General features: G+C 40.9%; 2 protein-coding genes across 4 annotated transcripts; both read left to right on the top strand.

Annotated features, from left to right (window-relative positions):
• The first annotated feature begins 10,800 nt into the window (after positions 1-10,800).
• LOC122653879 (heavy metal-associated isoprenylated plant protein 3-like) lies at positions 10,801-12,599 on the top strand. 2 transcript variants are annotated; one of them, XM_043847837.1, is made up of 6 exons: positions 10,801-10,845; positions 10,950-11,094; positions 11,510-11,739; positions 11,848-11,935; positions 12,102-12,356; positions 12,435-12,599. In XM_043847837.1, the coding sequence occupies exons 1-6, from the start codon at positions 10,837-10,839 to the stop codon at positions 12,584-12,586; spliced, it is 879 nt and encodes a 292-aa protein (XP_043703772.1). In that variant the 5' UTR covers positions 10,801-10,836; the 3' UTR covers positions 12,587-12,599. The 2 variants fall into 2 exon arrangements, with proteins under 2 accessions (XP_043703772.1, XP_043703771.1); XM_043847836.1 differs by having other exon boundaries at positions 12,102-12,599.
• Positions 12,600-33,576: 20,977 nt separating this feature from the next.
• LOC122655830 (vacuolar protein-sorting-associated protein 33 homolog) lies at positions 33,577-112,598 on the top strand. Of its 2 annotated transcripts, none has more exons than XM_043850192.1 (22): positions 33,577-33,774; positions 33,870-33,909; positions 34,010-34,090; positions 51,576-51,770; positions 52,252-52,362; positions 52,463-52,528; positions 53,234-53,341; positions 53,453-53,497; positions 58,572-58,628; positions 58,827-58,921; positions 72,222-72,273; positions 72,410-72,466; positions 72,968-73,030; positions 73,120-73,226; positions 76,718-76,840; positions 76,964-77,045; positions 77,309-77,379; positions 79,419-79,499; positions 108,828-108,885; positions 108,985-109,046; positions 111,553-111,646; positions 112,398-112,598. In XM_043850192.1, the coding sequence occupies exons 1-22, from the start codon at positions 33,722-33,724 to the stop codon at positions 112,485-112,487; spliced, it is 1,791 nt and encodes a 596-aa protein (XP_043706127.1). In that variant the 5' UTR covers positions 33,577-33,721; the 3' UTR covers positions 112,488-112,598. The 2 variants fall into 2 exon arrangements, with proteins under 2 accessions (XP_043706127.1, XP_043706126.1); XM_043850191.1 differs by having other exon boundaries at positions 72,962-73,030.
• Positions 112,599-144,179: the final 31,581 nt, after the last annotated feature.

Raw genomic sequence — 144,179 nt, 5'->3', positions numbered from 1 at the left:
GTAAAAATCATAATAGCAATATATCAAGTAAAGCACATTATGCATTTCATGCATTGCAAGTATTTATTAACGATTTAAAGTACATGAAACCTTGACTGGAATCAATATTCTATTTTTTTATTTTATTTTCACAAAATGAAAAACAAACTAATATAGAAAAACACAGCAATCCTTGTTTATGGCATTTCATAAATTAAAGGTTCTTTTATCAAACTAGATTGTAGTGTTTTTCATGCAAAATCCTCTTTTTTTGTATCTTTAAATTATTTTTAAAATTCTAGAAAATAGGCAAAAATAGAAAAATATAGAAAATTCATTACAAGAGTTGAAATTCATAGGACTGTTGTTTGTGTTCAACATATAAATTTTTGTAGCCACATCTCTTATTTTTGACAAGAAATTAAAAAAAAAAAAAAAAAACTTTCATGTTTCAAAGTTTTCATTTTTTTTTGGGAATGTTCATGAATTTCAAAGCACAAATTCATGAAACAATTGAATCTGTTACTTTAGGCTAAATCCATGTAACTCATATATAAAAAATGATATAAAGTAACGATTTTAACAAAAAAATCAAGTTTTTGCAAAACCATACCTTTTGTGGTCTTCTTCTTCAAACCAAGCTGTATGAGTGAAGATTGATCAAAATCCATTCTTCTTTCCTCCCTTAGAATCGTATTCCATTGTTTGAGCAAAGACCTAAGTTAATACTTTGAAAGAAAGGGGAAGAAGAGGGGCTAAAATCAAGTTCTTTGGGTGCACAATAGTCTGCCAGGTATCCTTTTCCGTGCGCCGGTTCACAGACTGAGTGAACATGTGCCTTTTATCGAATGTATTGCATGGTATCGACATGTATCAACTGTATTATAGAGTATCGAGTTGTATCGGCCAATACGTCAGTAATACAAAACGATAAAATTTCCCCCCTTCTAAATTAATGTATCACTGGATTGATACACTTTATTTTTAAAAAATAGAAACATACTGGCCTATATTGTGTCGCAAGCTTGTGATACTGATATGTATCGGCCGATACGATACAGGCCGATACTTTAAACCACGTATGTTTCCACTCATCCACTCTAGGAGGCCAAACCAATTGGGTCAGAAACGTCTAGAGCAGTTTGTGTATGTGCTCTCCAACATGAGATTGAAGATGCACCACATACACTTGGGCATGGACAATGACAAAGACCCAATTGAATTGAGCAACCTCTTCCAAGAAGAGTCATATGAGGATCCTTTATACGAGTAGGTAAGGGATCAAGGTGATCAGCCCGATGGTAAGTCTGACCCTGAGATTGCTAAGAAAATGGGTGCCAATGTTAGTGTGTCCATGGCTTCTCAAGAGGGTAGTATTCCCACACAAACACCCTGACCTTTTGAGTCCCAACTTGGTAGGGATGATGAGTATGTCGTGTGGTCGCAATACAATGACCACACTCACACATCATTTCCGTCTAATGGTGGAGATGATGACAATGAACTTCTCAGGTCACTTTTTGGGGTTTTTGGGTCTTCTGTGGTTGGTCTGACCTTGGGGTGCAGTTCCTTCTTCCATCCTTGTCCCTTTTTCATCATCGTTAGGTGTGGTGACCAAAATTCAGTGTCTATACATATGATGCAGTCAATGGTATGCTACCAGTTGCATTTGATGTTGTCCAGACTGAATCAATTGATAATTGAGAATGATATTTGACTTAATAGAGACATGCATTGAGAATGGAGATGAACTAGTTTTCATATCCGATTGGCACACTGATATTGTACAAGGTCTACATCATGTCTTTCTTGGTTGTCCTCATGCACATTGCCTATACCACTTGAAGGATAACTTTAAAAAGAACCTAAAGGGTGGCTACAATCAGTCGTTTAAGGCAGCTATGGAAGCATAATTGGACAAGATTGCTTATTAGCTCATAATGCATGATTATGAGAAAAATATGGAGGTCATGCATAAGATGAATCAATCTGCTCATGAGTGGGTGATCCAAGCCCAACCAGAAAATTGGGTGATTGCTTTATTCAAAGTAAATTGATAAGATAAGCTAAATTCAAATTTGACTAAAACTTATAATGCATGGATAAAGGATGCCGTGAGTTGCCTATATGTCACTCTATTGACACAATTCGGTTGTAGACAATGAAACTCATGAATGATAGGAGGACTAAGTGCTAAACATGACAAGATGTTGTCGGCCTGAGGATTGTGAAGAGGTTGAAGGAATTGCTAAGCACTTCTCATAAATTTTTGGCCTTTCGATTTGGTGAAATGTTGTTTGAAGTTCATGAGAATGACCAATATTGGCATGTTGACCTTGAACATCGGGCGTGCTTATGCAAGGCATGGAGCACGAGTTTAATAGTATGTGTACATGGTTGTACTTGTATTAGAACCTTCGGGCATATATTTGTTGATGATCACTATATAACTTCTGCTTATAAAAGGTCATATATAGTCAAAGAATTAACCCAATGGACACAAGTGATCGACCCATGATACAAGAAATGGTTAGTCAAGATGATGACAATGGTGATCTGCATACAAACGAAGTTAGGAGGTGGATATTCACCCACCTCATACTAGGTGACCTCCCGGCATACCCCACTTGAAATGTATAGAATACCAAGAGGTCTCTAGACGTACCACCCATTGTAGTTGGTGCTTTGAGGTTGGTCATAACCGACAACTGTGTGTTGCACCAATATAAACTCCCCAGAGGTATGTTTCTAAGTACTTAATTATTTTTTTTCTTTTCTTATAACTTTATTGGAGTACTGATGAATTTATAATTTTCTATTTACAGATGACATGTTTATCGCCCAAGTTGTTGATGAAATTCTGAGTTCTTCAGCCAATGGAGTTTGGTTTTCTATTTTGTTTAATTAGTTCTCCTACATATGTGAACTTTGGTGATGTTTGATCGCTGAACTTTTTGATTTCCTAGAATTTTATTTGTATTAGAATACTTACATTGTTTTGCCCTCAGAATGTTGTTTCAACCTCATTTTGCTTAAGTCTTGCTTTGTTATACATAATCGTCAATCGTCATTGTCAATTCGGACTTAGTGGATTATTGGATACTCACTACTCTCTAATTTCAGGACAACAAAAGGGTAAGAATATCAAAATCAAACAAAAGTTTGTGGGTAATGTCTAGCGAATCAGTCAATGGCTCAATAGTATACCAAGATTCACAACTTGGGGTAATACTGCACTGACCTTGATGAGCCACTATATCAAGTTGAATCATATCCACATTCTAATTCTAATATCAACAATTAAGAACAAAATCAAAATCACAAAACAACAATAATAATTCAGCAGTCCATCGATCATCAAACAGAGCAATGGAAGTGAAAAACCTATACAATAAAGACCATATTCTTCAATTGAGCTAAAAAAAGACTAGAAAATATATACATATATAACATGGGAAGAAGGGAAAAAGTCCAAAATCTGTTCTTCATTACCCAACAATCCACAAGTTGGACATTGTAAAAATTGAATAAAAATCAATTGAAATAGAAATTCAATGAAAAACAAATGAAATTTGGTAAATTTGAGGGAAGAATGAAGGTGATTATTACAGTTTGCATTACTTAGAGCATAGCTTGCAAATGGGTTTCTACAGTCAGCTTGAAAATCACAAAACAAAGATGAGTGGCTAATTATTGGGAGAGGCAAAAAGGTGAAATAAATGAGGTGAAGACAGGTGTGTAGCAAGGACTGTAGAAATGTCTGTCTGGGTTGTATTTTGAGGAGGACTACATTATATTGTGTATACGGTATCTCCGTGTTGATGTTGATTAAGTATTTAAATTTCAAGTTGTTGTGTGTACATGAATTCTCATCAAGACACAAAACCAGCTTAGTTATTATAATAGAAAATAAAAAAGAGTAAATCTTCTTGGGTGAAACAAGCACTAACAGATTAACTAATTTGGGAATTAAGTAAATCCTTTTAAAATCTATATTTATGGATGTAAAACAAATTTTAAATATACTCATTCTAAAACAATTGTTTTTGAAAACATCTTTCGAAGTAATTTTAATGAGTTAGTAGATATAGTCTTTGGACACCTTTTGTAATCATATTTGAACTGCAACCTATATGATTAGAGAGTTGTTTTTATTTTGGAGGTATAGGCGCATGGTCAACTCGGATGCAGAATTGGGGCATCTAAAAACCTTAAGGAGAGCATCGTTTGATGTGACTCAACTCCACCATTTACTGTTCAGGTTACACAAGAGGATGTGTATTAGTGTACTTCAATTCTTTCTACGTGGTGTCATACTATCTGTCATACCAATCAGATCACAGACTACCCTTATTTTATATTTTTATTTTAACTTAGTCCACTCCGTTAGGTCTGTGCAATTAAATGGCTGTTAACTCTTTTATAATGATGAAATTACCCTTACCATAGGATGAACTTCCTATTATATCTTTAAGGTTAAATCTCCAATATCCCAAATACAAATCAGATTTTCTTCATCGTTTTCGCTTGACTGAAGGTGGAAGAAGCAAGAACAGAGAATTCCTCCACCTGCAATAGATGCCATTATTTACCGATTTTCATGCTCGGTCTAGAAATTGGGAGAAGCAGAGGAGGTGGTGATTGTGATTAATGAGAAGCTTAGGCTGAGCATAAGCATAAGATTCAGAAGATAGAAGATGCAATAGGGTGTGGAAGATGGGAGAAAACGAGTGGATTACAGAGGCTATGACGGACGATTGGCTTGTGGTGGAAGTGCTGATGCGGCTATGCCAGCCAGAAGAACATACGTCGCTGCCGACAAAGAGATTGGGGGCTGTGTTGCCTGAGTGGGTATTGAGACAACCACGGTCGAGGCAAATTCTGCGATGCAGTAGCGTTCAGGTGAAGAAGGATGGTGAGTCAAGGAGAGCCAGCCCGACGACGCCTCTCTCTTGGAGTGGTGGCACGTCTTTTAGCGGTAGCGGTGCTGTAGATGGTTACGAATAGTCCCTTACCTGTGAAACCCATTTCCCCCACTTCTTCTCCATTTTCCACCGGACCCCTCTGACCTATACCCTCTCTCTCTCTCTCTGCGAGTTATAAAGAGTAAGAAGGTCTTGCTATAATACCCTCGTCCCTTCCAGAGTTATAAAGCTTCAAAGTCCTTTCCTTCTTCTTTAGGAGGAAATTAAGCAAATATGCTACACTCATAGCAGAGTACCCTTTTTTGCTACCCACGGCAACTCTCCTCCCTTGGGATTAACAGTACCCTGATCCATTTCACACATTATAACCTCAAAACCACAACCCTTGCCACCCGCGTCGTCAAACTCCGGCGACAGTCGGTTTCCTCTGTAGCAGCACCACCTCAGCCGCATCCGGCAGTGCCAGGGCCGTCGAGGACACACTCGATGCCACCTGAGAAGGTGGAGATCTTCAAGTCTCTTAACGGGTGGGCTGAGGAAAATATAATTCCTCTATTCAATCAGACCCCTCACCGTCATTCTTTTGATTTTTTCCTCTCTATTTTCTTTTCTCCCAACCGACATCCACCTCCATCTACCTAAAGCAAACCACTTTCCTTCTTTCTTCTCTACCAAGGCAGTGCCTCTTTGAAATCGTGACAATGAGTTCTACGGACATTGCTAGGAATCTAGAGAGCTCGTGGTTGAAGCTGAGACCCTGAAGCTAAGAACCGATGGTTGCTGCAACTCCCATACGCCCTCCTGTGAAGCCGAGTGATCGTTTGAAGATTTTGGGGTGAAGCTTTTGCAAGTATCAGTGTCGAACAGACTACTGACCAAGCCCCTCTAACTCTCAAACGAAGTAACACTATTGGTCTGAAAAGGAAACTAACGATATACCCAAATCTATGACTTTCACCTCTCAATAACCAACTCTCTGAGATTGCAGAGGACAAGCGATCATCCGCTCCCAACATCCTGTCGATGGTTGTTGTTGTTCGTTTGTTTCTTTCGGATTTTTTTTTTGGGTTTAATTTCCATGGCTGTTGTTGCGGAGAATGCGATTGGTTCGGATGACTCTTACTGTTGGTGATGTTGCTCCAAACTCTGATTCCAAATCTGAGTTTCAGAACAATGTGCGCAAGCTCGTTGATTTGCTATGGCGATTGAGAAGCGGGGAAGAAATGAAATGAGAGTTTTTTGTGACTGGAATTTATTTTCTTTCCGGTCGCAGAGAGCGTCGCCGGCTGTGCTACTACTCACCGTGTCATACTTTTCTGTTTATGGGTTTCTGGGTGAAATCAGTGGCGGTCGGAGAGACAGTGGTGGTGATGAGGAAGTTCGATTTGGGAAGATGATTCTTAGTAATTTTTATTTAAATTACTAAGAGGGTAAAATTGTCATTTTATCTTGGAGGGGTAACCTTGCTTAATGTCAAGGGTAAGATTGATATTTTTGCAAAATTTAAGATGTATTTGTCATTGTGAATAGTAATAGGGGTGTCTATGAAATTTACCCATATATTTATCGCCTTATACTTTTTGCCCATCTTATTTTATTCCTATATTCTTTTTTATCTTTTCTTTTTTCTTTCTTTTTATTAGCAAAATAGAAACTTATTTACTTATTATTGGTGCTTGATTTTATCCCGTTGTCAGATATTAGTCAGAGTTTGCCCAATTTACCCAACTGTTTTCAGTTGTCAGCAATAGATCATGTGATAGAGAACCTTGCACAGGCACTCAGCTAATTAGTCAAATTTTGATTTAAAAGAATCACTAAAAGCGTGGCTTCCAAACCCTAAGCATCTAAAACTTTTGAGCAAAGTTCTTTATTCCTCCATTTCATTTGTAAGCAATCAATAGAGCAAAGGAGGTAGGAAGTGGTTTTTCATTAATTTAGGGGTTTCCATTTGCCTGGTAAGCCGGGGTTGGGACATTCTTTTAGTGATTCTTAGATTAGATTGGCATGGATCCAGCACTCAAGTTTGGGCTTGGAACAAAAGCCCATGAACCATTTTAGCCCAAAACAACGGATTATGAATTTAGGTAATTTAACAAACCCAAGTATTTTTTAGAAGCACTGGGTGGTGCACTGGACTTGAGAAGATAAAGATCCGATCACTTACCCGTATATGTACATGTGTCCTTTTGTTTCCATAAATGCTTTCCATGCTGCCATTACTTTAATTTGACAACATATATATATGTGGAGGTTGTCAAACATTTCAACCTCATTCTTGGGAATTTTAAGTGCCTATGTTTTTACGCTGTTGCATGATTGCATCATTGATGAGGCAAAGTCACAAATTAAAGAAAACGAAAGGAAAGGTTGAAAAAATCAAGGAAATAATTTTCTTCACCAGCCATGGTGATTTGATACTCTGGTGTTGAATTCTTGAAATAGTAAATATCATCATAAACTCTCATCCTTTTTAGGCCAAGTCAACCTGAGGCTCAAGATCATAGCCATCGTCAAGAAGTTGAAACGTTCTTTAATGGAACTTAAGGCAGTGTTTGGTATGCATTTCTAATCGGTTTTGATTTATCAAATGATAAAAATAGTTATTTTTATTGTTCGATAATGTGAAATCGACCTAGAATATATTCCAATAATATATACCAAACAGTGCCTTAAATGCCGAAGGTCCAAAATACTCTTTCCAATTCTCAATCCAATTAACGAAGGCAGACCCATAAAAAGAGTACCAGAGTAGTTCTTGAGATTTCAACCAAAAAAGAAAAAAAAAAAAGAGTAGTTCTTGAGATGGTTCTACAGTGACGACTCTAACATTTAATTTCATTTAGCCCAAAACAATGGACTCTAGTAGGCAACCAGTGTCTCTTTTCCAAAACTAACAACGCAGACATAGGTAGCTTTTCAAGGGTTGGTTTGGGCCCAGATAAAAGTCCTCCCACAAGGAAAAAAAAAAAAAAAAACAAGAAAGAAAACTGGGATATAACCTCACTTAAAGTTGAAACTAAACCTGCCCCGGATTTTTAAAGATGTCAATTTGGGTCAAGAACCAGAAATTGTCCTGAAATAGACCCGTTAAAACTTGGAATTGATCCGTCTCATTACTAAGGCAGTGTTTGGTATGTATTGTTGGAATGCATTCTAAGTCAATTTTGCATTCCCGGATGATAAAAATAGTTGTTTTTATCGCCCAAGAACGCAAAATCGACTTGGAATGCATACCAAACACAGCCTAAATGTGATGGTTCTAGGAACTGATTTTGGATCGATTATTATAATGGGACTACTACAATTATGGGATGGGTTTCCCAGTAGATCCATAACAGTAATGGGATGGTTCCAGGAGCTGATTTTAGATCGATTACTAACTGAGACGGTGACAGTTCTAAGCAAGGTTTCCCAACAGATTGATAAGTGAAAGCCTAATAAGGAATCGGTTGGAACTAAAATCACTAGGTCCATTTAAGATGTATATTTACTTATTCAAGGTTAGGTGATCTTCATCGTTGTCTGGTTGTGTAGTGTATGCATCAATGTGGGGACCAATAAGGACACACACAGGGGATCTATTGGAATGAGATTTTTAATTTCACTGGGGCTGAATGGTAAAATAACACGGTCCTATGTTTGCACATAAGAACCATGTGACCAGTTAGCATTCTTTTTCTCATTCTGTTTTACTAATAATTATTTGAGTTTTGGATTTATTTGACTGTTGGTATACTTATGAATTAATGTTTGATTATTGTATGCCTATTATTCAAGTATTTGCATGCTTAAGAATATATATATTCATATTTACCAAAAAAGAATATATATATTCAATTATTTATAATATGCTTGAGAAGTTATTTGTATACTTAGAAATTCTGGACTTATCGTACCAAAAAAAAAAATTTTGGACTTAAACAAATGTATGGTAGTTGAGAGTTGAGACTTTGATTGTCCAGAATACCATTAAAGAACCAAAATTGGACCGCGAGATTTTGAACCCATTTAGTAAATGATACGGTTTTTGAGAATGATTTATGGTATCCAAATCATATCGGATATGGTGGGATAGATGTCCATCGTATTAAATGGTTTTGTTTTCAAAGGTATCGATAATTGAATTTTGACAACTATAACCTTTATCTGTACCATATTTATACTCTTCATTAGATGAGAAGGATAGAACTTTGGATGCAGGATCTTAATATAATTCCCCCCCCCCCTCCGAAAATTTCATCCTAGATGTAAATAATCCTAACGAGGGGGTTATTTATATCACTCATCTTTCTGGTTTACCTATTTCAAACTTTCCTATTTTGTTATGTGCAGGATATGACTCAAGAGACCTAGGATCTTCTAGATAAGCATCTTGTATTTAGTTAGATGGCAAATTCGTTTGATCACTGCAGGTTCAATTATTATCAATCATCACAATCTGGAACCAAAACTTTTTGAGATCATTCAAGGGCTAGATTTCGCTGAGAACATATGGCTGAAGGTGAAAGAAGTTTGGTGCTCTAAAAAATTATTGCCTGGACTTCTTCGAATTCCAATTCAATCCCCATGGCCATGGAAAGTTCTAATTTAATTTTTACAGATATCGGATAGGACTAGAGAAACCTTGTATCAGCCTATTCAGAATGATTTTTTGTTAACTATGCTATGATTTTGGACACAAAAAGCATGCGTGTTAAATGCTCGCTTTGTTCATTAACTTTGTAAAAATTTACCATCAATTTAATATATTTTACTTTTCTCATCATTCAAAGAAAGGAACCAGATAGTGAGAAACCGGATCATATCTAGGGTCATTCACTTGAAATCCATTCTTCTTTTAGATCCTACAGTAGATTTCATGTAATATTTATCCGGATCGATCGCATCCAAAACCGATAGGTTCTAGATTCATCCCGAACCATCCAATCCTCCACCTAGAGGCGACCCATTTTTCTAGTGGCAGTGATGTTACTACTGGCTCGAAAAGGGCATAATAGTCATTTAGTGCCATAAGCCGTCATGGTTCAAAACGACTTCAAAACGAGCATGCTTTAAATGCGAGATGACGCGATCGCAGTGGTTTTCTCTAGCAAAAATGCCGCAGCCGTTAAGTCTAATACGGCGGCAGATACCGGTCCAGATTCTCTGTCACAAAATTTGGTATAAACATTTGTCCTTAGAAAGTCTGATTAGTCATTATCCAGATTAACGATGGGACCAGAAGACGGGGGAGACATGAGTCGTTAAACCAACGTTAACCCAAATTCCAACCCTTCTAATAAAATAAAAACAAAATCCAAATTCCAACAATTCCTGTAATAGAAAGCTTTTCCGACAGATCCATTTCATCTTCTCGACCTGGCCTCTCTGTGTGTTAGAGAGAGAGAGAGAGAGAGAGAGAGAGAGAGAGAGGAACGAAACCTTTGGTTTATCCATTAACAATGGCGGCTCCTCTGTTAAAATCTTTCTGCAATTTCTCGTGCAACGAAGCTTTTTTCCCTTTTGTTGCTTTCTTCAGGTCTTAGATCAGAATGGGAAGAAGACGAACATGACTTCACGTTTACGAGAGTATTATTATTATTTTTTTTTAAATAAAACAAATAAAATAACCAGAACAATTAGGAGACTGAAGCTTAACTTAACGTTTATTATGTCTCTCCTATTTTGTGGACCCTACTATGAGATTAGAGGGTTGAGACAAATTTTCTGACAAGATCCAGGGCGGGTAAAATACTAAAATGAGTGATTCATCATCACTCATACATGCATGCATGCATGCATGCATCATCATCATCATCATGCATAACATAAAGCCATCGCAATTCACAACTACCCGCTTCTCTGTCTATTTATTCCACTACCAGTGCTTTGAATTTACTTCTTCAATTCATTCATACCAGAACAGAACAGAAAGAGAGGAAGCAAGCCAATGGGTGAGGTGGGTTGCCCTCTTTCTCTGAAATCTGAAGAAGTTCCGATATATTCGAGGAATTTATTGTGTTTCTATTGCTTATCTATTTCCCTCTCTCCCTCTCTCTGCAGAAGGAAAATCAGAGCCAGAATGAAGGTGAGAAGAAGGACGAAGGAGGGAAGAAGGAAGACGGATCGGTAATGGTGGTTTTGAAGGTGGATATGCATTGCGAAGGATGTGCGAAGAAAGTGAAACGCGCTGTCAAAGGTTTTCAAGGTAATTCACTCTCTGTACCATTTGTAGCATATTCTACATTTTCCCCATTCCATTTTCCTCTCCTAGGATTCCAATCTCCATTATTCAACGAAGTTGAAATTCAAATTCAAAAAATTGGCCAAAGTTTTTTTTATTTATTATTATAAGTAATCTGAATCTGATAATAGTTCTTTTTAGTTCTTCGTATTTGATACGGAACTCGAAATCTGAAATATTCAATGTTTTCAATGATATATTGACTTCAAATTTCGACTTCTTCGTCATTAATTTGATTCGTTTTAAGTTCTCTGTTTTTTCAAGTAAATCTCCAAGTCCAGTGGCGCAAATTGATTAGGTACACGCACGGTAGCCAACATCTAACATTGTCTCCTGTCTATTGTGTTGTTGTTGTTGTTGGTGGTGGTGGTGGTTGAAGGTGTTGAAGATGTGAAAGCTGACTTTAGCAGTAACAAGCTTACGGTGATAGGGAAGGTGGATCCAGTGAAGATCCGAGAAAGGATAGAGCAGAAGACGAAGAAGAAGGTTGAACTCATCTCCCCCTTGCCCAAAGACGGCGGCAAAGATGGTGGTGGCGGCGGGGGTGATGGAGACAAAAAGACGGAAGAAAAATCGGCGAAGAAACCAGATGATAAGAAAATCAAACAGGTACCACAAATTAGGATATTAATTTTTAAAATTAAACATCAAGAGTCGATCGCATGTTAATTAATAAAAAAAATTAATCACGTTTCCTTGGTTAATTAATGTTAATAGGCTCCGGCAACGACGGTGATTCTGAAGATCAGATTACACTGCGACGGTTGCATCCAGAAAATTCGCCGAATCATTTTGAAAATTAAAGGTGAGTGAGCTTGTTTATGAATAATGACATTTTTTTTTGGCTTTTTTTGAACTAATTAATTACGATTAGATTAATTAAAAATAGTTAATCTCCTCTCGACGAGCTAGTTTCTGGATTTCTCGTTTCTTTCATTTCACGAAACTGATTTAAACATTTTTGTCCACAGGCGTTGAAAGCGTGAACATTGATGCAGCTAAGGATTTGGTGACAGTGAAGGGAACAATGGACGTCAAAGCTCTCATACCTTTCCTTAAGGACAAACTTAAGAGGAGTGTAGAGATTGTTCCGGAAAAGAAAGAAGAACAGAAGAAGGAAGAGAAGAAGGACAAAGAAGGTGGAGAGAAGAAGGACAAAGAAGGTGGAGAGAAGAAGGAAGAGAAGAAGGACAATGAAGGTGGAGAGAAGAAGGATGGCGATGGCGGTGGCGGTGGCGGAGACGGAGAGAAGAAAGAGAAGGCTGCTGAGGGTGGTGGAGACGACAAAGCTGCTGCCGCCGCAGGCGGAGGAGGAGAGGGTGAGAAGAAGGAAGAACAACCAAACAAGGCGGAGGTGAACAAGTACGAATACTATGCTCCTGGATACATGGTGGAGTACGTGTACCCTCCTCAGCTTTTCAGTGACGAGAACCCGAACGCCTGCTCCATAATGTGAAAAAAGGAAAAAGGAGGAGGGAGAGGAGGGAGAGGAGAGAGAATTTGTAAATAGGGAAACTAAAAAGTACAGTGTAAAAGGTGTGGGGCCAATCGGCCAAGAGTATATAGTAGAGAGAGAAAGAGGCAGTTCGATAGGTTTAGCTCAACGAACCGGCCAGGGTGGATTCGGTGTTGTTGGATGTTTAGTTAAAATTTAGAAGAATAGTAGTGTTTTGTGATGTCCCCATTTTGTCCAATTTCTTAGTTGTTTCAATTCAATTTTGTCCTATTCCAGTGATCATTTGACTTCCAATGTTAAATTGGTGACACGTGGTCTGACAATATATAGGATTTTTTTGTTTTTAGGTTAAAATGCTACGGGTCTTATTTGAGGGAAGTAGTTTGCTGGTTCTGGTAGGAAATAGTTTTCAGTTGCGAGTCTGGTCTACGTCAGCAGTTTTATATCTTTCTTCTGTTCTGTTCAAAACAAGAGGGTATAGGTGTATTTTCATTTCTAGATGATTAGAAAAGACAAGGTATTCTCTAATAAGGGAAAAAAACTATGTAGTATTTCCATAAGTATATCTCTCTCCTTCCCATATGTATGGACCTTTAAGATACGAATACTTAGAACCATGATTTCTATACCCTTATTCTTTCAATGAAAGGACAAATAACCATCTAACTCTTGTAAGTAGGTATTGTGAATTTATGTATAGTATTTTCTTCTTGGGTTTTTTGGTATGAGAATTTATGTATAGTTGGAAGCTATTGCACATTGCAAGTTTTTAGAATATGAGGCTCGGAAGTGTTTTTGATTACGCTTCTTTTTCTATTACGGCTTGGGATGATCTATGTTTCTATCTCTGTCCTCTTATCATGAAATGACCTTGATGCCCTCCAATATACAATACTATTCTTGCGCTCCCCTATACCGCTTGCTTAGAGAACCCTCTCCTTTTTATTGTATTAAACACATCTTAGGCTCTCTTTGGTATGATTTCGAGAATTATTTGATGGGGTGATTTCAATTTCAGAAGGTGTTTAGTACAATTTTTTTCATTTTATTTCTGTGAAATTGAATCAATTTCAATAGAAATCGTGAAATTGTTGAGGTGCTATTTCACCTATTTTTGGAAGAAATCGATTTGAACTATTTCACATTAAACACTTTAATGAACATGTGTATATAATGAGGTTATAAATGTTATTGGACATTTGTAATAAAAAGAACGTTGTCTGGCCATTTGGTCCTTACAACAACGCAAGGCCAATGAGGGAAATGTGCATGGGCATCCGTTGAGGGCGGATTTTTTATTTTGTAAGGGAGTGCATGGGCGATCATTTTAGGAGATTGTGTTTGGGCATAAGCGCCATGTGACCGGGCAACTTTCTTTTTTCCTAAGAATTAAACCAAAATAAGCAATTCTCTCTCCTAAAACCCTCCCATTTCCCACCCAGGAAATAATAATAATAGTTGACTAGACTTAAAGGCATTATTATTATTATTATAAATTGAACTAAGAATTTTGATTTTTTTTTTGAGTTTTGAAATATTTTGAATTGATGCAACTAAACAGTTCAATTTCTTAATAAAAACATATTTGTAGACTTATTTTAAAAAATCAAACTGAAATTAAAATAGAATCCATCCCAAGTGAACCTTAGTTACAACTTACAAATACAAATACACCTCTGAAAAGAGCGTCAGATTTGGTTCACAAGAGGATTTGAATTTGATAGATATATTCTGGAGCAACCAATCATGTTCAGCCATGTGCCACCTTCAATAATCTGCCAAGATCGAGCCGAACTAATTTGTAAAGCACAGATCGAAAATAAGCGACACAAGGAAAAAAACTACGGAACCCAATATTTATGCTCGGGTCGGTTATACCATCGCCGAGCCAACCACATCACATCTCCAGATCAACAAGCAAGCCAAGGGTCAACATCACTTCATTCACAGCACGCAACCTACGTGACTCAAGATCATGCCTTCCACATGACTCACTGTGACACATGTCCGCACTAGAGTAATGCCACCTATACAAATTAGAGACCGGAACAATGGTCTAGCACCAACTAAGCACCTATGACGAACTACAAACTCCATCCTATAAATTGCCAAGCATCGCGCAGGTATGAGGTATGAGGGGCAATTCACTTCACACTCTTCTCTATTTTGAGATTATTTGTTGTACAAGATCTAACTTAGGCATCGAAACTAATTCCGTTCGCTCAAAGTGGCACTCCTCAACCAAATTTGTTCTTTTGTACAGGACGATTCGATTATAGAGGAGCTCGAGCAGATCTCGGCATAACATAAAATATCAAAGAATTTTTTTTATTTTTTATTTTTTAGCTGGAAATTGGAATATCAATACAAGAACTGAAGAGCATGTCTGCATGTGGTACTATGGGGTGATGAATGGTGAGTGGTGAGTCTGGTGACTGAGTGGTAAGGTCGAGACAAAAGTAGGCGGGTGGGGGAGAGAATATTCCACCTAATGGAAGATGTCTCCAATTCGTCCACCCATCAGAACCGTTGATAGTTGTTGATACAGATTTGCTTAGTAGTAGTGGGAGCCCCAACAGAACCACTCACTCTCCAATCAACAACAGAGTGACAGCTCAAAGGGCGCGTGCGTTTGTTGCATATAATATAGAAATATAAAGATAATGGCATATGTTTTATATATGAGATTCCAATCCTATGGATCACGAGATTTCTTTTTAATTTTTTTAAAATAAAGATAATGACCACTTGATTGGCTGACTTCGGATGATTTGTGTTAGATTATTTTAGGTCCATATAAGCTGACTTCGGATGATTTGTGTTAGATTTGTGTTAGTTTTGGTCATTTTATAGGTAGGATCCATTATGAAATGACCATACCCCCCCCCCCCAACTATTTTTGGGTGTTTTTGCTGGGCTGGACCCTCCAGCTCCCACCACGGCTCGAGGAGAGCCAGATCCGTGATTATTGTATGTTCTGTGAGTGAATGGTAATTGCCTAATGTGGATCTTTGGAATGTTTTGAATCTGGCCTTCAAGATCTCTTCACCAATTATAACTAGAGACTGTATTTTATAAATACCATTTACGGCAAGAGATCGTTGTCGGGTTGTAGCGCATGCACCAACATGGGGATCAATGAGAGCACATGTAAGGGTATCAACATAGATACGGTTTTGATTTCATGAGGGTAGCACAATACTTTTGACGCATTTCTGTGTTTGAGTGCAGAAGCGACACGACTAGGTAGCGTATTTTTTCCCTACCATTTAATGCTATGTCGACAGTTAGGTGTAGGTGTTGCAGGTCATTTACGTAGGTAGTTGTGCCGTCTTTGGATAAGAATTTTTCGATGCTTTGTTTGGTTTTTATTATGGAAATCTAAATTGAATCCTAAATTTTGTTAATTTTTGTGAAAGTTAGTTAAGGGTGGTATCACTACAAATGACAATTTCTGTCATTTAATTAAAATAGATGTCGAGATAATAGATCTGGAAATGATGATCTAACCCCCTGCCCAAACACATTGCCCGAGTGAGGTTAAGTCATCATTTCCGCCTCCCAATAAGAGGAATTGAACAACCGTATCGGGCAGAGAACCTGACGGGAAAAAAAAATTCATTTTGATAATTTGAAAAGGAAACAGATTGGCACTTATTTATGTCTTGCCCTCTTGTAAAGAAGATGTAAGGGGATGAGAACTGAATTCCTCCAAGCTATATCACTTCCAAATCTCTTTGAAGATTTGATGAATTCGTCTCTGTTGTCAAGAATTGATCGATCTTTCTTTATATATTTGTGATCAATCTCTATTACATGTTAATCTTCCATGGATTGTAGGAATCAATGTGTAAGATCAAATTGTCGATCTAACCTCATAAAGATTATGGGAAATATTAGTAAGGTATGTGGATAGCAAGCCTGAATTTTGTTCAATTATCTTTTGACTATATTCTCTTCACCCATGCGTTGGATATACGAATAATTATCACCTCTAATTCGCGGGTACCTCCAATTCTTCCAATTCCTCTAATAGGGGGGAGTGGACCCCACCTTGGGCAGTGTTTTTGGGCAGGGGGAAGGGTGGTCATTTCCACCCCCACGTGAGGAATTGGATATACTTGTCATGTGTGCATTTTCATGGTTCATCTCAAGCATTGGATGCTATATTTAATTATTTTTATTGTATTTTTAACAGTTTTATTTTGTTTTAAAATTGTGAGAAATTTCTTGTGGCTAGTAAGCCTCAACAAAATTGTTGGGTGTTGCAATTATTTTACATTTTTACGGCGTGGAAGAGTGATATGGAAATTCTAATTATTAATAGACATTTAGAAAATTATCACAATTGTCTGTATCAAATATTAGCCCTAAATTCAGTCATTTACCTTCTCATCTAATGTCATACTCTCTTGTGATCACCTTGTGGACAATTGAATCTTATTGGTGGACCTGAATTTAATACCATTGAACCAAAAAAATTTATTTTGAAGGAAAGTAATTCCAAGATTTGTAGGAAAATGGTTTTCTAGGAAAAGTGGATATAGGAACCTTTCCTATACATCCATGCCACTTCAAAACTTTGCGATGTGAATGGATTTTATACAATGTGAATAGATTAGTTGCATCTCAAATTTAAGAGCTTAATTCAAATAACTACCCTCCCATGAATCAACATATATCCTCGTTTATTATATCTATGCATGTATAAAAATCCTTTGTCGTACTGTGTGAGACCATGTGTGTCACATGGGCTTTGTTGTGCCGCAGGTGCCCAGTACAACAAAGGATCCAGACTCATACATACATACACCTATAGTACTCCGACCACATATGTGCAATCTCCCATAGCCTTAGATTTTAAAACTCTATTGTACCACATAGCAAAAATCAATAGGACTGAAACACTTGCTATAAGGTAGTGTTTCATGGAACTGAGGTGGGGTTGGATTCAGATGGTTCAGCTAATCCGACTCCTCAAAACCTTAAAAGTCTAATTGCTCGACACATGTTTCACTCACTACCATTTAGAGTGCCTTGAAGAATATTTCAGGAAGGAGTCCCGATCTCAATTCTAACCCATCTGGGATCAGACCAATTCTGTTCGAAAACTAGGATTTAAGGTTTAGGGTTTTGGGTTTTTTGTTTTTTGGTCAATTCCACCGTTGTTAGATTAATTCTAATCGATTTCGATCTAGATCTCAATTCTTGATTTTTAAAGCCGGTGTGGATTGAACCAACACATCCACTTGCTATCAAAAAAAACAAGAAAGAAAGAAAGATAGAGTCTGTTGCGTCAAGAAATCGCTCAGTGGTCCTTCGAGTGCCATAACTTGCAAAAGACCCTGGGTGACAACGAAGAACTGGTGTGATCCCGGCCTAGGACTCTCTGATGCCTAAGTTAGATCTCTCTGAGCAAACAGATGAATAGAAGTATTCAATATGAGTTAAGATGTCCCCGATGGGGTTGTGTACCTTCCCTTTTATAGGAGTGTATGGTGGTGTGGAGAGTCCCAGTAGGTGTGGAGTGATCTTCGTAGTGGATAGAGTCCCTGGGTAGCAGGGTTTGTTCTTGATAGGTTGTCTTCCTGTGAGACGTGGTGTCACGATAGACCTGGTAGTTGTCAACCTGTAAGAAGTAGTGTCCTTGATAGACTTGGCATCCTTGGTGGATAGACCTCATCTACGTGGTAGATGAGGTTCCTAGTAAATGAGTCCGTTCAGACTACGTGACTAGATAGGCGGTGGCTTAGAGTCCTTGGCATGTTGCCTTGCTGACGGCGATCCACAGGAGCTTGTGCTTGAGGATGGCATGTATGTGCACAACGTGTTTCGAGCATGCCACGCCCGGGTCTGCGGTCCGCGCCCATGACGATCCGCGCCCGGGGTAGGATGATCCGCGCCCATGGTCTGACCGCGATCCGCGCATGTGGTGATCTTGTGTGGTTGGGCTTTGTCACGTGGCGCTCCCTGATTGGTCAGGGTGAAGTTATGTTTATCAGAGTCATTTATAATTCTGAAATGATGAAGATTAATGGAAGAGACATAACCATATCTTTCTACCAAAAAGAGACGCCAGATCCACCCACAAGGAAACTAAGTGGGACGAAAATAGAAGGAAAGAAAGAAAGAAAAGCCTTTAGTGCCTCACCCAATCTAACTCATGTTTCATGCATTACTCTGAAACAACTACAACTGAAGCAATATGGGAAAAATAAAACCCACTTTTCTATTGAGTAATTAGACAATAAACCCTAAGTTTCTCCATTTTCTGTCCTTATTCTCCAGGCTTATTTGGTTTTAATTAGGAATCTAGCAGGTAGGTATACATGCATGTGTGATTGATTGTATTATGAAACTTCTTTCCAGATTTTACCTATAATTAAACACCAACCATGCATGCATCATAATAATGCGTTTTAATTACCATTTAATAATGATGCATATGTCAACATGAAATCAGATTTATTATAAAAGTGACTTATTGCCATAACCCATAAAAATTTATAAAAATCATGAAAGTGACTTATTGTTTAAATCAATTTTTTAAGTAGTGATCTTTACCCAAAAAAAAAAAATTTAAATAGTGATGAATAAGGAAGTCACCCGATAAAGTTTCGGTTTTTTTCAGTTTAGTTTTGATTCGGTTCAGGATACAATGTGTATAAATCAAAATCAAATAATTTTCATAATCTTAAATTGAATCAAATTGATCAGTTTTAATTATTCAGTTCCTATTTGGTTTTGTGTTTCCTATATCATTCGGTTCGTATACGGTCTCGATAATTCAAAGGTTAACTTACTTGGTTAATACAAAACTTGGGAATGGCCTTGAAGAAGCAAAGCATGAAAAACGAAATGAGCATTATAAGAGTAGTTGAAGACGGAGGCGGAAGAGATGAAGTGAAAAGCTGAAATTTTATGTTGTTACTTTTTAGGGTTTAATATGATTTAAGTTCATTTTATACGAGTTACATTTTATTGGATTTGATTCAAATCAATGCTTTTATTCTGTAACCAAAGTCAAACCGAATCAAATGAAATTTTAATTCCAAAACCAAAATGGAACAAAAAAATTTCAAGTTTTTTAAGGTTCAATGTAGCTTAGATTTGATTAAGTCAATCCGAGTTACATTTCATTCGCTTTTGTTCAAATTGATAATTTTACTCCAAAATCGGAGTCGAATAAAAAATGAATGAATTTTTATTTCTCAAAATCAAAATTGAATTAAATTTTAAACATTTGGTTTCGATTCCAGTTATAGATTGACACCCTTAGTGATGAGCTTGATTATACGGTGTAGTGTAGATGGTTCATGACAAATTTTTTTTTTGTATTTTCCTTCCCTTTTCTATTTGGATTGGTTTGGCCGGTCCAAGTTTGACACCCCTGGCCCTAATCAGCTGAAAGTGGAATTTATAGGTAAGGACAGTGAAATGTTTGGCAGCTTCCATATATATGTAATAACCTGGGCCAAGTAGTTATCACTCAGGGTCGGTGTGTCGGGTTCGGATTTGCATCCAAACATGACCTCATGGACTCATGATCAGCGACCATTTTCCACATCAGGATTGAGTGTTCCTGGAGAAGAACAAGTGTTTGTCTAAAATCCCAAATGAAATCATCTTATATGCTATTATTTTCTATTTGGATTTTGTGGTGAGATGAGTCATTTTGTGCCTAGTTCATTCTTAGCAAGTAAATAGATTCATGCATATTTTCCCCAAATTTTTTTTTCATTTTAATAATAATAATTGTTGCTTAAATGTCGAGAATATTTATTATAAAAAAGAGAAATATTTATTTGTTTCATCACTTCAATAGTTAATACACGGCAAGTGTTAAGAGTAGACAAGTGTACTTGATTTTATTTGCAAAAACTGTCATGTGATATACACAGAATCAGATCTCCGATAACACGGCAACATGTAGGAAGCCAAGCCCAATACGGTTCGCATGATACGAACCAATCAACCCAGTTGGACCCTTAACCGTAACCTCATGCTAGAATCATGCATGAGGAACTTTACGCTTGGCCTACAAAAAGCATGATCGCTGACAATGCCAACACAGCCACTGACAAATTCGGTTAACGGCTCCCCCCTTGATTCCTAACAAACTTAAGGAACATGCAACTCTGAGGACAGAAAGGACATTTTGGAGACGACATGATATATAAGGAAACCATCCTTTGATTAGGGCAAGACTCTAAGGACTCAACCTAATTCTAGAAGTACAATTGGATTGGATCTCATCTCCTAGCTTTGATATTGGTTTTTCGTCTCCAGCTCCATTACTGCTGTTTTACTCTAAGATCTGACTTAGGCATCGAAAAGTCCCCCCCGGAGCCAACTCCGAACCGCTCATCCACAGTCTCTTCTGGTTCTGTTGTGTGCAGGTTTGAACCAGACTGGCAGGGGAAGATCTCGGCAGCAACAACATGTTTTCATGCCATTTTTAGGTCCACCTTCCTCCTCCTTGAGGAAAGAAATCCTCTCCAGAGCACGTCCGACAATGAGAGGAACTTGGGGTGTGTGCCCAGGTGCTCACAGCTGTTGGATGGACGTTGGAGGGGCTGGCGTGTTGGAGAGGATCCGAGTCACACTTCACGATTCAAATAAGTGGAATCGGCAACAGGATCGGCCTCAATCGATTCCGATATAACTAGAATCGATTAGAATTAGTTGAAAATTAGTTAGAACTGGCCAGACTAAGCCTAAACCCAAGAAACCCTTGTAGGATCGATCAATTAGAATCGACAAGCTTCAGGATTGGAAAGTGTTTCCTTTTCAAACCTCATCCTAATATCAAAGGCCTTGGCACTCATACATTTATCTTCAAAAAAGAAATAAAATCAAGGTGTTTAAACAATGTAGCTTAAAAATGCCAAAAAGAAGCTTAAGGTGGATAGATATTAAATAAAATAAGATAGTGATCAGATGCAAACGAAGCCAATTAAAAAAGAAAAGCAAATGGCCAAACCAAAAAAAAAAAAAAAAAAAACCCAACAACAGCTTGCCATGCACACACCTATCCAAATACTCCCTGAAGTCCTATTTATACATCACTAATCAGTTCTCACAATTAAAGTGAATCTTATCCAAAATGTCCACTATTTTGATTTATAAATTAATTATGCCTATTGAAGACAAAATAGTGTTTGAATTCCACTAAGGATTCCAATATGGAGCAGGTGAAATCATAGACACGTACTTTTGAGATTCACTTAGACTTTCCAAAGGATTAAGCTTAGTTTATTAGGTTAAACAATATTGTATTTAAACGGACTTTTCTAAGTAGCTAAACTAAGCATTGAAAATTTTCGAACTAACAAAAAGGGATATGAAGGTGCATGCATGCATGGGAGGTAAATAATTGAATTTTAGATGTGATATTTGACATGTGACCAATAATTAGATCATTTTTTAGAATCCTATGGTTAAATTTATTATATCCTCCTTTCACATGATATAATTAGGTATTGCCTTAGATGGTGGTTCGAATATATATTATTTTTATCAAAAGTAACAAAGTTTATTTGAATGACGCATGCATAAAATTTATGGACTACACACCTAGTTGTGCCTAAATATGTCTTATTAAATGATGATAATGCATCTTTAAATTGTGATGTTGGGGGTTCGGCCGATCTTAGATAGTTAGCCATTTAATTAGGGTTCGTATCAAAACAACGAGCGAGGGGTAATTGTTTTTGCTAGTAATTTGCATTGGGAATTTGATGTAAGAGGTGACAAGGGAAATGCTACTTAGATCATTAGAGGTTTTATCGTTTATATTATTTTTTGTTCATTAGCGAAATTTTTCCTTCATCTCTCTTCACCCATGGGTTCTGCTGCTCTGATGAGACATATGAAATAATGACCACCATTGATTTTATCATTAGCTCTTATTCTTGAAGGTCCAAAATATTCTTTCTGAGTCCTATCCAACCGCGAGTACTTGTGGATTAAGATATTTTATTTTTCACTAGGATTTGTTTGTTTTTTTTTTTTTTCAGGATCATCCATTCACCTCTCATTCTCTCTCTTAAATCAATGGGCACAATTATTGTTATTATTATGATTATAGGGAAGAAAAAATATTGTCTAGTCGCATGACCCTTGCACCTAAACATAGTCCCCTAAAATGACCATCCTCCTCCCCTACAAAATAAAAAATCTCCCTTGATCAATGTCCTTACATGTCCCCTCATTGACCCCATGCTGACTAGGGGTGATACGGCGAATCGGTGTTCTCTCTCTCTCTCTCTCTCTCTCTCTAAAGGATGCTTCTAAAAGGCTCCGGATCCTCTCTCCACCTCCCATTATCACTTAAATCAAGGGGCCCTATTATCTACCCATAATTATTTATTATTATTATGGGTATGAGAACCCAAGGATGCTTCTAGAAAGCTCCGTTGGGTTACTAAGAGGATTTGAATTTCAAACAACCTTTAAAAAAAAAATTAAAATTTTGTGGATGATCCATTATCTTTTTTTTTCTAATTAAGAAAAGAATATATAATGCCCCTAATTATTTTAAATTATTTTTATACCGTCGATGCCTAACTGAAAGATACCATAATCCGACGCATATATGATGTATTGGATAACAACTAGTTTAGGTATATGCGTCCCTGCATTACTCCAAATGCAAAGCTGTATTCCAAAGTTGATTTATTTATTATAAGGGCAAGAGATCTTCTCACACCATATCAGTTATCATAACACGTCAGATTAATCATTGACGTGTCTCCCAAACATAAACAATTAACCCCATTATTATATTTGATTGTCAAGCATGTTTTCATTGTTTGATTGGAATCTGTTTGCATAGCGAGGTTTCCGCCACTGCGGGGTCTAGGGAGGATCATAATGTATGCAGTTTTATTCCTGCTTTCAGAAAAAGACTGTTTCTGAACTCGAACCTTCACTGGTCACAATGGACTGAATGGAGCAACCTTACAATTGCACCAAGGCTGCCAATCGGAATCAGTTGGTTAAAGTCCGAAATTAAATCGATCAGTTAATAAATGGTCCAATGTCAAATCTAGACTAATTATTTTTCGGGTGTTCTACTTGATCAAAACCGATAGATTCTAACTGTATATAGACCGTTTATAGCTTGATTAACCCATTTATAACTTGATCAATTCATTTATGGTCTGTTTACAATTTGTTTATTGCCCAATTATTCCGTTTAAAGATTGATTATAATCCGATTAACTTAACCTAATCGATCGATAAAATATAAACATGTCTATGCCTAATATATATGAAGCCCAATTGACTAAATATAGTTACGATGTGAGACCTTAAATTAGTGAGGACTAATTAGGTTCGACTAAAACCGAATAATTGACATCCCGTTGATACCTAATCATTCTCATGTAAATCAATTGTGGGATGTGATGTGGGATTATTAGCTAGTAAATGTATATTATTTTTAGGGAGATCATTCTCTATGGGGGCACATGGCCCCTACGCATGCACGGGGCCAATGAGAGTAGGCACAACATCTTGGGGGTGGGATTTCTATCTTTCATAAGGGGTGGGATGATCATTTTGTTTCCCACTGTATCTGGGCGTGAATAATACACTTTCCCCACAGAAAACTTTTTTTCTTATTTTTATTAATTTTTTAGAGAACTTTTCTCTTTATTTTATTAATTCTCTCTCTCTCCCTCTTAGAATAAGATTTATTTTGCATACGTTAGCACTTAGTAATGGGATATGATTAAATAAGAATGTGATATGTCACCATCTTTTTGGTGAAAATATGACATGTCACTATGTAAGCATCAAATAGAGAAATACCGGAGAGGGAGTATAGACTTTATTAATAAATACTTAAGAGAGTATTATTGACTATTGAAAATTGCTCCGCTTCCATGGCTTCATGCATCGGTGATCTGATTCAGCATCTACTCATAGACTTGGCTTTAATTTAGAGTCTTATTTGGGTTGCATAATTGCATTACTCTTACAATTGACTTTTATTACTCCACAATCATGCAATATCTATTAACTATTAAAACGTATATGGTACATAAGAATTTTAGAATTTTTTTTTTAAGAAACAAAAAAGTCATACAAGCTCATGAAGAACAATGCATTAATTTGTATATTTTCCAAAAAAAAAGAGTCAAATTTAGTATACAATATATATATATAATATTAGAAAAAAAGAATGTTGTTTGGTCGTGTGACCCTTGCGGCTTGCACTCAGACACAACCCCCTTAAAATGTTTGCCCTACTCCCTACAAAATGAAAAATCTCTCCAATGGATGCCTATTCGCATCCCCTCATTGGCCCTTATGCTGGTGTAGAGGCTATGTGGTTAGGTAGCGATCTTCTTCCCATTGTATAAAATCTAATTTTTATTTCAATTATGATATACATTTCTAGTATTTTAGAGAGAAAAAAAACATGTTTAAGACATATATATAAATAGCTCCCAAAGGGTGCAACTTAGGCTTAATTAAGTTGACTAATGGAAATAAAGTCAACTTCGACTAACCAATGACAAGTTTTGTCAACCCTATGTAGTGAGTATTGAGCAGCGATTAAAAACATAAATGTAGTTGAGATGTTCATACATACTACAAAAAATGTTTCTGACTGCAATCCTACATCTTACACAAATTATATTAGATTATGATTTTGATTATCCATAATATTTTTTTTATAAAAAATATAAAAGTTAGTAAGTAAAAGGCACATAATATACGTTTACATAGAGTTTATCGTAACTTTAGTAGTTTTGACGCTATTAATCAAATGATGTGCCACATATATATATCAACAATCTATGTTTATTCAATATATTTATAGGGAAAAAAAACTTTGTCCAAGAGTGTGGCCTACGCCAATACTCCTATAGTCCCATGAATCTATCTCTCTCCATCCCATATGAAAACACATTTGCCCCTTTGTTTTAGGGGCCGGGGGCATAGGGAAGGAGTAAGGTACCGACCAAGGCGACCAGTAGACTTAAATTCAAGACCTCCTGGTGAGCATGGGCATGAAGCGCACCACACCTCACCAACTGCACTAGCCAGCTGTTGGTGAGCTACACTAATAGCTGACTTGACGCTAATGTAGTACAATCTAGCCCTTGGGAGGCTTCGAGTTCAAGATCTCTTGCTCCTCGTCTAATCTAGGATACCCTTCCTCTAACCCCACCAAAAAACGGAAGGGTAAAGAAAACAACATAACTAGAGATATCAAATAACAAAGAAAACAACTCCCATGACCACCGAGATTTATTCCTCTGATCCATCAATCTACTAGGTCACAACAGTTTGCTCAAATTCTAAACTTCTAAACCTTGACATCCCATCTTCAATGCACCTTGCAATTCTTGTGGCAATTCTTGTAGCAATCATTTCATGAGTAGATCTTGTAAAGCTTAAATTTATGGGTTGTCTTCCGTAGCACTATGGCAAGTGGAGTGGATTGTTTCACTATCACTTTTTTGCTCACACTTTTTATTCATGTTGTTCAATTTTGGAGAGTGGTTATCACAACAGAATATTGTACCAAACTCTATGTGGCTCCTCTCCCTCCCTCTCCCTCTCCTTCTTCTCCGCGTATAGGTCTCCCAACCACACCTTCCCTGATCCCAATGGCATAGGCCTCCCACTTCAGGAATACACACCCAATATCTCTGCTGGAATCGACCCTCTCCCCTCTTTAGTCAGCTCTGACTACCTCTGCTTCTCCTTCTCCGTCCATCCTAACCCCCCGACCCACCCCACCCCTGCCCTCTGCCCCCCTTGAACTGTTCTTTAATTAGTTTACCCTTATAGTGAATTGCCAGTTATTCGTACTTGAGTCCCAACATACAATCGTTCAATCTACTCGCAACAATGAGAATAGGTACTTCGCCTCTCTCTCTCTCTCTCTCTCTGAAAAAAGAACAAGAGAAACCACTTGGGAAATTTATTTTTTTACACCTTAACTACAGTTTTCAAACTTCCTAGTTGGGTATTTAAAAAGGAAAATAGGAGTAATATTACAAGAAGAAAAACCAGTCAAGAACAGTACCAATGAGATTGCAAACTCCATTAATAAGGCTTTAAATAACCAACTACAAAATCGGAAAAAGTAAAAATAAAGAGTGCATTGGTGATCCAAATTCAGGAAACTCAAAAACACAAATGAATAACAGACCTGAACCTCACTTCAACAAGGGCATGATCAGAACATAAAACCTTAGTTAAGGGACATCCAAGACCACCCGTTGGGTCACCATTCGTATATCTAATCCACTATGCCCAATTCACATGACCCTATGCCTCATCCCTACCCTCTCTGAACTTCTGCTTATTGTGACCATTTCACTTAAATATTTCACAAAAAAAAGAGGGTTTACACAATTTCTTCAAGCATTACTTGTAGTAAAACCAATATCTCATAATAAAATTTCCCGTTACCATTTATCATAGTTGCAAGAAGCATGCGTTGCATTTTGATTGCAGAAAGGGAGAGGGAGGGAGAGGAAGAGCCGGAGGGAATAATTACCAAAACACCATGATTTTCTGCACCTACTCCACCTCTGACTGAATCAAATTTAGAGGCTTGGGAGTCGCAGTGGAGGGGATAGAAAGCGAGAGGGCATGGGAAGGCCGCCAAAGAGGGAGAGGAGATCGGAAGATACAGGGATTTGATACAGTGATTTATTTAAAGTGAATGGACAAAATTACCCTTGTACTCCGGCTCAACAAAAACTAACTTGTAAGAGTAAATAAAAAATAGTGAAGTAAATTGCTTCAATCTCTATAGTGATGAATAGAAGGATTCTATCCCATTACTTTCGTTTCTTGAGTAGATCTTGTAAAGCTTAAATTTATATATGCCAAAAAGCAAGAGGTTAGAAAATAAAGACTTCAACATTAATCCAACTCAAATTAACAAAAAATTGGAATCGATAAAGTTGACATTACGTTTGACCCATTGGACCTAATCTAAATCCGTGGAATGTTCCTTAATTTTGCATTAGTGAATTTTTAGTCTAGTGTTCATGCATATGCTTTGCTTCTTTTTGCAAATTTGCATAAAAGGAGCCAATCGATTTGTGAATCAGTTTACTTAATAAATAATAATGGGTAGAACCACCATTTGCTTTACTTAATCTGAGAATTTTTTTTTTGAAAAAATAAATGTGAAAAAAGAATATTAATTTAGAAAGTAGAGGTTATTTGAACGATCATTTCTGAGATAAATATTGTAAGAGCCTGACCAGATGCTTCATGTATGCATGTGCATGCCATGAATATGTCCATACATGCCATGATCATGAATACTCATCCATGTACACGTGGGAGATTTGGGTTTGAAAAGGGTTTTGGTTTTGTGGTTGGAGAAATCTTGACTAAAGTGGAATATTTGTTAAACCAGAGCCACGACCAGGGAATGGTGGGTCCCATCCACGTCAGATACACATGGCTAATGCGGTGGCTTTTGAATTTTGCACAGCCCATCCCCTGCGCGTGCCTTTTGACGTCCGCATTTACCCTAATACCCTAAAACTCCTTCTTGGTATGACAAATTACAATCAAGGATTTCCACACAAAAAATAAAAAAAAAAAAATCAAGGATTTAGTTTATGGTATCACATGCATATCGCCGGTAGCGGCCGATATAGGATCAAAACATCATTTTGTTTTTTTTAAATCATATTGACCATTCCTTTTGGGACAGGTATTCAGTATCGATAATGGTCAATCCCAATACGAATAGGCTGATATGATATCACTCCACTTGTCCATTGTGGTGAAGGTAAACATAAAAATTTTACCCTTGGTGTAGAAGGGACATTAATATTGTGGGTGACAATTGAAATGAGCACAGGCCGTCAGATGTGTCAATCTGCACATGAAAGGAAAACACAATGACCGGAGGAGACTTTGGGTTAATCCTCCAATGGCTAAGTCAGTTTTCAAGGCATTCAGTCCAGTAAATGAAAGCAAAAGTAAGTTTAGGGAAAATAGAACCAAATCAAGATTCTTCAACCATAGTCGAATTACGTCTAGAATTAATTCTAGAATGGAGAGTTGAGTTCTCTCCTCTTCTAGTAATCTGTTTATCTAAGATTTTCATCTGATCTTTTTAGACGATCAGGAGGATGCAACTTGATCTGACATAATGTGATTGCTTGCCATTTATGATCCATGATTGATTGGCTTAAGTGAGCATACCTTAAATGTAAAGTGGGTTTGCCAGGAGATAACTAGCTCTTTCGATGAATATTGGAGTATCTTGAGCACGCATTCATTAAATGCAATCAAATTATAACGTGCTTTGATACGTTGAGATGAGACATTTCTAGGATGTGTACGAGGGAGATCCGTTAATCGTTTCCCAATGGCAAATGATTGATGCCTACACCGTCATATCTATGTTAGATAGAGGCTTTATACTTTATCGACCAACGAGGCATTGAACTTTGGTTCCGAAAACTTCCTTGGGCCGACTAAATCTTGTCATGTGTTGATCATTCGTAGCTTGAACTTTTAGTTGATATATCAACTACCACCCTCTCTTCCTCTTCTTACATGAAATGACCTCTCTTCCTCTTATGTATGAAACAATCTCTTTGTTCCTCATTAGTGTTGTGCTCCCTCATGTCAGCTTGCTCTATAAATCTTTTTAATCTATCATTCTCTTTTTTTTCTATAAAAAAAATAACTTTTTTTTTTCCGGTAATATAAAAAAAAAACAGTTACTTCCATCATACCTGATTGTGTTTCCTCTTTTCATGCCCATTAATTTTCAACCATTTTAAATCCCGTTGATCCATATGCTTTATCATGTATGGATTTTTTTCCTTAGTTTTAAATAGTTCTTATTGAATTCATGTTTTAGACTTCTTAAATTTAGTCTGGGTTATGTTTGATTGGTTTAAAAATATAGTCATAAAATAGATGACAATGTAAACAATATATCATCAAATTCGGGTGCCAATTGTACTACCATGTTTTTTTGGGTGGTGGTACAAACTGTACTACTATTTTTTTTTTTTGGGTAGAAACTGTACTACTACTTGATAGTAAAATATAAGTGACGAAGATGGTTGCTTGAGTTTCAATTTCAAGCTAATCTACCGAATTCTAGAAATGTTCTATTCCCTTAAAACTTTTCATGCTTTTAACAAAAAGAAAGAAATTATGTCCAACTCCATCACCTAATACAAACATAAGAAAACACTTTGGTTTGATTTGACTTGATTTAATTGTTTAGCCAACTTAAACATTTGGTATGGATAAGTAAGTCAAAGCCTCGAGTGCTATGAACCTCATAAGTCATATCTTAAAGGCAAAATTTTATGGTGAAGAGAATTCAGTAGTTGGGGTGTCATTATTCTCTCAAATTTTATTATAAAAAAATTTAAAACACCTTTTATATAATTCTAGGATTCTCATTTAATCACCATAGTCGGTGGATTAAGAGATTCTCTCTTGACCATACGTGAAAGAAAACCCGATTCTATCTTCAATGACAAGTTAAAGAAAACCGTTGATTTGGTAACAGGCCAATTTTGATCAATGTACGTATTTCAATCAACATAATTTCTGATAATGGAAATTTTGCTGAGAACTATTAATTAGTGTGCCAGTGCTTGTGTACGACCCCGTAACACACACGAATCGGGAGATACTGGGGCCCCATGTTCACCATGGAGTTTCCTCTCAAGTGGGTGGCCCCAAGTGGGGAGGTGGAGTCGAACTCAGGACCCTCAGCTTCCTTAGGCCTCGTCTCTTGCCAACTACATTGCCCATTGGGTTTTGCATGGGATAGGGTTACTAGGAAAGATAACAAAGCTAAAATCAAAGCTACACAATGGCACAGAGTGGAGATTTGAGAAAAGGAAAATAGCCAAAATCTATATATTTTCACATTTCCAATTTGACTGTTACAAAAGTTAACACGTAGAGAGTTCGAAAGTATTTCCTACACTTAATTTCGTTCTTTCTGGATTTTTAGAGTTGAGATTATTGTACGTACGCTCCTTGTTCGACACTTAGGAAAGACAATGATATTTATGTCAAACAAATAAGCATGTATATGGCAAGAAGCGTATGTGCATTAAGAGATGTAATTGAGCCTGACTAGGACAAATTTTTTAAAATCTGAGCCCAACCTTAGGTACCCTTAACTCAGCCCAGGCCCAACCCAATCCAATGTCAGGATGGAATATCTTAGTCCAGCCCAGCCCGGGCATAATGGACCTTGGTTGGGCCAGGCTGACCCTGTCATCCCCTAATATATATCAATAGGGGGCATGAGATATCTACTTGGTCGCATGAACTCTATGCCAGCGTTTGGGCCAATGGGAGAACATACCTCAGTATCCACCCAGGGGCAAGGACGTCATTTCATAGTGCCCTGTTAGAGGGCGTAAGGGGTGTGACTAAGCAGGGATCTTTTTCCCATATTAATATTTTAATATTTATATATAAAGGTTCAGGACGAGCTCGGCCTGGCCCAACCCAACCCAAACCCTGTCAGGCTCAAAATGGGCTCGATCTTGGCGGGCCAAACTTGCTATTTTACGTGCAGGTGAGCGGGACTCCATTTTTATCACTTAAATCTCATTCTCTCTTGAAGTGTCACGTAATCTACTTTGGTGTTTCCACTACACTAGAGTTGTTTCCTATCATATAATGTATTTTTATTTTTATTTTTAATTTATGCGTATATATAAATATAGATATTATAAAAAAAAAATCTAAGTAAAAAGGAGCCGAGGTAAATGAAAAGGTAGACCCTTGCCAAGAGATGGATCAACAAAAGGGGAAAGATCAAAACAAACAAAACCAATAATTTTCAAGGAAAATTTTTCTTCACCCATGGAATCTCTTCAGTCACCGAATGTGAGCTCATAATTACTTCCATTCCTTGTTGACGAAGATTCGAAATGCCCTTTTCATTATTTCAGGAATCCCATCCAAGTATTAGAACCCACGAGCGGAGAGATTCTTTTTCCACCGTGGATGAAGGAAAACTCGATCCTATTTGTCAATTATAAACCATACTTACAATCCAAACGAAATATACATAAAAAACCAAAGATTTCAAAACTACCTATTTCTACTTTGCAAGTCTCCTAACTATTTAATTAGATCTAACCATAAAGGAATTTTCTGAATATCATTCTCCACATGTTCTGTAACTCAAAAGTAAGATGGCTTTCTAAAATTCTTTGGTTCAACTCCTCCCAAACCAACCAATGGGCCCCAGTGGGCCAAAAAATGCCATGTCCTCCTTTGCCTTTCAGTGAGAGAGATTGCATCCCATTGTTCAAGGGATGCAACAAATACTTGGCAAGTTTGTTGGATATCTAGGGAGGTTACTAATGATGCAAATTTAAATTTTATTGCAGTGAAAGCCGTTTATATGAATTTTGAGGCAGAAGAAAACCTTAGTTGCCTTAGATTTAGTCCAATAATGGTCATTCTTGATTACATTGCTACTGTTTAAGATCTAATTTCTTAGAAGGAAATTAATAATTATGGAGTAGCTTATGGTGCAACTAGGCTGGGCCTCAATCCTCACCCTGGGCCAGGTCTAGCCCGAGGGCGGGCTGGGAAATTCCAACCAAGGCCTATCATTTTTGAAATACAATGTGCTGAAGTTGCAAAGTATTGAATGTATTTACATATATGCATATCTAATATATACTACGGAAAAAGAATGTTACCTGGGCGCGTGTGGTGCGTTGCCTCAGCACCTAGACTCAAGGATACGTGAAATGACTGTCGTGCCCCCATGGAAAGATGAAATTTTCCAGGGACATGACGATCATTTTGCATGTCCCTGTGTCTAGATGTTGGGGCAGCACACCACACGCGTAGCATTCTCTTTTCCTATATACAAATCAAAGGTCTGTAAAGGATGGATACTTCTATTACATGTATGGGTTGAACCGGACTGGTCGACCTTAACTGAAGGGTTCAATTTTAGCCTAGCTCTGCCCAATGGGCCTGATTTCCTAACCCTAACCCATCCAGTGACTGCCAAAGTACTGAAATTTTTGGGTGGGCCTTAGGATTTTGGGTCAAGCTTGAAACCCTACATTAGTTATTATTTTAATTGACATCAAGAAAGCATTTATTTGTGTTACCAAAAAAAAAAGCATTTATTTATTTATTTTTTGTTTGGTAACAAAAAAACATTTGTTCCAGATAAGAAATAGAACTTTCACCGTAGGGAGGAAGAATCTGCTCACCATTGGTGATATGATCATCTAATGGGACTCTTGTTTCATCATAAACTCCCACACCTTATTTTTTGGGTTAAAACTATCTTTCCCTTGGACATCTGGTGGCACTGATGTTCATGATGGGATGAAGGAAAATTTCTTCTACCATGGGTTAAGGGAAACTCAGTCCTAATAATCGAAAGTTTTTCTTCACATAAGGCAAAAAAAAAGAATATCTTTGACTATGGTGATTTGATACTCTGATTGGACTCGTGGAATGGTGAATGTCACCATTAACTCTCAGCACCCTATTGTCGAAAATCTAAATTATCCTTTAATTGAAAGGTTAGATCCCAAGGATTAATTGATTCTCGCTTCACAATGGGTGAAGGAAAACTCGTGTAAGTAGATTTAGGATTTTGTTTAACATGTAAGCATTTTGTTAGAAAAGGGCAAGTGGAGTATTCCAAAAAAAACCACCTCTACCAACTATTGGGGTTGAAATGGAAAATAAACAAGGGGAGACAAATGAGCATGCAACATATGTATATAGACATCATACACACTAGAGAGGGGGAAAGTGTGACACTGGATCATGTCCTTGTACAAATACCGTCCAAGGCTCTTTAGGATCACTCACATGGAATCCGTGTGTGGGATCCGCAAGAAGAGTGGATTCCATGTGAGTGGCCCTAGAAGGCCTGGGACATGAAATCCAGTGTGGGACCCACAAGAGGAGTGAATTTCATGCGAGTGGCCCTGGAGGGGGCATACAGAAAAAAGTCCAGCCCATTCACCGCTGAAGGAAGTCCCCCATATTGAAACCATGTCTTCTTAAATCTTAATCGTCGAGTGGCCGTCTCGATTTTCTGCTCGGGAGAGGGAAAGAAAAATTCTCAACTGCTATTCTGTTATTATTTGTTGATCAATGGCTCAAATTCCGAATTTAGATAATGCTCCTCTGAATTTCGCATCCCTCAGGTACATTTGATTTCGCATTTGAACTTGAATTACTGTTATGATCTGCACTAACATTCACCGCGAAAAATTTCCCTGTCGATTTTCTCACAAACCAGAGAGCAGTCCCAGAAAGAGCTCCTTAACATCCTCAAGAACGTGAGTTACATTTCACCCTGAAATTCATTGTTTTTTGAGTTCTCGAATGAATGAATTTTTCTACTTTGGGTTCTGAAATTCAAATTTTCTGCTTCTGTAGTTTCGTGGGAAGAAGTGTTTAGTTTTGGATCCGAAGCTTGGCGGATCACTTTCATTGGTTGTCTCTACATCGGTTCTAAAGGCATGTTTCTTTTCTGTCTCTTTGTGTTTCAGTTTTCTCTCTACTTTTTTTGCTAAACAGTTTTCTCTCTACTTAGAGAATGGTTAAAAGAATCTCTTTCTTCCTACCCCACCACTCCCAAAAAAAACGTACGTGTTACGAGCAATTAACGAGAAACCTAAAGTATTATCATAGCTCTATAAACCCACGAAAAAAAATGGATACACGGACTTCACACAAGAAGGATGAGGGGTAACCTTTTGTACAGGTCACTCAAACTAGTACTGGATGAGATTCAAGAGGCACACCATACATGTAGAAAGTGGATTTTGTTAGGGTAGACTATTACTGGGTTCTATCCGAGCCCGATTGGAAAACATTAGGCAAAATATTTCCCTGTGGAACAAGGAGGTCAATTGTTATGATATTAACACCACTGCCCAAAAAGATAATGCCACCTTGGAGTCAACATAATAACCTGAATAAATTGTTGCAGCAAAATTCAAGGGCAGTCAGTAGGTGAAGGGAAACCAAAAATAGCTGACTTTTCTGAGGCAGAGGGGATTGTCACCTGAAGTTGTGGCTTATCTCTTATCAGGCCATTACAGTTTGAAACTCGTGTTTTAAAAGTTGTAAGAAATGCTTGGAGCATCTTTCGTATATTAAGCTGAAACTTCTTTAAACAGAATTCAATTCCAATACTAATGTAGACCAGTCACAAATGATAACCAGTCCACAAGGGGATTGCGAACTTCAGGTCCAGCAAAAGTAAATATTTTGATTGGTTCTCAGATTTGCAGGAAATTTCAGAACAATAAAATAAAAAACAAGAAATTGAAGAAGGGAAGAAGAAGATAGGGTAGTCTCTCTTAGACTCGGGTCTCTCACCCATGGCCTCTCACCGTATTTTGATCTTTCACCAATGGCATCTCACCATACTGTCTCATAGAGCAAATCACAAAGCTATATATATTTTTTGTCAACCTCATTAATCAAATTTGTAACTGAGCTTTAGCTCTTACAATGTTTAAATAGAAAAACAAAAGTAACAACTCCTAATCTGGTTAGGAAACATAAATTTTATTTGAAGTATGATAACTTGGTTGCTTAATACAACCACAACTTAAAGGAATCCTAATTAAACTAGCAATCAATTAATTAAATAGATAGGCCCCAGATGGGCTGGACCAGGACCACAGTTGGGCTGGGAGCCTGTTGCTCCTTTTCTTCTTGCGTACATAAGTCTCTGCATCAACTCTCCTTGGCATGAAAGCATTCGTCCCTGACAAATGTAAATGTGTCATGTACTGCTCGTAAAGGTCTAGGTTGAGTTTCTTGAAGTCGTCTGCATGGATCCATGTGCAATCAGTCTTTGGTCATCCTTTCCATTTGACAAGGAAATTGTGATAGCTACAGCCGTTATGTACCATAACATAGATGTCATCAAGGACATCTTCAATCTCATCTGTCGGAGGTGCAAAGAACTGGGGTAACTGAAGAGAATGCTCCGTTTCGCCCTCATCTGAATGGTGACCCACATATAGAGTCAAATCTGCCCCGTTGAAGATGTTACATGATAGTCATCCCCAGTGGCAGCTTAAGAACATATACGTTGGGGCTGATCTTCTTCAGAGCTTTATAGGGTCCCATCTTTCACAGATGCAGCTTATGATTCGTGCTAGGTGTAAACCTCTTCGGAGTTATTTGAACCAGGACCTTATCTCCTACTTTGAATTCAACATACTGACGGCGACGATTAGTTGTAGCCTTGCAGATGTCATTATTAAGAGCAATGCGTCTATGTACAGTAGCGTGTACCTCAGTTATGTGCCAAATGAACTCATCCACCTCAACATTAACAAGTGCTTGAGAAGGGAGGGGAACTAGGGCAATCAGTTTCTTTGGTTGAACACCGAGGACAATTTCAAAAGGAGTGTGACCCGTGGTATGGTTAAGTAAGCTGTTGTAAGCGAACTCAGCTATGTTGAGTCGAGTATGGATGACTAAGACAACCCAACTCAATTAGATAACCCAAAATTCTGAAAATTAAAACCTCTCAGATTAGCACCAAACTATAGGAAACAATAGCCAATAAGAAGAATAAGAACCCTTCAAAAGATGGAATCAATCCGATTGTCACACCCCGGCCCGATTAGTAAGGGCAAGGCATGACCGAATGCCAATTGGCATTCAATCGATCTCCCAGGATCAATTAGTGCAATATTCCTAATCACTGTTCATAAAACACAGTAAATTATCGCAGCGGAAGAGAATAAACAGTAATAATAACAAATTAACAATAATAATAAAGAGATCAGGTGATAACTGAGTATTTATATTAAGTGAAACCTGTGACACAATGTATAGTTCTCAAACGGCACCACAAGTACAAAAGTACAACAGTATCTACATATTATATTTCACAAAAGAAGTTTATAAACACAAAAGGGATAGTGTACTCCATCAGGCCAGATCAAGTGAATGCGCATGCATCGCATCCACAATAAGCTTCATGAACTTCAAACTTCTGCACCGTACGGTCCTCCTCGGTGTGGAAGTCAGAAGCAGTAATAACAACATCATCTGGTTTCTCAGAATCAACAACACTATCTGAAAAAGAAGAGGTACCACAGGAGTGAGCTCCACTGAGCCCAACAAGGGAAACATGCAAACACAAGCATATAGTCCATGATGTATGACCTATATCTAAGAATGCTACTAACATCAATGTCTAGGTCTCATGAGGTATAAATGCTACTGTAGTAGGTATGATATTTTCAGTCACAGAATGAACTCATTGGTCTTCCCAAGAATACCACTCTACTACAGTGGGGACCCGCCAGTTCTGGAATATACACATCAGACCCCGACGAACCCCCAGTGATAACCCTACTGTTATTTCCATTCCGGTATGTACTCATCAAACCTGTGACAGTGAATGACATTCCGGTATTAACCCTTTAGACCTGCCACGGGTTATCCAATACCTTACCTCTGTTGGCAAGGGTCGTAGCATTTGGGTTAATGATAGCCTAACCATATGCATTTCTAAACATGATGTCATATGAGGCAGTAAATAAATAATAATTTAGAAGTCCAACATCATTTCTCAATACATCAAAATAGATCATAGTAAAAGTATGCAAATGTAAAATGAAATGACACCTATAACATGCATTCATCTAATGCAAAACAAAAGCTACAAAACTACATGATTATACTACTATGATGTTGCATGTCCATGGCAGCCAGCATAAAAAGTAATTAAAGAAGAAACACTTCCAAAGAAAATTCAGAATTCCCTTACCTATATTGGAGGATGATCTTAATCAATTGAAGCTCTAATACACACAAATATTTACACTTCTTGATGTTACCATTGCCTATATAGTCAATATACAACATTTGTTAGGTTTAACATAACCCTGGGCAAAGGCCCAAGGTATACAAGAACTAAAACCAAAGCTGTGGGTAGAACCGGATTCAGAATTGGCTGAATCCGGTTGACTGTAGGACTCAGGTGTCTGAATCCGGTTGGCCTACCAGTGGCTGTTCTGAGGTCCAAAACCCATGGATCATTCATGTATGGGGCTATCTTTCCAAAATTAGTTTAGGGCTTTGATAGAATACAGCAAAGGGGAGATTTTGACCCATTTGCATGTAAGATCTAATTAGGTTTTCTAATTAAAAATTAAATAAAATATAAATTTTGCAACTTTTGAGAATATGGTTGAAACAAAAGAAGAAGATAAGAAATTGGTACTACAACCTGGTTTTGGTGATCTACCAAGCTATACTTAAGTCCAAATTGGGATTTTATCAAAAGCTATCTAATATCTTAGGTCTAAGCTGAATTGGGTCTTAATCCCAAGAAAAATTCAGCAAGATAAATAGAGAAGAAGTTGAGAAGTTAGGGTTTAGGGTTAGATGATGCCCTAGAACAATAGATTGGTTAATTAGGTTTGAGTTTAGGGTCTTTAACAACCCGATTTAGGGTTTATTATAGTAGGCAAGGATTTAAGTATCGGTATCGGGTATCGTATCGGTTAGGCGATTTTAAGAGACGTATCGTATCGTATCGGAGATACGTATCGATCGGTGCAGAAACGCATAAAAATGATCAAAATACACATGAAAATACACTTTTGGACACAAAAAACAATATAAACAAGCAATTTGTGTCATATATCATGCATATATACTAAGAATTGTGAATAATCAATAACCAGACAAGTGCGGCACTTTGAAATTGTTATAAAAGACTAAAAGATGAAATTCCTTACATGTAGAGTCACTCTATTGCCATGAAGAATGTCGGGGTGGATCAAAGTCATGTCTGTAAGGGTCTTTAACAATAGGAGCGACTAGGATGATGTTGTGTACTGTCCGAACATAAGCACAATACTGAGCCCAGTCAAAATACTGATGGTAGTGACTCTCCCACTCATAGTAGAATCGTGTGTACTGCTCTGGAGTGGCTAATGTTACGACAGCACTAGGTTGTGCTTGTGCTTGATTCTCTTTGTATCCATAACTTCCATACCCTACGGAAGCCCCATGTCCATAGCCTGAAGAAGAACCTGATGCATAATGCCCATGGCCTGATGAAGCACTAGCATAATCAGAACTAATGCTAAGTGACTCCATGCCACTCATAAGCACATCACTATCATATGGATTGTGGGAGCGCTTGGCAGACTTGCCCTTATGCGGCTTCCGCGAGTAAGTCTTATGGCCAGTAGGCTCAGGACCATGATCCATATCTTGGGTAGTATGTGTGTATCTTGCCTCACATGTGAACTGAACCCCAACACGATGTTGTGAAGCCTCATGGCCACCACCACTACCTCCAGCACCACCACTACCTCCAGCACCATGGCCACCACTACCACCACCACTACCATCATCATCATCAGCAGCAACAGCAGCAGCAGCAACAGAACCACCACCACCATCACCATCACCATCACCATCACCATCACCATCACCATCACCATCATCATCACCATCGTCGTCTTCATCCTCATCATCAACATGTTGTTGAGTTCCTCCATACGGATGACCTGACCTCGTCCTCCTGACTAAACCTTCTTCAGAGCTACTTTCATTTTCTTGAACATTAGGACAAGGATCTTGTGATGGTGGCTGTGTTGCATCCTCATCCATCTGTTGAATGATGCTCTCTATCACTGGATCAGGTTTGGTTGTTTGGTGATCCTCATTTAATTGATCCATCACCAATACCTTATCGGTATCTTCTATCCATGCTCTAACTAGATCTTCATCGTCAAGTAGGTGGTTGATGTCGATTGGGTTGACATCTACATCATCTCCTTCTCTTTCCAGCTCTAAATATTTAAGCTTCAGCTTCATGTTGTAATGGACATACACTAGCTTCTCCAACTTTGAATAACTGAGACGATTCCGGGGTTTGGTGTGTATCAACCCGAATGTACTCCAGTTACGTTCGCAGCCACTAGAGGATGCCGTTAGGGATAATACTCGAATTGCAATTCGGGTTAAATGTGGAGCACTAGTACCCCCATAATTGAGCCACCAATCAGCTGCACAATAATAAATGAAATATTAAAAGATAAAACCTTAAAACAAATTTTAAATGATATTATAAATTAGGTAAACCTAACTTACCTGGGCGTTGTGTGCTCCTAGCATAGATAGCCATTCTATCAGCAAAACCACGAGTGGCCTCTCGAAAATAATTAGCCTAGAGAGGTATTAAAAAAATATATATATTAGTTCCACTTCCACCAATCACTCTATTCTTGGTTTCAATCATTTATACAACTAATTTAGTTCTAACCTCATCCATGGAAAGTGTGGCCTTCGCTACATCTGGCTCCATTCTGTTCACAACATTCCTTAGGGTACGCAATAGATCCGGTCTATACCCTATATCATTGGAGTATTGGATATCCGGATTCAAATAATATGCTGCACATGGTTTGTAATGGATGGTTAGAAACCTAGAAATTCTAATAATAAATAAATAAATAGTAACTTACTAACTACTAAGTGTTTAAAATGAAACCAAAATCATATACTTATAAGATTACCTGCCCAATGAACATCTTGAACTAACATATTTTCCCATCGATCGGATATAATCTTCAAATACTTCTTGTTTGATGTTGGGTTATTCTCATGTATTTTTCTCTTCACACATCCCATGGCCTCTACCATCTTACCCATGGTCTGCTCTTTATCCCCATCAACCTCTCGAAGCAGACAAAAGAGTAGCATCATAACATTATAAAGTCGGCCCATTGCAACCCAAAACTTTGAGGAGGTGACAAGATCTTGAACAAATCTCCCAATTTCAGACCTTGCATAATTGCTAGTCAACCACTCAGTAGAGGTAAACATCTGTAGCAGCCCATGCTTTCGGGAAATGAGGCTATCAATTGCAATGTAATTTGTTGCAAATCTTGTTGTTGCAGGCCTTACTAAATCCCCTTGTGTATAACTCCTCATCAATGCCAAAACCCAACTATGGTTGTAAATAAAATTGGTGATTTTCCTTGCATTACCAACCAACTTTTGGACCTTGGGCAATTCTCCTATGTCCTTAAACATCAAATCTATGCAATGAGCTGCACATGGTGTCCAAAATAAATGTTGCCTCTTTAACATAAGCAATCGACCAGCTTTCTTGAAATTTGCTGCATTGTCGATTACTACTTGGACAACATTTTCTTCTCCTATGTCCTCCACAACTTCATCCATTAACTTGTATAAGTAGTTGGCATCTTTGATTTCACTAGATGCATTGACCGACTTGTGGAAGATCGTCCTTCCATCACAGTAGATAAGAAAATTGATGATGGATAATCTTGTTGGTCCACTCCATCCATCACACATGATGGTCACTCCATATAGTGGCCACTTCTCCTTGAACCTCTCTGCATACTCATGCACCTCTTGGACAATATCATCCAAGTAAGGCCCAGCAATCTCATGAGGTGTGGGTGGCTTAACATTTTTCCCACACCGCTGAATCTCCTTTACCATGGCCTTGAAGTGGGGATCTTTGGCCTTATGTGGTGGAATCATAGAACTGTGGAACCATCTGGAGATTGCTCTGCCTATCCTTTTACTAAGTGTTTTGGGTTGAAAGCTTTCTTCAATTCTCTGTTGGCTAGCATCCCTTGCTCTATAGACATTAGGATCCATGTCTCTGATATCTGGGCTCTTCTTTCTCTTACCCTTACCACTCTTTGTAAACCAGTCAAACATCCCCTTCACACTGGTTGTTCTACTAAGGCCAACAGGTTGCTTGCCCTTACTTAGAGATGGACGACAAGAGGAGCCAACACCAATATCTACAGGGCCCTGGCTGGGTCGAGCTGATTGACTTCTAATCAATTGCTCAGCTCTCCATTGTTGCTCTTTTGCTTTATGTCTTGATTGTTTCATCGCCAATGCCAACTCTGGGTCCTCCTCTGCTCCCATATCCGATCCTTTATAATCTTCAAAATCTTCCATCAAATTTTTCACCAATGCATCAACATCATCATGTGCTTGCTTGGATTTTTTTTTGGAATCTCTAAGGTGTTTTTGCATTTCCCTGCTTAACTCTACAGGGCACTGTGTACACTTGGAAACATTTCCATATCCTCCTGCCATGTGCTCTTTTTGCCGAGTTACCCCACCTCCAAGATGTTGGGTGTCACAGAAGTTGCACTGTGTATGCAATCTATTATTGTTTATTTTGGTACAATAAGACCACCCAATGTCTTGTTGTCGCGGCATCGTCCTAAATACCAAACAAAAGTAAATAACTATATAAGATATATATTAAACAATATTCAAATCCACACATCAATAATTTATTATTTATACAAGTATAGACAGATATTATGATGCATGTCATGCATTGCATCATCTTCTTTTATTTACTACCTAACAAAGTTGCCCTAAACAATATTTAAACATTTTTATATTTTCTACAACTAGTTACACATTATTTAATTTTTTAAATAATGAAAAAAAATGACATAATGTACTACATATATGAATCTAAGTCTTTGATTCTATTTCAGCCAATTATACATTTTATCAAACTATAATGAAAGAGTATAGATGGAAAAATCAGATTTTTTACAATTTTTTAAGTATTTTATAAATTCAAAAAATACCCCCAAAAAAAAAAAAATACAGATTTTAGGGTAAATGTATAATCTTCTTGGGATGTCATACATCTATACATAATGTACTCCATATCTTATAAACATTACCATTTGTTTTAAAGTTAAGAAGAAAAAAAAAATAAATTTCATTTTAAAGAAGAAATTTTCGGTTTTGGGTAAAAATGGTCAAAGAAACATGGATTTGAAACCAAATCTTTGTAAATGCATACAAAGAATGCAATTTCTATGTTTGTTTAACATATTCTCTTTGATTCATACCAAAAAACATACCAATAATCAAAGATTAAAGCAAAAGATTCAAGTTTTTTTCAAAAAACTTACCTAACCCTTCAAGAACAGCTTTTGAATTCGAATGTGGGCTGTTAGATCCACCAAATGATGTGATTTCAGCTCCTCTAAGTTCGTTTTTTGGCAAAGAATTGAAGGCCCTCAAGAAATCTTACCCAAAAAACAAGTTTAAATGTGTTTTTGGAAGGGTTTCTCAAAGCTGGGAAGACCTTTTTTCCGCCAGGACTGCTAGAAATCGAGTTTTAGGTGAAAAGAATGAAATGGCCATGTGTTTTTTAAGTTGACGATACGTATCGAGACGACTCGATACGTCTCGATATGTATCGGTCGATACGTATCGATACATATCGAGACGACTCGATACATATCGGTTTTTAAATATAATAAAATAATCTTTTTTAAAAACTCTCGACTGTATCGATATGTATCGATCGTATCGTATCGTATCGTATCGGTACGTCTCGGTCGATACCTCTCGATACAGTCGAGACATTTGCATTTTTTAAAAAAAAGATACGTCTCGGCCTGTATCGTATCGACCATGACCGATACCGAGACGTATCGGCCGAGACGATACGATACGGACCGAGACTTAAATCCTTGATAGTAGGGCTGGTATGGATGAAGAGTTTACCCAGAATTTTAGGAGAGGAGAGGAAGTTTGGGAAAACAGATTTAAGGGTTAGGTGCCCTACCTGAATTGAGAGTGGAGATGATGGTGGCAGTTCCAATTCCAAGCTTCAAGTGAATCTCCAAGCCCCAAAGTCCAAACCCTAGCTTTTCTTCACTGCTTCCTTCTCTTTTCCCTTTCTTTCTCCTAAGCTGAATCGTTTTTAGCTTTTGATATGAATGAAATGAATTAAGACTAAGTCTTAAATTTATAGTAAGACTTCTACTAAGGCATGTTTGCCATGGCTAAATTAGAATTAGTTATAGGGATATGATTTTCAAATCTGATTCTAAAGTTAATTAATTAGTTAATTCAAGTTTTTAAGTTATAACTTAAGTCTTTATAGGCCGTGAAGGTGGGCTCGGGTATGTTGGCACCTAAGTAGTCAAGATCTACAAAGGGGTGTCGGCCCCACTAGGTAAAAATTACTATTCTGCCCCTAGTACAGTAATTAAGCAAGAATAGTATATATATATACATAGAATGGGATTCTTACCTATATACTGGCCTAGGTTATGGTGAGGTTCTGCATATGCTCGATCCAACATGTCTGGCATAAGAAACTGATATGCTGGGATCCGGCAGGATTCTCAGACTCAAGGATAGCTAGCTGTCCTGGCTCCTCAGAATCCTCCATAGATGTGTCAATGGATTGCTCTGAATCCGCCACTGATGCAGCCCACAACATACAGGCAAGCATAGACACAGACCCAGAACCTGTAATCACACAAGTTCGAAAATTTTCAAATTAGAGGTGGGTTTCACACCGATGGTTATATTTAAAGTAATTTGAAAACCAAGGGACTCTGAGACGGGAAATCAGGAATCAAAGAAAAGTCAATTACTTCATATCAGACCAACGGAATTGGCTGAAACTTGGATTGAACCTCTATTTCAGTAACCTAACCCAATAAAGAAATAACTGTGGATCAAGCTTTGCATTGTATTCTTTCAGCTCCAACTTTACTTTCTGGTTGTCATCAGGATACCTCTGGTTCATGCCACAATCATATGGTCCTGTATTATAATCTTCTTGGAAGGTAGGATTATTGATGGTCCTGTGTGCTGGAGGTGTAAGGTACTTTGTGGCAGCCTTCCCTGGAATTGACTGGTATTATGGGATGCAGCCGGTGCAGGATAATGCTAGTCCCTTTGATCTTCTGGAGTAGGTAATGTAATTCCAGATGGATGTCAATCCAACTAAAACCAGAACCAGAATCTGCTTGGGTATAATGCAATCGGTTAGGGCAGAATGGAGGATTAGATGAACTGAGGGTTAGGGTTAATGGAGTTAGGGTTTGATGGTACGGATAGGAGAAGAAGGGTTAGGGGGTTGGGATGAAAGCTTACTTGTGTTGGATGGATCCTTGGACTGAGAACAGATCTGAGTAACTAATCTTTGAACCTTCACACAATCGGTAGCAACAAACTTGACAAACTTGAATGCACTCGAAGGAGAGAAAACAGTGAACTAGTGAAGGCTATCTCAGCCTCACCTTCACAGCCTATCTCAGGACAGCGGAATGCATTAAAGCAATAATCTTCTTCATTAAATCGTGGGGGCTCAATGGAGCTCTTTACATTATATAGCCTTCAAGGCTGGACATAAAATAAATCCTAACTATGACTAGGACTCAAAATAGAAATAGGAATGCCAACTAGGACTAGGACTCAAAATAGGAATGCTAACTAGGACTTAGGACTTCTAATTAGGATTCAGATTTGCACTAGGAATCCTAATTAGATTACAACTCAATAAAAATAAAACATAGGACTTCTAATTAGGATTCAGATTTGCACTAGGAATCCAAATTAGATTACAACTCAATAAAAATAAAACAAATACTAAAAATCCCCACGATTGTTGCTAGTGTAGGGATTCATCCCTACACCTACCCGATGGTTACTTAGGCTGGTGTAGGGAAGAATCCCTACACTGCGGCTGGTTTTAGACAGCCGGTTTACATCAACTCCCCCTTCTCAAAAATATTCGTCTCCGACGAATGGATGAAAGACATGTAGCGCTCGTAGAGATCGGGATCAGGCGCTGAAGTCGTCGGCGTGAATCCGAGTCTGTCGCTATCGGGCGATCCTTCCATTTAACAAGGAAAGAGTAATAGCCGCGACCACCCGCATAGTAGTAAACTTGTTATCAAGCACATTCTCAATGACATCAGCGATAGGAGTGGTAATCGTGGAGGCGGAGAGCATGGGCAGATATCACCGTCGTCCGAATGGTGGCCGACATAAAGAGTGAGATCGGCCACATTGAAAACATTGTTAATCTTCATAGACGGAGGAAGCTCGAGCATATAGGCATTGGTCCCAATGCGTTGTTGCACTTGAAAGGACCCATTTTGCGAGGGTGGAGCTTGTGATTGGTTCCAGGAGGAAGTCGCTCGGGAGAAATACGGACCATCACCAAATCACCAGGTTGGAATTCCACGTATCGGCGATGACGATCAGGCTGCCTGGTAACCTTCATTGTTAATAGCAATGCGTCGTGCGAACGTCGGTATGGACCTCGGTGATGTGGCGGAGGAACTCATCGGCGTCCACACTAACACGAACATGAGGAGGAAGAGGAAGCAAGTCCACGGGCGCTTGGGTTGCGGACCCAAAACAATCTCAAATGGAGTGCGGCCGTGGTCCGATTGGCGAACTATTGTACGCGAACTCGGCAATATCAAGGACGAGAAGGCCAATCTTTCGCATGATCACGAACAAGACATCGGAGGAGATTGCCTAAGCGCTATTAACCACTTGATCGCCCATCCATCCGAGGATGAAAGGCGGTGGAGAACTTCACTTGGTATTGGTCTTCATCCACAAGGTCTTCCAAAAATAGCTAGTGAATTTGACATCACGATCGAAACAATAGACTCGGGTAGCCAATGAATACGTACGACCTCTTTGAAGAAGAGCTTGGCGATGTATGCGCATCAAATGTCTTCCGACAGGGAATGAAATGAGCCATTTTCGAAAACCCTCCACCACCACAAATATAGAGTCATGACGCTCCGTGTAGATGGGAGGCCGAGAGCGAAATCCATGCGATATGTAACCGGGTGCTGAGGCCTTGGAAGAAGGTGTGTAGAGGCCCGTGTTTTGCTTATCACCCTTGGCAAGGTGACAATCTCGACAACGCTGAATCACTGTTGGGCGTCACGCTGAAGATGTGGCCAATAATACAAATCAGCAATCTGCAGCATATGTCTTGCTAATGCCAAAATGCCCTCCCATGCCACCGCCATGTAGTTCCCTAATGAGGTCTTGCCGAAAGGATGTGTTAGGGATACATAGGCGTGTCCCGAAGAAGAGATATCCGTCACGTAGGGAGTATTTGGCATCGATTCCACCTTCTTTGTAATGTAGTATGAATGGGGAAAAATCAACATCAGTGTGTACTCATCTCCGATATGTTCGATGCTGTCTTTGTGAGTAGAAGAGGTGGATAGGGTGAGAACTTTCCGACTTAGCGCATCGGCGACCTGGTTCTCTTTGCACGCCTTGTACTTGAGCGAAATGAAACTCCTGGAGATAGGCGATCCATTTAGCATGGCGGTTGCTTATGGATCGCGAGAATGGAGATACTTAAGGGCCTCATGGTCGAGTATAGAATAAATTCTTTGCCGACAAGGTAGTGTCTCCAATGCTTTATAATCGGATCACTGCATAAAGCTCCAAATCATAGGTAGAATAACGCCGCTTAGCATCGTTGAGTTTCTCACTATAGAAGGCAATGGGATGGTTTGATTGCATGAGAACTCCTCCAATCCCAACATGGGATGCATCGTAGCCACCTCAAATATGACATCAAAGTTTGGGAGCCGTAGAACAGTGCCTCGGTCATCTTTGCTTGATCAGGAAAATGCTTTGGTAGCAGCCGGTGTCCACTGGAATTTGCCCTTACTTTCTCTCATGCACTCGGTATTGGGTGCCATGATGCGCTGAAGTTCGAATAAAACGCCGATAAAAAGATGCTAGGCCGTGGAAACTCCTAACCTCGGTCAGGTGTGTGGCAGCGCCAATCGACTATGCGTTGCACTTTCTCTGGATCAGCTTCAACCCCGGCTGAAGATATAATAAACCCAAGGAAGATAACCTTAGGTAACATAAAAGAACACTTTTTGAGGTTGATGAAGAGTTTCTCTATACGTAACACTCTCATCACTTGCTTTAGATGATCGAGATGCTCCTCGGTGGTGTGGCTGTAGATAAGAATGTCATCAAAGTAAACCACCGGAAACTTACCGATGAATGGGCGAAGTACTGTGTCATTACACGCATGAAGGTGCTTGGAGCATTTGTGAGACCGAAAGGCATCACCTTCCATTCATATAGACCATCCTTTGTCTTGAAAGCAATCTTCCACTCATCTCCAGGCGGACCCGAATCGATGATATCCGCTCTTTAAGTCAATCTTCGAAAAGATGGAAGCACTGTGAGCATGTCTAACACGTCGTCAAGTCTTGGAATAGGAAACCTGTATTTGACGGTGATCTTGTTGATTGCCACTGCTATCAATACACATCCTCCATGTACCATCTTTCTTTGGAGTAAGTAATGCTGGAACAGCACATGGGCTCATGCTCTCAACAATAAACCCCTTGCGAATCAGGTCATCCACTTGTCTCTTGAGCTCGGCATGTTCGATGGGGCTGAGACGATAAGTGGGCAGATTTGGTAGCACCGAACCTGGTACTAGATCAATGGCATGCTGAATATCCCTCATAGGAGGTAGCTCATCGGAAGATCGTGCAGTACTAGATCCGAGAAATCATCAAGCGAGATCTTTTATGGATTTGGGATGAATAGTGGTAGGGAGTCGGTGACCTTGCTCTTGTGACCAGGGCTAGTATCAACCCTGTCTCTTCACTTGTAGTAAGGAATTCTCGGTGAGGCAGGGACAGAATTCGTTGCTCCATGGGTTGTGCTTTAGTAGTACTAGTACTAGCATGTGGTGCCTTCTTGCTTGACCCTCCTTTCATTGGCTGTCTATTGTCAATAGTTTTCAAGACCTGTTGTCGCTTCAGCTGGGCAGCTCTAAGCCTTGGCCTCATCAATGGTACATTGAGGGGTTGAGACCATGGTTTCCCTTTGAAGTCAAAGAAACACTGATTTTTTGTACCTCCCGTCAATACATTGTTATCATACATCCATGGTCTCCCAAGTAAGACATCGATCGGAATCATAGGAATTATATCGCACGGACATTCTCCTCGTAACCAGAAATCTTGAGTGGCCGAGCATCGCTGATTAACCTCTAAAGTATCATTATTAAGTAAGGATACCTTGTATGGTTGTGGGTGAGGTTCAGCTTTAAGCTTCTCTTCAATGACAAAAGCTTTAGAAACCACGTTGACACAACTACCGCTGTCCACGATCACTTGTGCTGTTGCTGTCCGCTATCCATCGGTGTATAAAAGATGCAATGTCGACGCCAGTCCTCCCCTTTAGATTCGGCAACCAGAATGCGAGTTACTACATTTACCTCATAAATTTCGTCTTCCAAAGTATCATCATAGTCTTCTCCCTCAAGAGCAGCATTAACGGCCCAATTGTCATTAAACTGCGGGTCACAAACTTGGACATCTGGACTAGTTTCCATGGCTGCAATCACTGAATTGGACTTCCCTCTTTGGGGGCAGTACCTTGCATAATGACCATCTTGTTGGCAATGGAAACACTTGTTAGGTGTTTGACTACCCATGGGGGCCTTACCCTTTTCCTCTGTAGTTGGTGGAGCTCGGGTAGGGAAACCACTAGATCTGTTAGGAGTAAAGGTTCTCCTAATATCACGGACTGCGGTGTGAATCTTCGCGGGGCAGCCTTGATTAAATCTTCGACATCCATGGCCTTTTCAAAACAGTGATTCAAATTATATATTTCAACCACGCCTATCTTGTCTTTAATGTCAACCCTCAATCCCAACTTGAAGCGGGATATAAGCTGGTCATCATTCTCATCTACACCCGTGCGTGAGAGTAATTCATTGAATTTATCAATATACTCCTCAAGCTGTTAAGGTACCTTGTCGTATAGTGTTCGATTGATCATGCAAACGCCTCGATAAGAGGGAGGTAAGTACTTCTCTTTGAGAATCTCTTTCATAGCTGCCCAAGTAATTGGTTCCATGTGACGACGGATCAACTGTCTTCATGTGTACGCCACCAATCTCCGGCTCCTCGATTAACTTAGTCGTGGCCAGCTGCATCTTTCGGTCTTGAACAACCGAAACCACTTGAAGTAGTCATCTAGAGCACTCAACCAGTCATGGAATGCAATAGGGTCATGTTTCCCGTTATATTCCTTCAGATCCAGTTTTACCTTATGCTTATCATCACGGTAATACTGATTTCCATCGTGATCTTCATCTTCTTCATAGGTAGAATTGTTATTGATCCTGTGTGCTGTAGTGTGGGAACCCTCTGTGGTAACCTACGTGGATGTCGGTTGTTAGTGTATGAAGCAGCAGCTTCAGTTTGTGATATTTGCTGTGGAGGTGCAGTAGGACCTTGTTGTGACAGTACATCAACCTGTTGCTTGATGGTCTTCACATCTTCAGATAAAACCTTGACTATCTCAGCCAGTTGCTGTAGAGTGGTTGGATCACTTGATTTTGGAGAACCCATAGCTAGGCTTTGATACCAAATAATGTAATTCCAGATGGATGTCAATCCAACTAAAACCAGAACCAGAATCTGCTTGGGTATAATGCAATCGGTTAGGGCAGAATGGAGGATTAGATGAACTGAGGGTTAGGGTTAATGGAGTTAGGGTTTGATGGTACGGATAGGAGAAGAAGGGTTAGGGGTTGGGATGAAAGCTTACTTGTGTTGGATGGATCCTTGGACTGAGAACAGATCTGAGTAACTAATCTTTGAACCTTCACACAATCGGCAGCAACAAACTTGACAAACTTGAATGCACTCGAAGGAGAGAAAACAGTGTACTAGTGAAGGCTATCTCAGCCTCACCTTCACAGCCTATCTCAGGACAGCGGAATGCATTAAAGCAATAATCTTCTTCATTAAATCGTGGGGGGGCTCAATGGAGCTCTTTACATTATATAGCCTTCAAGGCCGGACATAAAATAAATCCTAACTATGACTAGGACTCAAAATAGAAATAGGAATGCCAACTAAGACTAGGACTCAAAATAGGAATGCTAACTAGGACTTAGGACTTCTAATTAGGATTCAGATTTGCACTAGGAATCCTAATTAGATTACAACTCAATAAAAATAAAACATAGGACTTCTAATTAGGATTCAGATTTGCACTAGGAATCCAAATTAGATTACAACTCAATAAAAATAAAACAAATACTAAAAATCCCCACGATTGTTGCTAGTGTAGGGATTCATCCCTACACCTACCCGATGGTTACTTAGGCTGGTGTAGGGAAGAATCCCTACACCTGCGGCTGGTTTTAGACAGCCAGTTTACATCAGTTGGTTGTTGTGGAGGTTCTGCATTAATTTGCTGAGACACTGTGTTCAATTGTTGCTTCAACGAGCTTACCTCTTTAGTTAGACTCTTGGCCATATCAATCAGTTGTTGAAGGGATCCTTGGTCACCTGTAGGGTTATTGTTTGGGGTAGCCATAGCTCTGATACGAATTTATGTAGACCAGTCACAAATGATAACCAGTCCACTAGGAGATTGCAAAACTTTAGGTCCAGCAACAGTAAATACTTTGATCGGTTCTCAGATTTGCTGGCAATTTCAGAACAATAAAATAAAAAACAAGAAAGCGAAGAAGGGAAGAAGAAGATAGGGTAGTCTCTCTCAGACTTGGGTCTCTCACCAATGGCATCTCATCATACTCTCTCACAAAGCAAAGCACAAATCTATGTTTTTTTTCTTCTCAATCTCATTAATCAAATTCGTAACTGAGCTTCAGCTCTTGCAATGTTTAAATAGAAAAACAAAAGTAACAACTCCTAATCTGGTTAGGAAACATAAGTCCTATTTGAACTATGATAACTTTGTTTCTGAGTACAACCACAACTTAAAGAAATCCTAATTAAATGAGGAATTAAAATAGCGATCAATTAATTATATAGCTAAGCCCCAGATGGGCTGGACCAGGCCCACAATTGGGCTGGGAGCCTGCTGCTCCTTTTCTTTTTGCGGACATAAGTCCTTGCATCAAATACTATGATTATACACCTATATTTGGGCATGATGGCTCTCCTCTGTAGCTGTAAGGTTATCTAATGAACCTCCAAAGTCATTTACCAATGAGACCATGTTCATCCAGTGCTAAGCCCTAAAACTCAGCCCATTTTCTTGGTCCAATTGACATTCTTTCAACAGGAACCTCAAGTTCAAGTGTATTTTTACCCTTTTGATTTGTTTGCATGTTGAGCAGGAACTTGGAGTAGAACTACGGCATCTATCTTCAGAACCAATTCTAGCAGAATGCACTAGAATAATCTACATTGTTCGCTCTCAGATAAGTTTTATGAAACTCATCTCTTCACACATTCAACATGATATTTCCAAAGGACTTCAAAGGGAGTATTCTGTTTATTTTGTTCCCCGTCGCACGGTTGCTTGTGAGAAGGTGAGCTACTTTTGGAACTTGATTATGTGACATTTTTACTTTAGATTTTACATTTTAGCTACACCCATATGATATTTGTACTGAATTAATGAATTGTTGGAAGTTTCTAAGGTGCCAGCATTAGGAAACTTATGCAGTATATCGGTGACGATATGGTATTTCATATCCTCAAACATATTTTTATTTCATTCTATGAGGGGTAGGAGCTATCAAGCAAAATATATAGGGGCTGTTTAGGTTTCGGTACTGGGTATATCCAAACATGTTTTCCAATTTTGATTTTATTGCTAAGCTTAATCTTCCAAAAATTGAGAAGTTGTCTGTTGATTGTTTACAATCAATTTCAAAATTGTGTAAAATGTAAGTTCTTATGCCTGAAGACACTTTTCAGCGAGCTAGTCAATTAGTTAAAGGAATGAAGTTTAATGGGTAACTCCTAAGAAATTCCTTTTAATGTTCTGATCTGGAACTGATTTTGCAGATATTAGAGGAAGAAAATGTTCATCACTTGTTGACTATTGCCGATTACCCTCTTTATGTACTTCCTTTGGACGAGGATGTATTGTCATTTGAACTTGACTTGGGTTATAAAGTATGCTGATGTTTGACCACTTGAGGTATTGTGTTTTTCCCCCTCCTTCTGTCTCCTTCAGAGCTTCTAAAATTTGGCCATGGTGCTTTGTATTTAATAGGAATTCCAGGTTGATGGTGATACAAGCGCCCTTTGGCATATTGCAAAAGCCATTCATAAACTCGAGGTTTGTACTGCTTGTTATTTGAGGTATTCCTTTATTTTCCCCTTGTTTTTAGATAGTTTTCTCTAGCTATATAAAGATGAAGGCTGAGTCTAAAGAGTCCAAACTAATATAATTAATAAATATAAGCACAAACACAGGTTGTTTGAAAAGATATTTTAAAAAATGTTTAAATTAAAAATATGGGAAAGAGAATGCTACCTGGTCGCGTGGCCCCTGCGCCAGCACAGCGGCCAATGAGAGCGTGTGCACACGCATCTTGTGGGATGGGATTTCTGGCTTTCCATGGGGGTGGCCCGGTCATTTCGCGTCCCTAGGGGCAGGGGCCATTCAGTTAGTGTTCTTTTCCCGTTAAAATTTTATATTTTGTTTCACTTTCTCAACTTAAGATTCTACTTGTTGAAATTATTTTTAATCTATGAAGGTGGAGCAGTTTAGAAGGTTTCTGGCCAAAGCTTGTTGGAAGTTCCCTCATAGGCTTAGTAGGACTAGCTATGATGGAGTGTATAATTTGTGTAATCTTTGAAGTATCAAGATACGGTTTCTGTCATTGTGGTGGTTGTTGACATATTTAGTTTTACATGCATCTTGATTTTCTGAAAAACATCAAATGATCCTTTATTTATGTGACAAGGATGGCTTGGTTGTCTTTTTTCTATGATTAGAGCTTCTTATTCCTTCATTTTTTTATTTGTTTATATGTTGCAGTTTTCATTTGGGTTAATACCAAATGTGAGGGCCAAAGGAAGAGCATCGGCAAGTGTTGCCGATCTTCTGAGCCGCATGCAAGGGGAAGAGCCAGTTAACTCGTCAGATGTAATTATTTATACATTTTGTTTTGAGTGTTAAATTGGTTTTGGTGTTCATGTGCTTTGATGGGTTAATATGCATTTCAGCCATTTACTAATATTTGGCCTGTTGCTTCAGATTGGTGCTTCGGAGATAAATACACTAATTCTGTTGGATAGAGAGGTAATTGTTTTTTCTTGACAGCTCATTACTGAGGCTGAAAGCTAAATACCTTGGCCAGACTCTTGTTAGCAAGTTCATGAATATGCATGCTACTTCATCTGCACTTTTATTCTGGTCAATAATTGTCTATTGCCAAACAATTTCATGTTCCTACCCTCGTCCATAGTGAGTGTCTTTTACTAGTTAGAACTAATAAATGAAAAGTTTTTTTACTCTTTCATATGCTAGGGGATTTCACTTGGAAAAGAAATTGTTCCATACTAATAATGGTCCATAACCATGGTGTTGTAATTTAGGTACAAGGGTATAATTGTCCAGTGGGGTTTAGCTTGAATTGCCCTATGGGTAGAATTGTAACTTGTACTTTCTATCATTGATTATAAATAAAGAGGACTTGTGTCTCATTGACATAAGGTCAATTCCCCAAATATTCCAACACATGGGTTCCAACTTCCAATGCTCTCCCCTGCTAGATTTTCTAGTGGACTAGAGAGTCAGCTTGCTCTAGTAAAATACTTGGTGTCAGAGGTTGAGATACCGACTACGGCTTCTACCTTTTTATAGTGTGCAAGCAGAGGTTGAGTTACTTGGAACTTGGAAAATGAGTTCACTTTGGTCTTGGTGTCAGAGGTTAAGACACTGAGGATGAGTTCACTTTGGTCTTGGAACTTGGAAATGAGTTCACTTTGGTCTTGTCGAAGCTCTCCTTGAGGATAAAGAACAACCCTTGCAAAAATTGAGGATGATTTGATGGCCAGACTCCCTCAGATAAATTTCGAGTTAAAAAAGACTTGCATATGAAATCCCAGATCAGAATATCAATTGCAGAAAACCAGAAGAATACTTACTTGATTAATGGAGGAGGAGGAGGAAGAAGAATAAGAATAAGGAAGCATACCCGGGCTTCTTGCCGCAAGGTGGTTGGAAGGATCAAACACCAATCAGCCTTGACCAAACACAAGAAGATTTCCATGCAAAGAAGAAAACAGAAGCTGACGCAGGTTGGAAGGCTAAGATCTGAATTAGATCAGGTTCTGGTTTAGGGGTAGCAAAGGGGTGTCGGTGTGTCGTAGGGATGAGAAAAGATGAAAGGTCAAATGAAGTTGCAGGTTTAATGGATGGTGATGTAGCTTCAACAGAAGAAGAAGAAGAAGATAGGTTGAAGTTAAAGACGATAAGGGGAAGAAAATATAAGAGAGAGAAAAGAAAAACGAGATTAAGGAGAGGGGAGGGATAGAAGGTGATCAAGCACACCTGGTGATTTCCAATGAAATCCAATATTCAATTCATTCTTCAAATCTTTCTTTCATTGTTGGATTACATGAGTTTATAAAGAAAATAAAAATGACTCTTGGACTCAAGCATTAATCACCTAGAAACTAACTCCAATAAAACATTAAATTACCTAGAAACTAATACCAAGTAAAATTAATTACTTACACAAACTTCTGGACTCCTACATAGAAAACTTAAAAGACCCAACTTGAAAACTGAAAAGTGTAATTAAAGCACCTAGAAAAAGAAATCAACTCATTAACTAAGCCTAGGAAAATGAAAAGACACTTTAAGAAAATTAAACAGGTCTGATGGCTCTTTGGAGTCGACTTAATGGGCCCCACCAGCAATAATATCACAAGGACTAACCCTGGCCAACTTAACCCATGTTTGGGCTTAATTGGAGCTGGTTCTTGGCGCTGCGGTTTGGGTCTAGTTCTGTTGTGGACCAAAATAGCATGAGGGGTCTTCTTCAGGCTAGATACTGCATCAATTCCCCCGATGTTAGAAAAAACTCTTCCACGAGTTTTGGTCAAGCAAGAAATCAGCTTGATATGATGGATATCCGTCTTCAGCCCATAGTAATGCTCTGGCAACTCTCTAAAGTCGTATATATAGTCATGCAAGCTCGGTTCACGGTCTTCGAAAGATTTGGGTGGAAAGATAAAACCAATATGTTCCTCCTCTGGTTCACTTTCAGCAAAGAAGGGAGTAACTTGAGGAGTCTTTGGAGTGACATCATCAACAATTACAGTTTCAGGGTTGGTTTCAATGATGGCTTCTACAGCAGAATCTACCAACACTACTTCAGTAGGAGCTTCTTTCACTGGATCTGCCTCAGGTGTTGACTCGGTTGGCTCTTCATGTTTTTGCACTAGTGTATTCACTTTTGGCTGTAGTCCTTTCAGAACTTGAGTCTTGGACAGATGCAAAGGCCTTAGGATACATTTGTTGTTAAGAAGATCAACTTCACCTCTGCGCTCTTCCAACCAATCATGACTCACTTGGATAATTCTCTTTGAACTAGGAAAAGTTTGACACCAAGCGCTGTCATAATATGTGGAAAGTCCAAATTCTACAAGGACTCGATCGTTAGGTGTGATGACTATGTCGCCTGTTTGACATAACATATCCACCATGGGTTGTGAAATAAAGTTGTCTTGTCGCTTTTCATCAACAAGTATTATAACTGTTCTCCCATTGGGCAGACCAACTCTGATTTTGAAAGTGTAGGGAGGAGAATCAAGAACATTCTCACATGCAACCATAGCTCTGTTAGGTTAGTCTTTGGTATCAATTTGACGCAGGTTGGAAGGCTAAGATCTGAATTAGATCAGGTTCTGGTTTAGGGGTAGCAAAGGGGTGTCGCAGGGATGAGAAAAGATGAAAGGTCAAATGAAGTTGCAGGTTTAATGGATTATAAAAAAGGAGATTAAGGAGAGGGGAGGGATAGAAGGTGCTCAAACACACCTGTAGGTGATCAAGCACACCTGCTGATTTCCAATGAAGTCCAATATTCAATTCATTCTTCAAATCTTTCTTTCATTGTTGGATTACATGAGTTTATAAAGAAAATAAAAATGACTCTTGGACTCAAGCATTAATCACCTAGAAACTAACTCCAATAAAACATTAAATTACCTAGAAACTAATACCAAGTAAAATTAATCACTTACACAAACTTTTGGACTCCTACATAGAAAACTTAAAAGGCCCAACTTGAAAACTGAAAAGTGTAATTAAAGCACCTAGAAAAAGAAATCAACTCATTAACTAAGCCTAGGAAAATGAAAAGACACTTTAAGAAAATTAAACTCAGGTCTGGTGGCTCTTTGGAGTCAACTTGATGGGCCCCACCAGCAATAATATCACAAGGACTAACCCTGGCCAGCTTAACCCATGTTTGGGCTTAATTGGAGCTGGTTCTTGGCCCTGCGGTTTGGGTCTAGTTCTGATGTGGACCAAAATAGCATGAGGGATTAGGCTTGATACTGCATCAGAAGCAGCTTGGGTTTTTTCAAAATAACTCATGGGTATGAATGACCCCCACGGTTCCTGTTTCAGAACTATTCTATCGATTTCAGGTTCAGCTCTTAAGAGCAATCCTACTCGAAGTAGGGGATCAGCAATCCTTGTGAAGGTACTGTTGATAGAATAGTTCTGAAACGAGAGCTGAAATCAACAATGTAAAACACCCTAAATCCAGCAATCCTAGTGAAGGTAGGACTGAAGAATCGCAGGAGCTAATCTGGCAGAAATTATATAAACAGAATAGTATCTTAATGAAGAACAAATAAATAACAATGGGACCTGCGCTTCCCACTGCGAGATGGTGACTGGATTCACACCAATCAAGCCTACTGAATCACCACAGAACCAAAGGCAACAAACCAAAAAAAAAAAGGAGCGTCCCAGTGCACGAGGCTCCCGGTACTGCAAGGTCTGGGAGAGGAAAATGCACGCAGCCTTAACCCCTGCTTCATGGAGAGGCTGTTTCCATGTTTCAAACCCGCATCCTAATAGTTGCAATAGCGCAGCTTAACCGTTGTACCAAGGCTCACCCACTTAAAAGCCAGATTCATTACTCAAAATTCGTGTACAATGCTGGTACCCCATACAAATTTATGCAGTGAATGCGCTCCATGGTAAGGAATGGGAGGGGAGTTTAGTCCTACATTGGTCTGGTATTGTGCGCCAGTTTGGCTTATGACCTTGGAAGGGTCTCTCCACCCTGATGCCATTAAGTGGTATCAGAGCGGGTTATCCGTGCACCGGCCATGTGGGGACCCATGGTCCGAAGCTGAGGGAAGTTGATGCAATGAATGCACTCCATGGCCAAATGGGAGGGGAGTTTAGTCCCACATCAGTCAGGTAGTGTGCGGCAGTTTGGCTTATGACCTTGGAAGGGGCTTTCCAGCCTGAAGCTTGGGCTTTTGGGTTGGAGTGTTGGACACCATTGCAAACTTATATATAAAACTCAAACACTAAAAAAGAAAGGCCTAACCCAATCCTAACTAATAAGGTAGCCTAAATTGACTAGGAAACTAAAATAATGAAGGAAACGGACTCAAAACAGGACTGCACTTATATAATCCTAATCCAGTCTAACTAAAACACTTATAACAATTAAAATAAATAAATAAAGATACTTCACTAACTAATCTCGTATGCCTAGCCTCTATCCATATATATATATTTTTTGGTGAAAAGCCTCTACCCATATTATATGCTTATTAAAGTGGATAATGAAAACACATTAGATCAAAGGCCCAATACATACATAACCCAACTCAAAGCTCATTTCTAATAATATAAGCCCATTCAGGTGATTACACTGCATCACCCCCCCCCCCACCAAAAAAAAAAAAAAGCGAATGACCAATCGACTAGTGTACTCTTATGCTTGCTAACCTTGAGAGTGAGGTGGGATCCCAAACATTCTTGGGCCTCAAGTGGACTCCACTATGACGTTCTTTCCTCAAATTTTCTAATAGCTAAAATCTAGAGTAGCACTAGATTGAGGTTACTTGAACATGCCACTATATGGATTTCTAGAGAAGGCATGATAAAGAGTAAGTATCTAATGCATCAAGGACAAGCTCCTTTTATAAGATGTACACACAAAAGGTAATGGAGAATTTTTGGGGTACTGCTTTTTTTGTTAGGTCTATTTACTTTCCATTCATTTTTTTTAATCTGTGTGAGTAATTGTTATTCTCAATTTCTCATTCTATTGTATAGTCATAAATGGTCATGGTTATGTGGTTGTGGATAGTTATAATCCTTGTTCTGGATGCAGGTGGACATGATTACACCTATGTGTTCTCAGTTAACTTATGAGGGTTTGGTTGATGAGGTATGCTTGTGCTAATACTGAATTTTCATTCTGTCTGCACGTTCGAAAACTCTGAAAGTGGAAGTATATGTCATGACTATAAGTTCACAATAAACATGTTGTTCCCCTCTTACCATAGATGTTATCCCTGGCCTTTCTACATAATGCCTATCTTTATTTAGATTTTGTCATGAGCTTTCTCTGATAGTCTTAGTGCAGTTTTTGCGTGTCAATAATGGTTCTGTGGAGCTTGATGCAACCATCATGGGTGTACAACAAGAGGGAAAGAAAGTGAAGGTTCCACTTAATTCAAGGTAAATTGATGTTCTTATAGCTTGATGATTTTTCCTAATTCAAGGTATAAATTATTTTGAGGACTTTTTCCTATTTGACATAATTGGGTGTCTAAGAAACTTTTCTATGTCCTTGCAGTTCCTTTTTGTTAATCCTTTTCCCGCAAGTGTCTAGCATTGTTACTGTTTTATGTTCGACCTTACTTTGAGCTTCACAAATTACAAATTTGAGTTGGGTGTTATGAAGTTGTTGTTTAAAAGCCACCATGGGCATTACATTTTTTCCCTTTCGACATTGACTAATATTGTATTCTTTCTGATTTTTGAACATTATTAATATATTGTGGAGTGTTTCCTGAGCCCATTTGTGGATCACTAGCTCTTTGGGCATCATTGTTTTGCATTCTTCAAAGTTCTGGATGGTGAGATCGCTGTGCCAACAATGCTGAAATTCTTGAAAGAAACATCCTTAAAAAGAAGATAAGTTGGGATGCTGAATTTGAGAGTTCGAGTTTCTCAACAAGAAATTTGGTTTGTGTGAACTGTTGAGGGTATAGATTAGGGTTTTATGGGAAATTAAACTTGGAGGTCTTGGCGACTGGAAACAGGGTTGTATATTAGTTGATTTTTATGGGATGATCTTATAATGATTTTTTCAAGGTGGATGATGGCCTTGATGGGTTTAGTGGGGTTGATAGGCTGAGTGATTTATTGGCTATGGTGGTAACTCAGAAAGTGGTGGGGAAAGACATGCATAGACTAGGCCTTGTCTCAAGTATAACGTCAAATAGAGCTGACTGGAGGGAAGGATCCGTGTAGCGACCACAGGTAGTGTGTATAAGACTGTGTAGTTGTAGTTGTTGTGCTCCTTTCCTTTTTTTTACCTTTGTTATTAATATTTTGTCTTTGCAAGGATCCATGTAGCCGACCCCATTTAGTTGGGATAAGGCTGAGTTGTTGTTGTTGGTGTTTACTCAGAAAGATTTTGGATGAGATGGTTAAAGTTGGTTTGAAAAGATCTAGGGTTTAATGGAAAATATAGGGGTTTGCAAGCTGATACGTTCTATTGGAATAATCACAATTGAGCTTTATGAATCATACCTTCAGACCCTTGAAAGTGTCATGATACTTATCGCCAAGAGATTTTGAGTGAGCAGTAAAAAGCATGCAAGAGAGCTTCTCTTTCATTGGTTGATGTGAAAATCAAATTCGAGAGACCTTCATAATCTTATGTAGACTTCCAACAGATTGGTTGGGTTCCTCTTCTTATTGGAATCTATAACAGGGGGGGGGGGGGGAAGAGAAATAAAATCGATGGCAATTATGCATGCTTAGACTTATGCTGGATATGTGAAAATAAACTACAGTAACATGACAATGACTAGAACTAAGAGCTACAATGCCTGAAGTACTGTTGAGGCTTCGAATATGGAGATTTTGAATACTTCCACTGTTTAAAACCACAATACATCCAAATCACCCTTCCCCCTTAGTTTTTGGTGAACTATGCAATGGTCGGCTATGTTGGACCCCTGGTTCCCTGCAAACCTCCCATGGATATTGACCCACTTGAATCATCATTGATGACAAGTAGAAGAGGAAACTGGCCACATGTTTGGCAATATTGTTGCAGCTCAAAAGGAGGGATTCAAAATAAACTAGAAAATAAAGAAAATACAGGATAACAAGGATCAAAGAAGACCACTTAACTCAAGGGTCGGAGATGATCACTTAACTCTGGGTCTCTTAAGGACTCACTCACCACTGGAGGACCTTAACACTCTCAATGGGGCTCACCATGACACATCCATAAGTTCTATGTTGTAATATGAGTTCAAGGGTAGAATTGTCAATAGGGGTATTTTGGTCTTGTACTCATTCTAGATTGTTCTATTATTTATTATAAATAAAGATGGCCTGTGTCTCATTGACACAAGTCATTCTCCCATTTTCCAGATTACATCATGGTATCCAGAGCGAGGGAAAATTGACCTAGGTTTTTTGGTCATGGTTGAGACTAAGAAAACAGCCGCCGTAATACCACTACCGTAGCAGCACCACCACAACTTCCACCTCCCATCTTCACCACCCCTTCTGCCTTCTCTCTCTATTTTCCCAAAATCACTGCCCACCCTTCCCCCACTTTTTCCTTCCGTTTTTTCCCACCCACCTTTTTTCTGTCTCTACAGCCTAAGCCGTAGGGGTCCCCTTCCTTGCCTTTCTCTTTTGGCTTCCCTTGGTGGTGAGTGTATCCCACCAAGGGCTCTTTGCCTTCACTTATGCCTTAAATCTCCTATTCTTTTTTGGGGATTTTTTTATGTGCTGCTTCGTTGAGTGAAGCTTTGTGATTTTTTCCCCCTTCTCTACGGCCATGTCTGACAACAAAAATTCTGCCATTTCTTTTGGATAAGGAGGGTCCTTTGTGCACCGTGAAAAGGATTTCCGTACCTTCCAGACTAACTCAGTTAAACTTGATGGCAATAATTACCTCATGTGGTCGAGGTCTGTTTCGCTCGCTGTTGGTTCCTGTGGTTTGAAAGTCCATTTGACGGGTACATCTGTTCGTCCTAATGCTGCAGGGAAGGCCCAGGATAAATGGGATCTCGATGAGTGTCTTGTGATGTCTTTTCTTCTCAGTTCGATTGATCAGTCTATTTCTCGGAGTTTTCTTCTGTTGGAGACTACTGCCGATGTCTGGAGTGTTGCCAGAGAAACCTATTCTAAGGTTGGTAATGCTGCCCAGTGCTATGAACTCCGTCGGAAGATCCATAAGATGGAACAGAAAGATCTCACTCTTAGCAAGTACTATAATGCCATGAGGGTATTTGACAGACCCTGGATTTCTATGGAGAGTTTACTGCTACTTGTCAAGCTGACACTATTGCCTATCGCCAGTGGGAAGAGAAGCTTCGGGTGTATGATTTCTTGGCAAGGCTGAATATGGAGTACGATCCTAACCGTGCTCATGTCTTGAATAAGGATCCATTTCCTACCCTTGCCCAGGCCTATGCAATTGTGGCCTCCGCTTGTGGAGTGTGCTGCCCTATATACTTCTCTTGCCAAAGGGACTCGGGCATCTCCTGCTGGCTCTCCTGGGGTCCAGATTAGTGCTTCTGCTGCACCTGCTGTCCCCATCTGGTTGCCCTCCCGTGAAGTGTGACTACTGTGGGAAGGAGCGCCACACCAAGGATCATTGTTGGAAACTCCATGGTCGCCCTCCCGAGCCTCGTGGGCGTGGTACGCCGAGAACTGGCGGTAGTGCTGCTCACCAATCGATCTCTGAGGATGCTTCCTCTAATACACTCCTCTCTACCGATGAGATGAGTCACTTGCGGAGTTTGATGTCAAGGCTGGAATCTACTACTCCAGCACCTTCGGCCCATGCCAGTATTGCCTCTACCACTACTGCACCTTCCTCTGACAGTCCTTCCACAGGTATTTCGTTTTGTGGTCATAGCTCCTCTGTCAAATCTTTTTCTTGGATCATTGACTCGGGGCCTACTGATCACATGACGAGCTCTCCTAAAATGTTTTCTTAGTATTTTCCATTAGCTGGTAACCATAAAGCCAAGGTAGCTAATGGTTCTTTTTCTCCTATATCTGGCAAGGGTGTTGTTCATTGTTCACCTTCTCTTTCCTTATCTTCTGTTCTTCATGTTCCACATTTTTCAACTAACCTGTTATCCATTAGTAGTATTACACGTGAGCTCAATTGTAAGGTAATTTTCTTTCCTTCTCACTGCGTATTTCAGGACTTGGAAACGGGCAGTACGATTGCATGTGGTAAGATGGAAGGTGGCCTGTACCTGTTAGAGCAGCCTCCTACTGCGTTAACTACTATGGCTTCTCCTAGGTATTGCTTCAAAAGCCCTTGCTGATTTGAACACTTGGCACCGTCGTTTGGGACACCCACCCTTAAGAACTCTTTCTAGTTTATTTCCTTGTTTTACTAAGTTATGTAATTTGAGTAATTTTCATTGTCATGCTTGCATTCTTGCAAAGCAAACTCGGAATACCTATCCTATGTCGGATAATCGTAGTATGGTTCCTTTTAGTTTAATTCATTCCGATGTGTGGGGCTCTGCCCATGTGATATATTCTTCTGGTTATAGATGGTTTGTGACTTTTAAAAATATTTAATGCACCAAAAGAGTGATGTGTTTTCTATATTTTAGGATTTTCACCATATGGTTTCCACTCAGTTTGATGCTAAAATCAGAATTCTTCGGTCTGATAATGGCACTGAGTACTCGGTTGGGACATTTCAGTCCTATTTTTCTGCCCATGGGATTGTTCAATCCTGTGTTGATACCTCAAAATGGAGTGGCAGAACGAAAAAGCAGTCACCTTCTTGAGGTTGCTAGGTCCATCATGTTTGCTATGAATGTTCCTGTTCGTTTTTGGGGCAATGCTGTTACTACTACTGCTTTTCTTATTAATAGGATGCCTTCCCGTGTTCTAAATAGTAAGAGTTCAGTCGAAACTCTTCTTGGTATTGTTACCTTTCCAGTCCCTCCTGGCTGTGTTGCTTTTGTTCGTAATCATCATGTCCATGGGAAATTAGATCCCTGGGGGCTTAAATGTATTTTTTTGGGCTACTCTGCTACCCAAAAAGAATATAAATGTTATCATCCTTCTTCTCACAAAGTTTTTGTTTCCATGGATGTTGTTTTTCAAGAGGATGTTCCCTTTTACCCTGTTCCTCTTCAGGGGGAGTCTGTTCCTCGGGAAGAGGTCCTTCAAATCCTATTGATTCTCCATGGGAAGAAGAAGATGTTCTTGAGGATGGGGTTACTAGCCAAGAACAGGTGCAAAGCCAAAGTAAGGTTTCTGTTCAGGGGGAGACTCCTGTGCCTAGTGAAACTATTATTCAGCCTGAGAAGGAGAAGGTAGTTCAGGGAGATAAGCCACTTCAGACGCTTGCCAGGAAGAGTAAGCTCGACCAGAACAGGCCTACTATCATCTTTCCTATAAGCTTGACTAAAACAGTTCCAAGTTCTACTACCTCTGAACCCTCTGGTAAGCTTCCATCTGTTCCTCCTTATGATCCTACTTTAGACCCTCCTATTGCTGTTAGGAAAGGTAAACGCAATTGCCCTCATCATCCGATTTCTAATGTGGTTTCTTATGACTCATTGTCTCCTAGTTTCCAGACTTTTCTTGCTTCTCTGTCCTCTGTTTCTCTTCCTAACTCTTGGCAAGAGGCAGTGGCACACTCGGACTGGAAAGAAGCTATGGAGGAAGAGATGAGAGCTCTTGGAAAAAATAACACGTGGGATTTGGTTCAGCTTCCACCGGGAAATAGAGCTGTAGGGTGTAAATAGGTATTTGCTGTCAAACACAAGGCTGATGGAAGTATTGAGAGATATAAAGCCAGGCTGGTTGCTAGAGGCTTTACTCAGACATATGGAATTGACTATCAAGAGACGTTTGCTCCAGTAGCTAAGATGAATACTGTGAGAGTTCTCCTATCTTATGCCATCAATCAGGGATGGAACTTTTTTTTTGGGTGAATAATATGTATTACCTTACCCCAGGAGGGGGCAGGACAAAGAAAGAATATACAAAGGAGAAAAGGGGGGGGGGGAGAAACAGCCAACCTACGAAGAGGTTGAAGGGAAAAGGGAGGGCAGATCAAGGCCCCAAAAACCAGCAATATGCCTATTCCTAGGGTTGTCCCTGACAGCGCGAAGATGAGCACGGCTGAGCTTGGAAGACATGTCAAAGGAGATGGCTTTCCAAATCAGGTCAAAAGAACGAGAGTTGGAAGTCCATCTCCTAAGATTGCGCTCCATCCAGATGTGGTGAATAGCAGCTCTAAAAACCAGCTTTCCAATGGCATCACAAATCAAGGAACCTGAGAAAGATTTAACCAACCAAAGCCATTCTCGCTCAAAATTTAGGGGTCTCCTGTTGTGATGCCAGATGGAGGACAGGGCTTTTTTCCAGATAGTAGAGGTGAAGGGGCAGTCAAAGAAGAGGTGAGGGATGTCTTCAAGGCCATTCCAGCAAAGGGAGCAGGCAGGGGAGACAGGGATATGATGGTGGATAAGGAATGCTTAGGTGGGGAGGCAAAGGCGAAGGGTTCTCTAGGTAGTGAGGCTATGGCGAGGGATATGGCCTTTGAACCAGACTAGGCTATGCCAAGGCACGATGGGGCCGGTGGGTCTAATAAAGTTCCAGGCTGATCTGGTGCTGAAGAGGCCATTGGGGGAGGGCGACCAAATGAATCTATCACCAAGAGGGGGGGAAGGGGGAAGGGAGGGGAGAGCAGGCCAAATCCGAGAAGCAATGGAGGGATTGAGAAAGGGGGGGGGGGGAGACCAACAACCAGAGGAAATGAGGTAAGAAAGGGGGGCATTTTTGGGAAGACCAGAAGAGTAAATTGACCTGGGGCCATGCACACTGAAAAGGACACCAAGGGGGTGCCAAGGGTCAAGCCAGAGGGAAATGAAGGATCCTCTGGCAATGGAAGATGAGATACCTCGAAGGGCCAGGGGGCGAAGAGCAAGGATCTTTCTCCAAATCCAGGAGGCATCAGAGGGGATGGGGACAGTCCAAATGGAGTTGGACTTGAGGAGATGAGAATAGACCCAGGTGACTGAGATGGAATCCTGATGGAAGGAGATTTTCCAGATAAGCTTGAGAATACCAGCAGTGTTGGAGTCTTTTATTCTCCGGATCCCAAGACCACCTTCGGATTTTGGGAGGCCTTCCAGCTGACAGGATGGAGGAATCTAGAAGTGTCTGACCCTTTCCAGAGGAAAGCACAGAAGAGACGTTCCATCGCCTGGATAGTGGCTTTGGGAAGGCTGAAGATCCCACTCCAATAGATATATGAAGCTTGCAGGACAGAGCGGATGCAAACAAGGTGACCCGCATAGGAGAGGAGTTTGCTTTTCCATAGCTGGAGACGCTTGCGGATGTTGTCCAGCATGGGAGCACAATGGTGATTAGAGAGCCTAGCCGGAATGAGAGGAAGCCCAAGGTATTTGACAGGGAGGGAGCCGATGGAGAAGCCAGTGAGGGTAAGAAGGGAGTCCCGGTCCAAATCGGAGATGCCAGAGAGAAAAATTTTGGATTTAAGGAAGTTAATACGAAGGCCCGAGAGGGACTCAAAGAGGTGGAGAGAGTCCATTATAGCAGAGATGGAGGAGTGAGAGGCCTTAGAGAAGATCATCAGATCATCTACAAAGGCAAGATGGGTAAGGTTGATGTGCTTGCATTTTGGCAAGGGGGAGATGAGGTGAAGATCGGTCTTGGATTGGATGCTGCGGGAGAGAACTTCCAGGGCGATGGAGAAGAGGAAAGGGGAGAGGGGGCATCTTTGGCGGATACCCACCTAGGAATGGAAGAAGCCAGCCAGAGAACCATTGACAAGAACTGAGAAGGAGGGGGTAGAGATGCAAGCATGGATCTAGGGAACAAAGGTAAGGGGAAAGCCCATTTGAGAGAGCACTCCGCAGATGAAATCCCACCGGAGGGAGTCAAAAGCTTTATGGAGGTCAATTTTCAAGAGGGCAACTGGAGAGTGAGATTTATGGTCAAATCCCCACACAATCTCAGAGCAAAGGTTAATGTTATCCGCAATGCTTCTCTCGGCAATGAAAGCGGATTGGTTGGGGCTGACCAAAGAAGGGATAATCGCCTTGATTCTGTTGGCAAGGATTTTGGCTATGAATTTGTAGATGAGGTTGCAGAGGGAGATGGGTCTGAAGTCCGAAAGAGAGGATGCTCCCTCTTTTTTGGGAATGAGGCAAATGAAGGTTTGGTTGACCTGAGCCAGCTGGCTAGGCTTATAGAAGAAGCTGCGGATGGCTTTGAGGAGGTCTCCTTTGATGGAGTCCCAGCAGCTAAGAAAGAAACCCATGCTAAAACCATCAGGGCCGGGAGCTTTGTTAGATTTATGGGAGTGGATGGCCTTGATTATCTCCTCATCAGAGGGGATGCTGATGAGGGAATCCGCAACAAGGGGAGGGAGGAATTTGTTGATGAGGGCAGGGGGAATGGGGGTGGAAGGAAGAGGGGGGGATTGAACAAGTTAGAGAAGAAGGAGATAGTTGCAGTTTTGATGTCAATTACCGAGGTAAGGGTGGATCCATCAGGGGAATGGAGGAGGGTGATGGAATTAGAGTTGAGCCTTGCTTTCGGAGACCTATGGAAATAAGCAGAGTTTGAGTCACCCAACTCCAACCACTTGATGCGGGATTTTTGACGTAGGAAACTTTCCTCCAAGGAGGCAAGGAGGGGATTGAGGGGGTCAGATTGAAGTCTAGCTTGGACGGAAGAGAGATTGGATTTGCAGCAGGAGAGCCTTGAATTAATATTGCCAAAGGAGGAGATATTCCAGCTTTTGAGGGCAGCTTTGGTATTGCGGAGCTTCCTGGTCAGAGCAATGAGGGGGAGGGAGGGAGAGGAGACCGGGGTGCGCCAGGCCTTGAGGACGGTGGGAAGGAAAAGATGGTGGGAGGTCCACACGTCGAAGAATTTGAAAGGCTTAGGACCGAAGGAGGAATATGGGTGGATAAGGATATGGTAGGGGCAGTGGTCAGAAAGGCCCTGGAGGAGGAAGTTGGCAAGGGAGTGGGGAAAGGAGGAGAGCCAAGCCTCATTAGAGAGAAAACGCTCTAGCTTGCAGGCGATGCGATCCAGTCCAACACGCCGGTTGTTCCAAGAAAGGGGGGAACCGGTCCAACGAAGGTACTCAATACCTAGCTCTTCTAGACAATCATTGAAAGCAAGGACAGAGGAAGGATCAATGGGTCTACCTCCCAATTTTTCTTCTTGGGTTCGCACCACATTGAAGTCTCCACCTAAACCCCTCAGGGATGGAACTTATTCCAGCTTGATGTAAAAAATGCATTTTTGCATGGTGAATTGGCTGCAGAAGTCTACATGGATATTCCACCAGGTTTTGATTCTCAGCAGACTTAGGGAAAGGTGTATAAGCTCAAGCGAGCTCTTTATGGGTTGAAGAATCTCCTAGGGTGTGGTTCAGTAGTTTCCATAAAGCTATGGTCTCCATTGGATTCAAGCAAAGTAATGCAGATCACACACTCTTTATTAAAAGGACTACCGAATATGTGACAATGTTGATAGTGTATGTTGATGATATTTTCATCACAGGGAGCAGCCAGGAGGAGATAGATGCTTTGAAGACTTTTCTGGGTACTGAGTTTGAGATTAAAGATCTGGGTAAGCTTGGGTACTTTTTGGGTATCGAGGTTGCCTACTCTAGCAAAGGAGTCTCCTTATCTCAAAGAAAGTACACCATGGATTTATTATCTGAAACAAGTATGTTGGGAAGTAAGCCTGTTGATACTCCTGTAGAGCCTAATTGTCACCTTAGGTCAAAAGAAGGAGAACCTGTTGACAAAGGGCAGTACTAGAGACTAGTTGGACATATGATCTACTTGTCCCACACTCGGCCTGATATTGCATTTGCATTAAGCTTGGTAAGCCAGTATGTACATGACCCCTACTCTACACATTTGGATGCTGTGTACAGAATTTTGAGATATTTAAAAGCTTCTCCTGGAAAAGGAATTTCGGTTTCACCTTATGGACACATGAAGGTTGAAACATATACAAATGCAGATTGGGCTGGGTCACCTGATGATAGGCGTTCTACTTCTGGCTACTGCACTTATGTTGGAGGAAATCTTGTTACCTGGAGGAGCAAGAAGCAAAATGTTGTTGCTCGTTCCAGTGCAGAGGCTGAGTTTCGGGCTATGGCTCAAGGTATTTGTGAGGCTCTTTAGCTCCAAGGATTGTTACAAGACCTTGGAAATTGAGGTTGACTTACCTATGCAATTGTACTCTGATAGTAAGTCCGCAATCATCATTGCTCACAAACCGGTTCATCATGATCGGACAAAGCACGTGGAGATAGACCGTCATTTCATTAAGGAGAAACTTGATAGTGGTCAGATGTGCATTACCTTTGTTCCCTCTGATGATCAGCTTGTGGATGTTCTTACCAAAGGCCTAAGTTCTAAGTTGTTTAGTTATATTGTTAGCAAGTTGGGCATGATAGATATCTATGCACTAGCTTGAGGGGGAGTGTTGTAATATGGGTACAAGGGTAGAATTGTCAATAGGGGTATTTTGGTCTTGTACTCATTCTAGATTGTTCTATTCTTTATTATAAATAAAGATGGCCTGTGTTTCACTGTCTCATTGACACAAGTCATTCTCCCATTTTCCAGATTTCATCATTCTAAAAATGCAAATTGTCGTCTCTACCTTCTACAAGCCAAAAGATACATATATATATATAGGGGAGGGGAAAGAGCCATTGAAATAGAGAGGTTGGAATGCAGCCGTTGGAGTAGATCCATTGAAATAAAGCCGTTGGAGAATAGCTGATGCAGATTGATTTCTAGGCTTAAAGTACAGTCGCAGGAATCACAAAGGGGATGGTCCATCACTCAAAAATATGGGCCATAGGGCCAACTAGCTTAGGCTGGGCCAGCCCAATCGGGCTGGGTGTTGTGGCTCACTCAAAGCCAATTGTGGGGGATAGATTTCAACAACCTTTATTTACATACTTTCCTTTTTTAAGTTCAGCCTATGTCTACTTTGTTTAGATTTTAGTTGCTTGAGGAACAAGTCTCAATTTTCCTTGTAAGAGATTTTTATATTGTTTCATTTTTTATTATTTTCGTTTTTTTTTTAAGTTCAACTATATAATGTAATGGACCTCTTGGATTTTCCCCACGATTTTAATGAAGGATAGCTTTGTGCTTTGCGCAATATAGAGCAGTGAGAGGTTGTGAGTTGAGATACCCTTGGCTGAGATAGCCATTATCCCTTCCCCTTCTTCTCCATTCGATATCCCATTTTCCTACCTATTCTGAGTTGTTTTCTTGGGCACATCTGAGACCCATCTGAGGTCTGTTGGAGTTGCTGTTTCATCTACTGAAGTTCCCCTTGAAGCCCCAAGCTACTGTTGTTATAGTTGTTGATCAGAGGACACATACCAGTTCCTGTGGTTCTGGTTTTCTCTAAGGAAACCTGCTGCTACTTCGATTCCTCAGATCTCAGCAACCATCCGTCACTTTTGGGTGATATTTGGAGGACCATAACAGCACCCCAGGACCTCCACTCGACCGGAGTTTGGAGGCTATCTGAACCCTGGTTTGGGAGATATAAAAAATCTCCTATTCCCAGCCCTAATTCAAGAATTGGCATAAGTTCAGATCCACTCGATACTGATTTGGTGTGCATCAGATGACTGGGTTTGTCTAACTCCTCTAGTTGCTAATTTCTGAATTTAGCTTCCATTTTCATGTCATTGCATTATCTCAGCATCTGACCTTTACTTTGGTCTGAGTTCATCCCTTTGAGACTCAAACTGGATGGGAAAATAGAGTCCATCCTACATGTTTAATTACTGATTCTAAATCAGGTAGTTTTTTTGGTTCTTTGATCCTGTTCCAGACTTGCGGTAGCACTGCTACTGCTTCTGTTTGTTACTTTTTGGGGCTGGGGTTATTTACTACATGCGTGGGGAGTTTCAGGTGTTGTTCTAACCTACTGTTACATGTTGCTGAGTTCATATTTATACACTGTTATTAAAGTTTAAAATCAGTACCTGATTTGGAGTTGTATTGTGATCCTATCTGGGGTTAGATTAGTCATGACCTAGCTTTACATTAATAGCCATTGAAATAAAGCCGTTTGTAAAGTGCCATTAGAAGAGAGGGAGAAAGTGGAGTGGACACTAAATGCTTGTGATGTCATGGGAGCATTAATGGCTAGTGATATCATGGTTGCATCATTCTCCCTTGCTTTGAAAGAACTCGTTTTTCAGTTTGAAACGGCTATCTTTCTTCTCTGCAAAACAACCTTTTTTTGCGCTTTGTTGAATACTATTTGTTTACTCTCGTCTACCGTAGCTGCGAAACGATCCTTGGAAACATTCTCCGTCTTCAAGTTCACTTCTTGATTTTTTGATCAGTTTCGGATTTTAATCACCACAAGAATCAGAACTTGCTCTGATACCAAATTGATGTAGCTCAAAAGGGGAGGATTCAAAATAAACTATAAAATAAAGAAAAAATACAGAATGATAAGGCTCAGAGAGGTTCATTTAACTCACGGGTCAGAGAGGACCACTTAGCTCTAGGTCTCTTGAGGACTCACTCACCCAAGTGTGGGACTCACCACTAGAGGACCTAAAACTCTCAATGGAGCTCACCATGGCACACCCACAAGTTCTAATAGTACACATTATCAACTCTACTTTCTACAAGCCAAAGGATACATATATAGGGAGAGGGGAAAGAACCATTAGAATAGGCTGTTGAAATAATGTCATTGGAAAATCGCCATTGAAATAGAGCCGTTGGAAAAGAGTCATTAGAAGAGATGGAGAAAGTGGAGCTGGCATTAAATGCTTGTGATGTCATGGGAGCATTAATGGCTAGTGGCATCATGGCTGCATCAAATATATTGAAGTGTGGGCCATGATGAGACAAGCATTTCTTGCTTTCCAGAGATGGGAATCTTCCTACTACTGCATTCTTCACCAAGTAGATGTGTCTGATGTAGAGCAACACGAGGAAAATCCCATTTCGAAAATGGTTTGGTTGCCAACCAACCCATTTTTGTATCTGAATGTCTTCCATTTGCTTCAACCAGGCATTCCAGGATTCTTTCAGATATGAGCAAGAGAACAATACTGACACCCCTTTGAGATAGCTATGCCTGCAGTGATTATTATTTTGATATCTTCTGTATGGAGCATTATCCGAGTAAGGCATAAGAATCTAGAGAAACTTTTAGGCCATCCTTTGGTTTAAAAGCTTGCTTGAACATTAAAGTAGTTTGGCTATTGATCAGGAAAAAAACAGGGGGAGGGGGACAGGAGGAAAGAAGAAAGGAGCACAAATCTGTAAATAACTTTACATGGAGCCTTGCTATGTTCTAACTGGATACTAAAGGTTTTTTTTTTTGGGTGTGCAAAAAATTGCTTAATGTGGTAAGCTTCATCTTTCTCTCTGTGAAGGACATTTGATGTTTTGCTCTTTCTTTTAATCTGTATTTTTTTCACTGGAGTAACCAAATACCAAGTTTGTCTTTTTCAGATGTAAAATCTTCATTCTGACATGTGTTTTGTTATAGAAATTGTGTTTCCCAGTTGCCTTTGCTTGCCTCTTATTTTTTTGGGGTGGGGGAGAGGGGACTTCATTGGAGGAGTTACTAGTGAGCATGTGTTGTCCATTTATTACCTTCATTTATCGCAAATATGTCTTCCTTGTTCAACTGCAGGAACATCTAATTTTTTGAATTGTCCATATTTTCATAAAATTTTCAGTGATAAACTATTCAAGGAGATACGGGATCTCAACTTTGAAGTTGTTGTTCAGGTTCAATTTTTACCAGCCTGCTCATTTTCTGGATTATCATACTTTTTATGTGCTATTTTTCCTTTCTAAATCAGATAAGGTTGCATTTTCTTCTTTGGAGCACTGTGTTTAGTTGCTATTGGCAGCATGATTGCAGGTTCTTCGTCAAAAAGCAACATCCATGAAGCAGGATTATACAGAAATGACAACCACGGTAAGTCAGTAAGAAAGCAGTTGATAGCTTGTCTTCCCCTCCCCCCACTTCCCCATACCTACCTCTAATGGAACCGATTAAAAAACTGGGATCACATTGATACCCATGAGGCTATGAGTTATCTCTCATGAAACTCAGGTTCTTTCGGGTTTGTAACAAACTTGTATGTATCTTAATCAGCGGTATTGAGCTCCCAAGTTTCTACCACAAATTTAATTTTCCCCAAATGCGAGCCATCATGTAGTCTGTCTGAACCAGATGACCTATGACTGATCAACAGTTCTTGGGCCTCAGAGGTTCTTGACTGGGGGCCAGATTGTTCAGCTGTTGAGGTCAACGGCCTTGCTACCTTTTCCAATGGCCCATGAACAATGAAACTTTTGTTTAAAATATTAATGTGCATAGGGTTGTGTTTTATAAAAAAAGTTGTTTGCTTCTAATTTGGCATAATTAAGTAGTTGAATGAAGAATGTATAATGGAATGCTGTATTCTGTAAACAGACTCAGACAGTATCTGAACTAAAGGACTTTGTCAAAAAGTTGAACTCCTTACCAGAAATTACTGTAAGTATGTTCTTTGAGATTCTCCATGGTTTTTCTTGGAAGTGGTTCACTTATGATCTTAGGTTCTATTATGGTGATGATTGTTTCAGAGGCATATCAATCTGGCTCAGCATTTGTCTACTTTTACATCAAAGCCTTCATTCCTGGGACAACTTGACATAGAGCACACAGTCGTGGAGGCTCAGAGTTATGACATGTAAGAGGAATTTATACTTCTGCCTTTGCTCCTGGTTCTTTCTGTTCAAGCTCATAAAGTCCTTGGTTATTGTTCCCAAAACCTGGGGTTGGACATCATCTTCACCTCTGTTGCTATCACACCTTGATTACAGCCCTGGAGACCTACAAGAGGGGTGGGGGGGTGGGTGGAGGGAAGAAATTTACACCATCTCATTTCCCTTAAAACTTCTTGACACTCCTTTGAGCCACTGGAAAGTGCAAAAGGATGTTGCTAAATCATAAAAAAAGAGAGAATAGGTATAATATCTAGTATAAATACTCTTGATGCAGTAGCTCTATCGTGGCTGGACCGATAGAGCAACAAGGTTGGGTTGAGGTTTATCTCTATAGGGGGGGGGGATAATTATGTAAACTGTATTTTCTTGTGGTAGATTATGTAGGATAAGAGTCCTATTTATTTTAAGTTCTTATTTCAGTTTTAGATAATGTTAGAAGGTAGAGTTCGTTTCTGTTTAGTCATAGTATTAGATTAGCATTCTATGTTCCTTTCCTTCATATATGCAAGCATGTACCCATCAATATACAGAATTGAATATGGAAAGAAGTTTAGTTGAGTTATCATACCTGACTTGGGAAGCAAGGAGTTGGCTGTGCGATGTCCTTCTTCTTCCACATCGATCCAGTCCTCTTGCCTATCAGGTGTGTTCCTTTCCGAACTGTCTTTCTCCTTCCTGTTTCTCTTACTTCTTTCTCTTCTTGTCTCTCTTGTTCCTATTCTTTTTTCTTCCTCTTGTTCCTGTTCACCTTTAACACTGGCACTACTGAACCCTAAGGGCTGAGAGAGAGTTCATCGATCTCCCTCACCCTTAGTCCTTTCGTCTCCAGATTTGGAGTATTGCTACTTAACATAAGGGTGATTCATCCTATGAAATCTAGTGACCAAGTCATGCGAGGGTTTTGAGAAACGAGTCTAAACTCAGGCCTGGTTCTTCTTCTACCACCAGATTCTGATTTCAGAGTTAATTAGTCGATTGTGAGTTGATTTCTAGGATTACTCGTCATAGTTGTCAAGGCATCGCCTTGGCGTCCAGGCGCTTTGGTCGACTTGGGCGCCTTGGACTCCTTGGTCGCCTACTTGGTGTCGCCTTGATTTTTTACCCTCTCCAACGCCTTCGGTCACCTAACCGCCATGACAACTATGTTACTCGTTCTGATTTCAACGATTAACTCTCCATTAACCCTTTGTTACTATACTCCTTTGTTTCAAGTGTCGTGAACTTCCAATTAATCACAAGATTGCCATTACTCTTTATTGTTAAGCTGTTTAGAACTTACATGGGCCCGTAGAGACTCATAATCGGGCTTTTGGAACCCTTGGTTGCATTAATTGGTATCAAATCCGAAAATCCTCATTCCTACCCTATGGCATGGTGGCCAATATTGAGGTTCTCCAGCAGTTTAACTCTTATAAGGAGGAAGTAAGAGTAGATATTGCCATCTTCACAGAGACACAGACTGTGTTGACACCCTCAATACGACTGTCAATTCCCTTCAGACTGTGATGGCATCCCTGCTAGCTTCCATTGACTGACTGGTATCCTTAGATAAAGGAAAGAGTTCCATTCAATCTAGATTCTTTCAATTTTGTCCCACAGGATCCATATTATCTTACAACACCACCGCTGCCGCAGCATATGGGGCTGGTCGATCTTTTGACGATGCTCCCTATGGAGCTGAAAGTGGAGCCAAACTAGATGTCCTTGATTTTTATGGTGACAACAGTCCAAAACAATACTTGGACGGGGTTGATAACTTGGGAGACATTCTTCCTATTTCCTATGATACGGGTTGACTAAGGCCAGGAAGATTGTATTTACTGATGTCAAACTAAAGGGTATGGCTCGAGTCTGGTGTTTTAAATGCCAGCAACAGAATCAAACTCGAGTTATCAGATGGTCAGATGCATAAACACTTGGCTGAACTGCGAGAGGCTATGAACCGACGATTTTTGCCTACTGAGGCAGGACAACATGACCGTTGAACAATATATGGTAAAAGTTTACTATTTAGCCATTCGGTCTGATTTTGAGTGGGAGGAAGAAGTCTTGGTGGCAAAGTTTGGGAATGGTTTGCACCCTCAGATTAGTGCTGCATTGGCTTTTAGTCGACTACCTACAATGGAGGACGCCACACAAGTTGCATATCAAATGGAAGAAGATAGTCTGAAGGCCTTCGTCTATCACCCGAATTTCTTGGTTCATGGCGTCGAGTACTTGCACTTTAGATCTCGTGACTCAACCTGTAGACAGTGATACCGCCACCTTCGGAGACGTGATGTTCTCTTATTCACTTGTGCTGGTGGCGGAGAGGTCGGCGCCTGTGTTCTGGCTCTGGGAGGTGTTCCCTTTCTCTTCTGCGGTTAGGTTGCCATCTAGGCCTCGGTCGGGGGTGACTTCCAAATTATGGTCTCATGAGGCCTTATAATCAGAGGAGCTTTCCATACACATTTTTTAAAGGTGACAGTTCAAGCAAGCAACCTCCTCCATTATTGAAGTCCTCTAGCAAGCCACAAGTTTAGTGGTTCTTCTATGACATCTTCACAAACAAACCTTATTCTCCACCTCGGCTTGGTTCTGATAGACCTTCTTCAAAGCCAAGGGCTGAGATACAGTGCTTCACGTGCAAGGGGTATGAGAAATTTTCTTTTCAGTGTCCTAATCGTCTGGTTGCTTTTGCTGATAAGGAAGAACTTATGGCTACTGCTTTAGAAGAGCAACAGAGGAATGAGATAGTGCTGCTGGAGGTAGAGCGTGATTGTGAACCTAATGAAGTCCATCACATAGTGATAGTGATGGAGAGCAACAAAAGTTTCTGATGAGGGGTGATTGGCGTTGCTATAGTATTTTTGATAGGGGATAGGTAGGATGAACCCTAGGTTCAGGTTACACACCCCTCTTAACGAGACCCCAAGTAAACCCAAAACAGAAATAAGTCAACAATGAGGTCAAAAGTCAGCCTTATCGGATGGGGTTCAAATTCTTGTTAGAGGTAGGTTGATGTCAGGTTAACATACTCCCAAAAGACTGCAATGATTCAACAGTCAGATTTAACCCAATTAGAGAAATAGTGAAATCTGGAAAATTAAATCAGAATATGCAAATCTACCAGAAACAGACAAAACATTGCTTTTATACTTAGTGGTTTGTACCATTTCACCGAAACAGTAAGTAGTAGGGCTGAAATTTCGACGAAATACTGAAATTGTGACCGTTTCTATTTTGCATATGATTTTGTTTCACTAACCTCAAAATTACCGAAATCTCAGCAAAATTTCGCTGAGATTTTGAACTATGATACCATGCATGCTACCCCCCTAAAAAGAGTTCTATTTGTTTCTATGTTTCATATAAAAATTAGTTTTGTTACAGATCCTTTTTTTTTGTAAAATTTTTTAATAGAAATTTTTTGGTAGAATATCTCATTATTTTATGGACATGGCAAGCAATGCAGATGCTTTGAATACATTGAAGAGTTGATCCATAAGCAGGAGCCAATTATTAATGTCCTTCGTCTCCTTGTTTTATTTTCAATTACAAATTCAGGGTTGCCTAAGAAAAACTTTGATTACTTGAGGTGAGATTCATATGCATGGGATTTTTCTTTCTTCTTTCAGTTTTGTTTCTTCCTAGTGATTTTGTAATGATCGTTTCCTACATTTTCTAAATATTCATTATTATATCTATTCTATTGGTTTAGGAGGGAGCTACTTCACAGCTATGGATTCGAACACATGGCTACACTGAATAATTTGGAGAAAGCTGGACTATTTAAAAAACAGGTATCATGTGATAAAAAACCAGGCTTATTTAGTTCTTAATTTCTGTGATAAATTCCATCCTAGTTACCTGGAAAAAATAAAAAGGAAAAAGTATGAAAAAAAATCATGGTTTAACTTGTAACTTTGTAAGTGATATCATTGAGGTATTGCTTGTTAGATTCATCTTGAAGTTTTTGCTTTAGTTGGAAAATCTAAAAGTGTGTATCTAGTGGATTCGTTTTGCTATGGTTGTGTTGCTAATGTATATTATGTTGGCCTTGCAGGACATGAAGACCAACTGGCCTACTATCAAACGTGCACTACAGCTTATTGTTGAGGATACTGACACTGCCAAGTATTAATTTTTATGATCATTTGTTCATTAAATATCTCAATTTCATTCTCTTCAGGAAGTTAGAGGTATCAGACAGGTAGATGGTGGAATGTCTACCAATGGCATAGTTATATCATGCCATTGGTACAGGGTTTGGCATACCTTTTGATGGTTTCTGCACGTTAAGTGCATCATCCTAACTGTATTCTGTTGTAAGGGAGATGTAAGTATGTAACACTTGGTTATAACAATCTTTACACCATAAGTAGCATATACTATTTACTCAATTTGTCTTATCAGCGAGATCAGTAGTTGAAAAATAAAATATGATATGATAATATTGTGAATATCACTCAGAAAAGGAGATGATGAGTTATCAAGACAAAATTCTAGATCAAGTGGTCCATTTAAATGGTGCAACACAGCGACAGAGCATGTGAACTATATATGGTTTATGGTATGCTGTTTGTAGACTGTCTATATGATGCAGTCTGATATCCAATAAACCTCTATTAGAGAAGATATGGATATCAACTACTCACAGGCCCAAGAATAACATACATGCGACGGCTATACAAGAATGAGTTTAATGATGATAGAAACAGATCAGGCTGAGCGACCAGAATAAAAGATTAACAGAGAGAAATCAGGGAGGGATTAATACCAGGAACAGAATATTAAACTGATAGGTCCAGAAAAAGATCAGATGTTTGATGTCATATTAGGAGAACGTAAAATAATTTGTCGGACTTTATTACAGAGAAGACCAGACAGAAGAATAGCCTTTGTTTCAGTACCTGTGGCAGTCCAACAGAAAAGTGGAAAAAGCAGAGTATCGTAGAGGGATAATGGTTGTAAAAGGAAGCAACTGATTTGCTACCAAAGGAGGAAAACTCAGATCAATGGCAGAGAAGAGAGGGGGCTCGATCTGCTAGGGAAGAAGAAGAAGAAGAGAGAGGCCAGACAACAGATTGTTGGGGAAAAGAGAAAGAGAGATCGCAAGGAGAGAGAACCACTCAGAAATTTCCAAATCTATTTCATCATCAAATCGGGGGGGGGGGGGGGGTAAGCAATTACAATGTATTTATATAGAGCATCCTAGTGCACAAGGCTCCTGCTACTGCAGTGTCTGAGAGGGGCAAATGTACGCAACCTTACCCTCTGCTTCGCAGGAGAGGCTGTTTCCAAGTTATGAACCTGCAACCAACAGGTTGCAATAGCGCAACGGTTGGGCTCACCCACTAATTACAATTTGCAATATATTTATAAAGATGTAAAATAAAAGAAAATCAAAGATGACTCTAACTCTCTCCAATCGTTGGAGACTGTTGGACTAGTCCCTAACTAGCCAAATAAATTATAATAAAATAAATAAAAGACCCAACAGAAAAGGGAACCTTCTCCCAGCTGCAGGCTGTGATTAGTTGTCCTAGTCTAGCTTAACAACTTATTATGCTAACCCAGTCGCAGGCTGTGATTAGGTGTCCTATACTCCTATCTATCCTAAAAACTTAATATAGGAACCCATTAAGGTTAGAGTTGAGTCATAATCCAGCCAATTTTTTTTTCACAAACGGGTGTGCGGACCTTCATCCTGACTAGTCCCACAGGCATGCGCATTATTGCATTGAAAATTTGAAATAAGTAGATGAAACTCATAGAAACTAGCCCATGGTTTCTGGTTTCTATAAGGAACAAAACTGAACCAACTCTTAAACCGTAGGGATTGGTTTGGGCCAGATGAAGCAAACCAAACCAGACCAAACCAACCCCTTATTACTATGGATGGTTTTTTTTTTTTCAATGGATTCTGATTGGCCTCCTTTTTGAGCACTTAGGACTGCATTTGTCCTTTCTGTTATTCAAGGATTTGTCCTTGGACATTTTTAAGCAGTTCTTTCTGCTTCTTAAATTTGTGAGCATGAGTAATTTTATAGTTTCATGCCTACAAATATTTTTTTTAATCCTTCTGAGTCTTCAAGTTTTTTTTTCCCCATTTTAGTTGATAAATTGATTTTCAACGACAATGAATACTTCTCAATTTGATGTCTATTTTACAGCCCAAATGATATTGCATATGTTTTCTCGGGATATGCGCCTCTTAGCATCCGCCTTGTTCAGCATGCAGTTCGTTCTGGATGGTAAGTTCATTGTTTATTTCACAAACTTTCCTAAACACCATTGTAATGACCTGGCTAGCCCACAAATCTTTGCTTGTTGCTTCCTGTTATTCCAACTACATTGTTTCTTGATGATGCAAGGGGAAGTTTTGTGATCATGATCCTCCCAAGGAGTTAGGGGAAGTTTTGTGATCATGATCCTCCCAAGGAGTTTTCCCCTCATTTGTCTGTTCATATCTTTCCATGTCCATTTACTAAGTTTCACTTGGAGTAAAGTTTGTCAATTTAATGATCATTTGGTTTTGTATTGATGCTCTGAATTTGACAATATTATTAATATTTCACTGACTAACTAATTTCTAAATGGTCCATTTAGGAAGTCTTTCCTAGACAGCCACAAAAATTTGTCATGTGGCAAATCAGATGGGGCCCATATTTCATGGACAAGTAGACCTCAAGGTCTCTTGCTCACATATCAAGTTTCATCCCAAATGGAGTTTGCAAAGTGGCAAGTAGAGCTTTGAGAAATCCATGTCTATGGGAGAGTGCACAGTAGTTTTTGGATTAATGAAGGTGTGGATGGACATACATGGGGAGGCATGCCAATACATGGGAAAGTGTTGTTTAAACTAGGATAAAATTTGAAGTGGCTAATTCATACCACGCCCCTCTGTTATTGTCGGAATAGCCACATCCACTGTCCACATGTACAATGAGAGTCAGCTGTTTAGGAACCCTTCCTAAACTGATCCCTGTAAAGTAGTATTTCCCTATTTCGATCTCCTTTATGAATGAATTCTGTATTGGCATTGTTGGATCCTATTTAGTTGGGAGATGGCTTAGTTGAGTTTGGCATTGTAGTTGCTTTGTCTAGTTTCATCAAAGAGATGCTCTAGACTCTCAATTTCTTGTTTAAATATTTGAGTGCTTTTCGTTTCAATTTAATACAGCTCAGAAGCACATGAACTTGGATCCACTTGGATGTGAACCTGGATGAGTCATGGAGGTGCTAAAAATCCCAACCCCCTGATGCAGATTAGTTACCTAAAGGGCTTATTTTATTGGGAATAAGCCTTAGGTTGGGTTATGTATGTGTTGAGCCTTTGATCCCATGTGTTTTCTTTGTAATGGACTACTTTAATGGGCCTAAAATATGGGTAGAAAGTATGAAAACGGGATTTACTTCATTAGTTTAGTTAGAGTCATGTTTTGGGTCAGTTTCTTTCATTATTTTAGTTTCCTAATTGTTAACAAAACAGAATTTAGTGAATGGCTTGAATGATCAATGTGATCACCCAGCATCTTTATTTGTAGCTTTCAAGGAGTGGCAGAATTACAAATAAATCCCTACATAGCCGACTCTACTAGCTATGGGGAAAAAATGACAAAATATACCCAAAATACCCTTATTGGGTTACATAACTCAACACTCCCCCTCAAGTTGGTGCATAGATATCGGACATGCCCAACTTGACTAAACTAGGATGAAACAACTTTCCACTTAGCCCTTTAGCGAAGACATCAACAAGCTGATCACCGGACTTCACAAAAGGTATACAATCTGCCCACTCTCTAACTTCGCCTTGATGAAGTGTCTGTCAATTTCCACATGCTTGTAAGGGTGTTAAACGGTTCGGTTTCGGGTATTCGGTTCGGTTTCGGGTATTCGGTTCGGTTCCATGACTTGAGGGTGTGACCCGAAACCGAACCGAAAACCGAGTCGGTTCTGGGACCACCAACCGAATCCGAACCTGCTTGGTTCGGTTCGATTACGGTTCTAATTCGGTTTTCAAATACGGTTCCAATTCGGGTCTAATTCGGTTTCGGGTTACGGTTCTAATTCGGTTGCACACTTGAAGAGTTGAAGTTGAAGAGTTGAAAAGGGAAATTCAAAAAGGGAAATAAAGAAAACCTGGAAAGTGGAATATGAAAAGTCATTAGGTTAGATGGTTACCAAAAATACAAAGAAAATTCATAGAGTTTTTTATTTTCCCCTATGAAGAGTGGCATATAAATTCCATTCCGTTGGATAGTTACCAAAATAACAATGAAAACATAGGAAAGTGGAATATTTAAAGTCATTTGGTTACATATGGTTACCAAAAAATTTAAAAGATATATGGCTTTGGATTAAGTGGTTTATTCGGTTCGGTTTCGGTTCAAACCGACGGGTCTTGGCATGAAACCGAAACCAAACCGAATTAGAATACCATATATCAGAACCAAAACCAAACCGAATTAATTCGGTTCGGCTCGGTTTCGGGTTCGGTTTTCGGTTTCGGTTTGGTTTTGACACCCTTGCATGCTTGGTACAGTCATGCTGCACTAGATTATGGGCAATGCTGATTGTTGCTTTGTTGTCACAGTACAACATCATTGGACGATGAACGGAAACACTAATATCTTGGAATAAACTCTGAAGCCACAATAACTCACAGACGCCTTGGGCCATAGCATGGAATTCTGCTTCAGCATTGGACCTTGCCACAACATTCTGTTTTTTACTACGCCACGTGACAAGATTACCTCCAACAAATGTACAATAACCTGAAGTAGACTTACGATCAAGATTACCACCCTAGTTAGCATTAGTGTAGGCCTCAATACGAAGATGATCATGCGGAGACAAGAGAATCCCTTTTCCTGGAGCTAACTTCAAGTACTGGAGAATACGAAGAACAACAACCATATGAGTGGAGTAGGGATCATGCATGAACTGACTGACCAAACTTACTGCAAATGTGATGTCTGGTTTAGTGTGGTAGAGATAAATCAATTTTCCCCTCCAACTATTGATATCATTCCTTGTCAATAGGATCACCATCCTTCTCTTTCAAACAAGTAGTAGCTTCTAAAGGAGTGTTACAAGGATGACACCCTAACAATCCAGTCTCTAAGAGTAGGTCTAGAACATACTTTCTTTGGGAGAGAAATATGCCTTTGGGAGAATAGGCAACTTCAATCCCAATGAAGTACCTTAGCTGTCTTAGATCTTTTATTTCAAATTCTCATCCCAAGAAAATCTTTAGGTGAGAACTTCATCTGCATCATTACCAGTCACAACTATGTCATCGACATAGATTATAAGAAGGGTGATCTTATCTCCACGACGCTTGATGAACATGGTGTGATCAACATTACTCTGTTTGTATCCTACAGAGATCATTGCTGTATGGAACCTGCCAAACCAAGCCTGAGGAGACTACTTCAGCTCATATAACACCCGCTTCAGTCTACAAACCTTCCCATGAGTCTTGTCACAAGAAAAACCTGGGGGAATCTCCATGTAAACTTGCTCTTCCAGCTCTCCATGAAGAAAGCCTTTTCTTACGTCCAATTGCTGCAAATCCCAGCCTAGATTGACTACATATGACAATAACACCTGAACAATATTCAACTTTGCAACTGGGGCAAAAGTCTCCTGATAATCGATCCCATAGGTTTGAGTAAATCCCTTGGCCACAAGTTTGTCCTTGTATCTATCTATTGACCCATCCATCTTATGCTCGACAACAAATACCCATCTATAGCCAACTGGTTTCTTGCCCGTAGGAAGAACCACTAGCTCCCACGTCTCATTTTTGGATAAGGCCTTCATCTCTTCCATCATGGCTGCTTGCCACTTTGGATCTGCAATCGCCTCCTGCCATTTTTAAGGAATAGAAACAGAGGAAAGAGAAGACATAAATGCTCGATAGGAAGAAGACAAAGAATCATAGGAAACAACATTGGAGATGGGATGTTGGGTACAAGACCTAATGCCTTTATGAACAAAAATAGGTAATTCAAGAGAAGGATCATTACCAGATGATGTAGTAGGCTCTAGATCAAGTTCTGACGATTGGAGAAGAGGTACAGTAGTGGTAGTCTCAACTTGCTACTTGTGCTTCCGGGTATAGACTTTATCAATAGGAATCTGACTCACAGGTCTACGCTCCCCTTGAACAGGAACCAAACTAGGGGCTGGAGTTAGAGGGTCTGGAGGAGAAGGCTCCCTCTGAATAGGAACCAGTCGTATAGCATACACATCTTCAAAACCTGGCTCATGCTCCCCCCTGAAGAGGTGACTGAGAATAGTACGTCAAGGATTCATGGAAGATAATATCCATAGTAACCAGAGTTCATCGAGTGGGAGGGTGATAACATTTGTAGCCTTTCTGGGTAGCGGAGTAGCCCAAAAAAATACACCGAATGCTACGAGGATCTAACTTGCCATTAGGATGATGGTTGCGGGCCTAACAAACGCAGCTAAATATTTTTGGGGGCACCACAAAAGAATAACCCTGGAGAATGTTAATAGGTGCACGACCATCAAGAACACGTATAGGCATACGGTTGATGAGGTAGGCAGCGGTAAGGATAGCATCACTCCAGTATTGAGAGAGGACCTGCCGTGCAAACATAATGGCTCGAGCCACGTCCAGAAGATGTCTATTCTTTCTTTCAGCCACTCCATTCTGGGCCGGGGTGTCTACTTAGCTGGTCTGATGAAGTATCCCATTTTCAGTCAAATAATTCTGGAACTGACCCTCCATGTATTCTCTGTCATTATCACTCCATAGAATTTTAAGGTGGCATTGAATTGGGTCTGAACCATACGATGGAATAGCTTAAAACAGTGAAAAACCTCACTTTTGTGCTGCATCATGTACACCCAAGTGGTCTAAGTAAAGCAGTCTATAAAGGAAACAAATTATCTATGGCCAGAAATGGAAGCACGACGGGCAGGGCCCCACACATTAGTATGAACTAAAGCAAAGGGAGAAACACATCTTTTTTTTTAAAAGGGGAATAACTGGAACGAGTTTGTTTGGCCAAAACACAGACCTCACATAAAAACTCATCCGTTTTACAATTATTGACTAACTGAGGAAATAAAAAAGCTAAAGTTCTAAGTGGAGGATGGCCAAACCGACAATGCCATAGATGAAGATCAGGAGAAGTGGCTGAATGTAACTGATGAGCTGAAAAAGAGGCTGGTGGAAGAGAAGTTTGACCCATATCAAGTAAGTGGAGACCACCATGTACCTTACCACCCCCAATCGTGTTCCCTTTCACCAAATCCTGTATGACACAATGAGATGGAAAAAACGTTATTTTGCAGTTTAAATCTTTGGTCAGACTACTAATTGAAAGAAGATTAGTAGTAAAAATAGGGAACATGCAAAACAAAATTTAATGTAAGGGTAGGAGAGCAGCGAATGGAACCCTTTCCATTAATTGGAGAAAGGGAACCATTAGCCACTCGAACAGTGTCTTTCCCGGAAGAGGGAGAATATTGGTGAAACACATTGGAGGAACCAGTCATGTGGTCAATAGCACCGCAGTCTATAATCCAAGGACTGGAGACAGTCGATGCACAATGACTACCGACTGGAATACCTGAAGCAAAGTGAGAACCATAAGGGGCAGCAGGGGTAGACACCGGAGTAGGTGCAGCGGAAGAGGCCTGTAGCATGCGACGGAAAGCCAGAAGTTCATCCAGAGTGAGACCAACGTCTGTAGAAGGGGCAACAACAGCAACAGCAGCAGCAGCAACAGTAGATTCAGTATGATTAGCCTTGGATTTGGACTTCCCACGACCATGTTTCGCCTCAAAGTCAGTCGGCTTCCAATTTAATTTCCAGCATTGAGCCTTAATTTGATATGGCTTGTTGCAGTGTTCACACTTTACCAGCTCTTTGGCGGCAGCATTACCACCATCAACAATGGTAATAGAAGTAGGGCTGGAACCAGCTTGTAAGGCAGATCGTTCAACTGTAGGAGTGTGCAAAATAGCAGCCTTACGAGTCTCCTTTGTATGAACCAAAGCAAAGGACTGCTCGAGGGTAGGAAAGGGAGAGCGGCTAAGCACTTGCACTCGAATAGGGTCATACTCAATGTTCAGACCTGCCAGAAAGTCATACACACAGATTTTGTCGACGTGTTTGCGATAGGCAGCAATATCAATAGCAGTAGAAGGCTGAAAATCTGAGTAATGATCCAATTGCTGCCATAAACTCTTGAGGGCAGCATGGTATTTAGAATCAGATGACTCCTTCTGAGTGGCGTCATGAACTTTCTTGCGAATCTCATACACCTGAGCATCATTCCCAACCTGCCCATAAGTCTCCTTGGCAGCACTCCATATTTGATGAGCTGTGTCTAGTAATATAGTTGCTGGAGAGGTCATGTTGCATAGAGTGGAGCAAATAGGACATCACCATAGCATCATTGGACACCCATCGGTCTTGAAGAGAACCAGGTTCAGCAGGCATGGGGTTACTCCCAACTATATGTTCAGTAAGGCCTCGACCAGCAATGGTCAAATAGGTAGACCTGGACCACATGAGGTAATTTGTGCCATCGAGCTTGATAGGAGCAGCAAAGGGGTGAAATTCAATCCTGGTCTGTCCATCAATACCAGAAGTTGCAGAAGAAGAATCTGAGCCTATCATGCTTGCAGCCAAATAAACAGATGAACCAGCAAGGAATCGATGCAGCCAGCCAAGAAGAACCAGAAACATTTGAATCGATATTGGGAGAAATCGATCCAAAGAGAAGGAAATCTGAAATATGCCAAAAAACTCAGAAACACTGGCTGAGATCTAGGTCGAGTGGTCCCCTTGTATGAAGAAAACTTCTCTGAAAAAATCTGCAACAGTGAACAGCCCTAACTGAAAAATCGATGGGTGTTAGGGTTTTAGAAAACCCTGAAAGTGGAGATCAGTTTAGGTTAGGGGGGTTCAAAAAGTGTGGTAGAGATGTGATAGGTGCTGGCCAGAACTGCAGATGAATCTCCAACCAGGGAAAATCAACCTTCAAAGTGGAGAGATGCTTGATCTTCAAAAAAGGAGAACTCCAAAAATCGCAGAGAAGGGCTGCAGCAACTATTGATCTGAAGCAACTATCAATCTGAAGTGGTGTTTAGAACATTGAGAGAAGAGGTAGGATTGAGGGCAGCATCCATATCATATGATCACCTCATTAGTGCTGCCCTAAGGTGGAGGATGAGAACCAAGAAAAAAGGAGAGAAAAAAATCGAGGGAAAGAGGGAGGGAGAGTGTTTTGAAAACTCAGATCAGAGAATTTGGCTCTGATACCATGTTGACAAAACAGAATTTAGTGAATGGCGTGAATGATCAATGTAATCACCAAGCATCTTTATTTATAGCTTTCAAGGAGTGGCAGAATTACAAATAAACCCCTACATTACCTTATTAGTTAAGGATTGGGTTAGGCCTTTCTTTTTTAGTGTTTGAGTATGTTTTTGAGTCTTCTATATAAGTTTGTAAGGGACTACGGCCTTGTATACGAATTTGATTAATGAGTTTGAGAAAAAAAACATAACTTTGTGCTTTGCTCTGTGAGAGAGTATGGTGAGAGGCTGTGGGTGAGAAACTCAAGTCTATGAGAGACTGCCATATCTTCTTCTTCCTTTCTTTGATATCTGTTTTTTTATTTATTTTATTGTTCTGAAATTTCCTGCAAATCTGAGAGCCAATCGAAATATTTACTGTTGTGGGTCCTGAAGTTTGGGATCCTCTTGTGGACTGGTTATCACTTGTGACTAGTCGACATTACCCCCTGGGGGGGGGGGGGGCTGGCACATGAAAAAGTATACATGGACCTGCATGCAAGGTTCGAAAACTCGGGTCTCGGTGCCAACTCGGACCCTTGAAAAACCGAGTCAAGTCGAGATCTCGCCGAGTTGGTGCACTTTTTTTTTTCTCAACTCAAAGCCTCATCTCGGTGGGTTTTAGGCCTAGTTTGGGTCTAAAACTTGGTATTCAGCCTATTTTAGGCCATTTAAACACAATGGCACTATTAGATTTTGTAAAAACAAAGTCCAAATAGGAGTTTCACTTAGTGGGAAAGCAGGACAGACACAGGACAAAACACTTATTTATGCCTAATATGATTTAAGTAAATGCTTTTGTATTTGTATTTCATTAAATGCTTTTGTATTTATATTTCATTTACTTAAGATATTATTCATAAATAAGCAAATACCCCCCTATTTGAATCCAATAAAAATAGTTAAAAAATCAAATTCCAAAAGGAAAAAAAGTCAACCCCCCAGTTCAAGAACAAAAACTGGATTTTCGGCGGTAGGTGCAATTTTCAACTTTCTAATGTTGGGGTTTTTCTCAAATCTAAAAATTCCATAAATCTTATTATGGTAAAACATTGCTAAAAATCAAAAGTGCGGTAAAATATTCATTTGTTTTGATGTCCAAAAAACTATTTTCATTCTGAGCGATTTTGACAGCATTCGCGCACACCGAACTAAGTTTGACCGGTACACAAAGCTTCCCAACAAGTCCAAAATTGCTAAAATCTGATTTATATTGAAAGAGTTATGTATCTGTCAAACTTAATTCGGTGTGCGCAAATGCTGTTAAAATTGCTCTGAATGAAAATTGTTTTTTGGACATCAAAACAAATGAATATTTTACTGCACTTTTGGCTTTCAGCAATGTTTTACTATAATAAGATTTATGAAATTTTTAGATTTGAGAAAAACCCTAGCATTAGAAAGTTGAAAATTGCATCTACCGTCGAAAATCCAGTTTTTGTTCTTGAACTGGGGGGTTGACTTATTTTCCTTCTGGAATTTGATTTTTTAACTATTTTTATTGGATTCAAATAGGGGGGTATTTGCTTATTTATGAATAATATCTTAAGTAAATGAAATACAAATTCATTTACTTAAATGATATTAGGCATAAATAAGTGTCTGTCTTGGTTCCTGGCATAGATAGGTGTCTGTATACCAAGATTTTCCAGCAAGATCTCAAGATCTGGCACTCATATAAAGGACCTAGATGGGCATTTTCCTATGTCAAACCTCCAAGATCTCCACCGAGATCCGTGATCTTGGAGAGATATTGTACTTTTATGACTCGACCCCCATCTCGTCTCGGGATTTCAAAAAACCAAGAAACTGAGATCTCACGAGTTCTCGAACTATGCCTGCATGTTTAAAATCTTTCACGTTACATCCAGTTGTTGAAATTTATCACTGTTACTGAATACTTGTCTAGTGTATATATTATAGCATATACTGAGCACAGAAACCATGTCTGTGTCCAGATTATCTATGCATATTCTGATTTAATAATATAGAATTACTGATGAGTTTCACATATTGGTCTGTTTGAGTTATTTTGGATTTAATTTTTGAATTGTTTCTCGCCTTACCTTCCAGAGCTTTAGTAGTTTAGTAGGGTTATTTCCTATATGACACTTTTGTCTTTGCACCTGAGTACTAAGACTTGACACCATTTTGAAGAATTTTGAGTTATCTTTCATAATCTGGATTTCCTCTATATGTGTTCCATCACAAAAAGGGAAAAAAATATATTGTAGGACAGAGCTCCAATATGAGGGGACCCATGTCTCGACAGGCATGTTTGGGCATGAGTTTAGACAAAATTCTTCAGCCAGATCAGGAAAGGCAAGGGAAAGAAGATTGCGAAGTTCAAGTACAGTTTTACTGCATTTATCAAAAGCAGCAATGCAACATTACAATTTCTGCTCAGTTTAGTGATCACGAGGAGAGCTGAGGGACTGGTTTCTCGATGCCACTGGACTACGCACTGGCACTAAAAATTAAACATATTTTTCCAAGACTGGTGGAATCAAAAGGCTTCAGGATCCTGGTAAAAATCCTGTAGAGACCCTTCCCACCCTCTTGGAAAAAGATGCCTGGTCTTTGAACTCATTACCTTAAATAGTATGGGACATAAGCATTAGTACCATAGAATATAATTTGGTGATTTCTCACCTATGGCCCTCTTTTTTATAATTCTTGGGCTTACAATCAACCAAATGATGAAAAAAATATTTCACTCATAGTCTGACAATCTTATCATTTAAGAAGAGTACATGGTCTGTTTTTTTTTGGGGGGGGGGGGGCAGGGGGAGGAAAATCCTGCAGACAAGGCTCAGAACACACCGCAGAGCATCCATCCTACAATTCCTGCAGGTTTCCCCTGACTATGCCAACCAAATAACAAACAACCGCCTCACTACCAACAGCACAAAACCCAACCCAGTGATACAAACTCCTGCCATCACACCTGAACCAGAAAGAAAGCAAAAAAATATTGATAAAAGGAAGAGAATAACTGTTTTTCTTATTTCTAAAATACATTTTTCTCTTAACGTATGAACTTACTTTTAGACTTTGAATGGCCAGATTTCTCATCTCTCCATTGTCTTATTTTGGAAATTTCCATGACTCAATTTCTAATGCAAGTAAACAACAACTCAAGCTTATCCCAACTAAATGGGGTTGGCTACATGGATCCTTGCCCTCCAGTCAGCTCTCTATTTGAGGTCATACTTGATACAAGGCCTAAGCTATGCATATCTTGCTTTACCACTTCTCCTTAGGTCATTTTAGGTCTGCCCCTAGCTCCTTTAGTTCCTTCAATCTGAATCAAATCACTCCTCCATACTGGGGCATCCAAAGACGTCCGTTGAACATGGTCATGCCGCCTTAAACGACTTTCTCATAGCTTATCATGTATCGGAGTTATTCCCAAATCAGCTCTAAAATGATCATTCATCAGTTCTAAAATGATCATTCCTTACTTTATCCTTCCTAGTTTTGCCACTCATCTATCTCAACATTCTCATCTCCTCTACATTGTGCTTATCTATATAATGCTTCTTAACTGCCCTACATTCCGCACCATACATCATAGCTTGTCGTATAATTGTCATATAAAATTTTCCTTTACGTTGTAAAGGAATACGCCAATCACAAAAGCTGATCCTTGATGTAACCCAGTTGTAATCAGGAATTCACTACCTTGACTCCCCCCACAGTTCGTACACTAGTCACCACACCATAATATATATGTTTAATTATGTCCACATATTTACTTTAAACAAATTCTTTTCTCTAGTACTTGCCAGATAAACTCTCTAGGGACTTTGTCATAAGCTTTTCTAGGTTAATAAAGACCATATGGTGATCTTTTTCGCAATCTCTAAATCTTTCCATGAGTCTCCGGAGTAAGTAAATAGCTTATGTTGTAGATCTTCCTAGCATAAAACCAAATTGGTTCTCCGTAATAGTAGTTTTTGTCTTAGGTGGAGTCTCAATAACCCTCTCCCATAACTTTGTAGTATGACTAATTAGTTTTATGCCTCTATAGTTATTTCAGATTTGAATATCAACTTCATTTTTGTAAATTAGAACCACGATGCTTCTCCTCCATTCATCTAGCATTTTCCTTGCCCTCTTAATCTTATTAACAACTAATTTAGCCAAGATACACCACAAATTTCTAAACTCTTCCACACTTCTATTGGGACCTCTTTTGGGCCTGGTGCGGTGGTGCTTTCTCTACTTTCATCCTCCTCAAAGCTTCTTTAACTTTAGGCACCCTAATTTTTCGCATATATCTACGACATGTGGTATCTTGATGGATAATATAGTCTTCCGGGACATTATTATTCGAAATGTCATCATTTAGTTGGCGGTAGGAATATTCTTTCCATCTCTCCTTAATATCCTCATCTCTTATTAGTACTTTACCATCTTCACTTTTAATACATCTAACATGGTTGAGATCTCTACTCTTCCTTTCCCTCACTTTAGCTATCTTATAGGTAGCTTTTTCACCTTCCTTTGTGCTCAGATTGTTATGAAGATCTTCATATTTCTTCTTTACATGCTTTTCCCACAATCTTCTTAGCTTCATTTTTGCCAAATTTATACCTTTGTAGATCCTCTATATCCTTAGTCCTTTGCCATGTCCTGAAACTAGCTTTTTAGTCTTAATGGTTGCTTGAACCACATATTCCCACCACCATGCCTCTCTAAAGGAATGACGTTTTCCTTTCGATTCGCCTAGGACATCTTTAACAACCTTCTTAATACAATTAGTCATCTCATTCCACATTATATTAATGTCTCCTTCAAAGTCCCATTTTCCTTGTTTGACCACTTCATCAGTAAATGATTTCAATGTATCTCCTTTTAAGCTCCACCAACTTATCCTAGGGCAAATAAGCTCACCCTTCTTACGATTCTGTGTAGTGGGGCACATATCCATGATCACAAATCTATGTTGTATGGTTAAGCTCTTCCCTATTATAACCTTACAGTCCTTATATAACAGTGTATCGGACCGTCTAGTTAGGAAGAAATTTATTTAGCTAATATGATGCTATCTTTTGAAGGTATCTAAATGCTCCTCTCTCTATTCAAAGTAAGTATTTACAATGGAAAAATTATAAGCCACAGAAAAATCTAAGACTGATATCCCCTCCTCATTCCTCACTCCAAAACTATATCCTCCATGTACACCTTCATAGCCTCTATGCTCTTTCCTAACATATCCATTAAAATCACTCTTATAATAATCTTTTCTCCTTGACTAAAACCTTGCACTAATCCATCCATGTGTTCCCTAAATTGTAAGTTGCTACTTTTATCCGATTCTACTTAAGGTGCGTACGAATTATATTGACAACCTCTTTCTCCAACAAGCTTAATGGATATAATCCTTTCTCCGAATCTTATAACATCCACTACATTATTCTTTAAATCTTTGTCCACTACTATGCCCATTCCACTTCTCTTACTTTTATTCTCCCGTATACCAAAGTTTAAAGGCATCCAACTCCGTAGCTTTTTTACCCTTCTATTTAGTCTCTTGAATACAGGCTATGTTTTTCCTTCCTCTCCTCATAACATCTTTAATTCTAGACTCGTACTTGTTAAAGATCCAATGTACCAAGATGCTTATCTAATCCTACGGTTTTGGACTAGCTTCTTTACCCGCACTTGTCCACGGTGCGAAAACCTTTGCCTATTTGTCACTTCATTCGGGCGCCGACGTGGTGTGTCACTTAGGGGGGATGCCCTAGCTAACCCTTGCTCACTTTCACTACACCTGGGTCATAGTGTAGCACATTGCTTATTCTAATGCAGGTAAAGTGGACAAAAAATAAATAAAAGAGTTGAATGCTAACCAAGGGAAGAAGTTCTTAAAAATCTTCATATTTAAATTCTATCCATCTCCAAATGAGCCCTAAACTCCATTTTACCCAAAACCACTCATTCAGTCCTTGCCATGTACTTTTGTGAAATAAGTCTAAACTGTTCATACAAAGTAAGACCCAAAATAGCCCTAAATTATAAAAACACCTGAACTACCTGTGCTTCTGCGACAGTTTATACCCACTGCCCACATAGCTCTTCTATTTGTGTCCTGCGATCACAGGTTGATGCAGAACCTGGGTCACAACACCTGATTCGGGTTCGCTGTGGGCCACCCAAGCAAGAAAGAACTCAAATAATAAATGTAATGGCAATGCTGTAATTATTAGGAGTCAAGGCTACAAAACAAACAAATGGAATAGCATGTATGAACAATTGAACAGGGATGGTGTATTCTTGGAAGAATAAGTAAATAAGACTTAAAATGGAATAACAAGATAGGGGGGCACTATTGGAAATAGGGGTTTAATGGTATGGTGTTAGCGCATCAAGTTCTAGAGATTGATTCATCTTGGGGAGGGGAACCTTCAATCCAAATCTAGAATCACATTCAACCAACTGGTCGCACAACTCCACAACCGGCCACTCAAACTTTTATCCCATCAAAAATTTGTTTTTACAAGCATATTTATAAAAATGAAATTGAAAGTTTCCTAATTGTAGTCTAAAACTGAAATAGAAGTAAAATCTAATTCTATCTCCTAATTATCTAACCCAATACAACAACAACAACAACTCAGCCTTATCCCAACTTAATGGGGTCAGCTACATGGATCCAAGTAGAGATACAATATTAAAATTAAGTAAAGGGAAGTGGCATACAACATCAACACAAACTCTTTTTTACCACTTTTTAACTGCCCAACATTCTGCTCTAGGCCTCGAAAATGGAATGTAATACAACATCATTACATCATAGTCCAACTAAATGGGGTTGACCACATGGATATTTGCTCTCCAATCAGCTCTATTTGAAGTCATACCAAGAACAAGGCCTAAGCTAAGCATGTCTTTCTTCGCCACTTCTCTTATGGTTATCGTAGGCCTGCCCTTGACTCTTTTGGTTCCCTCAATCTGAATCAGATCACTCCTCCAAACTGGGGCATCCGGAGGCCTCCGTTGAACATGACCATGCCACCCTCAAATGACTCTCGAAGTTTATAATGGATCAGAGGCTCGGAGCTACTCCCAGCCCACCTCTAATATGGTCGTTCCTTACTTTATCCTTCCTAGTTTTCCCACACATCCATCTCAACATCCTCATCTTTGCAACACCAAGTTTATTTATATGACACTTCTTCACAACCCAACATTCCGCACCGTACATCGTAGCTGGTCTAATGACAGTCCTATAAACTTTTCCTTTAAGCTTTAAAGAGATACACCGATCACAGAACTCCAAACGCCCCTCTCCACTTCATCCACCCTATTTTAGTCCTCTGGGCAATATCGTCTTCTATGTTGCCCTCCTTATGTATGATTGATCCCAGATATCTGAAGTGATCACTTTACCTAAGTAAAAGATTATAAGATAAATCCAAATAAGTAAATAAATAAACTACTAATACCCTACTAGACTCAAATCCTAATTCGGGCCTTGTTCTTGGTTGGAACTCTCAATCAGGTTCAGCCTAATCAAAAGAACTGCTCATGCATCAATTCCCCCAATGTTGAGAAAAACTTGCCCACGAGTTTTGTAAAAGGAAAAGAATAAAAGTACTTGAATGGGGGCTATCTGCTCCTTGTCTGCAACTCGAATAAAATTCAAAGTATGAAGCTTTGGATATGCATGAGTGTCTAGAAATTTATGGGGAAGAATGAACTCATGGTGGGAATGGCTTTCACTTCACTGGCTTCCATCTTCACTTGATCTACAATCTTCGGCTTTGATCGGGTGATGATCTAGCTCATCTCATGATCAGCTGCTACGATATCTTGACAATCATTGGCAAACAATATCTCTTTGATTGGAATCTGATCATGGGGTTTCACATTTGAAATCAGATCACCGATCAGTTCCCCAGCTTCAATTTTGACCAGATCATTTACTTTTATTTTTTTAACCCAAATATTACCTGGGACATGGGCCAGCCCCTAGAATATTTTTAAAATCAATCAATGAATAAAGAATACAAGGGGGGGATGTACCACCGTACCCCAACCCATAGGAGCACTTACTCTCAACTCAACTTTGGACCCCCCCAATACAAACTTAAAAATCTATTTCCTTAGGACTGGCAAACCAGCCCTATCCTCTCGAAGAATACGCTGCTGATCACCCGGCAGCCGGCTGCCATCGTGGTAACAGATAGAGGAACTAGTATCACAGGCCAGGTTGGCCATCCAATCGGCTGCCCTGTTACTCTCCTTATAAGTAAAGCCGACCAACGCTCGAGTAGAAAAAATTAAGGCCAAGACCTCCTGGAAACAATACCAACCCCTCCAGAGATTACACCTCTTTTGACTAACCATTCTAACAGTGGAAGTAGAGTCTGAATTCACCACAACATCAGAATGACCCAAATCATGGCACAACTTCAAGCCATCTCTCAGAGCTCTCATCTCAGCCAAAGAGTTAGTGCAATCACCATAGAAATAAGAGAAGGCAGCCAAAACAACACCTTCCTTATCCCTGATTACCCCTCCACCCCCACCAACACCAGGATTGCCTCTACAAGCACCATCCACATTAAGCTACACCGAGACAAAAAGCGGGTACCAATAAACAAGAATAGGACCGTTCAGCCGGGCAGGAGTAGCCGAAAGACCCAAAACCTACAGAATTAAACCATCTCTAGGGGAAGATGATCGCCCGATCTTGGATGGGTACGAAAGGCTTCTCACCCAGCGCTTAAAGCATTCAATAATAGCACAAGAAGCCCGCCTACTTTCTCCATGTCTTCTATTGTTCCTTTCCTTCCATAACTCCCAAACAATCAAGGATGGTAAAAGCCCTGTAACATAGGCACATAGAATGCCACAACCCGCCGATCCATGCCAAAGAGAAAACGACCTCTGACGTACTGTGAAGGTAGGAAATCAATATCAAAGACACGCGAAAAGAACCTCCAAAACTTCGCCGCAATGCCTTCAACAATCAAGCAATGGTCAATGGTTTCCCTTTTAGGCCTCCCGCAACAATTGCACTTAGGAGCCAGAGGAATGCCTACAATCATTAAAGACTCATCTGTGGGGATTTTCCCATTAAGTATCTGCCAAGTAAAAAATGTTATCTTCGTAGGCATAGATTGGTTCCAGATCCATCCAGCGTAAGCAACCTCAGGCGACCTGCACCGCACTTCATTCCAGGCCGATTTTGCTGTGAAACAACCATCACTATTGATCGTCCATACCAACACATCATCCTTATCTGTGAAAGTAAAATTTCCTTGAAGGATGCTTTGGCTCACCCCAACCAAATCAATCCGATTCAACAAGTCATGCTTCCAAACATAGTTGTCATGGTGTCGCAATGGTATCCTGGTGCTGGAGAAATGTGCATATTGACCAACGCCATGGTGTGCCTGTTTCCCTAAATCTCCTATTTTAGCCTTGGTTTCTGAGTTTTTTCTTTCTGGGCGGTACTACCAGATTCTGGAAAGCCATCATAGGATCCTTACACACACATCGACTGGTTCTGAGATTTGATCCATAAGTTCTTTTCTCTTGGGCGAACCATACCTGGAAGTTTCATATCCAGAAGTCTCTCTTTCTGTGAGATTCAAATTTTCGAAGTAACCTGCAACTAAGACATCCGCCAGATCTGATTTCAGATCTCACCATTCGGTTGCCAGCAGAATTTTGGGGCTATTTCTCGTTGGGATCGGCAGACCTTGGTGCTGCAATTTCTGGAAATTGTTCCAGAAATTGCAGGGAGAATCGTCTTTGTAAGGAGTTTCCTTTGCTGGAACTACTCCAATTCACCGCCTCTCTTTCTATCGTGTTATTGCAAGGTTGAAGAAGACATGTTAACTCTTTAAAATTGCAAGTAAGGACAACTTATTTTATTTACATAAACCCCCTATATTCTCTATTGCTATTCTGTTTAGCCCATTCTGTTTTCTCTTTAACTCCATTAAATTATAGTTCTGCCACTCCTTTACAACTTCAGATTAATTACAATTCTGCCATTGCTCTTGTAAATCTTGATTTATCTACTAGTTTGCCATTCAACTTTGGATTTAATTACAATCCTGCCATGGTCGACATGATCGCCATGGCAACGCCATGGGGGGGCGCCATGTCGATATATCGATCAGACACCCCTCCACCGACTTGGATCGCCGTGACACCATGACAACTATGCTTCCAAGTGCCATCCTCATTTACTGCATCCTTAAAACGCAAAGTGGTATCAACCTGAAGGGCATTGTCCACATAATCTAGCAAAGGACCAACCCCCACCCAGTTATCAAGCCAGAAAAGGACCAACACTAATTAACCACCGTGACTTTTCCAACATGAAATCTTTAAAAGCCAAAGCACTTCTCCAAGATTTTGATTCAAGGCCACTCGACCCTGCCAAAGCGTAAAGATTTTGGCCCTGAAAAAAGCACTCCAGAGCATGGTTCAAAATCTCGCGATATTTCGGCGAAATATCGCTTAATTTCGTATATCTCGAGCTTACCGAGATGCGAAATCAGGTCGAAATGAAAAAATACCATATTTAGTCGATATCTCGTGAGATATTGACGATATCTCGATATCTCACGAGATATCGATGAAATATGGTATTTTGGCTTAAAGTGTCATGTGAAGGGGGGCTTTAATACAATATTTCGCAGATTTTGGTCCATATTTCGACCGAGAGCTGCATTTGCTAAGGAATTTCAGTCTTTTGCCTATTCTTCCACTCTTCCAAGCTCTCATCCAACACTCTAGCCATTGTTCAAGCACATTGTTGTCGGATTTTCGCCGGTAAACTCATCGGAGGGTCGTCTAAGCTCATCATCCAAGCCTTTTTTCACTATTTAAGGTAAATTCTATTCCTCTAAAACTATTTTTTTGAAAAGACTATGTACAAATTTTGTTGGATGGTGATGATATTAATATATGTTAGACACTGGAGGCCGATCTATAGCCTCACGGTGTTGAAATTTTTTTTTCATATGTATTTTTTTTTTTTAATTTTTTGGTTTAAAAAATTCATTTTCCTACAATTAAAATAGGAAATAATTAGGGTAATATGACTTAGATGGTAATGAATTAAATATATGTTAGACACCAATGGCCGATCTACGCTTCACTATGTCGGATTTATTTTTCTGTTCTTAAATAATTATTTTTTCGGAAATTAAGAAAATATATAAAAAAAAAAAACAGAAATAAATAAGGAAAAATATGAGTTTTAAGTTTAAAAAATAATGAGTTATTTCTATATGTTTTGAAATGCATTACATGTATATTATGTTTACTAATTTTTGGTTTTGTTGTGTTAGGTCAGTACTTATATTAACATTATATATAAAACATTGGTTTTAATTATGTAAAAAATATAAGGGTTAGGGGAAAACTATTAAAAAACTATACAAGTGTATTAGTAATCTAAAAGTGTCAATTGAAGTGCATCTACATTAAGTATTTAAATTATTTGTGTTACTTACATTGCAGTAAACAAGTATCATTATGGCGGATCGTGATAGACAACGTGCGAAGGACAAGCAAAAGGTGGGGGAAAGTAGTCAACTAAGGGGGCGGAGGGAACAAAGAGAACAGAGGGAACAAGAGAGACCTGCCAGCCAGTTTAGGGGTGACATTGCATGGTTACATGGCACTCCCATTGATGGGGATAAGAGAAAATCTATATGTAACTATTGTCACATGCAATTTATGGGAGGTGGGTCCAAGAGACTTAAACAACATCCTGACTGGAGGATCTAAAGATGTAGGTTGTCATATGGTCCCTCATCAAGTAGCCAGGGAGATTGGTGATAGTTTGAGGGGAAGAAAGAAGAGGAAGGCCGACAAGCAAAGGATAAGAGAACAACTTGAGGATACGAGAGGAGTTCGATGGAAGGAGGAAGACGATAAATGATGATGCTGATGACTCCTCGATGATGATGATGATGATGATGACATCACACTGATGACATACAAACAAGCAGAGGAGGCTGAGGGATTTTAGGCGGACTGTTTCAAGGAGTAGAGTAAGTTTTCAAGATGATTAGCAGAGACAAAGAGTAGGGGGTAGTAGAGGAGCTGGCAGTTCTGGAGCTCCTAGAACTTTGAATCCTTTTAAAAGATCACAAAGTGTGAGGGCAGCCCCAACACCTCTACCAAGATGCAGTACCACCATCAACATCCGATCCTAAATTGCATAAGAAGAAAGGAAGCAATCGACCCGTAATCAAAGGAGCATGGAAGGGGATGAAGGGATTGGTTAAAGAATCAATAGCTAAGTGGATGCTATACCATCCCAGCAAACACTGCACAAGGCCCCCATTATGATACCATGATAGATACCATTGCAGAGGCTGGCCCAGGATTCAAGGGCCCCACCCCATATGAGGTAATGAATGTTTATCTACCTCAACAAAAGAGTGAGATTGATGAGTACATTAGTGAGATGAGGAATATGTGGGAGACATATGGGGTGACTATAATAGCAGATGGATGGACTGGGCCTACAAGAAAGTCTATCATCAATTTTATGGTTTATTGTGATGGGAGGACAGTGTTCCTCAAATCTGTGGATGCATCCAAAGAGATAAAGGATGCAAAATATATTTACAGATTATTAAAGGAAGTAGTGGAAAAAGATGTGGGTATTGAGAATGTTGTCCAGATTGTAACGGACAATGGAAGTAACTTCAAGCTGGTCGGTGAGAAGATGATGAACAATAGGAAGTACCGGCTCTTCTGGACTCCTTGTGCAGCCCATTGCATTGACTTAATGTTAAAAGATATGGGAAAGTTAAAGTTGGTGAAGACTGTGGTTGAAAGTGCAAGACAAGTCACCAACTTTGTATACAACCACTCCTATGCACTCAATCTATTGAGGGAAAAATGTGGGGGTGACTTGGTTAGGCCTGGCATCACAAGATTTGCCACCAACTACATTGCCCTCAAAAGCATTGAGACAAAGAAGGCCGGGCTGAGAAGCATGTTTGCTTCTGAGGAGTAGTTTGAATGGAAGGGTTCCAAGACTACAAATGGGAGGGAAGCACAAGCAACGATGTCATCTGAGGACTTCTGGACCAAACTAAGCAAAGTGGTGAAAGTTTTGGAGCCAGTAGTTAAAGTTCTACATGTTGCTGACTCCGCTCTGAAGGGCCCAACCATGCCAGTCCTATATGCTGCAATAGACTTGATGAAAGATAGTGTCTATAGTGTGGCTCCTCGCAGAGCAAACACTTCTTAGATATCATAAATGCTCATTGGGAGAATCAACTTATGCATCCACCGTATAAGGTCATGAGTAAATTTGTTTTATGTTTACTAATTCATAGTATTATTAATTACTAATTACCTATGCATTTGATAATACCTCTATTCTATATGTCATATTTCAGCATACTACTTGAACCCTAAGTATCAATATAACAATAGGCTGGGTTGGAAACTCAACTTATTGATCTTTGAAACAAGTAGTGAAGAAGTTGGAGCTAGATGGTGCGCCTACAAGCAATTTGCAACAATGAGGTGAGTTCATTTGGAAACTCAACTTATTGATGCTTTCAAATAAGTAATGAAGAAGTACTTACTAATTTTCCACATGGGTGTAGATCAAGGTATTTAGGGATGCATTGAAAGTTTTGGAACCGAGGTCGCGATACAAGGCGAGCACGTGGTGATGCGGTAATTCTTTTAAGTTTTAAATTACATATGTATTGAAATTTGAAAGTTGAAAGTTGAAACAACATTTGACACATGTCTTTTTGTTGTAAACTTGTAATGCAATTGAATGGTGGGTGTTGATGGGGAATCGGCTGAAAACTTAAGAAGAATAGCAATTAAAGTCCTCGCCCAAACATGTTCTCATCCGGTCGTGAGAGGAACCGAGTACCTTTGCATTCATCCACTCAAGAGGCGCAACAGATTGGGGTCTTAACGCTTATCCGACATGGTGTATGTGCACTACAACTTGAGGCTGAAACTCGCAACACATACGCATGGGACATGAGGGACGAGGGCACCATTGATCTAGCCGACATCTTTCAAGTTGACTCGGACGATGAGGACCCTATTGTGGATTGGGTGAGGATAGAGGTGAGCCAGTGTTGGATGAGGAGGAGGTAGGCCCGACCCCACGATAGCTTCCGAGATTGGTGCGATGTGGACGAGTATATGGCCGACGAGGATCGGATACATGCAAGGAAGCCTCACCCATACCATTCTAGCCCACTCGGTGGCAATGTTGGCGATGATGAAGACTGGTCTAAGTCCTCAAATGATGATGATGGGATGATGGTGATGATGGTGATCGGTGTATGCGGTGGTGGTGATGTTGGTGGTGGTGATGGTGAAGAATTTGACGGCATGCGAGAGCGTTATGTGGTAGGCCAGGAGGCCCAGGATACGGCACCTGTAGAGCCACTCCGATTCACTGGAGAGACACAGTTTGATCATGCCACACAAGATACGGACCACGGAGCACGTGCACCCGCACCCCCACCCTCAAGAGGCCCCCTACATACATACAACAGGAAGCATAGGGGTCGACAAACACAGTTGCAACCTGATCACATGGACATTGATAACCTATCTAGCTCACTTGGTGGTTTGAGTATGGGTGATAGGGAGGGAGGACCGATCGACATCATTGGCGTGCCCCATCTTTTGACGCACATACCACTCCATTGGCATCGGATTATGGTGTATCACAACCTTACGGTGGATATGGATATGGATCATCATCATATGGGCGCTTTAGTGGGGTAGGGAACTATGACTACGACCCAGCCCCAGGGACATACTTGGATCATCTTTTGTAGATAACATCTTTCATACCCTAGTGGACCTAGCTACCAACCTCACCACCATACATGCACCAATGCCATTGCCTCTTGCGCCGCCCCAACATCATATCACAGTGGATCATCTTCTTCACTGATGGATCGATTGGTAGCCCTAGTTTATATCCTAGGATAGGTTACCTACAGATGTTGATGATTCCATTTACGTGACACTTGTGGATGACTACACTCGTTTTTTCTCCGATTCTATACCGTGGTCCACATATGTCCTTCAAACAGAAAGCAATGGATGTCGACTCCAGCGAGGCATGAGTGGGATTGATCCAGGGAGGCACAGCAACTACTATTAGCAGTTTAGCACTTGTAATTTGTAACTTAAGTTGTGATTTCATTGATCTATGAACTTGTGAGTTGTGACTTGCGAGTTGCGAGTCTTGTGACTTACTAACTTTGACACTTAGTGTATTGCCTTTAAGGCTTTAAACGAGTTATTGAATATTATGGAGTTTATGAGAATCATGGTACTCATCAATGTGTATTGGCTTTAACTTGATATGTGATGAAGTTAAATACTATTATTAAATATTAATTGTCTAGTCTATGTGTATTTAACTATTTATACATTAGGGTCGGCGACCGTATGTCAATCAAGGGTGCAAGCCCAAAACACCAATTTGAATTCACATTTTTACAATTTTATGGTTTAAATGTGTTTATTAAGCTTAAATAAGGCTGTCCATGAAGTTTCAGGCCTAGATATGGCCAAATACCCCCCGAGATGGACCCCCGAAATATTGCAGAAAAAATGCAATATTTTGGTCATATTTCGCGATATTTCGGGTATCTCGGATATCTCGGTAGGCCCGAGATACCGAGATATCGCAAAATATTAAACCTTGCTCCAGAGTGAGTGATCAACAAGAATTCTCCATAAACCTTTGAGCCTTAGAGACAAGCCAAAATCCTCCAACAGTCTAATCCCCAACTCCCCGTCTTCAATCGGCCTACAAACCTTTTGCCAACTGACTCAGTGCCTTCGCCTTCCCCACTCCGAGCTCCCCCAAAGAAAATCTGCAAAGTTGCCATAGATCCTCCTAAAAACAGCCTTGGGCGGCTCCAAAGTTGTAAGAACTTAGATTGGAATAGAGGCAAGGACGTGTTTAAGCAGAGTCACACGCCCACCGGCAGATAAAAGCTTTCCTTTCCAACCCGCCACCTTATTTCTTATCCTTCCAACCAGCTCATCAAAGAAATAAACTTTAAGCCTTCCAGCATAAAGAGGAGCACCTAAATAAGTTATCGGCAGCTCCTTTCTTGCAAACCCTGTGACGGTCCCCACCATTCGAGCCCTAGCCATTGAGTAATTTTTGCCCAACACGAAACAACTCTTTTGCCTATTCACCAGGTATCCCGAGAAACCTTCATACCTACTTATAAAGCCCAAGATTTGTTTCAGCGAGCGCTTCAAGCCTCTTGTAAATACAATGGTGTCATCTGCAAACAGACAATGAGAGATTCCAGGACACCCTCTTGGAAGCAAGAAATAAGATGCCCACCCCTCTGCAAACAGATTTTTAAGCCCCCTGCTAAGCACCTCTTTCGCCAAAATGAAAAGGGCAAGCGATAAGGGATCACCTTGTCTCAAACCCCTGGTAGACTTGAAGTAACTCAAGGCTGAGCCTCCCAAAACTATAGAAAACCAGCAATTCTCTACAGTCTTCCTGATTAAATCAATCCAAGCATCAGCAAAGCCAAACCTTGAGAGCACCAAATAGAGGAACTTCCACTCCAGGCGATCATAAGCCTTCGCCATGTCCAACTTGAGGATTACATTGCCTCCAGGCCTTCCTGTTTAAATCCTGGGCGATCTCTCGGACAATAGAGATATTATCATGGATACACCTGCCCTGGACAAAAGTTCCTTGCTCTTCCGCAACCAAGGAAGGGAGAAAAACATCCAATCTAGAGACAAAATTATTGCCAAAAATTACAGAGGCTGATAGGCCAAAAATCAGACATTACCTCAGGACAGTCCTCTTTTGGAATGAGCACCAGATTGGTAGAGGTGAAACTTCTTAGAAGACTACCTCCCTCAAAAAAATCCTTAACCGTTGCCCAGACATCACTACCAACAACCTCCCAACGAGCAGTGAAGAAATGCCCGAAGAAACCATCAGGACCCAAAGCACTGTCACTTGACAAGGAAAATACTGTCCCTTTCACCTCCTCCAAAGAGGGAGAATCAACAGGGAGATATTGTCTTCCTGCGACATCACCTGGGGAATGCAGGACAGCAAGTCCTCATCAACCAAACACCCTTGAGTGGCGAAAATGTCCGAGAAATGACTCACCGCCACCGCTTACACTCCCTCACAGTCAGAAATCCAAGAGCCATCCGCCGCTTTAATTTTCGGGATACCACCTAACCTTCTTCTGACATTAACCATAGAGTGGAAAATTTTCGTATTTCTGTCCCCCTCCTTTAACCATGTTACCCTGGACTTTTGCCTGCAGAAAATTCTCATGCAGCAAAACCCCCTCCAACCTCTTCTTGGCTTCATCTAGGGCCCCCAAGGAGACAGGGCTAGCAAGAAGGTCATAAGCCATCTCTGCCCTGCTAACCTCGTCCTTTGCATCCCTAACATTCTGATGGATATTGCCAAAAACCTCCCTGTTCTACGTACGGAGAGCACCACACAGCCATTTAAGCTTCGAGAACAACACATAGAGTGATGACCTGACAACAGGCAATTACCATTGGCTCTTTATGAACTCATGAAAGCTCGGATGCATTAACCACATTTGCTGGAACTTGAAGGTAGAAAAGGCCCGAGCACTAGGGTCTGGAACAGAGAGCCATATGCCCATAAAGGAGCGTGATCTGAACAGGTTCAGCCTGAGATGGGTCACCTCACACCTGGGAAATAAAGTTAACCAGGCTGGATTCACCAAAAATCGATCCAACCTGGCCAGAACCCTCCCCGCACCACTTTGGTTATTTGACCAGGTGTAAAATTTTCCAACATAGCCCACGTCCAAGAGACCAACACGACTCACAAAATTACCAAAGTCGTCCAGAGACAAGGTGCAAACCGGCCTACGACCAATTTTCTCCAAAGGAGCTAAAATAGCATTAAAGTCACCACCAATCAACCAGGGAAGAGTGGTAGACCGAGAGAATTGATCAAGAGCCTCCCACATCTCCCTCCGCTCAATTGCCGTACAAAGGCCATGGACAAAGGTAATATGGAAGTCGTTGACTGCTTGTCATTCAAACGTTACAAACTGGCGATTCTCCTCCACCACAATTACTAGCATCGTACTCCTCCAAAAAACCCAAATTCTCTCTGTAGTATACACCGAATCCATCCCAATCTTTCTCATCACAACTTGCGCCTTAGATAGCTGCGCTTTTGGCTCAGCAATAGCTACAATATCAATTCTATATAGTTTAACCATCGCTTTCAACCGCCTGGACATAGGCTTATTCCCAACACCCCGAGCATTCCAAAATAAACAATTCATTTGGACACGGGTAGGGTAGAATCCACCGGTCCCATGGACCTCGTAATGCGCCTCTGTAACCCCCCCCCCCCCCCTTCACCTGCTGACTGCACTTCAGTTTTTTCCTCTTATACGCCTGGGCAGCACTGAAAACAGTGGACCGAGGAGACTTTCTTTTCACCCTTGGAAGCTCCGCCTTCTCCATCCTTCCACCTCTTTCTCCCACCTTCTCAAAAGTTCTGCACAGCCTCTCCCCAAGAGTGGCATTAAATGCTTTGAAACTTGCCAATAGCTCATCACGGCTCAAAGGGACATCAATCCTCCCAGACACTTGCTCTTCATTTACTTCAGTTTTATCGTCACTTCAGTTATCCACCTTTTCTACCACCTCTGGTCCATCTTCTGAAGCTTCTACCATGCTCAACATCTCATCACAGAAGTGGTTAGTATTATCACCACTCTTCCGATAACCTGTCCTGAAATCAAGACACCCTGTTTTGAAATCACGAAGTCTTGCTTTTAGACTTTCTTGGAGTGTACAGATTTCAACAATAATCAAACGATGTGAATCGTCAACCTCCATAATGTAGCCTCAGGTTAAGCTCTGATACCAATTGATGCGTAACCTGGGTCACAAAACCCGATTCGGGTTCACTATGGGCCCACCCAAGCAATAAAGAACTCCAATAATAAACGTAGTGGCAATGCTGTAATTGTTAGGAGTCAAGGCTACAAAAGAAAACAAGTAAATGGAGTAACATGTATGAATGGGAAGGGGGTATTCTTGGAAGAATAAGTAAATAAAATGGAATAACAAGTTAAATGGGGCACTATTGGAAATAGGGGTTTAAAGGGACATGTATCATGGGGGACAAGAAGAGTTATATGCATAGTTCGAGAACTCGGCAAAATCTTGCCAAAATTTCAAAAAATTCGCAGATTTCAAATTTTCCGAGTCAAAATACCATACGAATCAAAGAATCGACAATATTTTGGTTGAAATTTCGGTATTTCGCCGAAATTTTGACCCTATATCAAATCGTTTCGACAATACAGTTCAACAGGTGTTATAAATACTCTGTTCCGAATGTGCCTGGTCAAAATTTCTACCAAACTCGAGCTATTTCACCTGTTTCGCCCCTTTTCTTTGCAAGAAGGAAAATCCACATCTCGGCCTGATTTTTGCCACCTCACCTCTACACACTGCTGGAATATGGTACTGGCGGTTGCCACGTCACTCCAACGACATCGTTTGCTGCATATTGATGTTGGAACTTGGGTCTCTAGAAGTCTATGTTACATGTACTTAGTACTATTTCATAATTAATCAACATTTTTTCTGTCTTCTAGTACTAAAACAAGGTTAGAATAGGCAATATTACACAAAGTTAACAATAGGAATTGGTGTATACTGCCAACCAATGGTGCAAATCCAAACTGTCACTTTTTGTGAATTTTCTTGCAATATAATGGTTTACATATATTTATATAGGCTAAAATAAGGTTTCCCTGAAATACCAGAGCTTAATATAGCTGTTTAACCCCCAAAATGGCCAACCAAAACTCACCGGCAAAAAATACACTATTTCGACGAAACTTCAGATTTTGTCAGGCCAAAACGAGACTGAACCCCGAGTTTTCGAACTATGGTTCTATGGGAAGAGGTAATCTTGGAACTAAAAACAAAATAAGGGCATAAGAGAATGAAGGGCAAAGGGCAGTGCAATATGGGAATAGGGAATCAAATGGATTTAATTAGTAAAGGGAAAAAGGTCTTCATCTCCAACCCACGATTCTCAGGAGCTAGGCGGAGAACCAAAATTGATCTGGAGTGAAGAATTCACTCAATAGGCGTCGAATGGAGTCAATAATTTAGAATCAGAATTGATCTGGAGTGAAGAATTCACTCATTAGGCGTCGAATGGAGTCAATAATTTAGAGGTATATTTCTGAATGACTTGAAGATCCAAAGAAATGGGCTGCAACAAGGTCCAGCAGCAAGTAAAAACCAGACTTGAGTTCTGGTCCAGTCTCTCGATAGGTATGGAATTAGGGCATCAAGTTCTAGGGTTTAATTCACCTTGGGGAGGGGAACCTTCGATCTAAATCTTGGGCTGAGAGGATTAGGGAGGAAAGAGATTCGAAGGAATACTTGGGGCTGCCAGTACCGTTGGGCAGAACAGGGAATGGTAGAATAGGGACACAGAAAAGAGAGAAGAAGAAGAATGGAAGTAAGGAGGAGGGAGGGTCTCGCTGGGAAAGGAGAGAGAGAGAACACAATTGAAAGTTTCCTAATTGTAGTATAAAACTGAAGGGGAAAAGATCCACACACTGTCCATTTGCGGATTCTTTCCCATGCTCCCTCATAAAAAGTGAGGGCCCCACACATGTTTTTGTTTTATTTTTATTTTGAAAACGTGGGGTCCACATGGATTGCTACTTTTTCAGACCATTAAGTGGTGGTATGCGCAGATTCCTTCCCACACTGGCAGCATAGGAAACCCTCTCCCAAAGCTGAAATAGAAGAAATATCTAACTTTATCTCCAAATTATCTAACCCGGTCTAAATCTATAAATGGAATCATACTCTAAAACGAAAAATGGAATGGAACTCTAGCCTAAGTAAAAGATTACAAGATAAATCCAAATAAGTATATAAATAAACTACTAATATCCTACTAGACCCAAATCCCAATTTGGGCCTGGTTCTTGGTCGGAATGCTCAAACAGGTTTGGTACTGTCGATAGAACTGCTCCTGCATCACAGGTACAATGAGATTTTGTTCTTTTGTTTTCTTAATGCTATGACGATGATAAAAGGATAGTATTCCTATTATTGCTTGGAAAGCCCACAGGGGAGCTATCCCAATGATAAGGATGTTAAAACTATTAAGTAAACATCCAGATGCCTTGTTCATTATGCAACACTAACAACTTCAAACAACAAGTTCAACCAATTTAACTAAGCCCTGTCTGCATTATGTGGGCTTGCTTAAACGAATCTTAATCTGACATAGTCTTTCTAGAGCCAGAACTTTTGCTAATTTGCAGAACATGAGATATTTTCTCATTATCTTGATGTGCATCATTCTTGGGTTGGATTTTGCAAGTATTATGGAGTTGCAACAAAGTTTTCTATAACCTTTGGAAGGGGGTGTGTTTTTTGGAGTGGGGAATGAGGAGGGGTTAGACTTTGGGAGGCTGGATGTATTAGTGTATGGAAGCACTGTGATCTGTTTTCAAGTTTATACAAAACAGGAGACCCTATTAGGGAGTGGTATCCAAGTCTTCCGTGGAGAGTATTGTCATTGCTTCTTACGTGAAATTTGAACTATCTGGAGGTGAATAATTGCTTGGAGATCCTTCAAAGGCTTGCCGATTTTGTCTGTTCACACATAAAATTCAGATGTGAGGGTTAGGAGGGATGAGACTGGAGGCCCTTATTGTTCAAGTTCATAATGCGTTCCTTTTAAAGAAATTGAGTTACATAGGGAGAAAAGAGGAATATGGGTGAAAGGTGCATCATGAGGGGTGGAAATCTTTGCATGGATGCTTTCAAAATAAAACCTAGTCATTGGAAAAACTCAAGACAAGACACAGAAACTTGGAAAAGATTTTCTGACTGCACAATGCCTACTAAACTCATTTGTTAGAAGTCACTAGATTTCAATGGTCCTGAAATAGTATTAGTGACGTGAAAGATGCATTCATGTGTAGTGTGGTATACGCTTCACTAACACCCCCATTACCTTCTGCTGCTGCTTCTCTTTTCTTTTCCTTTTCTCTAATTAATCTCCCAGTGGTTTTTAATACAATATTTAGAAACAGATTTGGTACTTATAGAAGTCTGTTGGTAATCCAATTTATTTGCTTTTTTTTCGAGATGGATTTCGCATATGCTTTAATGTTACAAATTCGACCTCTCAGGCGCCCTATTGAAGAAATTTTGAAGCTTTTGCCTGGACCACATTTGGAGTCAAAGAGAGTGAGCACATATCTTCCATGTTAAATTTATGATGTGGTTGTCCAGTGTGTTACCTTTGAAAGAAAAATCTAATAGCACTTTCTATTTTCTCCTTTATAGGGTGGATATTCAAGCAGCTCATCAATCGATGCTATAACAGGCACGCCAGGGAATTTGGACAAGTATGCATCAATAAGTGATCCTTAAAGATAGAATTTTGAGGCAACTACTTTTTTGCATTGTTTAAATATATTTTTTGTGCTTATGGGTTTTCAAATTGCTGCACACATGAGGGTTAGAATGCTCAATTTCAATTTAACAAAATCTATGACAAGGAAACTATACAACATCAACAACAACTACTTAGCCTTATCCCAATTAAATGGGGTCGGCTACATGGATCCTTGCCATCCAATCAGCTCTATTCAAAGTCATACTTGATACAAGGCCTAAGCAATGCAAGTCTTTCCTCACCACTTCTCCTACGGTCATTTTAGGTTTGGCCCTGGCTATTTTAGTTCCTTCAATCTGAATCAAATCACTCCTTCGTCCTGGAGCATCCAAGGCCTCCGTTGAACATGGCTATGCAACATCAAATGACTTTCTCGTAGCTTATCATGTTTTGGAGCTGCTCCCAAATCAGCTCTAATATGATTGTTCCTTACTTTATCCTTGCTAGTTTTGACATTCATCCATCTCAACATTCTCATCTCCGCTACATTAAGTTTATCTATATGATGCTTCTTAACTATCCAACATTCCGCATCATACATCATGGTCGGTCGTATGACTGTTCTATAGAATTTCCATTTAAGTTTTAAAGGAATTCGTCAATCACACAACGCTCCAGACGTACCTCTCCACTTCATCCATCCTATTTTAATTCCCTGTGAAACATCATCCTCTATATCACCTCCTTTATTTATGGTTGAGCCCAGATATCTAAAATAATCACTTTGTGGAATCTCCCTCTCATCTATTTTCACCACCTTATTATCCGTCCTAGTGTAACTAAAGTTACACACCATATACTTCATTTTCGTTCTACTTATCTTAAAACCTTTTGATTCCAAGGTTGATCTCCATAAGTCCAATTTGGTGTTAATCCCTACTTTTGTTTCATCCACCAAACAATTTCATCAGCAAAAAGCATACACCAAGAAACCTCATCTTAAATGTTTTTGGTTAAATCATCCAAGACCAGGGCAAACAAATAAAGGCTTAAAGCTGATCCTTGATATAACCCAATTGTAATCAGGAATTCACTACCTTGACCCCCTCACAGTTCTTACACTAGTTACCCATCATCATATATGTCTTTAATTATGTTCACATATTTACTTTAAACACTTCCCTTCTCTAGTACTTGCTAGATTAACTCTAGGAAGATTTTTTTAGGTCAATAAAGACCATAAGGAAATCCTTTTTGCATTCTGTAAATCTTTCCATGAGCCTCTTGAGTAAGTAAATAGCTTATGTTGTGGATCTTCCTAGCATAAAACCAAATTGGTTCTCCGTAATAGAATTTTTTTGTCGTAGGTGGGTTTTAATAACTCTCTCCCATAATTCCGTAGTATGACTCATTAGTTTTATGCCTCTATAGTTATTTCAGCTCTGAATACATCTTTATATTTGTAAATCGGAACCACAATGCTTCTCCTCCATTCATCTGACATTTTCCTTGTGTTCATAATCTTATTAAACAACTTGGTTAGCCAAGGTAAACCACAAATTTCTAAGCTCTTCCACACTTTTATTGGGACCTCATCTAGTCATTGGGGCCTAGTGCCTTTCCTACTTTCATCCTCCTTAAAGCTTCTTTTACTTCAGGCACCTTAATTTTTCGTATATATCTACAACATATGTCTGTATGGATAATGCTGTCTTCCGGGACATTATTATTCGAAATGTCTTCATTTAGTAGGCTGTTGAAATATTATTTCCATCTCTCCCTAATGTCCTCTCCTCTTATTAGTACTTTACTATCTTCACTTTTAATACATCTAACATGTTTGAGATCTCTACTCTCTCTTTCATTCATTTTAGCTACCTTATAGATAGCTTTTTTCTCCTTCCTTTGTGCTCAAATTGTTATAGAGATCTTCATATTTCTTCGCCCTTGTTTTTCCCACAATCTTCTTAGCTTTATTTTTAGCAAATCTATACCTTTTTAGATCCTCTACATCCTTAGTCCTTTGCTATGTCTAAAAACTAGTTTTCTTAGAATTAATGGCTGCTTGAACCTCATTATCCCACCAGCAACTCTCCCTAGAGGAATGATGTTTTCCTTTCGATTCTCCTAGGACATCTTTAGCAACCTTCTTAATGCAAGTAGTCATCTCATTCCACACCGGATTTGTGTCAAACCATCTATCCCTGAATTTATACACAAAAGTATTTAATGAAATGTGCATGTGCTACGTAATTAGATAACGGGTTTCTAGATAATTGTAGTTAGCACGTTTATTAGATATTTGACCTGTATATTGATTTCTTTTATAGATATTGATTATTATTTTTCGTTCTTTCTTAATTGTTTCATCTGGAATAGGCTCCCTCTATTCATTAGTTTCTATGCATGAAGATATGATATTGGATACAGACTCTATCCGAGACAGCTCAAGTTACTTCAGCTGAGTTTCATGCGTTGAAACCCTTTTTTGCTCCTTTGGTCTCTGTTATGTGCAGGGTAGCAAATGGGCAGCGCTCACTTGTACTGGTTGTATTTATTGGAGGAGTAACATTTGCAGAGATATCTGCTCTTCGTTTTCTTAGCGCTCAGGTACAAATTACCACATGCCAGTTTTCAAGAAGCGTCATATTAAAAGTACCATTTGCTTGAACGTATGTATGCATGTGAGTGCGTGTGTGTTCATTGATTGGTTATATTGCTATCTCCAAGGGCCCAAAGCTTTGTAATAAACAATAACTTGAATCGAAGAAATTGTCTTCAGCCCAAAGTAGACTCGTGTTATTATCTACCTGTACGATTATCAATTTCACTTCCTTATTCTTTAATCATATTGTACGTATGGTAGACCATCTCAATCAACACCAGGAATGGATTTTTCCTACTGTGGAACAAAACCTAGAAATTGTGAAATTTGATCTCTGAACCCCTAAATGAAACAAAGTTCATGATATGTAATTCCTGGATCTGCAAAACTGCCCGAGGCATGACAGGGCTTGCTGGAGGAGGTGTATTGGACTTAAAAGCTGCATTAGGTGAATCTGAGACTGCCAACTTCCCTGGATTTAACCTGATTTCTTTCTGAAAGCATCCAAATGTGAATTGGTAGCCTGTCATTGCATTAAGCAAGTTTATGTTTTGCAGTCTTTGGTGTGCCCTTTTACCAAAGACCCAAATCTTGAGAGGTCCTCCTAGTTGAGAACCTTTTGGTAATTAGCCAGTTATACTTAAGTTACCAGAATAATGAACCCATGACTTTTTCCATATTTGGTCTTATCTCTCCCACGTAATTTATTCTTTCCTTGATGACATACTACAAGTACTCTGCTTTTGTGATTTGCAGGAAGGAATGGCATACGACTTCGTCGTTGCGACAACAAAAATAGTGAATGGTCGCTCGCTGGTTGAGACATTCATGGACAACCTCGGTTGAACGGTGTGGAGAAAAAAGTTCATTCAACTGAGCCTTGACCAGTGACCCTGAATAGCTGTTTTCTCAGAATATTAATACTTGGGATTGATCTGGCAGTTTTGTGTGAATGGGGGCAAATGACCATAATATCTGGCAAAGGAACTTTACCAAGATGCTTATCGACTGGATGGCTCCATGGGGGTGTCAGAACAATCATGTATGAATGGTTAACTGTGATGCATATTTCTCTAACAAGAGAGACTTTTGATGCATGCTTTTAATCTTCTTCCTCGTTCCAGTGTGTTATTATTCTTATGTTTTTGGTGGATTCTTGTGTTAATTATTTTGTGAAATTGGATTTTATCAATATATCACCATATTTCAATGGGAAAGATTTTACCCTTGTATCGAATTTTTTTTAACCCATCTATTTCACGTACAGATGCAGCATTGTATATCAGATCCTTGGGCCCACCCCTGTTTTGAGGGTGGCCCTTGGTACAACGATAAAAGTTCCATTGTGACCAAGTGGTCACGGGTTCGAGTCTAGAAACGGCCTCTCAGCCAAAGCAGGAAGGTTGTGTACATTATGACCCTCCCCAGACCCCGCAGTGGAGGGAGTCTCGTGCATTGGGTAAACCCTTTTTCCTGTGCTGTTACCACTTCAACATTTCAGAATACTCTTTGTTATCCCTGATGTGACCAGAGAAATGCTTTTCTGCCCATCAAATGGCTGTAGAAAATAGCACGAACTCATTGTCATCCAGCAACCCTGGAAAACAAAGTTGTAGCAATCGAAGCGGATGCTGAAATAGCGTAATATACCATCGTATTTGAATTCAGGTGACAGAAGGTTTCGTTGAATTCCTGCTGTCCATCTTTATTCAGTAATTACTAATCACACGCTGATATGTAATGACTAAGGTGTGGGGTGTTAGGTTTAAGATTCCCCGGCGAGTAAGACAGACGAAATAATCAATAACAAATTAGGGAATGTTAAGAGAGGTGGTCATCGATTGCCGTTGTCATCGTTAATGATGAGCTTAACGCCATTGTCGTTGAGGTCATTGACGAAAGCCCAGGCATTCCGCATTGGTCTGGCTCGTGAAACCATACTCGATTTCCTTGCGGACGTCGGCAAACGGTTTTGAAAAGTATTCGGTTCAATGGATTTGGTTCCTGTCCCGCAGTGGCGGGGAACTGGAGCGTCCAGCACCCCCAGAGATCGCTTCACCTGGCATTCAACAAATCCAACGGCAAAAATTTTATATATTATATTTTAATCCCGACCCGATGCACTCAAATTTTGAAACCAAATCCGAAAACCCTAGTTCCTCTTTCTTGCACGGCGACGAACGGTGATGAACGGCTATACAGAGCCATGGATTAAACACTCGCATTGCCTTCAATTAAAATTTCAGGGTGATTCGAGGAAGAAGAAAATGGAAAAGTTTGCAAACTATTCTTGAAATCTAGAAATATTCAACGTTTAGGTCACCTTCGATTACAACGAAATTCCTTGGATTCTCAAGGGGAACGAGTGATTCTGAAGCTACTTCATTGCCATCGTCCTGAACAACAGAGATCACTATGATTCTTATTTTTTCTATTAATATTTAACACTTTCTCTCACTTCACTCCCTAATCTGAATCCGACTACAACAGCTCTATCAGCCACCAATCGAATTGCTATTGCCACTGTTCACATCACTCTTAAAACCACAACAGAAGTAGAACAAAGCTACATCATTGCTGCTGCAACTTGAGCGACATCATTGTTGTTGCGAGTCCGGATCCTCTACTTCCGCCTGCCCCTACTCCCATGTGTGCCCTACACACAATGGGATGCACAAAGACCGCCTTAGCCCTGTCTAAGCACCCTGCCCGAGTTGGGGTAAGGCGATCTTTATGCGCCTCATTGTGTATAGGGTGCACATGAAAGTAGGGGCAGGCGGAAGTAGAGGATGTCGATTCTGCTGTTGCAACCTGCACATCACCACATTGCTGCAATTTCAGTCGCTCATATATTCGTTCAGCAATTGGGTGTCGAGGCAGAGGATTTGCAAGACAAGACAATGAGGAAGGAGGTATGACTGTTGCACGAAGATTTCCGAGTGAACAATACCAAATCCCATTGATTTCATGATGTTTGAGCAATGGGTGGATGAAACAAATACTTGACAGGAAATTCTGACACGACCACAAATCCAACTTTCCCACCCCGGTGCCCTAAACACACCTGGAATTTACACCGTTCATCGTTGTTTGTCGCTGTTCGCCGTTCAAAATGGCAAGATGGAGCTGTTATCCCCAGAGCCAAATCCGTTCAAGAGCTAAAAATGGAGAAAGCCAAAAAGCGGGGGGGGGATTACGGAGGCACGAGGGTTTTCGGATTTGGTTTCAAAATTTGAGTGGCTCGGGTCGGGTTTACTCAATCTAATCAGGTGAGAGAACCAAATAGGATTAAAATATAGTATATGAAATATTTGCAGTTGGATTTGTTGAATGCCAGGTGGAGCGATCTCAGAGGGGTGCTGGACGCTCCAGCTCCCGCCACTGCAGGACAGGAGCCAAATCCCGGTTCAATTCAATTTTCATTTTACAATAAACCGTTGATTTTGAATCGAATAAATTGTAACTCGTATTATGTGCCTTTGATGAGTTGTTTTTTTTGGGTCCATCAAAGGCCCTTCGGCCCAAGCAATTTATTGAAACCAAGTAGAAATGTTCCTTCTCTTCTAAGAGAAGAGAAGGGTTTACAACGAAACTAGGGGGATTAACCCACCAAACAGAGGAAAGAGATAACAAAGAAGCACCTCTAACTAAAACATGAGCTTCCTTGTTTAACAATCTAGGAATATACATGAACACAACAGAAGAAAAACAATGAGCTAAAATAATAATATTTGACGCTAACAACGAAGTGGCCCAATCTAATGTCAAAGGAACATTGTTCAAGAAAACAATCAGAGCTTTGCAATATGAAAACATCAGACACATTGTCCAGCTTAATACTTCGAGCTAGGAGAAGACCATCCCTAATAGCCTCTGCTTCCATAGCCATGGCTGAATCGTTGCAACCATGCTTACACTTAGCTGCCACAAAAGCACCATTGCAAACCATAACACCCAGCCCATCTAGAAAAGATGCAGAATTCCAAGCACCATCAGTATATATGCTTACACCGCCGAAAAATATTAGGAGGAATTACAAGATTTACAGCAATAGGGGGAATGAAAAGACAGCCTTCTCCCTGCAAAAACCCAACCTTCCTTCATGAATACTCTAATAGAAACCCTGAATGGTATCATGCAAAGAAAGGTTAGTATGCCTAAAGGCAAAATGATTCCTGGATTTCCAAATTTGCCAAACCAATGATACCCACTGAATTATTACATCAACTTTATCAAGAAAAGAAGAAGAGAATTTCAAAAACCCAACAAAAATTTCCTGAAAAGATTTCCCAAGAAGAGGTTGAGTACCAAGTCAAAAAGGAGATGCCAACCAAACAGTAGTAGTAAAATTACAATGAAATAACGCATGAACAATAGACTCATCAGCCAAGCAACACATAGGACACCTGCCATCAGGAACAATATTACGATTCGCAAGCAATAAACGAACTGCCAGAGTATCCGGACAACACTTCCAAAGAAAATGTTTCAATTTGGGCAGAATTGGTAAGTTCCACAACTTTTTCCATACATCATCACAGGAACTAGAGGTACTAGCTGAACCAGACGAATTACTAGTCAAAGCCAGGTAATAAGTAGACTTTACCGTAAAGATACCATCTTTAGAAGAATTCCAAAACCAATCATCCTCTACAGCTGAAATTCGAAGAGGGATTCTAATGATAGCTTGAGCTTCAGCTGGGGAGAAGGATTGATGGACCAACGGAGCATTCCACTGGCATATATGATGTAAAATCAGATCAGAAACATGCAAAATACCAGCCCTACGTGGGCTCAAGATGCGACCATTAATTAAGGAGGGAACCCAAGGATCCTTAAAAGTCTCAATAGATTGCCCATTCCCCACCCTTTTCCTCAATCCCCTAAGCAACAAATCATGCCCCTTCATGATACTTCTCCACCCCCAAGAACACACTTGACGAGGCTTAGCCTCTAAAAAACTGCCAAAAGGAAAATACTTTCCTTTTAACACTTGAACCCAAAGACCCATAGGATTATGCAGAACTCTCCATGCTTGCCCAGCCAACAAAGCCAGATTGAAACACCTAAAATCTCTAAAACCCAAACCACCAGATTTTTTACTACAACAAAGATGATCCCATTTCCACCAAAAGACCCCCTCTCTTCACTATCTTTCCACCAGGATCTATTTACCACTCGAGAAAATTCTGTACAAATAGGGACTAGAAGGCTGAACATCGACATAACATAGGAAGGGAGGCTCGTGGCAACAGCCTTAATGAGGACCTCTTTCCCAGCTGAAGACAACAAGGAACTTTTCGACCCTGCCAACTTTGACTGAAGCCGAGACATAACCTCAGAAACAAGGGACTTCTTTGATCTACCAATCGTAGTGGGAATGCCTAAATATTTCCCCAAACCATTAACCTCCGACAAGTTAAACAAACTACAAACGTCAATACGAGCAGCAGAACCAGTAACAAAGCTAAAAGTAATACAAGACTTGCGAAGAATAACATCCTGCCCTGAAGCAGTATAATAATTCCTAAGAATATCAAAAATCACTTGGCCGTCACTAGTCTTTGTCCGAGAGAAAAACAAGCAATTATCTGCAAAAAATAGATGAGAAATACTGGAACCAGCTCTACTAACCCTCACACCCGAAAAGAAATGTAAAGCCTTAGCCTCGGAAATAGCACATGACAAGGATTCTTGGCACAAGATGAACAAATAGGGACTTAATGGACAGCCTTGCCTCAAATCTTTAAAAGGTGTAAAATGACCAATCACTCCCCCATTAAACTTCACAAAATACTCAACTGTGGACACACATTGCATGATCCAATTTATCCAAACTCCATCAAAACCCAAGCAACAAAGAAGCTTTTCTAAAAATACCCACTCCACTCTATCATAGGCTTTACTTAAATCCAATTTTAGAACCATAAAGCTATCCCTTCTCTCAGAATGCTTCATATGCAACATAAATATTATCAGAAATTGCACGAGAAGGTATGAAAGCACTTTGAAAAGGGCTAACTAAAGAATTCAAAATTTGTTTAAGTCTATTTACCAAGCATTTAGCTATGACCTTATAAATGAAAGAGCAAAGACTAATAGGCCAGAAATGACTAGCTTCTTCCGGACATCTCTGTTTTGGAATGAGAACTATAGCAGTTTTAAACTCTTGGAGCATAAATCCAGTATTAAAAAAAATGTTGAACTGCTTTTATCACATCAGAATCGACTGTACTCCAATTAGCTTGAAAAAACCGACTAGGTAGCCCATCAAGTCCAGGAGCCTTGAAAACCCCAATTCAAAAAACAACATACCTAATCTCATAAGAAGAAAAAGGGGCACACAAAGCTCTATTCTGATCAACAGATACTCGGGAAGAGGTGTGCTGCAGAAATTCATCAATTAAGGAAGGTTGTGAGGAAGAGTAGGCTTTTTGAAAATACGAGACCACATAAGAATGCAAATTAGGAGCCTCATTCAGCCACACACCATTCCTATCCTTGAGTCTGACTATTCTATTGAAATGTCTCCTTCTAGCTATAGGAGTATGAAAAAATGATGTATTACTATCCCCAGCAGTCAGCCACTTTATCCTAAACCTTTAAGCCCAATAGGACTCTTCTTGTTTCAACAAAGACTCCAGTTTTTTGGACAGTAGAGCTTCTTCATCCCAAAGGGACCCTCGACAAGGGTCATTCTGAATCATTTCTAATGCATCCCTAACTCTACAAATTTCTAATCGGGCATTACCAAAATTCCTCCTCCTCCAACCCCTAAGATGGTCATGACATTTCCTCATTTTCTTATAGAGTTTAAAAGCATCAGAGCCTAAAGGGACACTCTTCCAAGCATTTGCAATCACATTCCCCAAATCAGGGTGGTCCTCCCACTTAGCCTCATATTTAAAGCAATAAGGATGTCGAAATACATTAGATTGAAAATTAACAGACACCGGGGTATGGTCCGAACCTAGCATTGCATGGCGACAAACACTCACATTATCAAAAGTACAAGAAAATTCACTATTACCCAAACACTTATCAATACTGGACATAATCAGATCATCACCACTACGTTTATTAGACCAAAAATATGGACTCGAAAATGGTAATTCAAACAAATTATAAGCAACAGAATCACAAAAATCAGAAAGCTAGGCAAAAGTTTTTGGAATACCTCCAAATTTCTCTTCAGGTTTGAGAACTTCATTGAAATCCCCCAAGCAAAGCCATGGCCCAGCCATAGTAGTTCCCAATTGCGCAAGTTCTCTCCAAACAACACTTCTCCTGTCACGGTTAGGCTCGCCCATACACAAATGTTAGCTGAAGCGGGCAAACTAAGAAACTTACAGTCATAGAAAAATCAAAAAAATTATTTGAAATTGAAAGAATATAAACAGAAACACAGGATGAGAAAAAGAGAGCAAAACCTCCAGAGCGTCCATAAGGCTCAACACACCACTTATAGGAAAATCCCAACTTCCTTCTCAGTTTCTCTATATAAGGACTATGCTGCTTTGTTTTCATTAAAAATAATAGACTGGGCCGGATAGAAGAACATAAGCAGCTAAGATACTAAATTGTCAAGGCCCAGCCACTGCCTTGACAATTCTAGAACAAAAGACTTATGGCTCCTGGGGTGGCTGATTGAGGGCAGCCGCCCAACCCCTATATTCCACAGCTGATGAAGAGGTAGAAGAAGGATCCGGATTACAAAGAAGGCATCACCTAGTCAGCTGCTTCTTGCGAGGCTTAGGAGGATGCCAGTCAATCAAACCAGGCAAAAAAATAGGTAAAGAAGAAACCACAGGTTCTGAATGGGATATACTAAGCCGCTTAAAGTCCCGAAGAAAAGGGCCACCAATCATAGCAGAAGACCTCTTGCCTCTGCCATCAAAAATATGTCTAATGCTTTCCATTTCTTCAACTATAGACGAAACATGCTGAAGAGATTGCAAAGCCATATCGTCTGTAATAAGAACAATTTTTGAGACATGCACAATTGCCGTATTTGCTACTGCAGGTTCCACACTATTTCAAACCATCACTGACTCTTTCAACTGTCCAGTCCTCAGATAACCCTTTTGAAGTCATCATAATATTTCTGCCCTCCAGGACAACATTTACCTGAGCAGGATTATTTTCCATAGCAGGCACAATCCCAGCCGAGGATAAAGAATCAGAAACAGTAGAAAGACACAAAACTAAATCAGCCTGAACCAAATTAGAAGTAGCATTAGCATTGCTGACTGAAGGCCCTACTAATTCAGGTGTTACAGAATCACGAATCAGACAATCCATTGAACCCCCAGCTACAGGGCCCAGAATCAAAGGAGATTTCCCCTTATCAACCCCCAGAAAGACATTACTGTGTTCTAAACCATTAGGCGAAGCCAAAAAATTCCCAGACGAAGACTGAACAACACCCCCTCGCCTCTGAGTGAGTATGTTCATCAAACAAAGACTCCCTCGGGTTTGGCTACAACCTAGGAATAGGTGACCCACCCTGAATACCCCATTGTTTACTTCGCTTAAAAGGCAAATCCATAAGACGGATATTAAAATTAGAACTTGGGTTTAGGAAGTGTTCAATCAGACCAACAAGGTGAGCACTCCAATCTTTAACAGCATTGAAAACCTCCTCCCCTTCCCTCATTAGGTTTTGGAAGTTAGCGTTCAGAGTAGACAAAACAGTATCAGCATGCAAAGGAGGATCTAAGACTGGAAATAAAAAACAAAAAATACGACCTCTATCAATAATAATGGCTTTCGCCATAAGCCTCATCTGAGAGAGCGTCGGTGGCCTGGCAACAGAGCCACCCAACCTCAACCAATTGCCAAACATGGCTTCAAAACATTAGGACCGAGAGTGTGGGGCCATAGACCGAAATAATGGGAGACCAGAGTACGCAGCACCTCTGCGCCTCTCCCTATAATTACGCACCTCATATCCTACCATACCACAAAAGAAGCAAAAAAATAGGCAGCTTCGCGTATACAAACTCAACCCATAGAGGAAAAGTCCCAAGGCGATTTAGTCGAACTCCTGTTCTAAATGGATGACTCAGAGGAATACCCACTCTTATAGCGAAAGATCTATTAAGGTCAGACAGAGAGGATGGAAGGCGAGCGAATCTCAAATACCTAAACTGACTAGCGATCTACTAAGCAACCTCTAAGGTATAGAGTTGCATAGGCAAGATTAACAAGTGGATCCAGAAATCCACAAAATGAAAACTGAGAAACTGAGGCGGGGAAATCGTTACACCAGAAATCTTTCTTGCCGCAAAGATCTTTCCCCACCAACATTAACAACCAATTTATAAGGCTAACATTCTCAGCATCAACCATAAGATTGAGACCACTAACATCAGAAATCGAAGAAATCTCAGACTCATCTTCCCCCAAGGTATCATCAACTAACAAATCAGATGCCTACAAACTATTCGCCATCGTACAAAACCTGCAACAAATAACACCAATAGACCAAACGATTAACTGATACTCCAAGTAGCACAAACTAAAACAGAACAACAAAGAACAGGACAGCGAAGCACAAGAACTAGAACAAAATCTAAAACAAACACCAGCAACATCGCAACTTACACGCACAGATCCTCAAACACACCAGGTACAAGAAAGAAACCAAACCTGAGTCAGAACACAGAAGCAAAAGACATGAACTTAACATAAATGCAAACCTGAAGTTGCACTCTAAACCAAGAAAACCTAAACTAACCAAAGAAACCGAGAGATCTAACAATCTTGCCTACAACAGGCAGATCAGAAAGAAGCAAAACCCTAACCTATCCCAAACATGATACAAACTTACCATAACAACTACCAGACATGACAACCTAAACAAACCACACTCGGATCCACCAACAGAACAAGAAAACCTAACCAGAACTCAGATTACAAAGCCAAAGCGCAAAAAATAGAAACGAAACCCTAATCTAAGCTAATCAAAGAAAATCTATAAGAACAAATTTGTAGTTCGTTTAACTCATACAACATAGAACAATAACGAAACCCTTCCCTAAGCCAAACATAGAACACGCACACAACAACAACTACCAAAACTGTAAACGAAAACACAAACAGATGACACGAGAAACTACATAGGGAACTGAATACTGAGCCATAAGCACTGATCAAATCTTCTCACGTCGACGGAACAAAAAAACAGACCGTACCCCTCACAGGAAGGTTACCCCCACACTGAGGAACCAAAACCACAAAGCTAATGGTCAAGAAACGTTAAAAAGGAGGAGCCTCAGATCTCAAGGAAGAAAAAGCAAACCCTCTTCTTGAGGGAAAATGCGTCCTCAAGAAAACACGAACGATAGATCCTTACTCGGTAACTCAAAGGAAAATGAAAAAAAATGATGATGATGAGTTGTGTGAGATTACCTATTATGGGTTTATGTTTTTTTTTGGTAATAAAGTATATTAATGTGAGGGAGTACCCCTATTCACATAACGCAGGAGAGAGACTCCAGTTGAGTCCGCACAAAAACGAAGAAATGAAAGAGGGAGTGATAGACCATAACACAAAGAAATGATGCTAACCACCAAAACCTGCAAGTGCATCAGCCACACCATTGCTCTGTCAATAAACATGATGAAATGAAATGAAATGGCGGAGAAGTGTGCTCCTAATCTGAAACAGTCAGCCATGAAAGTTACAATTCTTCAGGGTGTTGCGTGTGAAAACCTCCGTCACCCGGTTCGCCCATGGATGAGTCTATAAAAAACCGAGTGAGTGCAAGAGAGCCGGTGTGACTCCGGCCTAGGACTTTCCGACGCACAAGTCAGGTCTCCAATGCAACAGCGTAACAGCTAGTAAAAAAGTGAGATCCGGAATGGTACTCCATACCTGGGTATTTATAGACCGAGGATGAGGTGAGGCGGTTGGGAGAGTCCTAGTATGGTAGGAATCCTTCTTTTGGAAGGTTCTATTGCGCAGAGCGGTGTGGAGAGTCATTTTCGGGGTCGGACACTTGTTAAGGTAAGAGTCTATACTTGGCGTGATTCCGTATCGCGTTGGGATTGTGGCTCGATCCTTATCCCGTGATTCTCGGGACGTGCTGATGTGCCTCCGCGATTCTCGGCGGGCCGTTATGAGGACCTTGGTGGAGGGCTCAGCCTCGGAGGTCGGCCAGTGAGTGGGAGGTCGACCTCGGCAGTCACCTCGGCCTAGGCCGCCCTGTGTATGCTGGCCTAGAGTTTTAAGGCTGACTCGGGTGATGTGTCGCGGGCTCGGCCGAGTGCTCGGCCCAGCCATGCGACCTGATGGAGATCAGGTCGGCTCAGTGTCCGATTCAACTCGATTTTGTTCTTGGGGTGACCTCGGCTCGGCCACATGGCAGCTTCTGACTGGTGAGGTAATTTTATGCTGTATCACAAGCCCCCACACTCATCAGTGGTCGACTCGGCACAGATGAGTGTCATTTCGCCTGCTCGGCTGTATCTCCTCGTGGCTGAGCCGATCTCATTTCGTCGGCGATTTGACGTTGTACGGTCTGACAGATGAGGTGTCAGGGCCACGTCATCCCTCGCCATAAATGAGCTTTGGAATTCGAATCGTCTTTTGCTCTGGATCGTTAAATCGTGCCGAACTCTCCTCGACCGTTGGATCAGTTTAGCCCAAGAGTTATCAATAGGCGACTCCTACCTGTTCATTCTTCACTGCTTCAAGTTATTGACCGCTCGGCTAGCTCAGATTTCTCAGCTCTCCAGTGCTCGGCGCTTTCTAGGTCGTGCTCAGCTCGTCTTTTTCTTTGTTCGTGTTCAGCTCGTCTTCTGCTCTTCTTCAACAAGTAAGTCCTCTTCGCCAAGTGTTCACCGGGGCGGCAGAGGGCGGGAGTCCGAGCCGAGAGCTCCCAGCTCGTTCTCCCACAATAGACCCGTTGGGCTCAACCTCGGATGAGCCCGCCGTAGCGAAGCCGCGACAAGCCGACGTCGTTAAGCTTCCCCTGCCCATGGACTGTGGCCTTGAGGCCCAGCCGATTCCTGAAGACCGAGCTGAGGGCTCGGGATCGTCTTCGACAGATGACAAGGAGTCAGACGAGGGAGGTTCTTCCCGAGGTGGGGTCGGTTCAGTCAGCTCGTCTGCTGACACTCCTGAGCCTGAAGAGGGGAGTGTTGGCACCGTCCAGAGTACAATCACTGACGTCGACCCACACCACCTCAGGGCGACCTATGCCATCTCCGAGGACATCAAACTCCGAGCTCCTTATCCTGGGGAGATGGCCTGCTTCATCTGGCCAAGCGAGGTGGCCTTGTACGAGATCCCGTTCAAATACGCCTTCAGGCTTCCCGTGCTCGCCTTGGTGGATAAGATCTTGGACCACTTCAACCTCTCCCCAGGTTAGCTGGTGCCGAACTCATGGCTGGCCTTGTACGGCTTCCACGTCCTCTTCTGCGAGATGGGCCGAGCTGCGAGCGTGGCCCTCTTCTCTCGGCTCTACTTTCTGAAGAGGTCGTCGGATAAGGGGTGGTACTATTTCTCCCGCCGAACTGGGAAGAGTGCGGCCCTGAGCTACTACAAGTTTTTGGTCGGGACGCCAAGCTTTAATAAACACTGGAAGCCTCGATTTTTCTTCGCTTCCATCCCCAACTACCCTTTCCCAACCGAGTTGAAGGACATTGACCTAAACTACGTCAATAGGACTCTGCCTCTGAATGAGAACGAGCTGACATCGCTTGATCTGATGCGTCAACACCCGCCTTTCGATGTCCTCCAGCTTCAGGAAGAAGGGTTTCTCCAAAGGTGGAACCTGACTCGGGGTAGGGTATCCGAGCTGAGCCGATTTCTGTCGCCCGAGCTGACCCATTTACTTGATCTTTTTTCCTTTTGGTATGCTTCTAACGTTGTCTTTTTTTGTAGTGGTCGGCCACATTCCCCCAATGGATTCAGCTCGGTTCAGGGCTGAGACCATTGCGAACAGAAGGAAGAAGAACGCCGAGAAGAAGTCTCGAGGCGAGTCTTCCAAGGTGTCGAAGGGCAAAGCCGTGCTGCCGAGTCCAACTGACACAGTGGTTGGCCTTGAGACCGAGAAGGACAAGGCCCTGTTGAGCCCCTCCCGAAGAGGGAAGGGTCAAAAGGGAGAGTCGAGCCCGCCGAGGGACATCAAACGCCAGAAGCTCTCGGTCAATCTGATGGGTGGTGGTCCTCCGCCTGTGGCCTCACCAACCGACATCTCCCAGTACGTCCTGGGGAGGGCCTCGGCCAATAATGTTCTGCTGAGGCCGAACTGGCGCCTCTTCCCAGGGGATTCGGCTCTGACCTTGGCCGCTCATGCCAAGGAGTGGCTTGACGCAAGTCAGCTCCCTAAGGACAAGGAAATGCTCGAGAAGTTGTCCAATCCCGAGCTCCTCTCTTCCCTGTTCTAGGACTTCAATATGGTAAGTTTCCTGCTCAGCTCCTACTAGGGTCCGACCTGTTGTGCTCGGCCTTGCTAATGTTCGGTTGTCTTTTTCAGGGGTTTTCCAAGGCCGTGGAGACCCTCCTCCTATTCGAACGACTTCTGACCGCGAACTCCTCTCTTGAGGCTCAGGTCGAGTTGGCTAACAAGGACGCTCGCGAGGCCGTCCTGAGGCGTCGGGAGACCGCAACAAAGCTTGAGGAAGTCGAAGCCGAGGCCGAGGTCAAGAGCTTGGAGGAGGCAGCAGCCAAACGGGGGGAAGAGGTTGAGGCCTTGAAGGCTCAGCTCGACCGAGCCAAGAAGAAGGCCAACGACGACCTGGCACGGGCTCAAACCGTTACCGAGTACCTCATGTCGGAGGAATACACCGAGGTGTGCCATGAAATAAGGAAGCTGCCGTACGACAAGGGTTATGAGGCTGGTGGGGCTGACCTCCTGAAGGAGATAATGACCGTCTACCCCTCCCTCAATCTTTCTCAATTTGATGACGACGCAACCACACTAGCTGAGGGGTTGGGAGACGAGGAGGGTGCCGAGGTCATGCAAACTCTGTTAGCCGAGGACCCCATGCAGGCCGACCCCCTCGCCCTTGGCTCTGAGCCCCAAGACCTCCTCGTCGAGTACACTACCGTGGAGGTCGCCGAGGTCACTTCCAAGGACGCTGCCGAGGAGAGTGACATTTAAAGTTTATATATATATTTTTTTTGTTTCTTTTGATGTGCATGTCTCCCTGTTCGGGGTTTTGATCAACCTTCTCTTTTTCTTCTTTCTTTTTTTTTTTTTTTTTTGGTACTAGGCCGAGCTTCCCACTTTTGTAACCATGCCGAGTGGTTGGCTTCCAATGAATGAAAATCTCTTTTTCTCCAAATTGTCTAAGTGTTTTAGCTCGGCAGTTGTTTTCTTTCCTTTCCTTGTGAATTTGTTTTGAATGTTGAGATTGAACTGCCGACCCGGCCTTGTAGCCGAGCTCAAGTACTTAGTCGTTTATTAGCTACGCGGCGCTACTGGGTCAGCTAGGTCGGCCTGGTTGCTTGGACGTGACACGAAAGCTTGGGTCGGATACCATTTGAATGGCTATGCTGCCGAGCCGACGCTATGGCCGAGCCCAATGCCTTGGATCTTTTGCTTGATCTTTGGTATCGTTCAGCTCGGCCGTAGCGCGATTTTGTGGTTGTTGGTTTAGACGTCAGCCAATCTATGAGGACTAGTCTTACGACTTGATTGTCGACCTATGAGGGTCGGTCTTTGAGGTCGGCCAGGTCTATGAGGACCGGTCCTACGATTTGATTGCCGACCTATGAGGGTCGGTCTTTGAGGTCAGCCAGGTCAATGAGGACTGGTCTTATGACTTGATTACCGACCTATGAGGGTCGGTCAGGTCTATGAGGACTGGTCTTATGACCAAGGTTCGAGATCTCGCCGAGTTTCTCGGATTTTTGAAATCTCGAGACGAGATTGCCTGCGAGTCTCAAAAGTGCAATATCTCGGCGAGATCTCGAATCTCGGTTGGATCTCGGTTTCAACCCATTATTTTAACCCACCTACCACTTAAATACCTTACCTAATTGGACAAAACTCGACATATCTCGGCGAGATCTCGGACCTCGGGTCCAGATCTTGGGTTGACCCAAAGTTGAGGCTTCGAGTTGAAAAAAAAAAAATGCACCAACTCGACAAGATCTCGGCGAGATCTCGACTCGTCTCGGTTTTTCCAAGAGTCGAGTTGGCACCGAGACCCGAGTTTTAGTACCTTGCTTATGACTTGATTGCCGACTTATGAGGGTTGGTTTTCGAGGTCGGCCTAGTCTATAAGGACCGATCTTACGACTTGATTTTGGAGCTTGGAAATACGCCAAGTGGTGGAGAAAGGCTTTGTTTTATTGAATCAAACGTCGAGACTAAAACCAAATACAAATATGCTCGTCATAAACCATGCCGAACAGAATCCTTCAGGAAATTACTGAAAAAATTTCTTCAAATTTTTCGAGTTCCATGGTCTCAGTACCTTCTTGCCCCCCAGACTCTGCAAGCGATACGTCCCTGGGAGAATTTACTTGGAGACTATGTACGGGTCTTCCCAATTTGATGCAACCTTTCCTCGTTGCTTCGACTGGGATGCGCTGAGCTTTCTGAGGACGAGGTCCCCCTGGCGGAAATGCGGCTCTTTCACCCTTGAGTCGTAGTATTTCGCTGTCCTCTGCTGGTATGCCGTGTTTTGAAGTAGGGCGTTTTCTCAAACTTCGTCAAGAAAGTCAAGGTTGGCTCTCAGCCCATCTTCATAGGTCTTCTCATTGAAGTTGAGCATTCGGTATGACGATGCCATGACCTCGACCGGGGTGAGGGCCTCGGTCCCGTATGCTAGTCGAAAAGGGCTCTCCCCGATGGGTGTTCTTACAGTCGTCCTATATGCCCATAGGACACTTGGGAGCTCTTCCACCCATCTTCCTTTGGCCTCATCTAACCTTCTCTTTATGCCGGCGAGTAGTGTTCGGTTGGACACTTCTACTTGTCCATTTGCTTGTGGATGAGCTATTGAGACTGGTCGAAAGTCGATATAGAAGTGCTCGCAAAACTCTCGGAAGGCCGGGTTGTTGAATTGCACGCCATTATCCGTGATGAGCATTTTTGGCAGTCCGAACCGGTAGATGACCTTATCCTAGAAGAACTTCTCCATGCTCTTCTCGGTGATGGTTGCGAGGGGCTCAGCCTCGACCCACTTAGTGAAGTAATCGATCGCCACCACCACGTACTTTCTGTTTCTCGATGCCGGGGTGAAATCTCTGAAAATATCCATCCCCCACATAGCAAAAGGGATTGGGCTCAGCATTGAGGTCATCTTTGTCGTAGGTCGGCTCGGGATTGGTGCAAATAGCTAGCACTTCTCGCATTTCTTCACATATCTCATGGCCTCTTCTTGCATTCTCGACCAATAGAATACTTGCCTAAGTATCTTGTATACCAGAGCTCGGCCGCCCATGTGGCTCCCGCATATTCCTTAGTGCACCTCGGCCAGGGCGTACTCAGCGCCCTTCAACCCGAGGCATCAGAGAAGGGGCGCTAAGATGGCTTTCTTATAGAGCGCCCCGTCGATCATGGTGTACTTGGCAGCTCAGACTTTGACTTTCCTCGCTTCTTCCCGATTCTCCGGGAGCTGGTCATTCTCCAGATAGTTTACAATGGGATCCATCCAGGTCGGCCCATCCTCCTCAATGTGTTCGATGCTTTCTTCTTACAAGGATGGCTTCTCCAGAATCTCGATGTACACTGATAGGCTCAGATTTGGGAGGTCGGCCTCGGCCAACCTACACAGGGTGTCGGCCACGACGTTCTCTTTCCTCGGTACTCAGGTCATCTCAAAGTGCTCGAGCTCGGAAATCAACTCCCGTGCTCGGCTCAAGTAGGCTATCATTCTTTCGTCTTTCGCCTCATAGTCTCCGTTAACCTGGTTGACCACAAGTTACGAATCTCCTCGTACCCTCAACTGCTTGATGCCTATAGCTTTGCTGACTCGGAGTCCGACTAGGAGGGCCTCATACTCGGCCTCGCTATTTGAGGCTGGGAACTTGAACCTTAGGGCATATTGGACGCGAAAGCCCTCGGGGCTCACCAGGATCAGCCCAGCCCCGCTTCCTCCGGGGTTGCTCGAGCAGTCAACGTTCATGGTCCAGGTCGGTTCGGCCTTAGCTTCTGCATTGGCTTCCTCAGCTGTCTTCTCTTCCTCTACCTCGAGGTCGGCCATTGTGCACTCGGCGACGAAGTCGGCAAGGGCTTGTCCTTTTATCGTCGTCCTCGGGCGATCGCTTATATCATACTTACTCAGCTCGACTGCCCAGGTGATCAGTCGAACTGACACGTCGGGCTTGTGCAATATCTTCTTCAGAGGCTGGTCGGTCAGCACCATGATCGGATGAGCTTGGAAGTATGGCCTTAGCTTTCTCGTGGCCGTAACAAGAGCGAATGCTACCTTCTCGAACCCGGAGTATCTCATCTCGGTGTCTACAAGAACATGGCTGATGTAGTATATGGGCTTCTGAGCTCGGCCTTCTTCTCTAACCAACACCGCGCTGATTGCCACCGGGGTAGCTGCTAAGTAAACTTGAAGCTCCTCTTTTGGCTCGGGTCGGCTGAGAAGAGGTGGGTTCTCTAAGTATTTCTTCAGCTCTTCAAAAGCTTGTTGGCACTCGTCCGACCAAAAGAAGTCCTTCGGGTTCTGGATGTTCTTAAGGGCCTTAAAGAACGGCAGGCACTTATCGCCCGACCTCGACATGAATCGTGCCAACACCGCCACTCACCCGTTTAGCCTTTGTACTTCTCGAATCATCCTTGGAGGGCTCATCTCTTGGATGACCTTGATTTTTGCCGAATTGGCTTCGATGCCTCTGACGGAGACCATGAAGCCAAGGAACTTTCCCGAGGTCACACCGAATGCACACTTGGCGGGGTTCAGTTTCATTTGGTTCTTCCTTAGCACGCCGAAGGCCTCTTCTAGGTCGGCCAGGTGGTGCTCAGCCTTTAAGCTCTTCACTAACATGTCGTCCACGTAGACTTTCATGTTTCTTCCGATCTGCTCGCGGAATATATAGTTCACCAGCCGTTGATATGTTGCTCCGGCATTCTTCAATCCGAACAGCATGACCTTGTAGCAAAAATTTTGTTGGTCAGATCGGAATGCCGTGTACCACTCATCCTCCTTATGCATCATGATTTGGTTGTAGCCGGAGTATGCGTCCATAAAGCTCAGCATTTCGAGCCCTGCCGTGGCGTCGATCAAGAGATCGATTCGAGGTAGCGGGTACTCGTCTTTCAGACAAGCCTTGTTGAGGTCGGTGTAGTCGACACACATTCTCCACTTCCCGTTCGGCTTAGGGACCATGACAACGTTAGCCAACCAGGTCAGGAATTTTTCTTCTCGGATGAATCTTGATCGACGGAGCTTCTCCACCTCTTTGATCGCGGCTTGCCGATCGAGGGCGTAGTTCCTTCTCTTCTATTGGATCAGCTTTCAGCTCGGATCCACGCGGAGTCAGTGCTCGGCTATGTGCCTCGGTATGCCTGGCATTTCGACAAACGACCAGGCGAAGACATCGGCGTTTGCCTTTAAGAAGTTTCTGAGCCGATTCCTTTGTTCCTCGCTCAACGATGACCCGAGTTATACTGTCTTCGTTGGATCTTCATCGCTGAGGGAGAACGGGATGAGGTCTTCTACAGGTCTTCTGTGCGTTTCTGTGAGCTCATCCCGCTAGCCTTCTGGGAGGTGTTCGATGCACATCGCCATTCCTCGGATGTTGCCTTTGTTTTGTTTGACGAATGTGGCGTAACACTCCCGAGCTTTCTTTCGATCACCTCAGATTTCTCCAATGCCGTTCTCTATAGGGAACTTCATCTTCAAGTGTGTCGACAAGATGATGGCTTGGAGAGCAGTCAATGATGGGCGGCCGAGTATGGCGTTGAAGGCCACCACCGACCGCACTACCATGAATTTGACTTGGATCATCGCTTGACATGGAGCTTGTCCGAACGCGACCAGTAGGTCGATTGAGCCCTTGATGGTGGCGGCGGCTCCCGAGAACCCATGAAGTGAGGTGCCCTCCGACTTGAGCGCTTCATCGCCGAAGCCAAATTGTTGGTACACGACTAGTGATATAAGGTCCACGGATGCGCCCGTGTCGACCAATACGCGATGAACGGGTCTCTTTGCAATTTCCACCTGCACCACCAAAGCTTCATCGTGAGGTAAACTTATACCTTCCAGGTCGACCTCGGTGAAAGAAATCGTCGCCTCAGACTTGGCCTTTTGCCTGGTATCTCGGCGACTCCGACAAACCGTGCATTTGCCTTGTTCTTCCGAGTGGACTCTTTTTCGGGCCCTCCAAAGAGAGTGTATATGGGAGTTCCCTTGTCACTACTCGGCCCGGATCCGTTATCTTTCTTCTCAGCTTGGGTTTTATCTTCGTCACGCTCCGCCCGCCTATTTTCGGGCCTCGCCTCAACACTTCTTTGATCGCGATCTTCAGGTCGTCGACCCCCACGTTCTTCTCGGCCTCCCTTTACATATCGCTTCAGGTGCCCCACTTTTATCAGCTCTTCAATTTCTCTTTTCAGGTGATAATAATCCTCGGTGTCATGACCGGTATCCTTGTGGAATTGACAATACTTGTTGGGGTTCCGAGATGACCCGGCTTGCATCGGCCAGGGTCAACAGATGTACCCGCCGTCCTGTATTTGCATCAAAATCTCCTTTCGTGAGGTATTCAGTGGGGTGTAATCGGGGCTCCGACCTCAGTCTGATCTCTCGGCTCGACGATTAGTCATGGGCCACTTTTCATCCTTACAATCATCGATCGTCAGTCTATTCTTCTCGGCTAGGCCTTCGTTCCCCTTCCGGGCCTGGAGCACCTCCGCTACATTTACAAACTCATTGCACCTCACCAAGAGCTCGGCTAGGTTTTTGGTCGGCTTCCGGGCCAAGTCCTTGATGAGGTCTATGTCGGCGAGCCCGTTGCTCATCGCAGTATGGGCCGTGGCCTCATCCAAATCCTTGATGTCTAAGGATTCTTTATTGAAACGTGAGACGAACGCTCGGATCGACTCATCAAACCGTTGCTTCACGCTGAGGAGGTTGACCGTCGTTTTCTTGTGTTTCATGCTACTATGGAAGCGCGTGACGAAGGCTCGATAGAGCTGGGCAAAGCCTGTTATGGAGTTCGGTAGCAACCAAGAAAACCATAAGGTCGTCGCGCCCTTGAGAGGTGCGGGGAAAGCCCGACAAGAGAAAATCTTGGTTCCCCCGTACATGGTCATCATCGCATTGAAGTAGTTGATATGATCCTTCGAGTCTGTCGTCCCGTCATACCAGTCAAAAGGAGGTGGCTTGAACCCAAGCGGTAGTGGCGCGGTCATGATCTCGAGAGGATAAGGGTGTCGTCCGATCAGGGAATAGGCGTCTGGGGTCGCCTCTTTATTTAATCCCTCCACCTGCTCAGCCAAGTCTCGTAACCACTTTTCCAGCTCGATTTCAGGTGCTTGACCGTTCGGCTCGTTCGCCTGGTACAAATTATCCTGTTCATCCAGCCGAGGTCGACCATTTTGTCCTTCAGCTCGGGCTTGGTTTGCTCAGTCATCCCGTTGTGGTCGACCGTTCTGGTCAGCTTAGTCAACATCATCCCTCCTCATTCTTCTTTCCACCTGGAAATTGGACCTACAGGGGCTCCTCTGTTGCTCTTCTCGGGGAGGCGGGCTTCGATGCCGGGGGCTATGGCGAGATCCTTCTCCTTGCCTCGCAACACGTCTTCCATTTGGGTCGTTCCCTTGTTCTCGGTTTCCCCTTGGCTGCCCATTTTCTCCGAGCCGACTAAAAAATACCGACCTTATCGCTACCAATGCCGCTGGCTCGATCTCTCGCCCGATCCCCGGGCTCCGTCGATGCCCCTGCTCATTCATCTAGCACTCCTGTTGAGACGCGGGGGAGGAGTTTTCTGACTGGGTGGATGAGACGTCGCTCGGTTCGGCTCGGCTTGACGCCGACCACCATTCTGTTGCAGGTTTCCCTCGATGAGCACTGGTGCTAAGGGGGGTGCGACTGGTGGCTAACCTAGTAATCCGCCTTGGGCCATCTGTCCCATGAGAGTTCGCAGCATCTCATTGGTATGCAGCAGTTGAAGCTGGACGTCCATGACCTGTCGGTTGTTTGCCGAGGCTTCTGGATCTAAATTTTCCAACACGGGTGGCGGCAACGGTAAATTCAGCCCTAGATGGTTCGGATCGGCCCTCGGTCGTCCTTCTGCCGTCGTGTCCAACACACTTCAGCCATTCCCACCATCCACCGGGGGAATCAGGTTGGCCATAGCGCCCGCGCTGGCCTGTACTCCTTCCCCTCATGGGGGTCTTCCAGTCGCGCCTTGCCACGACGTTTCAGGGGGTGGCGAACATCTCGCTTACCTATCAGGTTGCAGCTCCTCCCCGCGAGAGGCGGAGCCGTGCTGTCCTGATCTTGTTTGCACCATTGTTCCTGCTCTTGAAGTTGGTAGAAACGACGATGGCTTGCTGACGTCGTTCCCACAGACGCCAAATCTGTTACATGTGAAAACCTCCGTCACCCGATTCGCCAAGGATGAGCCTACAAAAAACCGAGTGAGTGCAAGAGAGCCGGTGTGGCTCCGGCCTAGGATGCTCCGATGCACAAGACAGGTCTCCAATGCAACAGCGTAACAACTAGTAAAAAAGTGAGATCCGGAATGGTACTCTATACCTAGGTATTTATAGAGCAAGGATGAGGTGAGGCGGTTGGGAGAGTCTTAGTATGGTAGGAGTCCTTCTTTTGGAAGGTTCTATTGTGCAGAGCGGTATGGAGAGTCATTTTCGGGGTTGGACTCTTGTTAAGGTAAGAGTCCATACTTGGCGTGATTTCGTATCGCGTTGGGATTGTGGCTCGATCCTTATCCCGTGATTCTTGGGACGTGCTGACGTAGCTCCGCGATTCTCAGCGGGCCGTTATGAGGATCTTGGTAGAGGGCTCGGCCTCGGAGGTTAGCCAGTGAGGTCGACATGGGAGGTCGACCTCGGCAGTCACCTCGGCCTAGGCCATCCTGTGTATGCTCGGTCGGAGTTTTAAGGCTGACTTGGGTGATGTGTCGTCAGCTCGGTCGAGTGCTCGGCCCGGCCATGTGACCTGACGGAGATTGGGTCAGCCCGGTTTTCGATTCAGCTCAATTCGGTTCTTGGGGTGACCTCGGCTCGGCCACGTGGCAGCTTCTGACTGGTGAGTTGATTTTATGCTATATCACAGGGAATATTAGTAGAAGTTTTTTGGAGGATAAGGTGAATCATGAGACAGTTGCTCTCCAAAACAACCGTTATCGAGGAAATTTATCCTCTCAAGTGAGGAACACTGCCTAGTGTACCGCACTTGAGAATCCAACCATCCACCCAACACTTGAAAGGATAAAAAGACGCCACTGCTCATGTTTTTACGATGAGATTTTTAAGTATGCAGTGCACCACTTGAGAGGATGAAAATCCCCTTACTGAACTTCAAGAGCTTTAGCCACGTAGGCATATGTGTTCCCAACAAACTCTGTGAAACTAGCAATGAAATTTGCATCAGCATCTCTAAAAACTTCTCCAAAGTTCGTAGGACTTGGAGAGCCAAGAGTTGAAGTATCAACATTGATTTTAACAAAATCTTGAGGGGGAGGTCCCTCCAAATAAAAATCTGTTGAAGTATCAACATTGATTTTAACAAAATCTTGAGGGGGAGGTCCCTCCAAATAAAAATCTGGTTAAGAAGAGAAGTGTTATATGCAATAGGAGAGAAGTATTCTGCAGCTTAAGTGTGAAGATTATAATGCTACCGCTTGAGCATTTTTTTAAACATTTCTAAAAGATGCTGTTAGGGTTTTCCCATTTAAATCCAAATGATGATTGTTTACCAAGATCTTCCTTCACACTCTAGAACACAATTTTAATGAATTAAAATGGAGATGGAATAATGTTCATACCTTTCCTTTCGTTTGCAGTATATTCAAGCTTTAAGCAGATCTCCCAAGATCAATCGTCATTTCCCTTCTCCCTAAGCCTTTTGTCGTTTTCTCCCACTTATTTCCCTCAATAACTTTCGTGAGTAAAGTTATGAATAATACTGGATGGACAACGACAGGGGACCTAGGGCAACTATATATAATAGCAGTTCCTAACCCTAGTCTATCCCTTAGTAAGTTCGGGAACGGATACGTATGGCAATTAAACGGACTAGACGACAATAATACTTTTAAAAAATCTGCCTTAATAAAATGCATACAGCAATAATACGATACGTGTTTAATACGTGTTTAATATGACCTAGACGACAATAATACTTTTAAAAAAAATGGGCATATATTCATTATGTAACATACATTCACCACCTAATAAACAAAATAATAACAAGATTTTATCAACTAAAATAAACACAATAATATAATATCCTCTATTACTTCTCTAAGATTATCATTTAATACCAAAATATCAATAAAATAGCCTCTAAACCATAAAATATCAATAAAATAGTCTATTACATCTCATCAAACATAAAAAATAAAAATAAAAAAAGTAAGACATAATATATTCTAGAACCATGAAAATTCCATAAAATAGTCTCTAACAAGAACAAATCTCATAAAAATAGTCTCTAATAAGAACAAATCCCATAAAATAGTCTCTAACAAGAACAAATCCTTCATGTCATAAAGAAGAAAACCATCAATCGTTGATATCCAATGGTTCTTGTGTCTCTGAAGTTGAACCATGTGTGAAAGGAGCATGTGAGATATTGCGTAGCTAACTTAGAGTGCCACCATATGTTGGAGTTTGAATACTATCAGTGTCTAGTGCATATCCACCAATCCCAAGTTCTCTATTAAGCCATTCTGCATCATCTTCCATTCTTGCATCCTCCTCATCTTCATCTTCAGCTCCATTCTCATCTTCATGTATTGAAATCTCAACCAATTTATCTAAATTTATTGATTCCTTACTAAAAACTTCTCAATTTCTCTTGATTTGACTTTCATAAGGGAATTCATCCTTACATATACCAAATCTTTCAACATGTGAGGAGAGAGTTTATTTTTTTTCTTGGTTTGCACTGCTTCAAAAGCACTCCAATTTCTTTCACATGATGATGAACTACAAGGTTGACTTGTAATTCGAATGACAATTCTTTGAAGCATTGGAACATAATTTTCATGCAAATTCCACCATACACCTACATAAAAAAAAGGACAAAAGAAATAATGAAGAATGAAATATCAATGACCTCCAACGCCAACTGGTTGAGGTTCAGTGTAGACCAGCAACTGAGGCAAATCAAAGGTGGGAAGCTAAAATTTCATCGAAACTCAATGAAGAACTTGAAAGGGAGAATGAAATGTGGAAACAAAAGTCACGGATCTCTTGGCTACAAGAAGGAGATAGGAATACCCAGTTTTTCCACATGACTACGATGCAAAGGAGAGGGCGAAACCGTATCCTCAGATTGAAGAAGGACAATGGCCAATGGTCGAAAATGGAGGAGGAGATCTACACTATGATGAAGGATTACTATACAGGAATTTTTGGCTCCCAGGGCATTGCTCGTGATGCCTTGCACCGTGTCCTTAAAGCCATCCAACCCCAGGTAACTGATGAGATGAATAATAATCTCTATGAAATCCCATCTCTTGAAGAGACTCAGGCAGCACTAAATGCAATGGCCCCCCCTCAAGGCGCCTGGACCTGATGGTCTACCCCCGGCCTTTTTTCAGAAATTTTGGGATATCACCCATGCAGATGTCTACTCTTTTGTATGCAATTTTTTCACTAGTGGCAATCTACCCCCTGCATGTAATGAAACTTACCTACGTTTGGTTCCAAAATACTCTAACCCAGAATTTGCAGAACAGTATAGGCTTATCAGCTTGTGTGCAGTTACTGTAAAAATCATCACCAAAATCATGGCTAATAGACTGAAGAATGTCCTGGATATCCTCATCTCTCCGATGCAAGCTGCTTTCGTTCCAGAGAGATCCATCTCCGACAACATCTTCATCGCCCATGAGCTCTTCAACTACATCAACCGCAAAAAGAAAGGGAAACAGAAATTCCTGGCACTGAAACTTGACATGCGCAAGGCGTATGATAGGATTGAATGGGAGGTCTTGGATCAGATTCTCCGGCGTTTTGGATTCTCATCTCATTGGATATCCATGGTGATGTCCTCTCTCCAGTCAGTAACCTACAGACTTATCATTAATGGTGGTGTGCAAGGAAGTATAACTCCTACGCGGGGAATTAGACAAGGGGACCCCCTATCCCCTGGCCTTTTCATTCTCTGTTCTCAGGCTCTAAGTAGCACCATTAATCAGTTTGAGGAGGCCAAGCTGATACGTGGCATTGGAGTCCGCAACAGATCAACCCCAATAACCCACCTCCTTTTCGCAGATGATTGTCTACTGTTCTCGAAAAAGAAGCTCGAGGAGACATGTCAGCTTAAGGAATGCCTGGATCTCTATTGCAGGGCGAGTGGGTAGGCCATAAATTTGAAGAAGTCGTCGCTCTCTTTCAATCCCAATGTCCCTCTCAGATTTCGGAGGTGGTTCGCTAAGGTTCTAAAAGTCCCATACACTACTGCCCCCTCCAAGTACCTAGGCTTACCGACAACCTTCGGTGTTTCTAAGACTGAGTTATTTCATGATCTCACAATTAGAGCGGGACAGAAATTTAATGGCTGGAAACAACGCCTCTTATCCCAAGCTGGGAAGGAGGTAATGCTCAAATCAGTGGCATTTTCTCTGTCAAATTATGCAGGCTCCCATTTTAAACTCCCTGTATCTCACCATAACCACTTAAGGAAAGAAGCAGCAAAATTCTACTGGGGTGATGGTTCGGACAAGCAAAAAATTCATTGGGTCTCATGGCCTAGGCTGTGCCAATATAAAGAGAAGGGGGACCTTGGCTTTCGCGACCCAAGGCTTCACAATAAAGCTTTACTTGCAAAGGTGGCCTTCAAATTATGGAGCGAACCTGAAACACCATGGGCACATTTCATGAAGTCTATTTATTTCCATTAAAAAAAAAATTTCCTTAAAGCAAACATGGGTGCAAATCCCTCCTGGGCTTGGCGCAGCATTATGGAAGGGCGTGAAGTACTCAAGCAAGGCTTGATCTGGCATATAGGGAAGGGTGATAAGGTTAATTTTTTGTGTGATCAATGGGTGCCATCACTGCCCGATTTCAAGCTACAATTTCCCCCCTTGGAGGTCTGCCTACTGATTCTAGTTTCGGACTTCATCAACCAACAGAACAAGTGTTGGAACAGGAGCCTTCTTGATCAATATGTCCACCCTTCGGACTGTGAGGCAATTCTTCAAATCCATTTAAGCCTCTTCCCCCCTGATGACACTCAAGTTTGGGGTGCAACAAGGAACGATCGATTCACAGTGAAAAGCGCCTACCACCTGCTTTGTAACGACTGGCTGAAAGAGGAAAGGGAGAGACCCTCAACATCTTCAAACCGTGGCTGGATGGGGGTTCCAAGTTCGGTTTGGAAATCCATCTGGAATTGCTGCACTCTCCCAAAAATTAAGAATTTCCTATGGAGATGTTGTGCTAATGGACTCGCCACGGGATCTGCTCTTACGCTCCGGCAAATACCGGTGGATCCAATATGCCAACGATGTGGAAATCAAGTTGAAACTATCGAGCACCTCCTGCTCAATTGTGACTTCTCCAAGGCGGTGTGGTTTGGCTCAGGACTCTCTCTCACTACTCACTGACTGAAGGAGCCAAGATCAGCAAGTGGATCACTAGTTGGGCTTCCTTCTCTACCTTGGGGAAGGAAAAAGCCAAAGAACTATCCTCCCTATGTTCCTTTATCGGGTGGTACCTGTGGGTGGCTCAAAATGAACTTATCTTTGGTAGGAGAACGTGGACGCCGGCCGAGGTCATTGAGGCAGCACAACATGCTTGCAAGGAGTTCCTTCATGCAGGAAATCCATCGCAACCCCACCCTACTACTCCCTCACCCCCCTCCCCAGAAGCCCACTGGGTCCCTCCACCAAACTTCATCAAAATAAATTGTGATGCGTCCCTAAACCCCTTAACTGGGCACAGCAGCCTGGGCTTTGTCCTTCGTGATACCATGGCAAATACGGTGTATGCTGCGTCTGACCCTTATAGGTTCACTTCAGTGCTTGTGGGAGAGTCCTTAGCAATCAGAGAAGGCCTTTTGGCAGCCCTGGTGGAAGATATAAGAGACATTACAGTGGAAAGCAACAACCAGGAGGTGATCTCATGTCTGTAAAGTAACCTCAAACTATCACCCTTGATCATTCGACCAATCATTGAGGATACTCTGCATTTGGTCCCTTACTTCAACATGTGCCAGTTTAATTATATTCCTAGGGCTGCAAATCAATTAGCAGATACCCTAGCCAGGAGGGCTCAATCTATTACGGGTACGACTGTCTGGCCCAATTCCGACCCCTGTTTCTCTGTACCTCTGGTTATGGGAGACAGCTTTGTAACCCGACCTTCTTCTCTATAAATATATCTATTTCTACCACAAAAAAAAAAGAAATAATGAAGAATAAATTCATTACCAAATTTATAAAAAATTTGAAGGAAATGAAATAAAAATAGGGTAATTTACACATACCACCCCTGAGGTTTGACGAAGGGATAATTTTACCCCCTAGTTTTGGAAAATTCTACGTACCCCCCTGAGGTTTGCAAACAGTAGCAAATAAGCCCATTCCGTCAGTTCATGACTAACAGTGTTAAAAATATGAGGTGAACTGACAAAATTACCCTTGTAAGAAAAGAAAAGAAAGAAAAAAAACCTGCAACTCATCTTCCCCAAATCGATTGGGGAAGATGAGTTGCAGGTTTTATGCAGAATAAGTTTAAAAAGATCTTTTATTTCATGGATAAATGAGTTAATCTTCGTGAAATATGTTGGGAAAAGCAGTGGATGAAGAATTTCCCTCTTCTTCCATCTTCCTTCCCCTTTCTTCCATCTTTCTTGCTCTGCAACTTTTCTAATCACACAACCCTAATCGATCAATTAATGGCACCAAAATCCTCCTCTTCCATCGTCTTCTTCCCCATTAGCCTCTTCTTTCTTCCCAACAAACCCTAACCCCAATACCTAACCACTCTCTTACATCTCGCCTCTTTATTATCCTAATATGGACTCTCTCAATAACCCTAATTCAACTAAATCTCCTCCTACTGCCATCGGATACCCAAAATTCGATCTGGAGAAGAAATCAGTGAGGATGAAAGAACTTACACGTCCATATCGGCCGGTTGGATCGGTTTCAACATAGCCAGAGTCTGCCATAGCTCCACCAACATGTTCTGCAACTCGCGCTTTATAAAATTTCATTTCTTGGAATCGATCTCTTCGTCCAACAAGAGGCTGAATCTTTTGCATCTTCAACATTGCGGGACGCAGTGTTCTATATGAAGGCATCATTGCAGATGGGGTTTGCGCAGGGTTGGGGTAAACAAAAGGACCTGCTTGATTGGTAGCTCCGCTAATGGTCTGAGGGTGTTGTTCAGGTAGCCTTTGATGTTTTGGAGGGACACAGAATGGATAAAATGCAGTAAATCTTGATCGATTATAAGCATGATCCAAGCCATCTCCACTACTGCACATGAGAAGTCGTATTTGTTAGCAACCATTTGATCTATATAATAAATAGATAATCACTAAATATGAAAAAAAAAGAAAATCAAAAGCTGAGTGGAGAAGTGATCTGATTTGAAAAGATAAGAGCAGAGAATGTGTTGGGGTTTATGTCTCTATGTCTTTCGAGAGCGACTGAGACCCAAATGTTTTGATTTTTGTCCTCTTTCTCCCTCTCAAAGATAGGTTAGATGATGGGTCGAGTTCATACCTGTCTTTCCTTCCTCTTCAGAAATCAATAATATCCAATGAAGAGAGAAGATTTTCAGGATACCTGCAACTCATCTTCCCCAATTGATTTCAATTGGGGAAGATGAGTTACAGGGTTTTTTTTTTTTTTTCCCTTTTCTTGCAAGGGTAATTTTGTCAGTTCACCTCTTATTTTTAACACTATTAGTCATGAACTGACGGAATTGGCTTATTTGTTATTGTTTGCAAACCTTACTGTTTTCAAAACTGAGGGGTAAAATTATCCTTTCGTCAAACCTTAGGGGTGGTATGTGTAAATTACCCATAAAAATATAATATAGAATAACAAAAGATTTATCAAACTTTTTTATTTACGTGGATGACAATCAATCATTGCCAATGAGAGGTCATGAAATAGCTTTTCTTCTTTGTCCAAATAAACATTTAATTCTTTGCCAAATTATCTTTCTCATTCTGAGGAATCATGCTCTTTGTGATATAGATCATTGCCCTTTGCACATCATTCTAGCTGTATGAAAATTTTCCCTCATATATAAGGCAAGGATTGAAAAAAAAACAGCAGTAACTTGCACATGATGTAATATGTTTGCCTCTTTTCTACTATTAAACAACTGCAACAACCTCTCATACTTTGCTGGGTCTTTATTGCAACGGTGTATAATAGTATTTCTTACCCTTTCCATTGCCTCATACAAAAAAATATTTGTATCCCCATCACCATCAACCAAGCGAAGAACTATAATAAGAGGCTCTAAAATTGAGAATACATCCCTCCCATTAAGCCAAAACTCTGTAGTCTGAATTATTCTAGTGACCATCACACCCAATTCAGACTTGCAATGCCTGTTCACCCTCCATTCTGTCGATGCTACCATCACTCTTAAGAAATCTTCAACTTCAAGAATGGACTTGAGCATCAAAAAATTATAAGCAAACCTTGTCTTGCAAGGTTTTCTCAACTCTTTGTTTCCTGTGTTTTCCCTCATCAAGGCCAAGACTGTTCCATGCTCATACATAAAACTAATAATCAGCTTTGACTTCTCAAATACCTCTTTGACGCATGAGATTTGTGAATCTATGTCTTTCAAGAGTAACTGCACTCCATGGGCAGCACACCTTATCCTATGAATATGAGGATATTCCTCCATTATTAAAGATATGGCAACCCCATAGTTGGAAGCATTATCTTAGATAATTTGAACAACTTTCTCTGGTCCAATTTCTTCAATTATGGGTTCAAGTATGTCTCCAAGAAATAACCCTGTCTTGGATGCATCAGAACATTCAAAAGATTTGAGGAAAACAGCCCCCTTGGGTGAATATGCAATATTAATGAAAGCACGTTCTTTCATATCAGACATTATTGTACATCCTGAAAGAGACCATGACTCCTTAACTGCTGAAACATATTCTTCAACGTTCTTCTTAGCCCTCTGTACTAACTTGGTCCTCAATGTAGAATAACTAGGTGTACTATAACTTGGACCATAACAAGCAACAGAATGTATCATTTGTTGAAAAAAAGGGGTTTGAATAACATTACAAGCGATGTTATTCAAAATAAAATGTTAAGCCATGTCATCAACTCCATCTTTATTTTTCTGTTTAAACATTACATCGACGGATGGTTGGAGACTTGAAGGTTGACCAATTTGTTTTTTCAATTTCTATGGGGTTCTGTGAAGAACCGACATTACATGCAATAGAACTTTCCCCAATCTTAGCATTCTTATTTAGTGCACGAAGTGCCTCAGCTTGCACATTGTCAGATACATTGCAACAAACTCCAATATCATTCCCTTTTTGACAAGATAAATGGAATTTGACCCTTGAAGTACCCCCGTATACTCTTTTTTACAAAAATTGCATTTGAAGCAGCTTTTTAAGTCCTCTACATACTTCCACAAATCATCTTTTTGTCTAACCATATTTTCTTAGTGACCTAATAAATAAATGAATATATAAGAAAATGAAAATTCTATAATATCAAACCATAAATACAAATGATCAAAATAACAAAATATAACTATTAAGACAACAACATAAAAAAAAAGAAAAAAAAACTATTAAGAGAACAATCACAAAATCCAATCCACCATTACTTCTTTATACTAAGTCATGAAATTGCTAATTTATTTCATTCACAGAACAGCTCAATGAATTCCTCTCCACTTTTCGATTAAGCCAATTACCATGGAACACAACACAACAAAGGAACAACTCAATGGCAGGTGAATTCCTCGTCAACAATGGAGGAAAAGAATCAAAGCATGCAAATTCCATATGAAATCCAAGCATAAAAAGCAATTCCATGGGCTAAAGCTATAATAGCCCTTTTTGAAAAAAGAAAATGAAAAATAATTATAATAAAGGATCGAGAAAAAAAAGTGTTACAAAACACTCTAATATTTAAAGTCAAGTTTGTGAAAACCTTTGTTATTAACTTTCAAAAGAAATCAATATCTCATGTCCACTTGTTCTTCATTTTCAATTGACTTTGTCTCTAAGACTTCTGTGGAAGTTTTATGCACAGTCCTTTTATGTTTATGCCAATGCCATTTTAAATAGCAAAATGTGTGACTAAGAGCCTCTATATAGATTTAAGCCCCATTGTGCACACACAAATTAACACCTTCTTGGCCATATGGTCATTGGAGTGTACTAAAAACAAGTACAGAAAGCAAAATCCACTATACCAGTCACGAATCTGCCCCCCTTACAAAGAAAGCCCAAGTTGCCTTCTGAAATCTAATAATGGTTTGCAAATAGGTGTTCTTCCCCCATTAGTAAAGAATAAAGAAAATTCATGAAAAACACAAACGAAATTAGGAAGGAGAGAAATCGAATTTCTTAATCAGAATTCCTAGTTGCAAGATGGGAAAAGAAACACTTTATTTGCAAGATGGGTTTCATAGGAAATTTAAGTAATCAGAAAACAATCCCTGTAGATTGAGAAGAGAAGAGAAGCCAAACCTTCCGAACAGAGACGCAGAAGAGGAGGAACAGCCGAACCTTCCGTTAGGCCTTGAAGATCTGTCGTCGTCGCCGTTGAGAAAGAGATCGCCGGTGGTGAAGATGATTAAGGATTGGGGGGGAAGAGGGTGCAGCGGCAGCCCAGCTAGGGGTCGTTCGAAGTTCGAACTTCAAAGAGAATGGGAAGGGAAAGTGAAACGCAGGCCTTGAAGATCCGTCGCCGTTGAGAAAGAGATCGCCGCTGGTGAAGATGATTAGGGATTGGGGGGGAGGAAGAGGCAGCAGTGGCAGCCCAGCTAGGGTTCGTTCGAAGTTCGAACCTCAAAGAGAATGGGAAGGGAAACTGAAACGCAGTTCGATATTAGTTTAGCTTTAGTATATATTTTTTTCATTAGGTTTTAAAAAGTATTAAAACGTATAATATGTTATTATACGCGTTTATTACTCTAGCGTTTAAAAAGCACGTTTTTTATTAAAAAAAAAAAAGTGCGATAACATAAGTATTTTTTATTTAAACGTTTGGATTCGTGTAGAATACGCATATTATACGTGAACTTACTAACTAAGGTCTGGCCCCACAATAGACTGGGTTAGTAATCCCATAGTAAGTGGGCTTGGTACAAGGTTGGCCCAATAAATCACCCTACATTAATCAGGCCCAAAACCCAATAGATGCAACATTGAAAGTAAGCCATATGTTCCAGAGAATACTTGCCATGA

The sequence above is a fragment of the Telopea speciosissima genome, chromosome 3 (assembly GCF_018873765.1).
Source record: "Telopea speciosissima isolate NSW1024214 ecotype Mountain lineage chromosome 3, Tspe_v1, whole genome shotgun sequence".
NCBI lineage: Eukaryota > Viridiplantae > Streptophyta > Magnoliopsida > Proteales > Proteaceae > Telopea > Telopea speciosissima.
This window is presented reverse-complemented; position numbering and strand designations above follow the sequence as displayed.

Excerpts from the sequence above, each read along its gene's own strand:
- LOC122653879 (XM_043847836.1), top strand. Across the intron at positions 11,095-11,509 it reads CGCTGTCAAAGGTTTTCAAG|GTGTTGAAGATGTGAAAGCT; the intron begins GTAATTCACTCT and ends TGGTGGTTGAAG. Across the intron at positions 11,936-12,101 it reads AATCATTTTGAAAATTAAAG|GCGTTGAAAGCGTGAACATT; the intron begins GTGAGTGAGCTT and ends TTTTGTCCACAG.
- LOC122655830 (XM_043850191.1), top strand. The coding sequence starts at position 33,722 with ATGGCTCAAATTCCGAATTTAGATAATGCTCCTCTGAATTTCGCATCC. Across the intron at positions 77,380-79,418 it reads GAGGATACTGACACTGCCAA|CCCAAATGATATTGCATATG; the intron begins GTATTAATTTTT and ends TCTATTTTACAG. Across the intron at positions 111,647-112,397 it reads TTCGTTTTCTTAGCGCTCAG|GAAGGAATGGCATACGACTT; the intron begins GTACAAATTACC and ends TGTGATTTGCAG.